Genomic DNA, 144179 nt, shown 5'->3' on the forward strand with positions numbered 1-144179 from the left:
CCCTAGACCACAACAACAAAACACTGTGCACTATACCCAATATACCCCTGCAGCACATGTTAACACTGCTCATCATGCTGCAACCCCTGTGCCTGTGCATTATGTTCAAACCACTGTTCCACAAATTCAGTATGTTCAAGCCCCTGTTCCTCAGGCACAAGTGCAACCTGCTGCACCCCAACAAGCTGCTCCAACAGCTACACCACCAGATCAGCAAAGCTTTTTCACACAAGGCTTTGTTGATTGGAGCAGCATGCCTGAAGACCTTAATGATGAAAATTTTTCTCTACATGCTACTAATGATGGTTTTAATGATGAATTTTGTTTGATGGCATTGGATTCAATACCAGAAGGGGTTGAAACTGAAGGTGAACAGCTAAGTGCTGAAACAGTGGATGATGTTTCTGAAGCAGTGGTTACAGCAGTTGCTGGTGAACTACTGCTGGAAGAAAATTCAGAAACCTTGATTGAACCACTGACAGACCTTTGGTCACAAGATGACAAAGAGGAAGTAGATTTGAAGAAAGCTGGTGAAGAAGAAGGAAGAGTTGTTGAAGTTAATGATCATCAATGTGATTGTGCCATGATGGCTGCTGCTAAGGTATCACCTCAAGTTCTTGAAAAACTGTGTTCAGACAAATGTATTATTGCATTTGCTAACATCAAAGAGGTAAATGAAAACCTTAGGAATAAAGTCCTATCTGATGAAGTCAAATTTGAAAAGTCATTAAAAGAACTTAAAAACAAATTGACTGAAAAGGATAAAGAGATCAGCAGCTTAAAAGAAGAACAAAGCATAACCAAAACTCAACTCCAAACTATGGTAGAAAAATACCAAGTCTGCAAAAAGGAGTTAGAATCTACCCAGATCACTTGTGAAAGATGGGTAGAATCTTGCAAAGGGTATGAGGTTATGCTTGAGAAACAGCTTAAAAGCAATGTCAAGTTTGGTATAGGTCATAGAAAATATGATGATATTGCAAGCACTGCTGCAACACAAGCTGGTTCTTCTGAAATCATACCAACCAACAAAAGTGGCCAAGAAGTTAAAATAACTGATAAACTTGGTAACAAAATTACTCTGGAAAGATCTGTGGGATCCTCAACTTTTGAGGAAATTGAGAAATACCAATTTAAACCCAAATGGTTTGATGAGTGTGATATCCTGGAAAATTTCAAACCAATAGATTTCACAACCACTGATGGTGTAAAAGCTCCAAAAGCAAGAGTCATTCCTATCAAAGATATCCCAACAGAGGTTCAAAACTCTGTTGCAAAGGAATCTGAGAAAAGGAAGAAAAGAGAAAAAATCAAAAACTTGTTTTGTGAAATTTGTGAAAAGAAGAATCATCTAACAAAAGATTGTTTTCATCTAAAAGCATATGATATCAATAAAACAAACATCATTTTACCTGCTGAAAGCTGCACCATCTGTGGTAAAGATAATCACAAAACTCAAGAATGTGTGTATCTCAAAAACTTTGACATAAAAAAGAATGAATACACTGCAAAAACATCCTTGAGTCCATCAACATCATCTGTCAAATTCACAAAGAAACAACCACTGTTTGTCCCTGTCCAAACAGCTGTCACAAAACAGCTGAACCAAAAGTCTGTCCAAAGAGATGTACAGGTGACTGATGCACCCCCTGCCAATCAATTCAGAAAAGGCAAGGAAAAAGCATCATACCAAAGGATTCCACATGTTTATGAGGCTTACAAAAAGCCCTCTAAACCAAGAGTAAACAGACATCCTTTTGGTTATCAACAGATGATGGGCCAAGACCCCCAACAGTGGTTAGAGAAAAACATTCTCAAAAATGTTCAAACCCCTGTGCTAATCACTGTCCATGCATCTGCCTCCATCCCAGACACTGTTGAGACCCCATCCAAAGCCCTGTTGGCTTTGTAGACCTCTATGAACTAATCCTTTTACTTCATGTGCAGGGAGCTTCAGCATGCTTAGATAGTCTTTGGTATGTAGATAGTGGAGGCTCCAGGCACATGACAGGATGTAAAGCCCTTCTTCAAGATTTCAAAATTCATGGAGGGGGTGATATATACTTTGGTAATAATAGTAAGGGAAAAGTTCTGGGGTCTGGTACAGTAAAGTCTGGAAATGTAAAATTTGAAAATGTCAATCTTATTGATAATCTGAAATTCAACCTCCTGAGTGTATCTCAAATGAGTGATAAAGGGTTTGGATCATTCTTCACAAAGGATTGTTGTAGGATTGTTGGACCAGAAATGGTTAGTAAGATTGAAGCAATAATCAAGAAAGGCTCAACAAAACTTGTTGCTCAAAGAAGTGGCAATGTTTATGTTATTGACATGTCAAGAGAGTGTCCCAGAGCTGATGCCTGTCTGTTCTCAGCTGCCTCTAACAAAGAGACAGAGCTACGGCACAAAAGACTGGGACACACAAATCTCAAAACAATCAATGAAATTTCAAAAAATGGCTTAGTAAAAGGCTTACCACAAAAAATGTTTTCATGTCCTGAACACTGTGTTTCCTGTTTAAAAGGAAAACAGCACAAGAGCTCTTTTAAGTCCATTGAAGAGTCCAAAACAACCCAGTGTTTGCAAATGCTGCACATGGATTTGTTTGGCCCAGTGCAAGTCATGAGTCTCAAAAAGAAAAGATATTGCTTGGTTATTGTTGATGACTTCTCTAGGTTTACATGGACCTTCTTTTTACACTCAAAAGATGAGACTGCAGGCATTTTGCAAGACTTTGTGATACAGGTTGAAAAGCAATTTGACCTTCCAGTAAAAGTCTTCAGGAGTGACAATGGCACAGAATTCAAAAATAAGGAGTTGGATGCCTTCTGTGTGAAGAAATGGATTGTAAGGCAGTACAACATCCCTAGAACACCAGAGGAAATGGGGTTGTTAAAAGAAAGAACAGAACATTGATTGAGGCTGCCAGAACCATGCTTGTAGATTCAGGTTTGCCATTAACTTTTTGGGCAGAGGCAGTAAACACTGCTTGCTATGTCCAAAACAGAGTTTTGATCAACCCCAGGCACAAAAAGACTGCTTATGAAATTCTGTATAAAATAAAGCCATTAATCTCATATTTCAAAGTTTTTGGTTGCCGATGTTTCATTTTAAACTTAAAAGATTCTATCTCAAAGTTTGCAGCCAAAATTGATATGGGATATCACCTGGGATACTCAACCACTGCTAAGGCCTATAAAGTGTTTAATACACGACCAAAGCAGTGGAAGAGACTTTGAATGTCAAGTTCAATGAACTTTCATCAATGAAAATCCCTGCAAATCCTGCAGAATTGTTTGATCTTGAAAAATTCATGTTTGAAAATACTGCTGTCAAGACTAACACTGCAGGTCCATCAGAAGATTCATCACCAGACTATGGATGTGAGATCATCATTTCTCAAAAGTCTGCTTCAACAGGGAGAGCATCAGTTGTTCAAAACAGTTGTCAAAGCTCAACCACTGCTACCTCAACAGTTGTTGACCAAAGTAGCCCTTTAACCACTGCTTCCACCTCATCAAACACTGCTGACAAAAGTCCTCAAACAGTGGATCAAAGTCAGCAGGTGTCCACACCTTTACCTCCTATGCCACCACCTTTTGAAGCCACTGTTGGGCCATCAAAGTCACCAGCAGTGGTTAGCTCAGATGATACACATCTGTAGCCTTCACCACTCAATGCCATTATTCCATACCAAGGAGACTAATCTTCTTGAAATCTCATCCACCAGATCAAATCATTGGCAACATCAATGAAGGGGTGCTCACAAGAAAGCAGTCTCAAAACATTTGTCTTTCTGCAGGTTTTCTATCACTTCATCAGCCAGTCAAGTACCAAGAGGCACTGAAAGACAACAGCTGGGTAGAAGCTATGCAAGAGGAGCTCTAACAGTTTAGAAGACAACAAGTATGGGAGCTTGTTCCATTGCCAGAGGGTGTGAGTCCTATTGGCACAAAATGGGTCTTCAAAAATAAAACTGATGAAAGGGGTATTATTGTCAAGAATAAAGCCAGGCTTGTGGTTCAAGGTTTCAGACAAGAAGAAGGCATTGATTATGATGAAACATTTGCCCCTGTAGCAAGACTTGAAGCTATCAGACTCTTTCTGGCCTTTGCTGTCAACCACAACATCAAGGTGTACCAAATGGATATCAAATGTGCATTCCTCTATGGTAAGATTCAAGAGGAGGTTTATGTTTGTCAACCTCCAGGTTTTGAGGATACATTTGATCCAGATCATGTCTACAAGCTAAATAAAGCTTTGTATGGCCTGAAACAAGCACCAAGAGCCTGGTATGAAACTCTGTCCACCTTTTTACTTTCCATTGGTTTCACCAGAGGCAGGATTGATAAAACACTGTTTTTAAAATGGAGAGGAAAGGATTTGATGATTGTCCAGATTTATGTGGATGACATCATTTTTGGAAGCACATGTAATAAAATGTGTGAGGAGTTCAGACAACTCATGACAGCTGAGTTTGAAATGAGTGCAATGGGTGAACTCCAGTGCTTTCTTGGTCTCCAAGTAAGGCAACTGCAAAATGGTACTTTCATCCATCAAGGCAAATATGTGTCACAACCCCCGATCCCTAATTCCCGGGAATGGGCGGCCGCGAGCCAGTTTCGGTGGTATCATGTTTATTTATCCAATTTGGCAGTGAAAATTTTCATCAGGACCGTAGTTAGGAAATATTTAATCAGAGTAAACCACCATGTTTGATAATATTAAACATATGGGTAAAACCCAAGTTTTCAGTACACACATTTTATAGGAATAAATCCTATTTATTTAATAAAAACATCTATTTTATTCTTAGGTAACTTTATTGCCACTTTTCCAAGCCTTCAGTGCTGTCCAGCTGGCTTCTATTTGGCTTTCACATTTTGTTACCTGAAACGCGTTTTAAAAACATTTTGTCAGTGGGAAATACTGGTGAGTGAATCCCAGTTTAATCAAGTTTAAAATTATTTCACAGTGAACAGTATTGAGGGCGCATCCCGCAATTACACTTGTTTCCAAGTTATATCAATTATCACCCGTCGGTACTGTCAGACCTGACTTGTGTAAATGTTACTCCTTAACCAGGTGGTAACAAATTTTGTATACAAAACCCCAACATACCCACGATAATTGTATTCTTACAAATACTCAATAACTGTTATTCGCATGGAAAGGTATTTAAGGTTTTGTAAAAACAATTAACAAAAGGTTTACAAAAAGTGGATCAACTCACATTGCTGTCTTAGGTTATTCTTTAGGGTTTCCTGGTGAATATCTATAATTTACACAAATGCACGTGTGTTAGTATAATAACCCATTTTAACATTAGTAATACCCTCCCCGAGACGGCATTCCAACGACTACGTCGGGCAGAACCATGACAGCCGTTACGGAACCCTAGATCAATCGGGCAGCGTATCTAATACGTCTCCAGGGGTTATAATACTTACATCGTAGCAGAACCTCGCTATTTTAGGGGGTATAATGCCCGGGTATAATAACGCCACTACAGAAATTGAGATTTGAAAGAAAGAAATGAACGATCGGACTGAAGGCCCGTTGCCTTCTATTTATAGGGCTGTAATTGCGTCTTCACGCGACCCGCGTTAAGAATGGGCCAAGCTTACGCGGCCCGCGTCAACGCTGGGTCAACGCGTAGCTTGGCTGGGTCACCTAGTAGGCTTGCCGGGTGTTGGGCCACGTGGCCGCACCGGGCTTTGCCACATTCTGAAACACTCGCGGCCCGCATCAACTTAAACAAAATCATACGCGGCCCGCATGAACTAAAGATTTCAGCGGAGTCCGGTTACACCTTAATGCGGCCCGCGTTAAGTTGAGGTGAGGTCCTACGCGGCCCGCCTCAACTTAAGATTTAAGGTTTTTAATTTATTTTATATGTTATATTGTATTTTGGGCTCGGTTTCCACATACGGGGTGCATATAAAAACATATTGAGACATTTTCAAGATATATTAGGGTGTCGAAAAATTTATGAGGGTGTCGGTTTTACCGAGGGTTGTTATATCCTCCCCACCTTGTTTTAGAGCTCGTCCTCGAGATCTACTGGAACAAGTGTGGATATTTCTTTTGCATTTCTGATTCAAGCTCCCATGTGTACTCAGGTCCTCTTTTGGAGTCCCACTTCACTTTGACCAGAACTAATCTCTTATGTTTGAGATTTTTAATTTTCCTATCTTCAATCTGTAGAGGTTTCTCTACAAATTTGAGTTGTTCATTTACTTCTATATCTTTAAGAGGTACTAAGAGTGATTCATCGGCTAGACACTTTTTGAGATTAGATACATGAAATACATCATGTATTCCTGCCATTTCCTCTGGCAGTTGTAGCTGATAGGCTAGAGGTCCTATTCTTTTAATAATCTGAAAAGGTCCAATATACCTAGGACAAAGCTTTCCTCTTTTAATGAATCTTACCACTCCTTTCCAAGGAGAGACTTTTAACAATACCTTATCTCCTACTTGAAATTCTAATGGTTTACGTCTGTTATCAGCATAGCTCTTTTGTCGATCACGTGCTGCTTTCAGTCGTTCCTTGACTTGAATGATTTTATCAGTTGTTTCTTGTACTATCTCGGGTCCAGATAGTTGCTTTTCCCCAATTTCTGCCCAACAGACTGAGGTTCTGCACTTTCGTCCATAAAGTGCTTTGAATGGTGCAGCATTGATACTTGTGTGATAACTATTATTATAAGAAAATTCTATTAAAGGTAAGTGTTCGTCCCAATTACTTCCAAAATCAATTACACAGGCTCTAAGCATGTCTTCCATTGTCTGGATTGTTCTTTCGCTTTGTCCGTCCGTTTGAGGATGATAAGCTGTGCTTAGATTTAATCTGGTTCCCATTGCTTTTTGGAAACTTGACCAAAAATGAGAAGTAAATCGGCTATCTCTATCAGAAACAATTGATAAAGGAATTCCATGTAATGAAACAATTTCATTTACATATAATTTGGCTAATTGTTCCATACTAATGGTTTCCTTCATTGGTAGGAAATGAGCTGACTTGGTTAGCCTATCTACAATCACCCAGATTGTATCATTACCTTTTCTTGTTTTGGGTAATTTGGTAACAAAATCCATTGTTATCAATTCCCATTTCCAAACTGGCATTTCTAATTGTTGTAACAAACCTGAGGGTTTCTGATGTTCAGCTTTAACTTGTGAGCAAGTTAAACATTTAGAAACATAAGCTGCTATGTCCTTTTTCATTCCTATCCACCAGAAATTTTTCCTTAAATCCTGGTACATTTTATCACTTCCTGGATGCATTGTATATTTAGACTTATGAGCTTCTTCTAATATACGGTGACGTAAATTTCCTAATTTAGGTATCCACATTCTCTTTTTATGGAACCTCCAAATTCCATCTGTTCCTTGTTCTAACTCCTTAATCATTCCTTTTAATTTTTCAGTATCCTCCTTGATTACTGATTCTTGTGCTTTTCTAATCTGATCGTTTAAATCTACTTGTAGATTTAATTTAAGAGAACGTACCCTTTTTGGCTTTTCGTGATACTTTCGACGTAAAGCATCAGCCACCACATTGGCTTTTCCTGCATGATACTGGATATCACAATCATAATCACTAAGTAATTCCATCCAGCGTCTTTGTCTCATATTCAACTCTTTTTGCCCAAAAACATATCTTAAGCTCTTATGATCTATGAATATGGTAAATTTACTACCATAAAGATAATGTCTCCAAATTTTAAGGGCAAAAATTATGGCTCCTAATTCCAAATCATGGGTTGAATAATTCTCTTCATGATTAACTAAATGTCCGAGAAATTGTACCTGTTCTAACCAAAACTCACACTTTGAAAATTTAGCATAAAGCTTTTCCTTTCTCAATAAACTTAAAAGTAAGTGCTTTGCATGCTCTTCTTTACTTTTAGAGTAAATGAGAATATCATCTATGAAGACAATTATGAATTTATCCAAATATGGTTTACATATTCGGTTCATCATGTCCATGAATGCAGCTGGGGCATTGGTTAAACCAAATGGCATGACAGTAAATTCATAATGACCATACCTTGTTCTGAATGCGGTTTTAGGAATGTCCTCTTCCTGTACCTTTCATTAATGATATCCTGATCTTAAATCAATTTTAGAGAAAAATCGAGCTCCTTGAAGTTGATCAAACAAATCGTCAATCCTCGGTAATGGATACCGATTCTTAATCGTGTCTTTGTTTAATTCGCGGTAGTCAATGCACATACGCATTGATCCGTCCTTCTTTTTGACGAACAATATCGGTGCTCCCCATGGCGATGAGCTCGGCTGTATGAATCCTTTCTCCAACAATTCGTCTAGTTGTTTCTTCAGTTCTTGCATTTCCGCGGGTGCCAAACGGCAAGGTGATTTGGCAATTGGTGTTGTTCCTGGTAGCAGGTGAATTCTGAATTCAACTTCCCTGTCTGGCGGTAGTCCTGGCAATTCTTCTGGAAAGACATCTGAAAACTGGGACACTAATGGAATGTCTTTTAATTCTTTTTCTTTAGTGTTAGTGATTACAGAAATCAAATACACTATAGATCCTTTCCTTATATAACTCGCAGTTTTCATCACAGAGATGAATTTAGTGGATCTAGATGGTTTATCTCCTTTAATTGTGATCTTTTCACCTCTTGGTGATTTTACTTGAATTGACTTTTGATCGCATAAGATATTGGCTTTATTGGCTGTTAACCAATCCATTCCTAACACGACATCAAATCCTACCAGATTCATTGGGTAAAGGTTTGCAATAAATTTTTGATTAAAAATTTCTATTCTTGCTCCTTGCAAGATTTCAGAAATCTTAACGGTTTCTCCATTTGCTGTCTCTACTAGACATTCTTGTGGTAGTTTAGTTAATGATTGATTTACGAGTTTGCAAAATGAAGTATTAATAAAACTTTGGTTTGCACCAGAGTCAAATAATACTTTAGCAAATATATCATTAACTAAAAACGTACCAGCAGTAACGTCTGGAATCATTCTAGCTTCGTCTGCAGTTAGAACGAATGCTCTATCATTTTTAGTATTCTTGTTATTTGCAGCTGGAGCCAATTTCGGACAGTTTGTCTTAATATGACCTTTTTCTCCACAGTTGTAGCACATTCCATTACTGGTTTTTCTCCTGCAATTTTCTTCCTTGTGTCCTGGCGCCTTACAGTAATTACAGTGAGTGGAGCATTTTCCAGAATGCTTCTTCTTGCAGTTTCTGCAGTATGGTGCTGAGGTAGAACCTACATTTCTACGGTTGGAATTCCCAGAACGGAATTCTTGAGTAAGCCTTTGGGTTAGGTTTCTCCTCTGGTCTTCTTCTCTAGTTCTCACTAGTTCATCAGTCAAGGTATTGGCTAGTTCTACAGCTTCCTCTATAGTTTGGGGTCTAGCTGCCTTGACTACATGTCTAATCTCTCCAATTAATCCCCAGATATAACGGGAGATTAACACTGGTTCAGGTGATGCAAGGGTTGGTACTATCCTAGCATATTCAAAGAATGTGGTAGTGTAACCCTTACTGTCTACCCCGACCATTCTAAGATTCAGAAACTTATTTGCTATCTGTTCCTTTTCATTGGGAGGGCAGAACTTCCTTTCTACCATATTTTTGAACTCCTCCCATTCCATGCTATAAATTCTATCACTTCCTCTTGACTGGAGGATGGTGTTCCACCATTCTAAGGCTGCGTTTTTAAACAGATTTGAAGCAAACATTATCTTATCTTCTTCAGCACACTTGCTTATTTTCAGAACAGCCTCAGTTTTCTCTATCCAGCATAGGGCTGCAATGGGTCCTTCATTGCCTGAGAATTCTATTGGTTTACAGGACCAGAATTCCTTGTAAGAACAACCATATGGCATGGTTCTTCTTCTTTTGGGAATGGGCGCTTGAAGTATGGGTCCATTGTTCACGCTGTGTTCCGGTTCACTTGGTCGTCTACTGCTATGCATACTTTTATTATTTGCTTCTTGAACCATTTGAATAATAAATGGCATTGCATCTATAATTCCTTGTGCCACTATGTGTTGAACGACACTATTATCCATTTGGTCTCCATTGTTATTGTTGTCCGGATTCTCATTAACCACGTTAATGTTACTCTGGTTATCGTTATTCAGATTATCTTGATTTCCCTCGTCGGCCATCTGAATTTTAACCATTTACCAAATATTAATATCACAAATAATATTTGAATATAGCTAATCACATGACACACACTTTTAGCCAAAAGCGTCGAGCATTGCGACTTTTACTCTATTTATATAGTATGCATCATTACACACCAGTACTGAAATTTAAATTACAATACCGACTGAAATGTAAAGCTACAATACTAATAGTAGGTATCCGTAGTTTTTTTTTCTAACACATACACACATATATTATTATATTATATTATATTATTACTATTACCGTTCCTGCCATCACATTTACTGATATGGATTCATCCAAAAATCCATATTACGCTCGTCGTATTTCCATACGAGGCGTTCTCCCACCTGTCGCATTCTCTCACTGCTTTCTAAAATTTCCTCACCGAAGGTCCTAAGTTCTTGGACATTTTCTGCACTCATTTGGGGTGCAGGTTCTAGGACTGTGTTTGGAATCTGGGGTGCGGGTTCCTGATATGGAGGCATAGGGGCCTGGTATGGGTATGGATTCTCTAAAATTTCCCTAACATATGTATCACTAATGTTGTAGGGATCTTGAGGATCTAACCCTGGGTAGGCTCCTAAGTTGGGTATTGGCACATTTTCCTGTATTGGGTTCTGTTGCACGTAGTCCCTAACATCGTCCCACCAGGGGTCGTAGTTGTTTGGGTCTAGAGGATTTGGTGCAGGTACCCTAGGTATCTCCTCCGGGTTGTAATCAGACATTTCTATTTGATTTCCAGGGTTTTCTACTTCCATGGGTTGGTCAGGATTTGGTGGTTGGGGTGCTAGCATTTGTTCCAGGTTTGGGTCAGCAGCAGTGGTTGCTAAAATATGGATATTAGCGATTCCCCTATTGAGCATATCCTGATTATAAGCTATAACACCTCGAAAAATTTCGTCCAATAATGTCTTGACACGTGTCATAAGGTTCCGGTATGTGAAAACAAACTTTAGAGGGACTAAAGTTGACAAACAGTGAAAACTATGGAACGTAAGGGTCCAAAGTGTCAACAATGGATAAATAGACTCTATGATAACCCTACATAATGTTTATAACCTTAAACGGATGGATCATGGATCATACGAAGCGAAAAATGCACAAAAGTGAGGAATTACAAACTATAGGGGCCAAAAGTGTCAACATGTTGAATTTATACCTCTGAGTGAACTTTTGGCAGACCCGAAGCTTTGTAATGCTAAAATATACTCACTAGAATATGTGGTAAAAATTTCGTGAAGTTTCGTTAACGTATGAGAAAGTTATGGCCAAAACCGTACTTGAGGGGTTAAAAGCGTCAACGTCGAATTTCATGGCTTTTCGGTTGAGCGCAAAGTTATCCGAGGACATTACCATGTTGGTAAATGTCCCAAGGTTCTTAAAAACCAAGTTTGGGGGTTTACGAGTCAAAATAAGTAGCCGAAACATCACGTGCAAGGACAGGGACCAAAGCTGCCAAAGTTTGAAAGTGTTTGGCTGACCAGCAGGCCAGGCGACCCACCTGGACAGACCCAAGCGGGCCGCGTGACCCTATCAGATGCAGAAATTCGCGAAATGGGCATTTTGGGTCCGAAATTTGAATGGGAAACAGCTTGCAACACCTCCTAAACTCACCAATGAGAATGCTTGCATGTTGGGACACCTGTGAAGCTCTGGAGACATCTGAATTCACTTAAATTAGATCAAAAGTTCACATTTTTGAGGCACTTGCATTGTGTTCAAGAACAAGCAAACTTCAAGAACTCTCAAGACAACTTCTGGAGCATTTCTGAACGACAAGGCAGCCTCTAAGGGTTAACTAAGCTTCATTAGGACCTTGGTAATCCTTTATATCATCCTATAATTCGTTCTTGCTTTGATTATTAGTTAAAAGTCATACCGTTGTTCATATAATTTGACTTTTCGATTAAACGAGTTTTACTCTGTCATTTCTCAAATTGAAACCACTGATATGTTGGTATTTATGTGGGAAACAAACCCTCAAAAGGGTATTCTCTGATTCCCACTTATTGCATGCTAATTGTCGAGTCAAAGACGTTCTTAAAAAGTCAACAGAAGTTGTTTTTGCAAAAATAAGCTTAAATGGTAATGTAGATGACATGCAATTCGTTTGATCATCAAAAATAACTTATAATGGATATAAGAATGTGTTTTGTCATATTCAACTCGACAATCTTTAGTATAAATACGAATCGGAACCGAAAGTCTTGTAAAACGACTTTTTTGTAGACTATCGATTCGGATCCGTGCATGCATGTTTGAGATCTGTATTGGAGCATATTTTTGACCATTTGTATTTTAGTATAACTTCTGGAATTTTTGATACTTGAGTCTATACTTAGCCGATTCATTTGCATGTTTCCGATTTATGCTTAAAGTTGACTATTTTGCCCTTTTTGATATAAAACGTGATTTTTGGAAAAGTGAAAGAGTAGAAATCTTTATTTCTAATATATAAACTTGCACCGAAAATTTGAGATCAGTTAGTGGTCCAGATTTTGAGTTATGGCCGATATCGTAAAACTATATCTTAAAGTTACATAAACGGCGCATTTAGCGTATAACCTATTTCAGGCCACGTTTTGATATAAAACTTTGTACCCACTGATGTTATATAATATTTTGGGATTTTTTATGATTTTTATTTAATTTTTGGCTGATCGTATCATAGATCGCTTAGTCGATTCGGTTAACGCCGGTTTTGACCATTTAAGCCATAAAATGAGTTTTACACATTCTTTTGACCCGAAAACTTTTTCTACAGATTTTATATGTTAAATAAATTATTTTGAGCATTCTGGAAATATAAAAATCTCAGCTTTCCTTTGAAAACCCGGAAACGGCGTTAAATCGCATTTTAAGCGTTTTTAGCGTATAGTAGGCGTTATACTCATTTTAAACATATAAGACTCATACCTACTGATGTAATTAGTATATTTTCATATAATAACAGTAAGTATAAATGTTTGAACTCAGATTTCAAGTTTTGGCAGTTTTAGCCCTTGTGAAATTACTAAAATACCCCTACGGTGCATAGTTTGATTTTAAATGATAAGTTTTGTATACGGGTCATACCCTACTGTTATAACATGTCATATTAAGTATATTTACTGTATAATTCAGACCCGTAACCCAGATTTCCAAATTGACTCTTTTATAATCTTTTAAATGACCAAAATGCCCTTCTAAGGCATAAATTGAGTTTAAAATCATTCGGGGCATAATAGAACATAACTTACTGATATTATATCATATTTAAAGCATATTATCTCAGGGAACTTGCATTAGACTCTTTGGCTACCCGTAACGCCCTTTTAGCGTTCGGTTTGGTTTACGTAACTAGTTTGCGTAAATTGACCGAAACGGGTCAAACGTTATCATTTTCATCTCAAAATCCAGAATGTATTTAGTATACCCATATTATACAAGTATTCAAACTTGTCGGGTCTAAATCACATTCTATCCGGTCTTTCGCTTAATCGTGCGCTTGTACCGTATCGTCCTTAAAACTAACCGGTCTAAGCTAAAGCTTAAATAAAAGACCCGTTAGGAATCTAATAGGTTATTATAAACCTTTGTTCCAGATTAGGAGGCCCAGTAAAAGCTACCTACACTTACCAATTGTGATTCATACTTGCTCAGGTAAATACATTTTGACTTATTTTCCCTATACGGGCTTGGGGTACGGTATATAGAATACCGCTTGATCGAGCGCACAAATCCTGCGCCCTAGGGGTGTACAGTCTTGAATAGTTTGTGCGACTCGTTTAAACAGTTTTGTCTTACTTTAGGCTTTGGGGGGTTATTGACCGTGTCCCGGATATCCTCGGCATTATCTTACGAGATGGCCACGACCAGAGCACGGGGTGTAGGCGTACACCCGGCGTGTATAACTCTTTAATGTGGTGTGTCATTTAATCTTTAGCCCAGACAGCAGATCCCGGGCCACCAAAAGTACGAGTACATGTAATTCGTTCACAAGTTTATATTGCATAATTATCCCAAGTTAATAAAAATATTTATGCCTTGTGCATTTAAATCAATTTTCAATCATTTTCAAAATGAGTCAGTTGATTTGTATTTACCAGTGTAAACTGATGTATTTTTCCCAAAAGGTTAAGTGCAGGTACTAGACGAACTAGGCTGGCTGTTTCCTAAGAGCGTCCACTATAGTCTCGCAAGCTCGGACGACAAATAACTGTTGAACAATTTTATCTTATTTTATTGATCCGCCTGTGGATCCGTTTCAACTAATTATGATGGATCGACAATGGTTTAGAAGCTTCGACGGAGGTATATACCTATTGTAAAGGTCAAATGGGATGCCCGTAGAGGTCCCGAATATACGTGGGAAGTGGAATCCACGATGCAAGAGTAATATCCTCATTTGTTTCAGTAAATCTCGAGGTTGAGATTTCTTTTAAGGGGGTGAGGATGTAACACCTCGAAAAATTTCGTCCAATAATGTCTTGACACGTGTCATAAGGTTCCGGTATGTGAAAACAAACTTTAGAGGGCCTAAAGTTGACAAACAGTGAAAACTATGGAACGTAAGGGTCCAAAGTGTCAACAATGGATAAATAGACTCTATGATAACCCTACATAATGTTTATAACCTTAAACGGATGGATCATGGATCATACGAAGCGGAAAATGCACAAAAGTGAGGAATTACAAACTATAGGGGCCAAAAGTGTCAACATGTTGAATTTATACCTCTGAGTGAACTTTTGGCAGACCCGAAGCTTTGTAATGCTAAAATATACTCACTAGAATATGTGGTAAAAATTTCGTGAAGTTTCGTTAACGTATGAGAAAGTTATGGCCAAAACCGTACTTGAGGGGTTAAAAGCGTCAACGTCGAATTTCATGGCTTTTCGGTTGAGCGCAAAGTTATCCGAGGACATTACCATGTTGGTAAATGTCCCAAGGTTCTTAAAAACCAAGTTTGGGGGTTTACGAGTCAAAATAAGTAGCCGAAACATCACGTGCAAGGACAGGGACCAAAGCTGCCAAAGTTTGAAAGTGTTTGGCTGACCAGCAGGCCAGGCGACCCACCTGGACAGACCCAAGCGGGCCGCGTGACCCTATCAGATGCAGAAATTCGCGAAATGGGCATTTTGGGTCCGAAATTTGAATGGGAAACAGCTTGCAACACCTCCTAAACTCACCAATGAGAATGCTTGCATGTTGGGACACCTGTGAAGCTCTGGAGACATCTGAATTCACTTAAATTAGATCAAAAGTTCACATTTTTGAGGCACTTGCATTGTGTTCAAGAACAAGCAAACTTCAAGAACTCTCAAGACAACTTCTGGAGCATTTCTGAACGACAAGGCAGCCTCTAAGGGTTAACTAAGCTTCATTAGGACCTTGGTAATCCTTTATATCATCCTATAATTCGTTCTTGCTTTGATTATTAGTTAAAAGTCATACCGTTGTTCATATAATTTGACTTTTCGATTAAACGAGTTTTACTCTGTCATTTCTCAAATTGAAACCACTGATATGTTGGTATTTATGTGGGAAACAAACCCTCAAAAGGGTATTCTCTGATTCCCACTTATTGCATGCTAATTGTCGAGTCAAAGACGTTCTTAAAAAGTCAACAGAAGTTGTTTTTGCAAAAATAAGCTTAAATGGTAATGTAGATGACATGCAATTCGTTTGATCATCAAAAATAACTTATAATGGATATAAGAATGTGTTTTGTCATATTCAACTCGACAATCTTTAGTATAAATACGAATCGGAACCGAAAGTCTTGTAAAACGACTTTTTTGTAGACTATCGATTCGGATCCGTGCATGCATGTTTGAGATCTGTATTGGAGCATATTTTTGACCATTTGTATTTTAGTATAACTTCTGGAATTTTTGATACTTGAGTCTATACTTAGCCGATTCATTTGCATGTTTCCGATTTATGCTTAAAGTTGACTATTTTGCCCTTTTTGATATAAAACGTGATTTTTGGAAAAGTGAAAGAGTAGAAATCTTTATTTCTAATATATAAACTTGCACCGAAAATTTGAGATCAGTTAGTGGTCCAGATTTTGAGTTATGGCCGATATCGTAAAACTATATCTTAAAGTTACATAAACGGCGCATTTAGCGTATAACCTATTTCAGGCCACGTTTTGATATAAAACTTTGTACCCACTGATGTTATATAATATTTTGGGATTTTTTATGATTTTTATTTAATTTTTGGCTGATCGTATCATAGATCGCTTAGTCGATTCGGTTAACGCCGGTTTTGACCATTTAAGCCATAAAATGAGTTTTACACATTCTTTTGACCCGAAAACTTTTTCTACAGATTTTATATGTTAAATAAATTATTTTGAGCATTCTGGAAATATAAAAATCTCAGCTTTCCTTTGAAAACCCGGAAACGGCGTTAAATCGCATTTTAAGCGTTTTTAGCGTATAGTAGGCGTTATACTCATTTTAAACATATAAGACTCATACCTACTGATGTAATTAGTATATTTTCATATAATAACAGTAAGTATAAATGTTTGAACTCAGATTTCAAGTTTTGGCAGTTTTAGCCCTTGTGAAATTACTAAAATACCCCTACGGTGCATAGTTTGATTTTAAATGATAAGTTTTGTATACAGGTCATACCCTACTGTTATAACATGTCATATTAAGTATATTTACTGTATAATTCAGACCCGTAACCCAGATTTCCAAATTGACTCTTTTATAATCTTTTAAATGACCAAAATGCCCTTCTAAGGCATAAATTGAGTTTAAAATCATTCGGGGCATAATAGAACATAACTTACTGATATTATATCATATTTAAAGCATATTATCTCAGGGAACTTGCATTAGACTCTTTGGCTACCCGTAACGCCCTTTTAGCGTTCGGTTTGGTTTACGTAACTAGTTTGCGTAAATTGACCGAAACGGGTCAAACGTTATCATTTTCATCTCAAAATCCAGAATGTATTTAGTATACCCATATTATACAAGTATTCAAACTTGTCGGGTCTAAATCACATTCTATCCGGTCTTTCGCTTAATCGTGCGCTTGTACCGTATCGTCCTTAAAACTAACCGGTCTAAGCTAAAGCTTAAATAAAAGACCCGTTAGGAATCTAATAGGTTATTATAAACCTTTGTTCCAGATTAGGAGGCCCAGTAAAAGCTACCTACACTTACCAATTGTGATTCATACTTGCTCAGGTAAATACATTTTGACTTATTTTCCCTATACGGGCTTGGGGTACGGTATATAGAATACCGCTTGATCGAGCGCACAAATCCTGCGCCCTAGGGGTGTACAGTCTTGAATAGTTTGTGCGACTCGTTTAAACAGTTTTGTCTTACTTTAGGCTTTGGGGGGTTATTGACCGTGTCCCGGATATCCTCGGCATTATCTTACGAGATGGCCACGACCAGAGCACGGGGTGTAGGCGTACACCCGGCGTGTATAACTCTTTAATGTGGTGTGTCATTTAATCTTTAGCCCGGACAGCAGATCCCGGGCCACCAAAAGTACGAGTACATGTAATTCGTTCACAAGTTTATATTGCATAATTATCCCAAGTTAATAAAAATATTTATGCCTTGTGCATTTAAATCAATTTTCAATCATTTTCAAAATGAGACAGTTGATTTGTATTTACCAGTGTAAACTGACGTATTTTTCCCAAAAGGTTAAGTGCAGGTACTAGACGAACTAGGCTGGTTGTTTCCTAAGAGCGTCCACTATAGTCTCGCAAGCTCGGACGACAAATAACTGTTGAACAATTTTATCTTATTTTATTGATCCGCCTGTGGATCCGTTTCAACTAATTATGATGTTTATTAATACATTTTATATAAAGTTGAAATGAATCTATTCTGCTTCCGCTGTGCATTATTATATTGTGTTGTTTGTCTATGACGATGCCAACCACGTCACTGTACCCCACATCGGGCCCACCGGTGACACGTGGAGATCGGGGTGTGACATAAGCATCAGTCTCTCTTTTTGCTGCGGCTAACACTCGCTGTTCCTGCAACTTTTTCATACGTTTCCTATGCTCGTGCACTCCCCTACTGAACCATCCCCTCTTTTTCTGAGGAAATGGCTCTTCAGACTGAGCCTTAATCACAAAGATTCCTTCTTCCGTATCAGTAGAGTACCCTGAGAGGGCAGGCTGAGAAGAGGAGGTGCCTTCGCTCCTAGGCGAACCAGACAATTGACGATACGCGTCAGAGGGTCCTTGGTCGCTCATACTGTAAACTAACAAATAGTCAGATAACACATAGCAAGAAAATTCAATTATGCACGCATTTCCGTAATTTATTTCCTAACACTTTGAATTTTGATGTCAGCAGAACACTTCTGTGGCTGAATCAGTGGCATAGCTCTGATACCACCTTCTGTCACAACCCTCGATCCCTAATTCCCGTGAACAGGCGGCCGCGAGCCAGTTTCGGTGGTATCACGTTTATTTATCCAATTTGGCAGCGGAAATTTTCATCAGGACCGTAGTTAGGAAATATTTAATCAGAGTAAACCACCATGTTTGATAATATTAAACATATGGGTAAAACCCAAGTTTTCAATACACACATTTTATAGGAATAAATCCTATTTATTTAATAAAAACATCTATTTATTCTTAGGTAACTTTATTGCCACTTTTCCAAGCCTTCAGTGCTGTCCAGCTGGCTTCTATTTGGCTTTCACATTTTGTTACCTGAAACGCGTTTTAAAAACATTTTGTCAGTGGGAAATACTGGTGAGTGAATCCCAGTTTAATCAAGTTTAAAATTATTTCACAGTTAACAGTATTGAGGGCGCATCCCGCAATTACATTTGTTTCCAAGTTATATCAATTATCACCCGTCGGTACTGTCAGACCTGACTTGTGGAAATGTTACTCCTTAACCAGGTGGTAACAAATTTTGTATACAAAACCCCAACATACCCACGATAATTGTATTCTTACAAATACTCAATAACAGTTATTCGCATGGAAAGGTATTTAAGGTTTTGTAAAAACAATTAACAAAAGGTTTACAAAAAGTGGATCAACTCACATTGCTGTCTTAGGTTATTCTTTAGGGTTTCCTGGTGAATATCTATAATTTACACAAATGCACGTGTGTTAGTATAATAACCCATTTTAACATTAGTAATACCCTCCCCGAGACGGCATTCCAACGACTACGTCGGGCAGAACCACGACAGCCGTTACGGAACCCTAGATCAATCGGGCAGCGTATCTAATACGTCTCCAGGGGTTATAATACTTACATCGTAGCAGAACCTCGCTATTTTAGGGGGTATAATGCCCGGGTATAATAACGCCACTACAGAAATTGAGATTTGAAAGAAAGAAATGAACGATCGGACTGAAGGCCCGTTGCCTTCTATTTATAGGGCTGTAATTGCGTCTTCACGCGGCCCGCGTTAAGAATGGGCTAAGCTTACGCGGCCCGCGTCAACGCTGGGTCAACGCGTAGCTTGGCTGGGTCACCTAGTAGGCTTGCCGGGTGTTGGGCCACGTGGCCGCACCGGGCTTTGCCACATTCTGAAACACTCGCGGCCCGCATCAACTTAAACAAAATCATACGCGGCCCGCATGAACTAAAGATTTCAGCGGAGTCCGGTTACACCTTAATGCGGCCCGCGTTAAGTTGAGGTGAGGTCCTACGCGGCCCGCCTCAACTTAAGATTTAAGGTTTTTAATTTATTTTATATGTTATATTGTATTTTGGGCTCGGTTTTCACATACGGGTGCATATAAAAACATATTGAGACATTTTCAAGATATATTAGGGTGTCGAAAAATTTATGAGGGTGTCGGTTTTTCCGAGGGTTGTTATAATATGCCAAAGAACTTTTAAAGAAATTTGATATGGATGATTGTAAGCCATGTAGTACACCCATTGCAACCAATAAATTGGTCATGTCTGAAGAAAAGGATGATTTGGTTGATCAGACCTTATATAGAAGCATGATTGGGTCTTTATTGTACCTCACTGCATCTAGACTAGACATCATGTTTGCAACATGTGTCTGTGCAAGATCCCAATTAGCCCCTGGAAAGTCAAACCTTATTGCTGTAAAAAGGATATTCTGATACCTCAAAGGTGCTCCCACACTTGGTATCTGGTATCCAGCTGATGGTAAAATTGAGCTTTCAGGTTTCTCAGATAGTGACTTTGCTGGATGTGATAAAACAAGGAAGTCCACTTCAGGAGGGTGCTAATTCCTAGGCAATTGCTTAGTGTCTTGGCAAAGCAAAAAGCAAGCAGCTGTTTCCACATCCACTGCTGACGCAGAATACATAGCTGCTGCAAGCTGTACAGCCCAACTGCTCTGGCTTCAAAATCAGTTACTGGATTTTGGTATCACTGCCTTGAAGACACCACTCATGTTGGACAGCCAGGCAGCAGAAAATATCATCAAAAATCCAATTTCCCATTCAACCACCAAAGACATCGACATCAGACATCACTTTGTGAGGGATTGCTATGAAAAAGGTTTGATTTCTCTGCATCATGTTCCAACTAAGGATCAGCTAGCAGATGTGCTAACCAAAGCATTAGACACATCCACCTTTGAAAGCTTGATCTCTAGGATTGGCATGCTGAACATGGAATAACAGGCAAAATCCTGTTTTTCTATGAATAAAAGCATTAAAATGTTTTCAGAAAATCAAAATTCCATCCTTAAAAATAGCTAAAAATGAATTTTTCATTAAGATCCTAAAAGTCTGCCATAACCACTGATGGGTTCAAAAGTCTGTTATAGTTCAAAAGTCTGTCCACTGCTGAAAGTCATCCCCTGCTCTCATTTTCCTTTGATAACCACTGATGGTCAAACTCAGTGTTGTATCCACTGCTGAGCTATCTACTGATAGTGAAAAGCATCCACTGTCCTCCATTACCATTAAAACTACTTGTAACACCCCGTGTTTTCGAATGTCAAAGTCAAAGTCAAAGTCCAAGTCAACTTTGACTTTCTTTGACTGTAGATAGTCGATTTTATGTTTTAGTTGTATTATGTGGAGTAAGTGTTGTAATCAGCAAGAATCGAGGTAATCGAATGTGTTTAATGCGAACCGATCCACGACTGTGAATGATAGGAAGTAACAATGCGATAAAGTTAACTAATCAGAAATCAAACCGATCTAACAATCAATCGAACTCGAGACCCGAATTATGCGAATTGTGGTGTTGTTATACGTGTGTTTGTGTGCCTTATGTGTTACTTGTGCATGTTTACTTTATGTTTGGTGTGGTATTCAAACAATCAATCGAAAATCGAATCGAAACTCGAAAGGCAATCGAACTCAATCGAAACCGACATCGAAACGTGACTTATAGAGGATTGTATGTTAGATATAGTGGTTGGGATTAAAAGTAATTTGACTAGGAATTCTATCGTGTTCGTAACATCGTCCATCGAAATCGAAACGTAGAAAAATCGTCGCAAAATACTCAAAGTGCGTGGCGGATCGAACAGGAAGCATCCTGATCGAACAGGCCAGCCGATCGGCTCGCATCTTGCCAGCCGATCGAGCAGCCTACTCGATCGAAGCTCCTGGCCGATCGGCTGCCACTTTCCTCTTTTGGAAGCCTATAAATAGGGCTGTCCTTGTCTTCATTTCCACTTTTGGAAAGTTCTGACCGGCCAGCTCTTGTTCTTCATCTTTTCGCAGATTTCTCTCAATCCCGGTAAGTTTTCACTCTAAATCTTGTACGTTTTTTATCATTACTTGATTCTACACCTTTCTATCTTTCAAAACTTGGATTCTAACCGTGAAATCACCAAGATCTAAGTGTTCTTGGGTGATGTCATCATGGTGTTCTTGAAGAACATCAAACTTTGGCATCATTCAACCATGAATAGCTTAGATCTAACCGATTTCCACATAAACGAGTTAAGATCTATCATGGATCTAAACATTTTCATGGTGTGAAGGATTGAAAGAAGGATTTCCAACTTTCTTTCAACTCTTTTACACTCAATGCCTTCAAACTGATAGAAACGGAGCTTGAACCGGCTAACTAATCATTCAAACAGTTAAAAGGTTCAAGATTCAGGTTCTATGAACAAGGTTCACCGATTTCGGGTTAACTTTAAACCGACATTCTGAACCGTTCACCGGCCGGACTTGGGTGATTCCTGTCCGAGCCGGAGAGATGGGTAAGAACGAGGTATCATAGTTCGACTCGTTATCAAACTACCTTGATATAATGACAAGTAACCAGACAACCAAGTGTTAGACGAAAGGCCGACCAGGTCAGACTTGCTGGCCGAACGGCTAGGCTAATCGAACAGCCCAGCCGATCGGACACACCAGCCGATCGACCGGGCCAGCCGATCGGCTAGCACTTGGCGTCCCACTTTTCCAAACTTTTCAAGTATAGTATTGACGAAGTAATGTTCGATCGAATGGGTCACTCGATTGGTAAACATTACTGTTCGGATCATGAGATACTATGCTTCAACACTTAATCGTTTTCACAACTCGTTCCTAGTAGGAATGCCAGCCGATCGAACAGACTGTTCGATCGAGTGACATTCAGTTGAGGACCACTTCTGAAATTCCTAGCCGATCGAGGGAGCTAGCCGATCGAGTGAGCTAGCCGATCGAGCGAACCGCTCAATCGACCGACTTGAAAGGTAGGAACACTTCAGTGTTCTCAAATGCTGCAACGAAAACTTCAAAAGTTCAAATCCTCAAACACAAACACACCAGAGGAAGAAACAATCCACTCGAATGGTCCAGCCGATCGAGCCTACCGGCCGATCGAACGGGACTGTCCAGTCGGATATACCAGCCGATCGAATAGGCCGTCCGATCGAACCTGCCGTTCGATCGACCAGCCTATTCGATCCATTCACACTTGTTACTTTCCACGTTACTCATTGTTGTGCTATCAAACTATTCAGGCTAACCCTACTCTCAGCGCTCCCTTCAATCCATAATCAATCACTGTGACTTTACTCGAACCCTTTTTGCTTTAGCACTTTTGGGGTGTTACATACGTTACTTATCAACATCACACCGAACACACTATTCAAACTATTTGAACGCTAACCGATTGCATGTATTACATGATTAAATGTATGCTTGTTATTATGTTTACACGTGGAAAGCTGTCTACCTGCCTTAGCAACATAGTACTATAGTTTGGACTCAGCACCCGTTCACCCGGGGGTTGTTAAGGACAATCAACTTGCATGATTTACGGTGGTGATCATGTATTGCGAACTGTCTCAGACAGTCAACCCGCAGTCACTGGTATTGATAGGTCCATGTCGATAATTTACATGCATCATTGCCCTCTGTGTACGTGCTGGTTATGCGTAAACTAATCGAACTCTATATGCTATTATCAAACTTGTATGCTCACCTTTACATTATATGTATTGACTTTATTTTAACGTATGTGACAGGTGTTTAAGCTGCTAGGATGCTTAGGTGAATGGTGATGAAATCAAGGCTGGGGAGTCTAGAAACAATAAACAATTGTCTATAATAATTAAAAATCTGAGTTGTCGGAATGGAATTACTTGTCTTGTTGCTTTCTATGATAACCTGTTATTTATTTGGGACACGGTATGGGACGTGTCATTTAAACTGAATTTATATAATAGTTGTTGTGGAAACTTCTGGACAATCTGTTTGCTCAGTGCCGCGCCCCGATGATTCCGCCATCGGTTGGGGTGTGACACTACTGCCTTCACCAGTTGTTCTTACAAAATGTACTGTTCAAAAGTACTGTCCTTCACTTCACCAGGGGATGGCATGCGGACAGTACTTAGTGGTCAGACCTTTTGTAACCGCTGCCTCGTCAGCATTCACTCTTCCTCTACAAAACCCCTTTTTCAAAACCCAAACAGGGTTTCACTGTCGAATTGAATTCTCAAAAGTTCTCTTCTCAAAGCAGTTTCCATCACATTCCATCAAATTTCTCCATAATCTCATCTTCGATTCTCATCTTCAAAATGACAAAATCGAAATCATCCGCAAAATCTTCCAAAGGGGCCTCTCAAAAGGCTACCTCCACCGAAATCCCACACAAACCGTCTCATAATCTACTGGGTCTTCTCACAAAACCCGGCACCATCGATACATTTGACTCCATCCTCGATATGATCAACGCATCAAAGTACAAAACTTTGTTAACCGTTGATGCACCCATTTACCTGCAAACTCAGAGAGAGTTTTGGAAAAATTGTACCCTTGAAAATCAAGGAGAAGATGTCATAGCCATTAACTCTACTCTGCAGAAGAAAGCAGTCCGAATAACACCGCAATCCATATCTGAGGTCTTTCAGCTCGCTGATCAGGAAGGTACAGATTCTTTCCCTAAAAACGAGTTAAAAATTGACTTCATTGAGCGAGGGTATGCAGACACAATGATGAAGAGGGATACCTTAGAAAAAGGCTTCTTCCCTCCTGCAACAAGATTTTTATTCCATACCCTCCTCGTGTGTGTTTCTAATAAAACCACTTCTTTTAATGAAATACCACTGAAGATTCAAAACTTGGGATATGCTATTTTACAAGGAGAAAATTTTAACTATTCCAAGGTAATCTTCAATGATTTGGTTAAAAATGTTGAAACGAAATCATTCTTACTGTTTCCAAGATTTTTAAGCTATTATTTTGAGAAAAAATTTCAGTAAGAATGATATTGCGGTAATAAATCAAGGTGACTCTTTTCAAATAAAAATCTTAACATCTGAAACATTTACAAGAATGTCAACACCTTGCAAAACACAAGCAGAGGTGCCTGAGCAGATTTTAGCAACAAACACTGCTCCTCAGGTACCTGCTGCTGAGCCCACTGCTCAAGGTGATCAAGGTAGCCAAACAACTGCCTTGAAACCCACACCTAAAATTACCAAAAAGCCACAGAAAAAGAAACCACAAAACCCCCACAACCCATCAAAAAGGCAACTCTAGAGGATGAGATACCAGAACAAATGCCTGTGACTGCACAAAAGTCACAACAAACCACTGCTGCTACTTCCTCACAGCAGTTGGTAAAAATATCTTAAACCCTAGCCGAAACTCCTCCTGTCTCTTCACAAAAAGAACAGGTTGTACAACAAGGGTCACCACATCATGAGGCTCTGGAAGCACTCGTTTCCATCCTCCACAGCCCAATACCCGGGGCAATTTCGCTTTCTAAACCTACCTTCACATCCCCAATTCCCCCAAACACCAAACTACTGTTGGATACAATTGATCTGAACCTGGCACAAACCAGTCCTTCTCAATCACCTGTCCATGAGAACATACCTCAACAAAAGACTGGGCCTGATGTATCAATCTTTGCTAACCCACCAACACAACCTGAGGAGGTTACACCCCTTGAGTTACAAGTAACTCTTGGTGGTATTCCAAGTGAAGCAGCCACTACAAGTGTTGAACCTACAGGTTTACACTTGGACAGTGGTTACATCAATAAAACTTCCTTGGAGGCAATTCCTTCCACAACACCTCTGTTATCTGCTAGTGAGTTTATATTAACCACTGGTTCTATCAAAAGATTATCAAGTGTTGAAGGAAGAAGACCCCAGTACCAAGAAAAAAGGGCATCAGTTGTTGATGTTTGGAGTACACTCCCTACCTCAACATCTGATAAAACCACTGCTAGTGGGAAATCAGATGATCCCATTAAATTGGGTGATGATTTAAAGTACCAGGAATTGACGAAACGAGTTGAAAAACTGGATACAACTGTTGTAGAAATCAAAGACATGCTGCATCAGTTGTTGACAGTTCAAATGGTACAATCCACTGCTGTTCCACCTCAAGCACCTGCTCCACCACCAGCAGATGATTACAAATGAGCTCTGGAATCTTTTTCAACCATTTCTCCACCAACAACACCAGATGGCTGAGCAGCAGCATGAAAAACATGTTCAAGAGCTCAAAAATGTAATGGAGTCTCGATACAAAGATACAAAGGATGACATTAAGGCTCTCAAGGCCCATCTGTTGACAACCACCGGCTCTGCTCCTCCGATAGTTCTCTTCATTGATGAAATCCCCTCAGATAATGCCAAAAGGGGGAGAAAGTTAAGGAGTGGATAAAGAAAGGGATTGATAATGGGCTATATCTTGATACAGAAACAGGTGCAATGCTCAGAAAAATTCCCTTGCCAGATGGTAGTAAGAAGGTTGATGTTACCTAGAATGCACTTGATGATTCTGTCATAAGTGTAAAAAGGGATAGAGCGGCAAAGGACTTGTCAAGGTGGAATGAGGAGAAGAGAGTTTTCATAAAGCTGAATGAGCAGGGTTGTTCTGGTGAAAAGGATGATCAAAATCCTGTTCCAAAAAGAAATCTTACTAGAAAAGTAAGGAAACCCAAATCCACACCATCCAGTTTTCAAAAGCATACTGCAAAACCACCATCCAAAAGCCACCAACATCAAACCTCCACCCAAACAGCTGTTGCAACCTCTGTTGTACCAACATCTGCTGATACCTCAGTTGTTACAACAACTGCTCTCACTTCAACACACACCACTTCAACACACATCACTAAGACTGCCTTATCACCACCAAAAACAACATCTCTACCATCACTTCCTGCCATAAAGCAGAAAACATCAGATGTTACAACACCTGCTGTAATGACAACAGTGGTTGAAACACCAATTGTTTCAACAGCTGTTAGTCAGTCACAAACCACTGCCACTCAAATCACTTCCACTGTTCCACCCAAGACATCATCTGCCTCTCCTAAAATAAAAAGGAGAAGGGTTATCATATCAAATGATGATTCTCCATCACCACCACCAATAGCTTCAAAATCCCAAGCACTTGTCACAGTTTCAAAACCCATTCCTCTCTCTTCAACTCAAATTCAAAAGCCATTACCTCCTGCAGGTGTTGTGTTTCCTTTAGAACTCATAGCAGTTAGAGATGAAATCAAATCTTTCTACTATGAGGACAACCCTGCCAAAAGGAGCTTGCCTTCAGTTAGAGGATATCCCAGGCCAAACAACATTGAAGAATATTTGGAAATCAAAGCCAAGCAAGCAGAGGATATCGCTAAAAAAAACAAACAAGGGAAATCTGATAGGGAATTTCAGCAAAACTATCAGTTTCTCCTTACACAGGTCAGATCAATGGAAAAATTTGCCAAAAATGTTAGTCAACAAATTTCAGAAAGGGCAGATGAGACCCTAAGAAAAGACTACATTGAAAATATCATGACCTACAAGAAATACAAGGGGGAGAAACATATGTATAAAAACTGGACCATTCCTGAGCTTGAAAAAGAAGTAGCCAGGATTCATGAAATGATCAAAGATAATGTCCAGCAGACTCCCCCTGAAAAATTCAAACAGGTTGAAGCTGACAAAGCCTTAGAGCTAAAGAGAATGAAAGAGGAGCTGATAGTTGCTGAATATGGGTCAAGAAATTCGGTGTCAAAGTGGGGAGAAGCGAGGGTCAGGGCCACCTATAAAAGGTTGGAGGAACTTAGGAAGAAAGATCCAACAGCTCCACAAAAACCTGATTACTCCAAAGCAGAGGTTTCAAAAAGATCACCAAAGCTGCAACCCAAAAGAACCACTGCTCCTGCTGGTACTGCCATCTACAAAAGAAGGAGACAAAACCAGTTCGGTGCTGAAACAGTTCAAGATTTAATTACTGGAAATGCCATTGTGAAAAAGGGCATTTTTTTAATGTTGAAAGAAGAATCTGAACTGGAAAAATCTGCAAGTACTGCTCAGCCAGTCATGAACAGGCCAGCATCACCAAATTCCTCAACAAATAAAAATCTCCCAAGAAAACCATCAGGCTCAAAAATACTAAAGTGGAAAACTGATAAACAGACCCACGTATTGACATTGCTCAGGACTGATGGAGAAGTGAAGAAACTAACAAGGGAACAAGCTCTTGGCCTGAGTCTTGAAGATTTGCAGGATCTCCTTGATCTTCCACTTAGCAGGGATGATGATGATGATACAGATGCCTTAACTTTTGAACTGCAATTCAAAGGGCAAATAAGGGAACTGTTGTTGAGGCAATAAAAATCTACAATAATGAAGAGTTTTGGCATTATCTGTTCCAGGGGGAGATTGTTGGGATTGAACCCTACCAAAGGAACAGATAATGAAAGCCAAAATTGGATCACAGCAGTAGATTCAGAATAAGCAGATGTTTGGTTGCAAGTCTCTCCCCTTGAAAGTAGTTTCAACATCTGCTGACCTCCTATCTGCTGATCATGCAAACTGCTGACCTACAACTGCTGATCAAGACAAAGTCTGATAGAAGAACTAAAGCTTTGCTGCTCAATCTACTGCCATGCTTCTAGCACTGCTGATCATGACAAGTACTGCTGGGATTACAGCAGTGGAAGGATGCAGCAGCAGTTTATACTAGTTTATGTAATGAAATGTAATATTAGTAGTTAGCATAGCAGTGTTTGTATAGATCAGAGGTTAGAGTTTGTTAGGAGGTTAGATGTCACTTTCATGGCGACGTCAGCCTAGATGCTCAGTGGTTTGCAAGTGCCTATAAATAGAACAGTACTTTGTACTGTTCTGTTTAGCTCTTTCACCATCTTCTTTCTGCACGAACAAACACTGAGCTCGGGCTGAGGGGGAGTTTGCATATCATACTTGCATTGTAATCAAAGTTTAAAAATAAATTTAATCATTTGATTCATTGTTGAAAATGTATGATTGAAAGCATTTCTTCTGTTTGATTGTGAAAAGTTTGCTTCCATATAATTTCCGCTGCACTACTCTTTCATTTGTTCATCTAATTTCAAACACAAATCACAATCAATCCAAACTCAGATCCTAACAACCCTAAACCCTAAATCCTAACTCCTAAACTCTAAACCCTAAATCTAAAAAATAAGGCTAAAACCTAAGCTAAACCGTAAAATCTAAACTATAAACCCTAAAAGCTAAACCCTAAAGGCTAAACCTAAAGCTAAACCCTAAACCCTAAAGCTAAACACTAAACCTAAACCCTAAAGCTAAACCCTAAAAGCCAAGCCCTAATATATTAAGGGTTTAGGGGTTATGATCTAAGGTTTAGGGTTAAAAGATCCTAGTTAGGGTTCGACGAGCCAGTTCCAACGCCGCTGGAATGAGTCCAATCGGAGTTCGTTTGAGTCCGTTCCCTACTGTTCCCCACTTTTTTAATGTTCCCCAATAAACCTCACACTAAATAGAATTAATCAAGCATATTACTGAAACTAAACAAAGTAACAAACATTTTGGTAATTTTACTTACTTTTATATAATAATTAATAATATTTCCGAAACGATGCACGACTGCAAGGTGTTTTCATTGCTAAAATATAAATGAGTTTAGGAGTAATTACTGTTTTCATCCTTGTGATTTGTCAAAAATCACTATTTCAGTCCATTAGTTTAAATATTGCGATTTCAGTCCCTGTGGTTTCACTTTCATAACTATTTCAGTCCACCTCGTAACCATTTCAATCCCTGTACTAACAGAATGAATGGATTGAAATGGTTACGAAAGTGAAACCACAGAGACTGAAATGGTTACGAAAGTGAAACCACAGGGACTGAAATCGTAATTTTTAAACTAATGGACTGAAATAGTGATTTTTGACAAACCACAGGGAGGAAAACAGTATTTAACTCATGAGTTTATTTAAACCTGAATTGGGATATGTGAAATTAAAATATATATTAGGTGTTCGTAATTCTATGTAGTTCTTATATAAATATTCAAAATTAAAATTAAAGATTGAGACAAATGATAAAAAAGTATGGATATTGGAATTTATTAGTGGTGAACATGGTTGTAGATATCGAACTGAACAAACTGGATTCATGCCAATCGAATATCCATGTCGTTCCAACATTTTTCTTTCATTTGTTATTGTGAATGTCAGTGTCGTACTAACGTATTTCTTTCAATTGTGATTGCAAATGCACCAAACAAGTTCCCGCATGCTGCAACGCGTAAGACTAATTACGAGTTAGAACTCATAACACAACCATTTATTATTAGATAAAGAACATAGAGAATAAATAAATTTTTAATAAAAATAAAATAAGGATAATATTAAGTTAAGGTATTCATGTTTATAAATTCTAAAAAGTTAAACATGAAATAGAATCATAGCCTCATAGGTATATTATATATAGGGTAAATTACACTTTTTGTTCTTTATGTTTATATCGAATTACAATGAATGACCTTTAACTTCAATAATTACAGTTACAGTCCTTTATCGTTACATATTTCATCCTTTAGCACTAACAAGGTTGAAATTTTAAGTTAACTCAAAACATCTACTTTGCACATGAGGGGAGATTGGTAATTTCACTTTTTTTGTTTATATAAAACCCTATCTCTTCTCTCAACCATCTCTTTCCCTCTTTCTCTTCAACCAACCTCCACCACCACCATCATATCCAGTCGCCGCCACCACCACCGTAATCAGCAAACACCACTTTTCCCTCTTTATAACAAATCCCCCACTTCACAATTCAAGATTCAAAGATACCCTGTTCAAATTCCATACATTACGCTCCAAATCATTATCCAATCACAATTAAATCACTCAAATCCATTCAATTCTCTCCTTCAACGGTGGTTCAGACGACGACGATGGAAGGTGGAAATATGGTTAAAAAAACAATTCCAAATAAACATCTAGTTTCTGTTTACATTATCTTCTTCTCCGTTAATCCATTTACTCACCAGTCATCACTTAGATTCAACTCTACCGTCTTCTCTTCCACAAAATGCCCTAGCTCCGTTTCCGAACAGAGTTTTCTCCCTCTTCGTCTCGAACAGAGTTTTCTCCCTCGATGGTTCCATCATGAATCCCCAAAAAGCGATGGTGTTGCATATTCCAGATCTGTCGATTATTCGCCGGAAAAGTTCTCTCCAGCGTCAAACTCGCCAAAAATTCACCAACCACAACCTGTAACAACACCCACACGACGGTGCCGGTTAATGTCAAAGTCTTGATAATTCAACCATGAAAAGATCCCGACATATTTTTACTCTGTTTTTGCTATGTCTTGGGATTATTTTATTATGAATTAAGTGAAAAGTGTGACAATTTGGTATGGATTTTGGTGGTTTTTTGTGGGATTTTGAAGGGGGGAAATGAACGAGAAACAAGGGAGAGAGAGAAAATACAAAGGAAATGATGATGATTATTTAGGTTTATAATTTTTATATAAGTTTTTAAATTTTGACATTCTTTTCTTATATATTAAATGATTGTTTTGTCCTCACATGGGTTGCACATTACCTCACTTAACTAAAAGTTTCAACCAGGTTAGGGTCATAGGACCTAAGGTGTAACGAATTTTGCAAATAAATGACTGTGACTGTAATTATCAAAGTTAAAGGTCATCCATTGCAATCTGTTACAAACATAAAAGACGAAAAGTGTAATTTACCCTTAGGGGGGTCGGGGCGCTCCGTTGTTCTCCGTGGTGGTTGAAGTTCCACGGGTGGAACACCGCCGCCACATAATTCCAACACGCGTTGATGCCATAACAGCCTAATAGCGTACATATCTTTAGTATGACTGTATAGCATTTAATGTAAATATCTCTATCCTAAAATAGAGGAACCAAAATGTAATTATAAATATCATTGTAAATCAATAGAGAGGGACACGGTTTACATTCCATCATGGTATCAAGAGTCCTGTGTGCCTAACCCTAATTTTCTTTCCCCTGCCGTCACCATCTTTTGGCCGATCTTCCTTCTTGATCGTGCCTTCTCCCCACTATTTCCCTCCACTTTCATCATCATATTACTTCCTCTATTTTTTTTTTTAGTCTTTCTTCTGTTTGACCGACAATGACATCACAACCCCCACCCACCCCTACAATTCCATCCATAACACTTGAATCTAAAATTCATCCCGCCACCACTGTATCAAATATCAAGAACTATGTCCCTATAATCTTGGAAATTGAATCCTCTCAATATGCAACTTGGGCAACACTGTTCAAAAATAATTGCAAGGCTTTCTTAGTACATGACCACCTATCTCCTAAACCACAGGCTACCGCTACCGCCTCTTCTACTACCACTCAACCCAACGATGATTGGGATCGTCTTGACGCCATTGTTCTACAATGGATTTATAGCACGATCTCCAATGATCTCCTGCACACCATCATTAACAAAACTGCCACCGCCTACGATGCTTGGAAAGCCATTGAAGATCTCTTTCAGGATAACAAAAGTTCACGTGCCATTCACCTTATGCACAAGTTCTCTAACACTCGGCTGGATCGTTTTCCCAATGTTTCGGCTTACTGTCAAGAATTAAAGGTGTTAGCCGATCAACTGGCAAACGTGAACGCTCCGGTTGACAATGATCGGTTGGTGCTCCAATTGATCTCTGGCCTGAACGAGCAGTATGAAGGGATTGCCACTATTTTGCAACAACAAGAACCGCTACCTTCCTTCTATACTGCTCGTTCCAAGCTGATACAGGTCGAGACACGAAAGGCGGAACAAGCTCTACATTCCGCGAAAGCTGCATCATCGGCTCTCTTAGCCACCACCGGCCGCCAATCTTCTGACCAGAATAGATCTGATGACCGCTCGTATGGTCGTGGCAGGGGTCGGTCTTCGGGCAGACGCGGTCGTGGCAGATCGGGAACGGGTCGCGGTCAATACCCACAGAATTATAACTATCCCTTTTACCCTCCTTGGATGGCACCATGGTTTCCCCAACCTAATACATGGCCCAACAGCATATCACACCCGGCCCAACAGCCCAATGGTTGGCCCAACCCACCCTGCCCATACCCCACTGCCAACCGTAACCCACCAAACAATTCGGCCCAGCAACCCGGTCTCCTCGGCCCCCATCCTCAGCAGAGTAATTATGCAGCCTACAGTCCAACCGACATTGAGCAAGCCATGTACACTATGTCTCTTACTCAGCCCGACCCAACTCAGTACATGGACACGGGAGCTACATCCACTATGTCTCACGAGCAAGGTGATTTCCATTCTTTTTCTAATTCATGCATTCCTCAAAATATTATAGTAGGCAATGGTAATACAATTCCGGTTATAGGACAGGGCACAAAATACCTACCCAAACCATTTCCACCTTTTGTCCTTAAAAATGTCCTATACTCACCTAAATTAATTAAAAACCTTATTTCAGTCCGTCGTTTTACCACGGACAACTCTGTGTCTGTTGAATTTGACCCGTTTGGTTTTCTTGTGAAGGACCTCAAGACGCGGGCTCCCCTTCTGCGATGCAACAGCAGCGGTGACCTCTACCCTCTGGTCCTCGGGTCATCCTCCTCCCATCCAACTGCTCTTGCCGCTATCTCTGCTCAGCTTTGGCATCAACGTCTTGGTCACCCAGGGCGTCAATCTTTAAATTCATTAAAAACTTCTTGTTCTGTTTCGTTTGACAATTTAAATAATAATGTATGCCAAGCTTGTGTTTTTGGAAAAAGTATTCGTTTACCATTTTTTGCTTCTACTAATTATACTCTCCAACCATTTGATATCATTCATAGTGATGTTTGGACCTCCCCGATCATAAGTTCATCTGGTCATAAATATTACGTATTGTTTTTAGATGACCACACAGATTTTTTATGGACCTACCCAATAGCCCAAAAATCCCAAGTCTTCCCTACATTTACACACTTTGCCACAAATATAAAAACACAATTTGAACGAACCATAAAAACCTTTCAATGTGATAATGGTCGGGAATACGTAAACACTTCTTTCCAAAATTTCTTCACCACAAATGGCATTCTTTACCGTTTATCTTGTCCTTACACCTCCTCTCAAAACGGTAAAGCTGAACGTAAAATTCGAACCATTAATAACATGATTCGTACCCTCATGGCCAATGCCTCTCTTCCCTCCTATTTCTGGCACTTTGCACTTGAAACCGCAACTTATTTACTCAACATCCTACCTAACAAAACATCCAAAAACAACACACCCACCGAACTTCTCTACCACTCCACCCCGACTTACGATCACCTTCGTGTGTTCGGATGCCTATGCTATCCTCTACACCCATCCACTACCATCCATAAGCTTGACTACCGCTCCCACCCGTGCGTCTTTCTTGGCTACCCTCCTACTCATAGGGGGTACCGATGCCTTGACTTGAAAACAAAACAAATGGTCATATCTCGACATGTCGCTTTTGACGAGACCACATTCCCGTTTTCCCAAACTATTGGCCCGCAACCCACCTACGATTTCTTGTCCGACCCGTTCCCCCAACACCTATGCCCACATATTTCAAACCCAACAACCACTCAATCACCTCACACCCAACCGGCCCTTAACTCCACATCGCCACAACCATCCACACATATCCCTCCTGGCCTAAACCTTCAGCCTAATAACCCGGCCCCCACCTCACCGCCTGCCACCAACCAACATCCCACAAATCCACTCGGCCCAAACCCTCCACCAAACGCTGAACCTTCCTCGGCCCACCCACCTCCACTCACTACGGCCCAACCTCAAACCCGACCCCACACCCGTTCTATGAGCGGCGTTTTTAAACCTAAGCAACCCTTCAACTTACATACCACGACCACGCCCTCCATTGTACCCATTCCTAAAAACCCGGCTGTTGCCCTAACAATACCGGAGTGGTACTCTGCCATGACTACTGAATATAATGCATTAATTAGAAACGGAACGTGGGAACTTGTACCTCGCCACCCTAATATGAATGTTATCAGGAGCATGTGGTTGTTTAAACATAAGTACAGGTCGGATGGCACTTTGGAACGGTACAAGGCAAGATTGGTATGTGACGGTCGATTGCAACAGATAGGTGTCGATTGTGGTGAGACTTTTAGTCCGGTTGTGAAACCGGCTACTATTCGGACAGTTCTTTCCATAGCTCTGTCCAAGCATTGGTCCGTACACCAGTTAGACGTCACTAATGCCTTTCTTCACGGGAATCTTCATGAAACAGTTTACATGTACCAGCCAATGGGATTCAGAAATAAGCAGTTCCCAGACCATGTTTGGCTAAAGCAGGCCCCGAGGGCTTGGTACCAGCGGTTCACGGATTTTGTTCTCTCTATTGGGTTCATTCATAGCAAGTGTGACGCCTCCCTTTTTACTCTTCATCAGGGTTCTAATACGGCTTTTCTTCTTTTATATGTAGACGACATACTTCTCGTCACCTCAACTGACTCTCTTCGTCAATCTCTCATGGCACGCCTCAGCAGTGAATTCGCCATGAAGGACCTTGGCCCTCTGAGCTATTTTTTAGGCATTTCTGTGTCCCGCACCAAGGACACGATGTTTCTCTCACAGCAGTCCTATGCGACTGACATTATTTCCCGCGCAGGCATGCAGTCCTGCAACTCCGTTGCTACACCGGTTGATACTAACAGCAAACTTAGTGCCCATACCAGTGAACTATTTCATGATCCTACCTTATTCCGCAGTCTAGCCGGTGCACTACAGTACTTGACTTTTACACGGCCAGACATATCCTATGCAGTTCAACAAGTATGCATGCATATGCACTCCCCGCGCCTTGACCATTGGAATGCTCTCAAAAGAATTATTCGCTACATCAAAGGTACTTTATCCTTCGGCTTGACCCTTCATGCAAGATCCACACAGACACTGGTTTCCTATACAGATGCAGATTGGGCCGGCTGTCCTGACACAAGGAGGTCCACGAGTGGGTATTGTATTTACTTTGGTGACAATCTAATTTCATGGTCTTCGAAACGCCAGAGCACCGTTTCCCGTTCCAGTGCCGAAGCGGAATACCGGGGAGTTGCAAACGTTGTTGCAGAGATTTGCTGGTTACGTAATCTCCTGCTTGAGCTACATCATCCGTTATCTCGAGCCACGTTGGTATATTGTGATAATGTAAGGGCCATCTACTTGTCAGGGAATCCCATCCAACATCAACGAACAAAACATATTGAACTAGATATTCATTTTGTTCGCGAACAAGTTAAACGTGGCCAGGTTCGAGTTCTACATGTCCCTTCACGGTACCAGGTTGCAGATATCTTTACTAAGGGACTACCTCGGATATTATTTGAAGATTTCAGAGACAGTCTCAGCATCCGGTCTCCTCCCGCTTCGACTGCGGGGGTATAATAGCGTACATATCTTTAGTATGATTGTATAGCATTTAATGTAAATATCTCTATCCTAAAATAGAGGAACCAAAATGTAATTATAAATATCATTGTAAATCAATAGAGAGGGACACGGTTTACATTCCATCACAGCCATCACGCTTGAAAAGTTGAAGAATGTTACCTTTGACTAGGAAAATTGTTGTGTGTGATTGAGTGTGATGAGTGATGGGCACCCCATTAAAATCTATCAATAGTGATGAAACTAAGTTTGATGACGTGATGGAACATGATTGGGTATGATAGAGTGATGGAAATTGGAGGCCCCGCCCCCCTTTTATATATCTCTTGCCTACTGAACAGGCAAGTCAAACGACGTATCATTTAGGATCTCTTTCAATGGCCGAGTCAACTCACTCACCGGCGCCCACCTCACCACCAACTCCGTCCACCACCGCAACCCAAACGACGACGTCATGGCATCAGGTTCTACTCATCTCCGCCGTAGCCACCGTCGTGTTAGCTTTACTTCTGCTCCAGTTCGATACCTTCGATGCGGTTCAGTATCCCCCGAACGAGTTAGCGAACAAACCCATGTTTGAAGTACCTCGGGTCAACCCACGGGTGCTCCATGGGTCTGAAAATATCGGAGAGGGTCAGTTGTTGGGTCCTGAAGACATCGTGTATGACTCGAAGTTAGGTGTTTTCTACACTAGCTGTGTTGATGGGTGGATTAAACGAGTCACTGTGAATGACTCGGTGGTGGAGGACTGGGTTAACACTGGTGGCAGACCTCTTGGACTCGCTCTTGGTTACTCCGGTGAAGTGTACGTGGCGGATGCTTATAAGGTTAGTCGGTAGTAAACGCAATTATTATTTTTAATATTATAATTAATTATTTATAGAAGTTAGAGAGTTTTTCTGATAATAAAGTATTAAAATACAATTGCTTGAAGATCAAAGTGTAAACACCAATTGTTTAATCGGTGTCTGGTTTGCTGGAGCCTGGAAGTTCGAATTTTGAAACATTTGTTCAGCAAACTACTACGTACAAAATACTTTAATTTTATCTTCGTTTTCAATAGGACTTCAACTCTTAGAGCATCTCCAATAAGGGGCATTTTTTCTCATTCTTTAGGGTGTCTAGTTGGCACATGCCCAACCAATCATATTCTTTCTCTCACTTGCCCCTCTCACAAACACATTTTTTCTCTCTCTCCTCTCTTCTCTCTCCTCTCTCCTCACTACACTCACATAACTCACACTCATCCATTTTTTCTCATTTTTCCTCACAAACATCTTCACATCCTCTCTCCTCCACCTCACACCCTCTCTCCTCCACATCACTTTCTCTCTCCCTAAAAACACCTAAATAGTGCCTTATTGGAGATGCTCTTACTACTTAACATGAATTACACCTGAACAAACATCTATCATTAATTACAGTAGTATTCCTTTATTATTATTATTATTATTATTATTATTATTATTATTATTATTATTATTATTATTATTATTATTATTATTATTATTATTATTATTATTATTATTATTATTATTATTATTATTATTATTATTATTATTATTATTATTATTGTAATCGTTATCGTCATGCTTCATGTAATGTTCCCTTGTTTTTTCTCCTTTCTATTATTCTAGAAATGTCTCTCACTCTTCATCCCTCTATAAGGGGATGCGGAGTGGTTTCGGTAAACCACCTTTACCGATTCGGTAAAGTGTGGCCACCCCACCGCCAACATATAGTTTGCCGATTCAGTTGGGTAAATCGGTGATGGAACACCGATTCGGCAAGAGGGAGAAGGAGAGAGAGGGAGGGTATTGTGGGTGGGGTCCATTCCTATCTCAACCAATCACACATTTTTCCTTTTTTTTAAATAGTTTACCACTTCACCAAGTGTTTAAACCATTGCCAACATTTTTCACCAAAGTTTAAACACTTTTGCCTAATTGACATGGCGCGCTCTCATTGGTCGGTTTTTTGGTTTGCCACTTTAAAGTGTTTAACCACTCCTTATACCCTAATGCCTATGAGGAATGGTGTAAGGGCATTATGAACATCTTTCACGCCCTTATAAAGCCTCATTACATGTGGTCTTATCATTATCATTATCATGTGTTGTATTTCTATGTTGTATAATATTTTTTTGTGCTAGATTTTTGTACTATATTTTTGTGCTAAATTTTTTTGTTTTAATTTTTTTTTTTTCACAATTTTTTGTGCTGGATTTTTTTGTATTACAATTTTTTTGTTGAATTTTTTCGTGCTATATTTTTTTGTACTAGATTTTTTTGTGTTATATTTTTTTTGTACTATGTTTTTTTTCTATATTCTTTTGTACTACATTTTTATGCAATATTTGTTTGTACTATATTTTTTGTGCTAGAATTTTTTGTACTATATTCTTTTGTTGTATTTTTAAAAAACAAAAGAGGTGTCATATGTAATTTTCACTTCTATTTATAAGAACCAAAATGCCATTTATTCGTACTTATTAGGAGTGACACATGTTATCATTAGAATGCTTCTTAGACTACTTAGGCAAAATCCACTTTTTAGTGATCCTTCCTCAGCTGTATGCTTCTCTTTCGAATATTTCTCTTTCTTTTGTTAAAACAAAAATATAAATAACAAAAGAACTCGTATATGTGATGTGTGCCTTTGCTAAAGGAAAGCAGAAAAAAGAATTTCGTTTATTTATTTATAATTGTTTTGTATAAAGTTGTGTTGAAAATGCCCATAAAGCATAATGAGATATCCCATTACTTTTTTTACCATTGTTCAGCCAAAGTGAGACTGGAATAACAAAATACAAAAAAGTAACAAAATAGAAAAAAATAACAAAAATATAAAAAAGCAACAAAAATATTATAAAATAAAATAACATAAAAAAACATAATTATTACTTTTTACTTTAGAATAAAATAGTTTATTAAAGTAAAAAATCACTACCAAGTTTGACTAATTTGGTATATTAATCCATATATTGGGTGTATTTAGGGTTATTAGATTTTATCACCCCTAACTATTGGCTATTGGCCGCTGCCACCCCCAGCTATCACTTTGACGCCTGCCACCCCCAACTTAACACTTGTTGTGTTCTGTCACCAAGTCGTTAACTGATCACTAACTTTTGATCTCGTTACTATACTTTTGAGGTGTCCTAAGATCCCTAAAACCTTCCTAAGATCACTATGACACCCCCAAAAGTATAGTAACAGGATCAAAAGTTAGTGATCAGTTAACACTTGGTGATGGAACACACTAAATGTTAAGTTGGGGGTGACAGGTGTCAAAGTGGTATTTGAGGGTGACAGCGGCCAATAGCCAATAGTTGGGGGTGATAAAATCTAATAACCCGTGTATTTATCACACCCCTATTATAATAGAGATAATTTTTCAATCTTTATATATAGAAAAAAAAAACTTTTTTACATTACTGCTCAATAAATTTTTGTTTTTTATTTTCTAATATAACATAGTACTATAATATATTTTGTTTCTTTATTTAAATAATTTCATTACTTGTTAACAGATGAGAGACGTGCATACCAAAAAAATTAACTAAATATAAATGAGAAAGCTAAAAAATTAACTAAAAAAGTCTAAAAACATACCAAAATATTTTTTTTTTTACAATTTTTTAGTAAAAATCGCTATTTTAAAGTGTGTGAGAAAAAAAAACCTATGCATTTATACTCTTTATTTCCCTTGATTTATTCCGATCTTCCTTTACTAAAAATATAAGTTAGTACTTTTTTTTTTTTTTTTTGAATGGCATAAGTTAGTACTTGTTTTAAAAATATGGTATGATCATAACTTGTATTCTCTCTATCCAATAAATGAATGGAAATCAACCTGTTCTATATCAATGTCGCTGAATAAAGTTGACTTGGAATTTATGGCAAATTTAATATCTATACAATGTGTTGAATTGGAATTTATGGCAAATTTAATATTTGTACAATGTGTTGAATTGGAATTCATGGCAAATTTAATATTTGTACTATGTAAAATGAAGACACACTTATTATGATTTAACCAAACTATTTGTCAAGTAAGGGGTTGTTTGTTTACTTCTTAATGAGGCTCTTAATGGTTCAGACCTCTTACTGGTTCAGCACTTAATGGTTCAAACTGTTTGTTTCACGAGCAGATGTCTGAATGGTTTAGACATTTACCTCTAAATGGCTAAGATTTATACAGAGTCTGAATGGTTAAGACCTCTAATCTGAATTGGTCAGGCATTTGCCTCTGAACGGTTAAGCATTATACCGGCTCTTAATGGTTCAGACCTCTTACTGATTCAGCACTTAATGATTCAGACCTCTTACTGGTTCAGCACTTAACCATTCAGATGTTGCCAAACAGCCTCTAAGTCTCTTTATCGGCTCGGTTAAAAGCTCAAACGAGCTGAGCTTTAACGAGCACGAGCTCGAGCCTGTACTAGAGCTCGTTTAGTTATCAAGCCCGAGCTCGAGTCTGAAATACAAAGCTCGTTTAGACTCGTGAGCTTCATAAAAACATGACGAGCCGAGCTTGAGCCTAGTCGGGCTCGATCCGTCTGGTTTACACCCCTAAGTAAGAACATTCACATCCAACCCCCTAAATTATGTGAGAAATGTTTTTATTTTATTAAAAGTGGTTGTAGGTGGTTGTCAGTAGATAAGAGAGAAAATGTTACTATAAATTTGAGGGGACATTGTTCACCTTTTATAATTTTTTTAATATATTTTGAAAGTGGTTGTGAGTAAAGAGAGAGAAAATGTATTGATAAATGTATAAAAAGTATTATTTAATTGAAAATGAGAGAGAAAACATAGTAATTTTTAGTGTAATAAGGGTAAAAAATGAGGAGTCAAATGTGAATGCTCTAACATGTGCCTTTCTCCTCTATCTCTTTCTACATATACAAAGGTGTATATAAAGAGAGATACAGTGAAAAAAAAGTGTGAGAATAAGATACATGAACGTGTGAATAAAATATCTATGATTGAACATTTAATAACTTAGACAATCTTCAACGCGACGACGTTCATGTGTTGGGGTGAGGTGGAAAAGATAGGAGTCCTGCCTACAAACGTGACTAGGAGAGAGTCAAGTGAAAGGTTTTTTTTAACCCTTTCATTAAAAGTGCAAGTTGTTTAAAATATGTATTAATTATATACTTAGTCCTTAATTTCTCAGAAGTCACTTGTACAATTTATCAAGTGTAAGGTTAACTTCAGGTGCATTTTTTTTCTTAGGGAATTCTTAAAATAACCAAAGATGCCGAGATAGAAGTATTGACAGATGAGGCAGAGGGTGTAAAATTTGCAACAACGGACGCTGTAGCAGTTGCAATGAACGGTGTATTGTACTTCACAGATGCCTCTTGGAAGTATGACTTGCACAATTTCGTGTTAGACATATTGGAAGGTCGTCCTTATGGTAGATTCATGAGTTATGATCCGTCAACAAAACTGACCAAAGTTATTGCTCGAGACCTATACTATGCCAACGGTGTTGAAATGTCCCCTGATCAAGACTTTGTTATCTTCTGTGAAACTGCGATGTAACTTAAATCACTTATTTCTAGACGTGGCAAGTTCAACTCATTTTACATGATTATGGGTTGATATGGGTTGGGTTTTATTTTTAAACGGGTCAAACGGTCAATTTTAAAGGTATTCCTAAAAACCAAACATGTTAAATCGCTTGGACTGTATTTTCAAATGTTGGTTTGCTTGAACCAATTACATATTATTTTGATACTATACTATATAACTTGTTTATTACATTGATGATCTATAGAACTTCAAAAAATCTGCCTAAAAACATACTTGGTGAGTCGACCCAACCTGGATCAATCCATTTTCAGACGCATTACTCGAAAACTGCCCTTTTTGACCCAAGACGTCTAGTTTGCCTCGGAAACTTATAGATTTGATATTTTGGTCAATGAAATGGCAGGTTGAGATGTAAAAGGTACTACATACAAGGGGAAAAAGCTGGTTCCATAGATGTATTTATTGACAGATTGCCTGGTATGCCCGACAATATTCGTTACGATGGTGAGGGCCACTATTGGATTGCGATCGCCACGGTAAGTTGGCTATTTAAGTTTTGTATAATTGCGATCAAGTTAATAAATCTTGTATTAGGATTTTTAATGTTAAAACTATGTTAACTAGAGGTGTTAATATGGACACTTAACGCGACCTCCGTAACGGGTTAACATTGAATTTTTAGTATAAATAGGTAAACACTTTCAATCCTTATTTTATACATTGCTAACTTTCGTATGACCCGTGTGACATGTTACATTGCTAGCTTAACTTTTTTACTTTTGACCCATTTAAAAGGAAATTGGTATAGTCAAACAATTGATTTTTGTCTACAAATGTTTTTGGTTCCATATTTATAGGATTAAAATCGAATTACCATAACCCTTTTAACTTGTTTTCGTAGGAGCTTACATTCGAGTGGGATCTTGCACGTAAATACCCATACATCCGGAAGTTCCTTGCATTTCTGGATAAGTATTTTCAAAGACCTTCGATGGAGAGAAACGCAGGGGCGGTTGTTGTGGATTTGGATGGCAAGCCGATCGGGAGATACTATGACCCCGAATTGAAATTTGTTACGACAGGTATAAAGATCGGGGAACATTTGTATCTGGGAAATTTGATGAAGTCATTCATTATGCGCCTAAACCTTACTCAATATCCTGCTACCGCAACCTCTTCGATAGAATCATAGGTTTTTGCTTCTGCTCTATCCTTCTTGTATTGTTGTGTTACCTGATTTTGACATAGGATGTAATGTTGAATTAATAATGCATGATTCGATCTTTAAGCCAAACGGGTTTTATCGGTACGGACGGGTAGGTTACCGGGTTTTCCCCGGAATTGTTGGTGGACTCGGGTTACTCTCGGAGTATTCCGTTTGGTCTAGTGGGTGCCCGAGAGTGCTCGGGATTGATTATGTTGACCGTTCATAAAAAAACAAGTCTAGGAATCACTAATGTTGTTTGAGATATAATTGGAATTTATTAATTTATATCACTCAGGTTATTAATTTATGTCACCAGTCGGTAAAAATGTCGAGTTAACATGTGGTATCTTAAGTATCACAAGACATTAAAAAATAACAAATTATCTTATTTGAGAGGAATAAAAAGTACATTAGTATACTATCAAGAATCCTAAAGTTATAGAGTTCTACTCAACATATGTGTAATGGTATAAGAATACAAAGAAAACGATACTAATAAAATATCGAGTACTCAAATCCTCTTTCGACATAACACTTACTTCCTTTAAATAAAAACATACGATTTACAAATTATAATTATTACGAGTAAATTACAAGTTTTGTCTTTTATATTTGTCCCAAATTTCAGGCGCTGTTCTTTACCTTTAAAATTGATGAGTTTTGTCCTTAACCTTTCAAAATCCTGCACGTTATGTCCTTGAGGGCAAACCCAGTTAGAATTTTCTGTTAAGTTATGTCATGTGCATTGCACACGAGGGTAGAACAGTCATTTCCCCTCCTCACTTGTGTTTCCCTCTTTTAAAACCCTAATAACACCCCCTATTCATTTTCAACCCCAATTCATCTTCATATCATTCATCTTCATCAACTCATCATCGTCATCTTCTTCACCATCTTCTTCACCATTTCAACTCTAGATTAGGTCAAACTTTATGCTAAATTCAATGTTTGTTGTACATCTAGATTAGGATGTTGGTTCTGATTATATTGTTGGAACAGATCACAACTGGTAGTTAGTATTTGTGGAACTTTGATCAGTAGAACTTCAAAACTGTACGATTTAGGTCAAACTTGATGCTAAACTCTACGGATTTCATTGGCGTTTGAATTCGTTCGTATCGTATCATATATCTGCATTATAGCAAGGATATTGCATGAAATAACTGACTGAAGGTATGCGACTCGATGAAATTTTACAATGATTTAGCTGATGATTGAATGAAATTGTTTGTGTTTTGAATGAATTAGAAAGTAACCAATTGATTCTGAGATTCAATGTTTGTTGTATTTCGAGATTAGGAGGTTGATTCTGTGTTTATATCGCTGGAATGGGTCAATGCCTGTAACATTTGAGGAACTTTGATCAGTAGGAGTTCAGAACTATACGATTACGGTCAAATCGTTGTTGCAGAGGCTTGATTCATGTGTTGTTTTGTTGCTGCAGAGCCAATAGTTGCTGCAGTTCAGAACTATACGATGATGAGTTAATGAAGATGAATGATATGAAGATGAATTGGGGTTGAAGATGAACAAGGGGTGTTATTAGGGTTTTAAAAGGGGGGAAACACAAGTGGGGAGGGAAAATGACTGTTCTACCCTCGTGTTAATGCGAAGAGATTAAACCGAAATGTATAAAAGAATAACTAAGTCGATCTAGGACCCGCGCGTTACGATGAATCTGTCAAACGGAAAAAATAGACAACGTAAAAATGTTTAACCACACACGCACGTTACGTTGTGTTAACTCGCAAAATTTAGAACGAAACGTAAAGTGAAAATTTTGCGAAAAATGAAAAGTATAGGGGACCAAAGTTAAAAGTAAAAAAACTGTGAGGTTAAATCATAAAAGATGATGTACAATAGCTTAATGCATACAAGCATTACATATTATATATGTACTAGGAGCCACATGTCGGATAATGCCCGAGGGAGGACCTTGAAGTTCAAGCCGACTACACATGGTCTTATGCTTGCTACAGACTCACGCATTATCATGGGGCATGCCATGCAATAATCTCTTGTACTCTCTTGTGGCTCAAAGTTGTAAACCGATATTGGGTACAACCATAAGATGCATAATACATCTACAAAGCTTGATGTACAAACTTTAATGCAACATGTTGTAAATTATACTAACTAGTTGTATTCCCACGCGCTACGCGGCGTGAATTCATTTGACGTGGTACCTCGCTATAGTAACCAAAAGATAAGACTAAAATATGAAGTTGCGGTATGCCAAAAGAATACCAACATGTGTTTTAAATACACCTAACACCATAAAAATAGATATCAGCCCCCAAACAACACATGCAAAACTCCCACAAATGAATAGATTCAACAAATATCGCCAAACCTGTTGATAATAATCAAGGATTTGACGAAGAAACAGACCTTGATTGCGTCAATAAGGAGTCAGAATCAAAAAACTTAACTGGTCAACAAAAGAAAGATAAACATGAATATTGCGAACTCTATACATGAAAAGATATTTCACATCTGAAAGTATAAACAATGTTTTCCTTCTTCACATCTGGTAGAACAGTCTTCTTCTCCCATGCCTAGGTGCCATTTAATTTTTTTATGGTCTGCGCCTATAACAGAGTCTTCAGCCTCAGTAAAATGAAGAGGAATGAAAATAAGAAAACTACCAGAATAATATATCCCTCCCTTGTGGTATTTGCCACAAAACCATCTGGTGCAAGATTTTAAGATAACATCTGAATGTTAATTGCTTGATAAATGCTTCAAGAAGAAAGTGAGAATCTTACAATTAACAAATGTCAAGATACTGGAAACATCAACCAAAGTGTATTTAAGAGTCATCCCATAAGGAGCTGTCGTCGATCTCAAGCAGATGTGATATTAAAGCCCATATGAACAGCTAAATATCCCTTGTCATCACGAAGATCTAAAAACATAAAAGCAAAGAAAAAAGCTTTAAAGTTTATATTCAAGAAAATTTAAAAGTAATAGTTTATGTACCAACTAACAAAGAGTGTTATATTAAACCAAAGGGAGCAAGATTATACCTAGAGAATCTATAATGCGAAGACTCAAAAACACTACCGATGAAGCCACTTCCTCATCAATTTCATCATGATTAAAAGAATACCCATTAGGCACCAAAACACCAAGTCGTAAGCCGTGAAACATCGAAAATACCATTCATTCTCCCCACCTTCAAGCAAACAAAAATACCATTCATTCTTTCACAAAGGGGATTAATGCTAATAAATCAAAAGAACAAATATCGAATAGGTTTACTTACATGATGTTTTGGTAATATCGCCGAACAAAAAGAAAGATAAGTGCATTAGAGAATGGAGTGCATAATCGATTGAAAAGCAAAACGCGATCTTCAATTGAGGTTGTACAGAAACTAAACCCTAATTAAATGAAACTTCACCTATACATCATCAAGCTGTGAAAATTGATGGACAAGGACAATACCGATAAATAATGGATGATGAATCAACGTAGAAGAAGAACAGGCGTGTTGATATCTAGGGTTTGTCAAGGAGTGTACCTGTTTGTTGAATTGTTTGGAGAAGATGATGAATCCAGTAGAGCGATGAATGTGAGGGAGGCTAGGGTTTCAATTGAGACATAAGCTTTTATATGATCCAAATGATTAAAGCCGATGCGTTAAAAACCCAAATATCCGACCCGAAATAATGTCGGATCCCGCGTCCCACTTAAATGGATGCATAACATTGCTTCCCACCTAAATCTTTCACCATAACATGCCACGTCAGCAAATGGTTCCACCATCACATGCCACATGACCCAAATCCTTTTCATATATTAATATATATAGAATATAGATATAGATACTATTAAAAAACTCAAATTACTATTCATCATAAGTCTGTTTAATATGTATAACTAGTTTTTTCCCCGCCCGTGTTACGGGGCAATAAGCTGAATATTTCTTTCTCATAACGTGTATGTCTGTGTTTCGGTTACTTGTACATATTACTCATAACACGATCTCAAAAAAATTACATCGAGTCAACCAATTAAAACAAAAACACTATCATGCTTTTACTAAAAAAACTAAAACGATGGAAAGACTATAATTTTAAACTGGGAGCAAAATTGTAATTTTTCAGGACAAATGAGCATGTACCAGGCATGCCTGGACGAATAAAAATTACACCAATGCCCGCCCGTGTTGCAGGGCGTTAACTCAAATATTTCTTAGTTTCATAACATGTATGCATGCATTTAGGTTACTTGTACATACTACTTATAACACGATAAAAAATACATCGAGACAACCAATTAAACGAAAACACTACCATAGTTTTGCTAAAAAAATTAAAATAATAACAGGTCTGTAATTTTGAGCTGGGGTAAAATACTAATTTGTCAGGACCAATGAGCGAGTGTTAGACAACTGCTTGACACAATAAAAGTTACATTGAGTCAACCAAGCAAAATAAAATAGTACTATAGTTTTGCAAAAAAAAAAAAAAAAAAAGTAAAACGATGGCAAGATCATAATTTTTAACCGGGGGAGAAATCGTAATTTTTGAAATGGGAGCAAAATCATAATTTGAACAGAGGACAAAATTGTAAAATATTCTGAACTGGGGGCGAAATCATAATTTTAAACTGAGGGCAAAACATAATTTTAAGCTATGGGGAAAACAAAATTTTATTTTGAACTGTGGGCAAAAACGTAATTTTGAGTTGGGGGCAAAATAGTAATTTTGAGCTATGAGCAAAAACATATTTTTAATTTGAAGGGGGGCAAAAGCGTAATTCTAGATGGAGGGCGAAACCGTAAATTTAAACTGGGAGTAGAATTAGAAATGAGTTTTTGAACTGAGGGCAAAAAACGTAAATTTTGAGTCACGCAAAAAATCTAATTTTATTTTGAATTAGGGGCAAAAATATAATTTTAAACAAAGGACGAAACCGTAATTTTAAGTTAGGAATAAAATTAAATTAAAAATGGGTTGGTACAATAGGACAGTGCCAGGCTGCCTGGCACTATTCCCTCAATTGCTTTTTGTATATGTAGGATAATATATAATTCAACATATACAATTCCCAAGGGCGGGAATAGTAGTTAGCAACCATTGGCTGAAATGGTCGGCCGCCCGTCCCTTATTGGACCAACTAATTTATTATTTTATACACGTTTTAAAATTACGGTTTTACCCCGGAATAATGTTTCTTTGCCATTGGTTCAAATGGGCGGCAAGCAATACCAATTGGAGCAATCAATTTATTATTTTATACCACTTTAAAGTAACGGTTTTGCCCCCCGTTAAAAAATACGGTTTTGCCCCGGCTTCAAAATACATTTACCCTTTTGCCCCGAGTTAAAAATACGATTTCGCCATTGGTAAAAAAATTACGCTTTTACTCTCAACCTAAATTACATTTTCGCCGCACTTCAAAATAAAAATTTGTTTTCCCCCGGCTCAAAATTACGAATTTACACCAGTTTATTATTTTATACTTACTTTAAAATTATGGTTTTGCCCACAGTTTAAAATTACGTATTTGCCCCCAGTTCAAAATAAATTTATGCTTTTGCCCCCAGCTAAAATTTACGAATTTCCCCTTGGTTCAAAATTACGATATCACCCTCAATTCAAGATTATGTTTTTGCCCCCCGTGAAAAATAAAAAAAATGGTTTTCCCCTAGCTAAAAATTAGGATTTTACCCTTGGGAAAAAAATGATTTTCCCCAAGTAAAAAAAATATATATGACTTTGCCCCTAACTAAAAATCGTGTTAAAAAGCCGCCTAACACTTTTTTTTACTTTTTATTTCTATCAAAACTATAGTACTGTTTTTTAATTAGTTGAAAATTGTTCGGGCATCGCCCCGCAACGCGGGCGGGGCATCACCTAGTTATACACAAGAGAGCACATATACTATATTCATCCATCTTTGTCCAAAATTGTTAATTCTTGACAAGTTATTTTTTTTTTGGTAAATTACTTTTTTTGAGTCTCTGTATTTTAGTGGTTTTAACCACTTGAGTCGAAAATTAAAATATTTAACGCCCTGAGTCCCTATAGCCACTTTTCTTAATCATTTGAGTCTAATTTTTAACTCTGTTTGAATTTTTTTTAGTTTTTTATTAAAAAACTAAAATGCCCCTATATATTATTATTATTATTATTATTATTATTATTATTATTATTATTATTATTATCTTACACACACTGATTTCCTCATCTCTCTCTTCCTTCTCTCTCAACCCTAACACAACCATCACCATCACTGCCACACCACCAACCCTAACACCACCATCACCACTGCAGCACTCATCTCCGGTACCACCATCACCACTGCACCTCCACCACCACACCACCACCATCACCACTGCAGCTTCACCACCGCACCATCACCGCCGCCCGAAACCCTAACGCCGCCCCTTGTCTATACTGACCCCGATACCGATAAAAAATCGTTAATTTGTTGCTGTTCATCTTCGGAAGCACATTTAGCCACTAAATTAGTGGCTTTAAAGCTGTTAAACATCAGTTATGTTACGCTGTTCTAGATTAGAACGAGTTGTAATCTTCCTGTTTTTACCTTCAATTTACCTTTTTTCGGTTAACAGTCATGAATCTTTGTATCTTTACATGTTGTTGTTAGTAGCTTTTAGTGCCTTTATATTTGTCTTGTTTACCATGCACTCTTTCACTACTCATGTTATATTGGTAGCTTCATACACACACATACACCTCATGTTCTATTTTTTTCTTTTCTTTCTTTCCTGGGTGTTTTGGAGCCGAGAGTGTCACTGGAAGCAGCCTCTCTATCTCTAGGGATAGGGTAAGGTGTGCCTACATCCCACCCTCCCCAGACCCTACCAATAGCTCTGCTATTTGTGGGATTTTACTGGGTATGATTGATTGATTGTCGATCTTCTCATTTCAACAAGTTGGGACCTAAATACTTTGGACCTTTTATGACAATAGAACGGGTTGGAGCAGTTGCGTATAAGCTGGATTCATCGGATGAGGCCCAAATACGTCCAGCATTCCATGTCTCTCTATTAAAGCTTGCCAGAGGAAACATTGGCCAATCTACGCCCTTGCTTCACAATCCAAGGTTTATGTTTAAACCTTTGCAAGTGCTGGATAGGAAGATGGTGAAACGGGGTAGTAGAGCTTCGTTCAAGGGTTTCCTATTACTGAAGTAACATGGGAAAATTAGAAGACTTGCAGATTCGGTTTCCAGATTTCTTTTTTTGAGGTCAAAAAATGTTATAGGGGGAAGTATTGATATGTTGTAAAGTGTAAAAGGACTAAATGTGTAAGTGTGCGATAGTGTAGAGTCCAAGGGCTTATGTGTTGTTTAGCTATAGTGGAGGGTGGTTGTTATAAGGAAGTCGTTAGGTAGTTAAGAGTTAGTTAATCAACTGTATAAAGACTGTTAGTTAGCTAATGAGAAGTTGGTCGATTGTTGGATAATTCCTCTCCGTATCGTCTTCTTCATTTTGATTCTTATCAAACGTAGGGGCAGTTGTTGTGGATTTGGATGGCAAGCCGATCTTGAGATAGTATGACCCTGAATTGAAATGTTTTACAAAAGGGACAAAGATTAGGGAACATTTGTATTTTGGAAATTTGATGAAGTCATTCATTATGCGCCTAAACCTTAACTGTAACCCGATATCCTGCAACCGCGTTCTCTTCGACAACATGGTCAGTTTTCGCTTCTGCTCCATCTTTCTTTTATTGTTATCAGGGGCGGACCTAATATAGTCCGAGGCGTAGCCCGGGCTACGGCTCAACTTTTATCCGTTATTGTGAATTTTTTTTTTTTCGATTTTTATACTTAGGACACCCCTCAACAACAACTAGGACACCCCTCAAAAAAATTTACAAACTGAAATTAAGCCCAAAAAAATACTGATTATATTGGCCCAATACTAGTTAGCCCAAATAACAAAATAATAACCCAAATGCATTGGGCGGTTGCAGGGATAATCAAACGTCGGTCAAGAACAGAAATACAGAATTCGCAGGAGGTCCAGGAGACTGTCGAACTCATGAACTGAGGATTACAATCGAAGATTACTCCTTGTCTCCTTCATCTCGCACATCGCAGCCGCACCGCAGGAGGATTACAAATTACAATCGGTTATTCGGTTGACATTGCAGCCGCAGGAGGTTGTTTTTTTTAGTTTCTTTATTGATGAATTGTTTATTGTTGAATTGAATTCTTAGTTTTTTTATTGTTGAATACTTGAGTTCTTAGTTTTTTAATTGTTGAATTCTTAGTTTTTTTAGTTTCAGTTTCATAACTTTCATTAGTTTTTTATTGTTGAATTCTTTATTTCTTTGATCAGTTTTATTAGTTTGTTTAATAAAGACTTTGATTGTTTGAATTGATTGTGTGATTGTTTGAATTCTTTGAAGTGATGACGAAACCAAAATCCAAAAAACAAGCTTTCATTGGGAACTTTTTCAAACGAAAATACGAAGAAATTAATGATGATGAAACAACTCCTCCGAATGTTGACGTTGATTCAAGTCCGAATGTTGATAATGATAATATCCAAGCAAATGATGGTGACGTTGATGCAAGTCCAAATGTTGATCAAGCAAATGATGACGTTGATCCTACAACCTCGATTCCAACAACACGAGGTATTATTGATTTGAATGATCTTCCTTTGGATCCATTTGAATTCATAGAAACTATTGCTAGTTATCACCCAAATCAAATAGATGACATAAGAAGGTCGTATCTTGTTAAAGGGGATTTGAATGTTCTTCTTTCTATGAATTCCTTTCCATGGTTGTCACTACGGTTTCAGCTTCTTGCAAACGAAAAGATATGTTAAGGGAGGAAAAAAAGGCGAGAGTCGAAAAAGAGATACTTGAAGGTGAAATTAAAACGGGCAAAGGATTAAACCAAGAGGTTTCCCTAGCACGAGCCGGTGATACGCGATGGGGTTCACATCATAGAACCATCATCAGTTTGCTTAGATTGTTTCCGGAAGTTGTTACCGTACTTCAATACGTTAAAGAAGATGGAGATTGCAGTCAACAACGGACAAATGCAAAAGGTATTCTATCATATTTTAAAAAACTCGAGTTTGTTTTTTATATGCATTTGATGGGAGATATATTAAGTTACACAAATGCTCTTTCAAAACACCTTCAACAAAAAGGTAAAGATTTATTAGAAGCGGCCAACTTGATAAATGGTACAAAACGAGCATTAAATGCTTTAAGACAAAATGGGTTTGAGCCGATGTTGGAAAAAGTGACTTCCTTTTGTAAAAAATATGACATTACAATGTTGGACATGACGGAAAGTTATGGTAATCCAAGAAACCGAAAGAATGTCATTACAAATCGACATCATTTTGAAGTAGACATTTTTAATGAGGTTTTGGACATGCAAATTCAAGAATTAGGAAATCGATTTAGTGAGGTAACAACTAGTTTGATAAAAAATATGTCGGGTTTAAATCCTTCTAACGGTTTTTCTAAGTTTGACCCATCGAAGATATTGGCGTATGCTAAGATGTACCCGGATGATTTTACTACACAAGAAATTGGGAGTCTTTTGGGTGATATTGAGTCATTTCGTCACACAATAAGCGATGATGATAACTTTGAAGACTTGAATGGAATAAGTGATCTTGCGCGTGTTATGGTTGAAACGGGAACGCAGAGTTCTTGTCCTACAGTTTATCGGGTAGTTAAGCTAGCTTTGCTTTTATCGGTGGCAACTGCAACCGTTGAAAGATGTTTTTCAAAATTGAAGCTTGTGAAGACGGATTTACGCAATCGAATCGGTCCGGAATTCTTGAACAATGCTATGGTTTGTGCGGTCGAAAAAGATTTTTTAAGTGAAGTAAAAGACGACGATGTGATGGAACGATTTCAAGCTATGAAAAAAAGAAGAGGACAAATCTATTAGGTATTTGTTTTACTTTATTTTATGTATTGTTGTTTTTTTTTTAATATTGTATGATTGCACCGTAAATTTTTTTTTTTAGATACCCCTAAATTAATGTTCTAGTTCCGCCACTGATTGTTATGTTAGCTGATTTTGACATTGGATGGAATGTTAGAATTTATAATGCAGTATGGAAGGTGAAGTATGCATTTGTCTGTCACACGCCTAGGTATCATTTCAGGTTATTAATTTATGTCACAAGTCGGTCAAAATGGAGTTAACATGTGATAGTGGCCCATGGCATACTAGCATTAGTGACTGTCACACCCAACAAATGTGATGTCGGTAACTCCCTGCATGTGCAAGTTAATTAGGTGATATTCAGAAATAAACATTGTTATTAAGAAAACATGCATGTGATGATGTATTTTTATCAATTCTTTTTTGTAAGTTGAGAATGCTGTGGTGAGTTTTTTTTTTTTTTTTTTTTTTTTTTTTTTGTTATTTTAAAATCAAGTTTGAAATGTTACATTAACATTTTCAAATCACTAAAACGTCTAACAATGAGTGGCGGATCCAAATTTTTTTTTCAGTGGGTTCATTCTTTATAGATGCTCAAATCTCATAGGACCAGACGTAAAAAATTTCGAGTCGGTTTGACGGTTCGGGTCAGGTTAAGTTCATCATATATAAAAATACGATACAATAATAAAGAACATGATGATCAGAAATTATAAAACACCTAACATATATACGTTGCTATTTACAAATACACATTGTAATTAAGTAAATTATAAGTATTAAGTAACTTGCAAAAGATCTAGCTTTATGACAACCTTGAATGTGGGGATGAGCAAATGGTACCTGGTGTCGTTATCGAACCGGTAATGGTACCGAATTTACCGAACCGGGTACATTTTCGGTACCGACTTTTGACATTTTCGGTACCCACTTTTGGGGATTTTTAGTACCGGTACCGATCGGTACCAAGCTCATCCCTACTTGAATGTACACATATATGAACATATATTAGCATAGTGGCATAGTACTCTAAATACCAAAAGAGTTACCTTTTACCTAAAAGAGTTGCATGTTATTGAAGGAATCACACATGAAGCTAATGAAATATAGTTAATACTAAGTGTGAGTAGTAAAGAGTGCAATGTAAGATGAAAAAGACACTGAAGACATATCCCAAATATGAGATAAGTGTATTCAGTTATCTAATGAGTTTGCCTAGTTAAGTTAAAAAGAAATTTATGTTTAATAGATGATTCGAACCTATGACTTCTATATTAGAAGGGCTAATATTTAGCCACTGCGCAACTTCACGAATTTGGTTGTGGGTTCATCTCTCAAATCATTTATGGGTTCATCCGATTTTTTTAATAGCATTTCTACTAGTAATTTTAAACCGAGTGGGTTCGTGTGAACCCGTACGTATTGTTACATATGAAATGTAATGGAGTAGTATAGTTTTAAATAGTAGAGGGGGGTATATTGTAATTGTTGTAATTGAGGGGGTGAATATGGGAATTAGTTAGTTAATCTGTTGTGATTAGGTTAAATAACTGTTGTAACCGATTGTATTGAGTAGTTTGGAAATGAATTGAACTTACTCTCTCTCTTACGATTCTTGTTCGATTCTACTTCTAACATTGGTATCAGAGCTAACGATCCTCATCGGAAGCTCAGATTCCGTTCAAAATAACAATTCCGATCAAGATTTCCGTTCGAAATCATCCTTGTTTCATTCAATTTCGCTCAAAATTGTTCGATTCATCATCAAATTACGTTCAATTCGATTCAGTAATTGATCATTGTTCGATCAATACCTTCAATTTGATTACGTCATTTCAATTCTTGAAACTGCTCTTTCCGGTTTCATTTTGACCTAATTGTGATATATGCCAACCAGACAACAAGGGATGGAGAAATTAGAGAAACTTTCACAGGCTAATTCGAGTTTGATTAAGAATCAACAAGCAATTTTGGATCAAAATTCGGAAGCTATAAGATTGTTGCAGATTAGTATGACTTCATTGGTGACACAGATGGCTGAAATCAATAGTAAGTTGAGCAATGAAAGGGGAAATTATGGGGGTTCTGATCATCGATTGGTTCGCACAGGTAGATTAGATTTTCCCAAGTTCAACGGTGAGGAAGTGGAGGGTTGGATTATCTGTTGTAATCACTTCTTTGCAATAGATAAAACGCCTGAGAATGCAAAGGTTCACTATGCAGTCATTAATTTGGAAGGGGCAGCGTTGGAATGGCATCAGGGGTTTATTGAGAGTCAAAAAAGGGATATCAAAGAAATTACATGGGATGAATATTCCAGATCTGCTATCACAAGGTTTTCTGAAAGGTTAAGTGAAGATGCTATGGAGAACTAAAAAATCTCAATCAAACAGGTTTACTCTCTGATTACACTAAAGAATTTGATTCTTTACTCAATAGAGTTAAACTGAATGATGAATATGCTGCTAGTCTTTATGTGGGTGGGTTGAAACCAGAGATTAGATGTTTAGTGAAAATTTTTAAACCAAGAACTATGAGGGATGCCATTGCTATGGCCAAACAGCAAAATGTAGTGTACAATACCTTGTTTAGTGATAAAGAGGTTAAAAGGAATAATGTAGTACAAGTAGCAGTAAATTCTAGTAGCAAAAGTGGGCCTATTGGTAGTAATAAAGCTTCAACAAGTTCCAGTAACAATTTGGCTTTACTACCTAGTCCTTCACCCAATAAGATGCTTAAGAATCTTAAAAAAGTCCCTGCTAGGGTAGCTGAAGAAAAAAGAGCTAAGGGAGAGTGTTTTTGGTGTAGTGAGAAGTATTCACCAACTCATAACTGCAAATTTAAACATTTGTATGTGTTAGAAATTCATGATGATGAGGATTGGGTAGAAAATGTAGAGGAAGAGTCTGTAGAAGATCAAGTAGCTGATGCCTAACTTTCTGTGTATGCAGTGACTGGGGTCACTTCTTTTTCTACCATGAGGGTGGTGGGTACTATTGGCACTAGACAGATTCATATCTTAATTGATTCTGGTTCTACTCATAACTTTGTCAACTCAAAATTAGCCATAAGAATGAATTGTCACACTAAGGAAGTTCCTTTGATGAAAGTGGTGGTTGCAAATGGGAAAGAGTTGGAATGCAATAAATTGTGTCATGATTTTCAGTGGTTAATGCAGGGAGTCTGGTTTAAGACAGATGTTTTATTGTTACCATTGGACAATTATGATATGGTGTTGGGTATCCAATGGTTACAATCATTGAACGATATTGTGTGGAACTTTAAGGAGCTTACTATGCAGTTTAAAGTTGACTCTAAGGTGATTGAATTGAAAGGAATACATAAGAATAGCATTTCTTTATGTTCTATGGAGAGATTTTCTTCTATGGTTCATGGAGATAATTCAGTGGCACAAATGCAGTTTTTCAGTATGCAAGAAAAGTTAAATGGGTCATTTCAACATCAGGCTACTGTAACCACTGTTCAAGAATCTGTGGAGATAACAGATCTTTTAAAACAATATGATGATGTGTTTAAGGAGCCTACCTGTCTGCCACCAAATAGAAGCTGTAATCACACAATTAAGTTGGTGGATGAATCAGTAACCATTAATCAAAGGGCTTACAGGTATCCTATGGGCCAAAAGGATATTATAGAAAAAATGGTTCAAGAAATGTTGGACATGGGTATTATCAGACATAGTGTCAGTTCTTTTGCTTCACTAGTTGTTTTGGTCAAGAAAAAAGATGGTTCTTGGAGGTTATGTGTGGACTATAGGAAACTGAATGATCAAACAGTTAAAAACAGATTTCCTATCCCACTCATAGAAGAGCTGTTGGAAGAACTAGGGGGCGCAGAAGTGTTTTCTAAACTGGACCTGAGATCCGGTTATCATCAAGTGAGGATGCATAAAGACGATATTCATAAGACTACATTCCGAACACATCAGGGCCTATTTGAATTTCTGGTACTTCCATTTGGGTTAAGTAATGCTCCTGCAACGTTTCAAGGTCTGATGAATGCTGTATTTCAGAAGTTGTTGAGGAAAACAGTTCTTATATTTTTTTGATGATGTTTTAGTTTATAGCAAAAACATCAAACAGCATGTGCATGATCTAAAGGAGGTCTTACAATTGTTTAGAGATAATCAGCTGTATGCCAAACGATCTAAATGCAGTTTTGCTGGTTCTAGTATTGAATATTTAGGCCATGTGATTTCCAGAGATGGTGTTTCAACTGACCCTACAAAAGTGGAAGTAGTGAAGAATTGGCCAACTCCTATTAGTGTTAAATAGTTGCGAGGGTTTTTGGGACTAACTGGTTATTATAGGAGAATTATATCTTCTTATGGCACAATTGCTAAGCCATTAACCAATTTACTTCAGAAAGATGCTTTCAAATGGAATGGAATGATGAAGCTCAAAAGGCATTTGAAGCGTTGAAATCAGCTATGTTACAAGCTCCAGTACTGGCATTACCTGATTGGACACAAGAATTTATTGTTGAGACTGATGCAAGTTCTAAGGGATTAGGAGCTGTTTTAATGCAAGGCAAACACCCCATTGCATTTGTTAGCAAAGCATTATCACCCAAGCAGTGTGCTTTGTCTGTATATGAAAAGGAGCTGTTAGCAATCTTATTGGCAGTGAAACATTGGCACCAGTATTTGATCCTTAAGCACTTCATAATTAGAACGGATCAAAAGAGCTTAAAGCATTTGTTGGAGCAGAAAATCACAACACCACTGCAGCACACGTGGTTAAGCAAATTAATGGGGTATGACTATCACATTGTATACAAGAAGGGGGTGGAAAATACTGCAGCTGATGCTTTGTCGAGGGTGCATAGTTCCACTGTTTTTGTGATGGCAGTCTCTTCTTATGATCCATTGCTAGTAGACAAGATTAAAAGTCATTGGCAGCAGGATGATCAAGCAAAAGAATTGATAGGAGGTTGTCTAATGGAGAAACTATTAAGCATATGTCGTGGAATGGTATTCTGTTGACCAGAAAGTCTAAGTTGTGGATTGGGAAAGATGACAATCTAAGGAAAGAGATTTTGGATTTGTGTCATAACTCTTCTTTAGGGGGTCATTCTGGGGTTCAACCAACGTTACAGAGATTCAAATCTCTTTTCTATCGGAGAAGGGCTGATAAAGATATCAAAAAGTGGGTAAAAGGGTGTGAAATTTGTTTAAAAGCTAAGTATGACATCTCCGGGGTTACTAAGTCCTTTACTTGTTCCACAATCTGTTTTCACAGACATTTCTATGGACTTCATCAGTGGATTGCCTAAGTCCGAAGGGAAAGATTGTATTTTGGTGGTGGTTGATAGATTCACTAAATACGGCCACTTCATTCCACTAAAACATCCTTTTTCTGCTGTTCGAGTTGCACAAGTGGTGCTTGATAATGTTTTTAAACTGCATGGTTGTCCTCTGAATATTGTTTCTGATAGAGACCCTATATTCATGAGTTCGTTTTGGAAAGAGTTTTTAAAATTACAAGGCATTGAACAAGCCCTATCCACTGCTTATCATCCGTAGTCGGATGGCCAGACGGAAGTTTTGAACCGCTGTTTAGAAACTTATCTTAGATGCATGGTTATGCATGATCCGAATACATGGGTTCAGTGGTTATCATTGGCTGAGTGGTGGTACAATACCACTTGGCATTCAGCCATCAAAATGACTCCGTTTAAGGCATTATATGGTATAGATCCTCCTATCCACTTACCATATATCCATGGTTCTACTACTGTTGCAGCTTTGGATGAGTGGTTAAGTCAAAGGGATAACATGATTGCAAATATCAAACAGTCCTTGGAACGGGCCAGGAATAGGATGAAGCAGTTTGCTGACAATAGGAGAAGTGAACGAAGTTTTGATATCGGAGATTGGGTATTTCTTAAAATTCAACCATATGTTCAAACTTCTCTAAGAGTGCATCGATATTCCAAATTATCTCAGAAGTATTTTGGTCCCTTTAAAATTGTGAAAAAAGGTGGGGGGAGTTGCTTATACCTTAGAATTACCGGCGGATTCTCAGTTGCATCCCACCTTTCATGTGTCGTTATTGAAGAAAGCTCCTGGTCCTCCACTGCATCAAGTTGATATTCCAGCTAATAGCTTTGAGGAATTGCAACCGTTGGCTATTCTTGAGAGGAAGATGGTAAAGAGTGGGAACGGGGCAGTGGTTAAATTCTTAGTTCAATGGGCTGCTTTACCATTACATGATGCATCTTGGGAGCTGGCTACTGAGTTTGTCAAGAAGTATCCTAATTTTGATATTGATTCTTGAGGTCAAGAATCTTTAAAGGGGGGAGATTTGTTACATATGAAATGTAATGGAGTAGTATAGTTTTAAATAGTAGAGGGGGGTATATTGTAATTGTTGTAATTGAGGGGGTGAATATGGGAATTAGTTAGTTAATCTGTTGTGATTAGGTTAAATAACTGTTGTAACCGATTGTATTGAGTAGTTTGGAAATGAATTGAACTTACTCTCTCTCTTACGATTCTTGTTCGATTCTACTTCTAACACGTATGAACCTAGACCCGCCCCTGCTAACAATTAAGAAAATGAAACATTATCATGTCTACATAGCATTTACAAATTATAATTATTACACATATTATTAATAGAGTTATAATTATCCTTCAACCTAGAGGGGCACAAACCAGGTTTTTTCAATACCCGGTTCCGGTTATCTAACCGGTTCCGGGTATGGTCGGGTATCACTTGTACCGGGTATTGAAAGAACCAGTTTCGGTTTCGATTCTGGTTCCTAGCATAAAAACGGGGTTTTTCAATACCGGGTTCTGGTTATGGAACCGGTTCCGGGTATGGTCGGTTATCACTTATACCGGGTGTTGAAAGAACCAATTCCGGTTTCTAGCATAGAAAACCATACCCGATTTCGGGTCGGGTTTGGAACCGGTTCTTCAAAAACCGTCAAAAACCGGGTATTAAAAAACTGGGTATTTCACGTATTGAAAAAACCTGGTGCAAGTACTAGAAAAAACGGTTTCGGGGCAGGCTCAATTTGAAGTGTTGTAAGAATTTCCACCACCGTTGCATGTTCATACAACACTTTTCTTGATTGATAATGCACTTACACACCACCATATTACCACTTATTTGTCTCTAGTCTTTTAAGATCTAGCAGCTTACATCCAAGCTCTTTTGAATCTCCGATAACTTTTATTTTTGTTGCAAACAAAGCATGCTTTTAAGAATGGAACATTTAATGAAGTCTACTACAAAAGTAAAACGAAGATCGGCTAAAACAAATTAATAAGATAAGTGAAAACCACAATATTTCATTATTAAACTATAGAAATAAAAACATGTACCAATTAACATGAACATGCATTCGGAAAACCTGGTTCCGGTATAAAAAACTGGGTACGGGTACAAACCGGTTCCGGATATTAAAGAACCCGGGTACAAACGGGTATAAATCGGGTCCGGTTCCGGGTACGGTTTTTTCTACATAGAAATCTATACCCCATGCGTACCCGGTGGGTAGGGCCGGGTACGGTTTCGGGTACGAAAAAACCGGTTTTTCTAATTCCCGGTACCGGTTTTATTTCCGATACCAGAACCAATTATTATCTCATGGCTTTGGGCTTGTACGAAAATGATATTAGAATATGTTGTTTGTTCCCTGAATCCCCGTTGTTGAACTTAATAGACTATTGGGCCAAAACACTTTGATACTTTTGTCGGGCTGAATATACGAAGAACAAGCCCAGTGATTGTTAGCCTGATATAACAGGCTAAAAATTTCGGAAACATACTCGATGTTTGCAAACCCTTACAAGTTGTCTTTTAACCCTAACTCAGTTAATTTTTTTTGGTTAAATCTGACCAAATGGACCCCACCAGGGGTGATGCTTTGAAGGGGCCGGGAGGGGCGCCCGACCCCCCGAACTTTTCGGCCAATAGTGTTATATACGTAGTTTTCGTATAGAAATTTTTGGGTATATATGTTTTCAACCCCCCGGTTCTATAGAAATTTTTTGGGTATATACGTTTTCGACCCCCCGTAAGGAATTTCAAGCTTCGCCACTGGACCTCACATGAGGGTATTTTGGCCATTTTACTCTCATGTGGGGTCCATTTATTCAGATTTAACCACAAAAATACTCTCATGTAGGGTCCATTTAGTCAGATTAAACCACAAAAATTAACCGAGTTAGGGCTAAATGACATACCTTGCAAGAGTTTGCAAACATCGAGTTCGTTTTCTGTAATTATTAAAGACAAATGACACAATTTACAATAAGTAACATACATAAAGGACGATTTTTATAACTTACTCCGTTCAAAATAAATAAATGATTTAACCGAAAAGCAAAACCAACTTACCCTCAAGTGACTAGTGTCATTTGTGAAATTCAATAACCAAAATATTCAGTTTTGGCCATAAGTGGTATTTAAATTTTAAAACTTGTCATCTAACCAGCAAGGTCGTTTAACATATGAGAGCTCGAGCTCACCTCATGAGTAATTTTTAAAGCTTGAGTTCAAACCATACTCGGATCATCTATGTATTACTTGATTTATATACATTTATATATTTTTTAATTGCAAATCTAATTTTTATATATAACAAAACTTATATTATTTAGTTAATTTTTAATACTTTTTATGTATAACTAGGGTTAAGACCCGCCCGGCCTGCGTTGCGGTGCGGGTACATCGTAAACATTGAATGGATTAGTTCAAACGTTATATGATGCATTAACCATATGAAAACACACATTTCGACGTATCCAGTTAAACTCAATGTAACCTGTATAAGCATTGTGATTGGATCAAACGTAAAGTAAGTCAAATTCATATCGAACAATCATAACGTATTGTATGTGACCCAACTCATACATAGAAAACGTAACGGGTATGAAGGAAAATATGCACATGTAATCGAAAGGGATTAACTAGAGCTTTCGAAAAAGGGAGAAAGAAAACCATAATTTGACTTCACTCGGTTCGAAACAAACTTTAAGAAACATACATAAAATATACACGAGAACATATTATATTTGACATGAATCATTTCCCAAAAAAGTTTACGTCAAAACGTAGAACAACTTGAATTTATACGAAAACGTACATAAAAATATGCACGTAAAAATGGTTTCTTTAAACGAAAACGTATTATATTTGCCCTGACTTATCTATAAAAAAAGTATACGTCGGGATGTAGAACAAATCATACAGAGACGTCCCCGAGAATAATAAAAAAACTTTTGGGCCTCGTGCGATACAAAAAAATTGGGCCCCCTTTCTATAATATAAACTTATCATTTTGTATATCCAAAAACCAACCACGATACAACGATAATTGATTAATTGTTATAAAATAAAAAAACAATATTAGTGTATCCAAGTTTCTAGATAGGTGTTTGTATTTAAGAATGAGTGGCATAATTTCTAGACAAAAAAAAAAAATCAAAGTTTAAAACTAGTAAGTTTCATCTAACTCTAAACCTAAACAATAAACAATTATACATCAAAGTCTCAAAGATTCAATCATTCAATTTCAAACATCAAATATTCATAGTTTCATCTACATAAATTCAAGATTTCATGTAATTGACTAATTATATAAATCTAAAAATAAAAAAAAAGTACATTCTATTAATTGTTTTTACAATTAAAAATTACATACCTCAAGGATGAAATCTTGAATATTACAATTGAAAAAAATACGTTTAATCGTTTGATAGAATATAGATGATCGATAGAATATAGATGATCGGATGATGATGAAAAAACTGAAACGTTCGGTAGTACGAACTACGATCGCACAACAATTTGGAAGTTTGTTTGTTTTTTTGAGCGCACAACCCCACACACACGTAGGGATAAACTGTAAATGGAAGATGGGCCTTTTTCTTTAGCTTTGGGCCTATTATATTATAAATACATAACATAATGAACTTATAATATCTGCCGGGCCCCTAACATCCTTGGGCCTTGGGCGCACGTCCAGCTTGGCCGGCCCAACAGCCGGGTCTGAAATCATATTTATACAAACCCGTACACAAAATATGCACGTAAAAAATAGTTTTTAAGTAAAGAAAGTATAGGGGTAAACCGAAACAAAATATAAAAAATTTAATAGGTAAAAAACGTTCGTAAAACCGTGCCAAGTAGCACCAATGCCACAACCACATCGACTCTCAACATCGTAAAAATAAAATAGATAAAATGGTAAAAATTACACTAAATGAAAAGCAGACTAAAATCGTTGAGCCACGCACACCCGTTACAGTGTGTTAATGCGGAGAAATTAACCAGAAACGTAAAACGTAGAAAATAATAACTTAGTCGATCTAGGACCCGCCCGTTAGTGCGAACTTTTCAAAAGGGAAAAAGAGGACGTGTTAACTCGCAAAATTTAGAACGAAATTAACCAGAAACGTAAAACGTAGAAAATAATAACTTAGTCGATCTAGGACCCGCCCGTTAGTGCGAACTTTTCAAAAGGGAAAAAGAGGACGTGTTAACTCGCAAAATTTAGAACGAAATGCAAAACGAAAAACTTGCGAAAGATAAAAAGTATGGGGGACCAAAGTTGTAAATAATAAAGTGTTGTGTTAAGTTACAAAAGATGAAAAACTTTGAGTTAAAAGTAAAAATTTCAAATGGATTAAAATGTAAAAGATAAAACTTTTAGGTTAGAAAGTAAAATATCAAAGTTTTTTTTTTTTGAAAAACTCCCCAAGCTTGGGGTACAAGTGCTAATGCACTAAAAAGTTGCTAATTTATATATGGAATAACAATGAGGTAAACATATTAAATAAATAATATACGAATAACAGACCCTTTTAAGCTGGCGAGTATATTTGAGCTCGGTAAGTGAAGCTTAGGGCTCCAGCTCGTTTTTTTAAACAGGCGTATTTTAGGCTTGAGCTTAGACTCGTTTAAGTTCGACTCGATTCAAGCTTTTAGCGACACGATCTCTAGTACCACATGACCGACTTTGCTTGTTTACACCCCCAGTAACCGGCCACCAAGCAAAGCAGAGACTTTTAGGACATAACAAGATATGTTGCAGAGATAAAAACCGATCACTATTCTTTTAAAAGTTAGAAGATCAACTTATTTGAACGAAATCAACTCTAAATGCAAACAAAGAATGATAACATGATAATCAGGCTGGCAAAAAGGTGTAGCTTATGTTTATGATTCAAGTCATTTAAGTGCAGATATGACTGCATCAGTAACCTCTTGTGTTGTGCTACTTCCACCAAGGTCTTTTGTGCGGTATTTACCCTCTTTGATAACGCGTTTCACTGCACTTTCTAAACGATCTGCATATTCAGGAAGCTCTAGGTGTCTAAGCATCATGGCTGATGAAAGGAGTAAAGCCACCGGGTTTGCTTTTTTCTTCTCCACCATTTTTGGTTTCCCAACATTCCCGGCTGATGCACCTTGTTCAAAGATTGCGTATTCAACCCCAACATTTCCTGTGAAAGTCATAAATATTAATTTAGTATGGGTGTGGCAGGCAAAGGGTCGAAATGAGTTTTACGACTAACATATGTTTTACAACTAACTATGTGTCAAATATGATTAAAATGATAATCGTGAAGCAATGTAGAAATATAGTTTATAACTATCAACTATGTACCTCCTGGCATGACGCCTGTGCCGCCAGCGATACCAGCAGCCGTGTTTGCAACTAGGTTTCCGTAAAGGTTAGGTGTCACCTGCAAGATTTCACAAATTAAGGTCTCCCAAATAGTGAAAGAATTATTGTATATCCCGTGTGACCCGTAAGGTTTCTAAACTTAGAAGTCCAGTACAACCAGAAAAACTTAAGAAAATCTAGTTTGCTCCTGAAAAAAAAAATGTAATAATTCGTTAATCAGAGGTCACAGATAAGATGCAAATTCCTGTTAATTTTTTTTAGTGGTTGGAAAACAGGAAAAAAATAAATAAACATCCTCTCATATATCACAGACTGGTGTGGCCCATTTTGTACAAACAAATGCATCAGTGACTAAATTATTTATAAGTATATAAAACTGCAAATGTACAAAAGTGAGATGCTGCAAGCATAATCAACACCAAAATGAATTACTAAGAAATAAGAGAATAAACCATAAATTAGGGTATAATTTCTTTATTCTATACTCCATAAACATCTGTTCGATCACTTTACAGATTCCCCCTTACATAACATGAACCACAATTACATCTTTATTGTTCTCAGGCTTTGCTTTTCACACACTAAAACAGGACCAACAAAAAAAATTCTATAGACAAATTAAGCAGACATTGGTGCAGTCAAGAACCGAATCGGAACATTGATATGTATTATGGAAGAAAAAAAAAAAAATAGTATCTACACATGATAAATAACAGTGGCATACCATGACATCAAATTGCTCAGGTTTTGAAACAAGTTGCATGCAGCAGTTGTCCACAATAATCTCATTGTACTTGATCTCAGGATAGCTTTTGGCAATCTCCCTACAAGATTCCAAGAAAAGACCATCTGCAAGCTTCATAATGTTTGCTTTATGAACAGCCGTCACCGTTTTTCTGTTGTTCAGGTGAGCATACTCAAAAGCATACTTCGCAATACGTTCTGAGCAGAATTTCGTTATCACCTATTAGGACAACAACATAATCAGACACAACAGAGCACATATACAACTTCTTTATTCCTCCATCTTTGTCCTAAATTGTTCATTCTTGACAAGTGCTTTTTTTTTTCTTTTCTTTTCGTTTTTATATACTTTCCATCACTTGTAAGCAGTGCGAAGCTTGAAAATTTCCACCTGGGGGTCCGAAGTCACCGGACCTAAAAGTATATACCTAATTTTTTTTTATAAAACCAGGGGGTCGAAAACGTATATACCTAAAGAATTCTATACGAAACGTACATACATAACACTACTGAGCGAAAAATTTGGGGGTCGCCCCCAGCCCTTTCAATGCTTCGCCCCTGCTTGTAAGCAAAACATGAATTTTAATTTTAAATTTGTCCAAAACTTTTTTATTCCTCAATCTTTGTCCAAAACTGTTGATTCTTAACAAGTTTTTTTTTTTTTTTCATCACTTGTACCCAAAACAAGAATTTAAGTATACAGAAGTACCCACTTTCACACAAGCATTTAATCAAACACCAAACATGCAATCTAAAACCAACAAAACAAACAAATCTTATAACAACATACCTTCAAACTCTCAACAACACCAGGAACAACCTCATGCTCCAACCCAGAATACTCCCCCTCAGTATTCTCCCTAATCACAACAATATCCACATTCTCATGCCTCGTAGGCAACCCATCCATATTAAAACAATTCACAAGCGAAACAAACAAATCCAACTCTTTCCTCAACGAAAGATTCAACGAGTTAACCCCTCCACCCACCGGTGTAATCAACCCGCCTTTCAAACAAACTTTAGTCTTCTGAATCGAATCCATAACATCATCAGGAACCTTGTTCATGTTCCCATGCACGTCAAATTTCTCAAACGTAACCGGCGCTTGCATGGCGTGGAACACTTGTTCTACCGCCCCGGTGACCAACGGGCCAATACCGTCACCGGGGATCAATGTAACGGGCCGAGGAACACCGTCGGTGGTGATCGGGGTGACGGGTTTTACCGCGTCGTATCCGGGTCGGGGCATGTAGGTTATGGAGCGGATGCATGATCGGAGATGTGATGGTGTGCAAGAAATGAATCTTTTTAGAATTAGGGTTGATGTTAGAGACATTTTTGAGGGTTATATAATTATGGTTGTTCTTGAGATCTTGAGACAGTTTTGTGTTTGTTGTATAACTGTTTTTTGGGTGTATTTTGCTTTCCGTTTGGAATCAAATGCTTCATATAATATAATAAAAATGAAAAATAAAAGAATGTTCTTTTATTTAATTTTAATTAAAAATAAAATTAGGGGTAGGGGTGGTCATCACTTATCACTCATCATCCACTCACAACTTCCAATCAAGTTCCGTTATGTCATCAAGCATTATTCCATCACTAGTGATAGATTTTAGTGGAGATGTCCGTCACCGGTGATGGAATTTCATTACTTATAACTTTTTTTTTGTTTTTAAATTATAAATTAACTATAAAACACTAAAATTATAAATTATAAATTTCATTTAAATAAAACCTAAATTACATACTAAAATAAAAAAACTTCATCGTCATCGAGATTTTGTTGTAGTTCGCGGGACAACATCAACTTCTTGAACGTCTTCGTCTTCTTCTTCTTGTACTTCTTGAACATCATCCTCATCTTCATCGTCATCGAGATTTTGTTGTAGTTCGCGGTACGCACGTGCAAATTGTTGCATGAGGGTGTCATCTCCTAGTGGATCGACATGGTAGAATTGGGTTTGAGAGTGTGGAAACGGTTGGGGTTGAAATTGGTGAGGTTGAAATAGCAGTGAAACGAACGGTTGGTTTTGATACAGTTGTGATTGAAAGGGTGGAAATTGTTGGGTTTGAAAATATGGGATTTGGTCGGGTTCGTCTTGCAACCAAAAGCGCGCCGGCTCACCAAGATTCGCTCGAACCTTGGGTCGTACGGGATTTTTCTTCGAACCCGAACCTCTTTTGCTCGAACCCGAACCTCTCTTGCTTGAACCTTCCATCTTTGTTGTATTTTTGGTGTTTGTATTTTGTGATGTTTGAAAGAATGTTGAAAGAAAGTTTGGTAAATAAAATTTATATTGTGGGTGTATATATATTTGGTAAATAAACGGTAACATTACAACGGTCAAAACACTCCACAACGTTCAGCTTTTGAATTACAACGCGTGATTGGTTTGACGCGTTATCAATTCAACGCGTGATACAATCGACCGGCGGCGGTGTGCGTTATAATTTCACGCGTGACCGCGGCTTATCACGGACTGCCCCGGATCTCCTTAGAGACGGGTTGGGATCAACTAAATGGGTTCCCATCCCTTTAGGGTTGCATATTGATAGTGGTTACTAGATAGGTGTCTCTTACACCCTTAAAGTAGATGGTATTAAACTGTTAATAAACTACGATCGTAATTGAGTTTGGTGACAAGTAGCTAGGTGTTAACCCACATGGTGATAAAGTGAAAGGCTTGTGAAGAGTCTCGTAACATCCTTGGCATTGAGGATGTTTTATATATTAATAATTGATGAAAGTTCTTAACAACAGTATCGGTTTCCGGGTTTCATATGACCGGCATCTTCCGGTCTTCCCCACCTCTTCATAACCCATCTCAACACACCGCCCCAAACTCACCCAAATCACAAACAGCAACAGCCACATCGTTGTTCCTTTAATGATAGAAGTATGTAATTTTTTCAAAGAGACCGAAATCGAAGTTCCGGCAGCTAGGATTCCACTACGAACCCGACTACGGTGGTGATTTGGGTTGTTGGTTCTGCGTCGGCTAGGGTTTCAATTTAAATCCGAAGACAGCGGTGATTTCAGGTTGTCACTCTGAGGCCGGGAGCGGCAATCGGAGATTACGTTCACGATCTCTCTGCGATTCTTTCTGCATGTTTGTTTGACGATCCGTTGCTTTCCAATTCAGATTGTTTTTATCAGGTATTGGTGTTTGACTGTTCTTAATTGTATTTCGGATCTTTTTTTTTTGTTAATTTATTAGTTTCTTTACCTAGAAGTTTATCTAGCTTATCTGATTTTGATGCGTTGAATGCTTATGCTATTAACTGAGGGTGAGAGGGGCACTCCCCTCTTAGGGGAGTCCCCTCTCTTACGCACACCCAATCAGGTTATGCCACGTCAACTCCCCTCTTAAACTTCTCTCGCACCCCAATTTGATGGCGACACTCCCCTCTTAGAGGAATTGTTTTTTATTCAAAAAAAAAAAATGTTGATTGGTTGAAAATGAAGGTGGCCCACCATCTTCTCTCTCCTTCGTTGCGGTGAACCCTCCCCGATAAACACCCCCGATTTCCCTCCCCTCTTTGTTGGCGGCACCCTTCCCGCTCGGCAACCCCCTCCCCGATTTCCCTTCCCGCATGCACCCCGCTCCCCCTGAGAATAAGCCTGTGATTGATATCTTCCATTAAGTACTAGATTTAGAACAAGTGTGATTGATTTGAATTCATGTGTCCCTAAAATCCAAGGATCATAATTATCAATTGGAAAGAGATTTACACCAAAAAGTCAATGATCATCATCATTAGTACCAAACTATAAGATTTGTTCTATTAAATTTTATCACATATTTACCTAAATGAGTATCGACATTTTGTTTCTAACATGTTTAGCAATACATTTTGGCATGCAACGTTCTTAATTAATATGATGATCATAATAATACAATATGGTCGGAGGTTGTTGCGATGGTTTGGTGGCCGACAATGGTGGTTATCAGTAGTAGCATAGTAGGTGGATGGTTTTAGGGGTTGTGGGTGATAATGGGGGTGAATTTGGTGGTGATGGATGATGGTGGAGTGGTGGTAATGGTGGATACTGGTGGAGTGAGTGATCAGGGAGAGAAAAAAGTTGCAGCAATCACCACACCATGTTTTAAAAACTGATTTTCAAATCGTACCAGGTTAGACTCAGAAATGGTTCAACCGGTTGAACTGGGTTGTATCGGGTGGTTCAACCAGGTTGACTAATTAACCTCATAAATCCAAAAAGTACAATTTCAACTAAAAAAAATATCCAACACTAAATCATTCCATAATAAAAAAAAGAGTAAACTTCCGTTTTGCTCCATGTGATTTGGTCGTTTTAATGGTTTTGCCCCAATCATTTAAAAAAGGCCATTTTCCTCCACTTGTTTACTATGTTTTTCCCATTTTGCTCCCCGCCTCTAACTCCATCCAAATTGTTTGTTAACTGAAAGGGTATTTTGGTAACATAATACCCTTAGTTTTATACTTGAAGTTACCAAAATACCTTTTCAGTTAACAAACAATTTGGATGGAGTTAGAGGCGGGGAGCAAAATGAGAAAAACATAGTAAACTATTGGAGAAAAGTGATTGTTTTTAAATACTTGGGGCAAAACCGTTAAAACGACCAAACCACAGAGACCAAAACGGAAGTTTACTCTAAAAAATCCAAAATTTAATCCATAATTAAACAAAAAATCTAAAATATCACTATTGGTACTTTTTTGGGCGTTAGGTTTTACTAAGAAGGTAAATCGGCACCTTTTTAGGTCCATAAAAGATTAAAAGTCCAAATTTTAACCTTTGGACCGGTACCCATATACCGGTTTAAACCGGTATAACCTAATTTACCAGCGGTACAACTTCTTTGTTGTTTCCTTAGTTTACCGGTATGATTCGTGCCAGACAAGCTTCCGACATCCAGTTCAACCGGCCTGTCATGAAAGGAACAAGTTCGTCTTTTCTTATATTAATGATTTTGTGTTGCACAAACTGGTTTATGCAGGCAATAGTGTGATTGATGAGTTTGTGGAGACTAAGATCACAAAGATCTTAACTGCATTGAACACAGTAAATTTTTTTGAATGATTTCCTTCAAGATCATTGCAATATATAGATATGATAGTTAACTGTCATATGTATGGAGCTTATAAGGCCTTGTGAATTTTTCATAGGTCTTTAGGTCTTAGATGGTACCCTATATTGATATTGAAATAAATCATCATGTCTCAAGTCAAGATAGCAACTAATCACAAGAAATTAGCCAGGGTCTGTTACATAATTAATGAATGTCTAGATATTTTTATGGCTCAGCTTTGGAAACGAGAGTATTTATCCCGCATCCTTTCTTCATACGGTTACTTGCCATAGGAGCCTAACAGAATCAGGATGTTAGCAGCAACCCCATTCAATACTCCAAGGCAACTCATTTAGCTTTGTAATGGACCAGGCTGGAGATATATGTCAAAAACAGGAAAGCGGTTGGGTTGACCCACTGCAACTTACAGTCCTTTATATTTTGTACATTATTTCCTTACCAATTATCCTGATGTAACATGTTGACAAAAAACATAGCTGAAGCGAAGCGCGGGCATTATCTGCTAGTTAGACACAAACAACGAAGAAGAAGAAGCAGCATGTTTTGTGAAATTGAAAACATGTTGTAAATAGTTTAAGACATTTTGTTCATAGGATATATCATATTTACATGGTCTCGCATAAGGGTGTTAAGTATTTTGGAGGTGGCGGGGGCGGTTGGTGGCGGCGGATGCGATGACGGGTGCGGCGATGGCAAGTTACGGGTGGCGGCGACTGGTGGGTGGGGACAACGGTGGGCGGTGATGGTGTGTGGCGGTGGTGGTTGGTGGCAGAGGTAGCTGGTGGTGGCGGCGACGGTGGCGGGTGAGTGGCGGCGATGGTAGTGGCCTTCGGGGTGGCGGCGACGGTAGTGGCGGGTAGCGGTGACGGTGGGTAATGGTGGTCGGTGGTGGTGGTGGTGGTGGGTGGTGGCGAGGTGGTGGGTTATAGTGTTGTGAATGAAGGGTGCAAGAGGGGATGAATGAAAATAAAAATATGAGTGTAGGATGAAATAACTTTGAGGGAATGAAATGGATTATGTGATGGATAATTCCATTGCATTGAACAATCAAACACTCTTTTCTTTATTCCCTCGTAATAGTCCATTCCACGTCAACTCTACTCTCTAAGTTCCGTCTTGCCCAAAAACATAAGGGGTGGTCACATCAGATAAACTATTTTTTTACTTTTTTTTATAAATTATTAGCATTAATAAATAAAACATATTTTAACAAATAAAATATATTTTTAACAAAAAAAAAAGTACAATAAATTAAAAAAAAACATTACATTAAATTAAAAATAATTAAAATTACATTTAACTAAAATAAATTAAACCAAATAAAATTACCACTTTTCGTCGGATTCCACCAATAGGTGGGGTAAATCTAGTCTTCCGATATGCTCAACGAGAACATATTTTAGTCTCCAATGTCTATCTTTATCCAAAAGCTCATTTAACACATTGTCATCGAGAGCGGGTTGGAGTGGAGGATCCCGAATGTGAACCGATGCTATCGCGTTTTCGTCGTCTTTTAAAATCATGTTATGTAAAATGATACATGTATACACCACATACCTCATTTTGACTTCAAAACACCAAAAGTCCATTCCACGTCTTTTCTTGCCACCTTGTGTTGCTTCTTGGACTTCTTTTCGTCTAGTAGGTGAGGATATGGAAATGGTTTGGCAAACACGGACCATGTAGGGTAGATTCCAGGTTGTTAACGTAAAATGAACATTTTGGCGCAGTTCCATTTCGTTCAGTAAAAAAAAATGGAGATTGCTAAAGCACATTGATGTCGTTTTGTGCACCTTGAGGACTGCAAAAAGCATGCCAAACCCACAAATCTTGAGAGGCCACCGCTTCGAGCATAACTATCGAGTATTGGTGATCTCTTCTCATATATTGGCACCAAAACTCTATGTGACACATTCTCCAAACGAAATGGGTGCAATCAAGGCTACCGGCCATACCAGGAAGGTGATATTTCTCCTCATGAGCCTGGTACAAAAGCGCCATGTCGTGACTTGATGGTCTATGTAAGAACTCTAGAGTGTATATTTTACATACCGTTTCACAAAAATATTCTAGACACTCGCGGGAAGTCCTTTCTGCCATAAGTAAATACTCGCCTTTCTTGTTTGGAGGGTTACCGGTTGCAAGTTGTTTAATAGCCGATGTATCTTTTTGCAACGGTGTAAAACACTTATTCATTCTCGCATCTACGCCATCTTCAAACCACGGGTTATTCGCTTCCACGTCACTCACAATTTTTAGAAAAAAACGTTTTGACATGCGAAACCTATAATGAAAAATATCATCGTTGTATTTCGGGTCATCGACAAAATAATCTGCCATAAGGGTTTAATGGCCACTCTCACGATCACGATGAAGATATCGTTTTTTGCTAGATGTGCCCATGTCTTGTAGTTCGGCTTGCTTAATTAATGAGATTTTGAAAAAAATATGCTACTATCGGTTGAATCGTTTTTTGCTAGATGTGCCCGTGTCTTGTAGTTCGGCTTGCTCGATAAGATTTTGGAAAAAAATATGCTACTATCGGTTGAAGCTAACTCGTCGTCACTGCTATCGGGTGGAAAAAACAATAGTATTTCATCGGCCATTTTAATAGGGTTAGAGATTAGTTTTGGAGAAATGAGAAAATGGGTTGGTAAGAATTTTGTATAAATTGGGTTGGGTTTATATAGTGTAAAAATACGTAAATTAACTTTTTTTATTTTTATATAAAACGGCTACAAAGACGTTTCCTTCCTCCCTCCAACAGCTATAATTCAATCAAACGGTCAAATACATGTGCGGTGAGTAGTCACCGAAATTAACATCACCGCGCAGTGACTTGCACATTGGCGGTTGTGTTCCCCGCCAGTAAAACCATTTACCGCTTGGTTCACCGCATCCACCCGTTCATCCTTGCATCTTCTTTGTCTCGATATAGGTGGTTATATAACGCATACATTATATAATACCTAAATGATTGTTTTTGTGCCTCACCAAAGGAACGCTTAAGCATCTTTCATATCTTCTAAGTACACATTAGTTTTAGAAAACAACGTCCAGCTATAGATTTGAATATGATAAAGCGTTTTAATCATAAAAACACATCTAAATCGTCTTATAGAAAGGGTAACTTTATAGAAATGTAACAGAGTTTGATAATTGTTCTACTTAAGTAACCGAAACTTTTTTTGTCTCCCTAAAGTCACTGAAGTTTTGTTTGATGTTCTAATACTATGTAATTATGAGGTTAACAGGTTACCAATAATGATGTGTAGGTTTCATTGTTTTAATATTTAATTAACAAAAATAAATAAATACTATTTGTAGTTTTAAATGATTAAAAAATGATTTAATTATGTTCTTCTTTATTTCCACTACTAATACTAATACTAATAAATTCACTCAGATCCAAAACAATGCATGCGTGCAAACAAAAACAAACATGCATAAATTACTTAGATAGAATCACTTTAGTATCTCAGTTGCAAAAGTCAAACACATCTGGAAAACGAATGTCGCCGGAAAATCGCGGAATGACGGTTGAAGTTTCTGTGGTGCTACTGGTTTTTGGCTGATATGGTACACAATGGAAATGTAGACTGGTGGTGTCGACTACGTGATACGGTACTGTGTCGCTTCTGTTTGCCGGATTATCAAGTTTCTTGCGGGAACATCGAAAGAAAATGGAGTAGAGAAAGAAGTGAGCGAGGGTTGAGATGGATGTTGTCGACAAACTTGAAGCGGCGGTGGTGGGGGCCGCCGTGCCATTGCTTGCAGGTGGTTTGCAGGCGGCAACTTAGGCTGTAGAGTGTGGTATAAAGTGTCACACCTCAATCGATGGCGGAAACATCGGGGCGCGGCACTAGGCAAACCAGATTGCTCAAGAGAATCCATAACAACTATTAAATGACAATATTTAAAAGGTTCATTGTCCCATATCAATAAACAAAGATTTCAAAATCAGTCATCACAAAGTTCACATTGTTGTTTGGTATAGAGAGCAATCTCTGATTTAGGTTTGAATTGTATTGAAAATTGTATATGCTCACACTAGGGTTACAGAATAAGGTGTTTATATAGAACACCATTTTATACATTTAGCCCCTACACTATGACATATTGTTTACTTTCCGACACTCCCCCTCAAGTTGAGTAGTGGGATCACCAATACTTAACTTGCTCAAACAGTTACTAAAGACGTTTCCGTTGACGGCTTTTGTGAGTATATCTACGAGTTGATCTTTTGACGAAACATAAGGGAGTTCTATGATTCTTTCTTCCAACTTTTCTTTGATGAAATGTCGATCTACCTCCACGTGTTTTGTTCGATCATGTTGAACTGGGTTTTCTGAGATTTGTATTGCAGCTGTATTGTCACACATAACTTTACTGGGAGCCTTTTGGGAAAAACCAATGTCTTCTAGCAGCTTCCTGATCCAAAGAACTTCGCTTAACCCTCGAGCTATACCTCTAAATTCCGCTTCTGCACTCGACAGAGCGACTACTTTCTGTTTCTTACTCAGCCAGGTAACGAGGTTTCCACCAACCAAGGAAAAATATCCTGATGTTGATCTTTGGTTTCCCTTATCCCCTGCCCAGTCTGCGTCAGTATAGAGCTCAACATTTAAATGTCCATTTGTTTTGAACAACACTCCATGGCCTGCAGTTCCCTTGAGATATCTTAAAATTCTCTGAGCAGCTTCCATGTGGCCAACTTGAGGTTGATGCATGAACTGACTCACCACTCCAACAGCATAAGCTATATCAGGGCGAGTGTGAGAGAGATAAATTAACTTGCCCATAAGTCGTTGATACCTTTCTTTGTCTGCAAGTTCTCCATTGAGTTCCATGTGAAGATTGTGATTCACCACCATTGGAGTATCTGCTGGTTTACAATCAATCAACCCAGTTCTGCTAGGAGATCAAGGACATACTTCTTTTGGCAGATGAAAATTCCCCGTTTAGACCTGAGAACTTCTATCTTGAGGAAATACTTGAGATTCCCAAGGTCTTTCATATCAAACTTTGAAAACAGATTCCTTTTCAGTCGTGCTATTTCTTCTATATCATCTTCGGTAATAATCATGTCGTCTACATATATGATCAAGCAATTTACAAGGCTGTTTCTTCTCTTGAGGAATAGAGTATGATCAGCGTTACTTTGGTGATACCCAAACTCTTTCATGGCCAAAGTGAACTTTCCAATCCATGCCCGAGGAGACTTCTTTAGCCCATAAAGGGACTTTTTCAATCGACAAACTTCCCCTTCTTTAAAATCCCCTGAAAAGCCTGGAGGTGCTTCCATGTACACTTCTTCTGTTAGGTTTCCATGGAGAAAGGCGTTTGTAACATCAAACTGGTGAAGTGGCCACTCCTTATTGGCTGCTACGGAGAAGAGAACTCTAATGGTATCCATTTTTGCAACCGGAGAAAATGTCTCAGAGTAATCGATCCCATATGTCTGAGTGTAACCCTCGGCTATAAGACGAGCTTTGTATCGCCCAATGGAACCATCTGGTTTATATTTGATTGAATACACCCACCGGCATCCAACTGTTTTCTTTCCTTTAGGAAGAATGCACTTATCCCATGTATTGTTTTTCATAAGAGCACGCATCTCCACTTCCATTGCTTCTTCCCAGTTCTTCTTACCTTGAGCTTCATTTACGGAATTAGGTATTTGTTCAGAGTATAGTGAAGTAACAAACGCTTTCGCACTGTTAGATAAGTTCCCGTTGACCATATTAGCTACATGATACCTTGAATTTCTGGTTTCCCTCTCTGGCGAGTACCGTTTTGGAGGGACCCCTCTATTAGCTCTAGGAGGAAGAGGGTATTTTCCGGTTGTCTCTGCTGCAACTGGTTCCACATGTTCAACGACTGGTTCGACTTCTTCCAAATCTGGTTCAACCTGTTCCACATCTGGTTCAACTTGTTCCACAGATTCAACTGGTTCCACAGGTTCCATTGTTGTCGGTTCAACTGTGTTCCCCTGTTGTCCCATGATTGTAAAACTCAGGGTCCTCAGTATTTCTTACCTCAGGTATCACGTTGGATGGACTTTCTTCAGTGGTACTGTGCTCCACAGATTGTGTGGCTATTTTTGAAGGACACGCAGTACTGTGATGATTTTCTGTTGTTACTTCTTCAGATGAGGGAAATTGCGTTAGCCAACTCAGAGTGTCTATAAACTCATGCTCCCCCTGACCACTGAGTTGGGTGTCATAAAAATATTTTGTTTTAAGAAAGTCAACGTTCGTTGTGGTGAACATTTGATGAGTTTTTGGATTATAACACTGGTAACCTATTTGATCGATCCCATAGTCGACAAATACACATTTCTCAGCACATGGGCCAAGCTTATTTCGGTTGATTTTGGGTATGTGAACAAATGCGGTACACCCAAAGATTCGAGGTTCAAGTGTAAGAGGATGAGGAATATTGGCAGACTTAGACATACAATCTAAGGGGCTCTTAAATTTAAGAGCTTTTGTGGGAAGCCGATTCAAGAGATACACGGAGGTTGCAACTGCCTCCGGCCAGAAAGATTTAGGAACCTGAGATTCGATTAAAAAGGCTCGAGTCATTTCAAGAATTTCAAGAATGATACAGTTTTTTCGTTCGAAAACACCGTTTTGTTCGGGGGTATGAGAACAAGAGGTTTGATGAATTAATCCTTTGGTTTTAAAGAATTGTTTAATGGATGTATTGACAAATTCCCTCCGCCCCCCATTGTCGGATTGAAGGATTTGGATTTGAGTTTGGAATTGAGTTTGAATCATAGCATAAAACGTGATAAATTTTTTGTAAACTTCGGCTTTGTTTTTTAAAAAAATATACCCATGTCATGCGAGTCCAATCATCCACGAATAGTATAAAGTACCGAATACCCTGCCCCCCATCACAGGAGCAGGACCCCACACATCAGAATGGATTAGCGAAAAAGGTGAAGCAACTTTCGTATTGCTAGGTTTGAATGGTTGTCGATGGCTTTTAGCACGAAGACAGGTTTCACAATCTATTTTTCCATTTGAAGGGAAGAGTTTTGGAAACAAAAGGTGCGAATAACCATTGGATGGGTGTCCCAAACGTCTATGCCATAGCCAGGCATCCCGGTTTTCAGTTCCATGAGCCAACATCACAGTACCCTGTTGAGCCACTTCATCCACGTAGTACAATCCGTGGCGCTCAGTACCACGTCAAATAATCACACCCGTCCTGATATCCTGTAGGATGCAGAAAGTAGGGTGGATTAGTACCGTGCAATTCAATTCTTTGGTAATATGACTAATTGAGAGCAATTTGTGTGATAATGACGGAACATAGAGACAATTTGGTAATTTTATAGTTGGTGAAATTTCAATTACTCCTCCTCCTTTCACTTGCATCGTTTCGTTGTTTGCTGTATGGATCTGAGTTTTTTGAGGTTGGGTCATTGAACATATGTCTAATGGTTCAAACGTCATGGTGTCGGTGGCACCAGAATCGAATATCCATGAATTGTTTTTTCCATGACTGATTTCCATTTTTTTTTTGTAAATAGGCTGTCAGTATGGATAAGACAGCAGACCAGCGTATTTAATAAATATGCTGGACACTTGAACTCGCGTTCAAGATTTATCAATTACACTGGGAACAAATATGCTGGTGGAGCGAGAATCCTTCAGAATAACGACGTCCGAGACAGACGTTAACTTACCAGCGTATTTATCAAATACGCCAGGCAACTTGAACTCGCGTTCAAGATTTAAAAAAAACCCGGAAACAATATATCCGCTCCAATACCCGAACAACAAATCCGCTCCGACAAATCTGCTCCAATAAATCCGCTCCAATTCACACACTTATATATATCAAGGGCAAAAAAGGAAACTTCTAAGATTACTTCTCCCAAAGAATAAATTGGCTCCAATAGTGTACTTATCAAAAAGGAAAGTTATATTTATCCAAAAAAGGTTTTATTTATCAAGAACAAGAAAAAGGAAACTGCCAAAATCACGGGTTGAATCAGGGTTTGCAAGGGGACTGCGAAAAATCACAGGTTGACAGTAAACGGAGATGAATCAGAGGCAATTTCTCCACCGGAAAAGATGAAGGTAACCGTTACTACGCGGAGCGGCAAAGAGTTAAAACTGAATCTTATGGTGATGATGTTCGGTTTATGGCGACCGCCGGCGGCAGCGTATTTATCAGAGGAGTTCCCGGCAGGTTCGATCCCGAAGTTTGACTTTGATTTGATTTTGACTTGATTTTGGGGTTTTTCCTGGTTTGGGTTGGATTGGGTTGGAGTAAACTGGTGTTGATCGATTTTTAGAGTTTGATTTTTTGATTTTTAGGTTTGAGATTTGAAAAAAAAATGGCTGGAATAGATCGATGGGAACGATTCTGGTTGAGATAATTGTAGTTGATGAACAGAGTATCCAAGGATCAGAAACTCCGCTCTGATACCATGTTGTTTGGTATAGAGAGCAATCTCTGATTTAGGTTTGAATTGTATTGAAAATTGTATATGCTCACACTAGGGTTACAGAATAAGGTGTTTATATAGAACACCATTTTATACATTTAGCCCCTACACTATGACATATTGTTTACTTTCCGACACACATCTCTTAAACAAAAACAAGTCCGACAACCTAGATTTTATTAGATGAGTTTCTAGACTTCCTATCTTGATTTCAGCATAACAATCCATCAACCTGCCACATACGTTAAAATAAAGTCAATACATAAAAGTAAAGGTGAGTACACAAGTTTGCATAGATATAGTATAAAAAGCGTTTACGCATAACCAGCATGTAACACGTAACGGGCGAAGCATGTAACTATCAACAATGATACAACCTAACCACGTGGCTGCGATGTAGAGTACGCGCGACACATGTTCATTGAAGCGAACACGTGAAGTAGAGTATGTGATCCTTAGCAACCCCTGTCACACAGGTGCTGAGTCCAAACTATAGTACTATCTTTGCTAAAGGTGGTCTGGCATAACAATGTGTAAACATAGTAACAAGCATTCAACAAGTCACGTATAGCATGCGGGAGTGGTTCACATTTATAAAGTGTTTGCGTTGTGTGTTGTGTTTTGATAGTGAGTGTATGCAACACCCAAAAGTGCGTTAAACGAAAATGGGTTCGAGTATACTCACAGAGCGTGTATTAATCAAGAAACACGATCCTCAATGGATTGAAGGGAGCGCCGGGTCAGCCTGCGTACGGGAACAGAAGCGTAAGTCCTCCAAAGTGCTGAAACGGTTAAAAATCAGAGTGTCGGTGGGAAACAGAAGCTTCGTACGAATCTAGTGCCTTCGTACGAAGGTGGGTCTTCATACACGTGCTGCTTCCGTTCTCCAAAATCGTGTGTCTTCGCATCGTCTTCGGAAAATCGAGTGTTCATCTGTAACACCTCGAAAACGGGTTTGGTAATCAAACCACCTTAATATTAATGAATGGGTAAAATACCGTTAGTGGTAAAAATTAACCTGGTAAATATTAGGATTTAAATAATTAAGCCTAATATTAAATAAAACATGAATAAAAGCTTTTAAGGAAGTAAAGTTTATAAGAGACCCGAGTTAACGGGACTTAAAATAAACTAAGTCATAACTTTCCCGAATTCACCAAGTAGCTAGGAACATCAACCTAGTTAAAAAGGTATCTTAAAACAATGAAGAAAATATGGGTAATAACCCTTTTTATAAAGTTACAAAACATGAGGGACTAAAGTTGCTAACAAAGAAATTTGTTTTATTAAAAAAACAAAACATAAAACATAACACACACATAGAGTGTGTGTGTGTGTGCGTACACCCAGGAGAAAGAACAAGGGCTCCAAACCCTAGTTCAACAAATTGATCAAATTGAAGCCCAAATCAAGAGCCAAATCAATGCATGAACACAAATTCGTGATAACCAATTCAAGGGGATCGTAAGGTATGTTGAATTTCTAACATTCATGAAGTTGTAAAAATTTGATAATCATCCTAATCGCGAATTAGGCATGAATTAGAAAAGCTATGGCTAGATTAGTGACGTATACTTGCTTAGGAACGAAACCCTAAGTGAAAATCATACATAACATGCTATGAATTGAATGATTGAATGAATTCCCACACTAGGCTAAGTGGGTATTAGTCATAAGATGGAATTGATGATATGATTATGATTAGAATCATCATGCATGTTAAGTAATCGGGAAATACTTAAATAATTTGCAAGTTTGAGTATTTGATCATAAGTGATAGTGGTGAATTTTGATGTTAATCTTGGTAAAAATAACAAGTTATGAACTAGTTGTAAACGTGTAAAAATGTATGCACATTAGGTGTTTGTTAAAATGCCTAAATGAAAACTAAAGTGTTGAAATTAGAATGAAAATGTGTATTTGAATAATATGGCAAGTTATATGAAATATGAAACAAGAAGAATTCTAATCATCATGTTGATTTGAATTAATGTTGTAAATCATGTGATCGAAAGTAGTTAACTTTAATAAGCTAAGTTAACTAATCATGAAGTCGAATAGTAGTTTCGACTTATGAAATAAGTGAGATGGAATAGTCGTGAATAATACTAATCTAACCATCTTACAATTTACAATGATAGTTTGACGATTAACAAGCTAGGTGAAAGCTTGGGAACGAAGCAGGTCAAACGAAGCAAGAATGACGGAAAAGCATAATTTGGAAGTAAGGTAAGTATGGCTTACACTAGTCTTATATTTTAGAATATTCTCTTATCGTATTAGTTACGAATAAGATAAATACATAGTTGAGGTATGATGTTCCGGCGTGTAGACGTACAGAACAAGATAGTCGAGCATGACAAGAAACCATGTTGATGGTTTAAAAGGAGTTAAATCGGTAATTCGATCATTTTATGACAAATGGAAAATGAACTTTTAAATGGTTACCTTATAGGGTAAACCAAAACAAACAATAAGGGTAAAACGGTAAATTGGTCACTCGTTGACCATAACTATTGGTTTTAAAAGACACTTATGAAGTAAGCCTTAATAGGCCGAAAGTGTTAAGAAATGAATTATAAGTAAAACAACCGCACGATGTAAATCGGAGCGAGTCATATAGTCGAGATGAAAATACATGTCATCTCGCTAATATAATCGGTCATTTAGACCAAACGGGTCAAAGGGTGAAGATACCACCTTTTGATAATAGCGACTAATGATTCTTGTCGAGTTATATAATTTCAGGAATAAATGTAGAAATGATATTTGCATCGCTATTATTTGGTGATTATTATAGCAAGGCATTAAAACAGGTCAATACATTGACCCGAGCCAGGTATGTGTAATAGAGTAATTATTTTTTAGAACATAAGGTTCAATGAGCATTAAATGAAGTCTTAGATAGACAATGGGTTACTTAATGGGTAAACCGAACGTTTTAAAAAAGGGTCGTGGCGTTCCGAAAAGCATAATGATTTTTCGAACAAGATCATAACTCAAAAGAAGAATTATGGGTCAAACATGCTCTCAAAAGACCTTGTCGTAATTGAAAGACTAAAAAAGACCAAAATGCCCTTGTTGGCTAAATTGAACAAACAACCCCTAGAGGTTGTTTGGAAACGAGTTTCATGATTAGATAAATACTTAGAATAAGTGTAGAAGTTGAAAGATATAATACGTTAGTCAAATGGCTCTATTTGAGTCTTGCCGTAAAATAATAATCCGAAGGGTAAAACTCGGAACATATAGATATCCACATTAAATCCAACACACATAGAGTTGTAGTTGAAGATTACTTGATAAGAAATGTTGGAATAAGATGCTAGAAATGAATGAAAGCGATTTCAAGCTTTAAAGTGCTTAAATACCCTTAACGGGTCAAAATAAGCATACGAGCGAAAACGGGTTTAAATTGTGTAATAAACCTGTGATTTGAACCTAAAATGGTAGATAACATTAATTTGAAGAAGTGTATGTGATATAAGGATCAAACAAATACGTTTATTTGATAAAATGCATAAACGGGTTAGAATTCGGTAAAAATGTAACTAGTCGAAGGCTAGAAGTCTCAAAATTTATTATGTTGGATGTTGGATTTTTAACTTCATATGATGGAGAATTAAATTACGGACGCGTAGGAAAAAGAATCGCATAAAACGGATCAATAACGAAGAAGTTATGGCCGTTTCCGTGAAATCGGGTTATGCTGAGGATCTGCAGCACCAGCAAACAACATTCTGTCGAAATGGGGGCTAGGCGTAGCGCGACGCCCCCCCTGAATCCCAAAAATGTTTAATTTTGTTTGTTTGACCCATATAACTTGTTTAAACTTGTTATTTAACTATCAAAACTAACTTTTAAGTTGGTTTTGATCATAGGTGATCGCCAAGAGTGCCCAGATGAAGATCAAGCTCGAAGAAGAACCGAACACACGAGATTAAAGCTTCCGCACGGAGTTACGTCGTAACTTTTAACAACGAACTTATTTATATAATGTTGAAGACTTTTAAGTTGTAAACGTTTTAAATTACTCGTATTTTCCAAGGATACTCAATCGTAATTACATGTTTATTTTCGTTAATTATATGAAAACCTTTAAAATAATAACAAGAGTGTTACATCATCCCTCCAACCTTAAGCTACTGATTAAACTTAAAGTCGGAGAGGTCTTTGATTACGTCATGAGTGAGAATCGGGCTGTTAGGTGTAAAACCAGTGCCTTCTTACGAAGGCAGCGCCTTCGTACGAGGCCATTTGCCTTCATACGAAAGCAGTGTGTAAGACCCGTCTCAATAAATCAAGATTATAATATTTAACACACATTTTCTATACAAAAATGCTAACTTACAAGAACTCTTCCAAGTTAAACTTCTTACATAATTAAAAACATTCCAAAATATAATTTCAAGTGTTTACAATAACCATTCTTTTTTAAACTAGAACTAAAAAAAAACTGTTGCGGAAGCTTCAAAACATGTGTTTGGTTCTTCTTATTCGCTTGATCTTCATCCGGGAGTCATTAACGTTCACCTAAAATCAAAACCAACTTAAAAGTTGGTTTTGTTAGCAAATAAATAAGTTATATCAAGTTCTATGAGTTTAACAACAAAAATTCAAACAATGTGCAGCAGTTAAGGCCCTCGCGGGCCGCGACCAATATCGCTCAAAAACACATTTTTTGGTGTCAAGGCACCCTTTTTAAGCCTAAATTTCGTTCGTTTTCATTTTTTTTTTCGAATTTTATCGATTTGACCGTAGTCTCAGGCTACACCCGTTTTTTTTGGACTAATCTTCCGACTCTATAACTTCCTACGTCATTTTCGCACCGGTTTGTTTTCCACTCACCATTATCTGGTTCACACATTTATTTATTTACAACCCGTTACCCGGGTTCTTTTATCTAAATGTTTTAATGCTTCCGTTGTCTGGTTTGCATTTTCCTTTTTATACACTCTCACTACCCATCACATAGGTTTATTAATATTTTGTGCTCCCATTAATGGTTTGCGCTTATTTGTACTACCGAGCATTATACTTTATTCGACCCGTTCAATATTGAAATAGTTGAACATAACTATTAAAATTTCTGGTTTGCGAAATTTTATTGTCTTTTAGTCATAACTCTTAATTCGAGTTTTTTTTTTTTACTTTTAATCCGCGCTCCATCTCTTGGTTTACGCACATATCTGGAATCCTACCCATCTATCAGTACTTTACCAAAGTCATTTTCCTAGCAACCATTTCGGCGTGCATTAAGACTTCATTTTGATTTATTTGGTTGTATTAGCGAAATCTATCGCCTTTATCCAACCAAGTCCTTTATTCTTTTATTCATCTTATTTGTGACTTGTTCATGTGAATTTCATCAATTGTGACAGTCAAACTTTGTCCTTATGCCTTGACATTCTAAATTCTTGGTTTATATTTTTGGTTACTTTGATTCGTATTCCTTCCCCCGGGCTCGTTATTTTAATGTAATATGCTTCCATTACCCGACTTGCGTTTTTCCTTTATTATTAAACATTTTACTTATTTGATTCGAACACCATCTCTCTTTTGTTAGTGACCCTTAGATCCGTCTCTTTTATCGATTTCCCGAAGGTTCATTTCTTAAGCCTTATTTGGTAAAACCACTGCTATAGTTATACGGATTTTGGGGTTTACCCGTTTTCGTTCCAACACTTTTTAATACGTTAGTTTTACTAATCTTTTATACAATCACACCCATCAATGTGATCATCGTTCTTCCTCATAAGGATTTTATTAATAACATGTTACTTGGATAGTTACCCATACCCAAGTTTCTAAATCCATATTTATTGATACGTCATTATTCACAGCAGCGAATAATACGTATTATCCATTTAACATCTTTCTCGAGGATATTTCTGTCCGAGTCTTAATTTCTCATTTTTGACCTTAATCCATCCTAACAATAACAAAATCAATTCATTTCATTTTATTATTCCATATCGTTGTATGGAATTTATTCACATCGTTAATTGATATAAACGATGTTTCTACATGTTTTATTTGGTTTGGCCAAGTCTATAACCCTATCCTTGTCATCTATTACTATTACAAATTCCCGGGTTCGGGTGTTATTACACTCCTTCCCAATACATCATTTATTTACTTTATTAAGTTCCCGGGTTCGAGTGTACGCACATTCCTTCCTGTTATGACGCTTATCTTTCATTACTTTCTCGGGTTCGAGTGTGCGCACACCCCTTCCCATGGCAATATTTATCATGATTACTTTTGCCTCGTTTTCACATGCTCACCATTATTTATTTTTATATACATATATATATATATATATATATATATATATATATATATATATATATCTTTTACATAGTTCTTGTTTTGGTCAAAAATTACCGAAGCAATTAAGTGATCAAATTAGTTAAGTGAGGTAGTGTGCTAAAAAGTGTGTTGAAAATATGCTGGTTATGTTCTTTGGAAAAACAGTTGTCACACCCCGAATTTCCACGTGTCACCGGTGGGCCCGGTGTGGGGTACAGTGACGTAGTTGGCATCGTCATAGACAATCAACACAATATAATAATGCACAGCGGAAGCAGAATAGATACATTTCAACTTTAATTAAAATGACATAATAATATCATAAGTAGTTGAAACGGATCCACAGGCGGATCAATAAAATAAGATAAAAATAGTTCAACAGATATTTGTCGTCCAAGCTTGCGAGACTATAGTGGACGCTCTTTAGGAAACAGCCAGCCTATTTCGTATAGTACCTGCACTTAACCTTTTGGGAAAAATACGTCAGTTTACACTGGTAAATACAAATCGACTGACTCATTTTGAAAATGATTGAAAATTTATTTAAATGCACAAGGCATAAATATTTTTATTAACTTGGGATATTTATGCAATATAAACTTGTGAACGAATTACATGCACTCATATCTCTGGTGGCCCGGGATCTACTGTCCGGGCTAGAGATTAAATAACACACCACATTAAAGAGTTATACACGACGGGTGTACGCCTACACCCCGTGCTCTGGTCGTGGCCATCTCGTAAGATAATGCCAAGGATATCCGGGACATGGTCAATAACCCCCCAAAGCCTTTAAGTAAGACAAGACTGTTTAAACGAACTCACACAAGCTATTCAAGACTGTACACCCATAGGGCGCAGGACTTGTGCGCCCGATCAAGCGGTATTTTAAATACCGTACCCCAAGCCCGTATAGGGAAAATAAGTCAAAATGTATTTACCTGAGCAAGTATAAGTCACAAATGCTAAGTGTTGGTAGCTTTTACCGGGCCTCCTAATCTGGAACAAAGGGTTATAATTAACCTATTAGATTCCTAACGGCCTTTTATTTAAGTTTAAGCTTTGACCGGTTAGTTTTAGGAATGATACGGTTTACGCACGATTAAGCGATAGACCGGATAGAATGTGATTTAGACCCGACAAGTTTGAATACTTGTATAATATGGGTATACTAAATACATTCTGGATTTTGAAATAAAAATGATATTGTTTGACCCGTTTCGGTCAATTTACGCAAACTAGTTACGTAAACCGAACCGAACGCGAAAAGGGCGATACGGGTAGACCAATGATTCAAATGCAAGTTCCCTGATGTAATATGCTTAAAATATGATATTATATCAGTAAGTTATGTTCTATATTGCCCGGAATAATTTTTAAACTCAAATTATGCCTTAGAAGGGCATTTTGGTCATTTAAAAGTTAATAAAAGGGTAAAATTATAAATCTGAGTTTCGGGTCTGGTTCATACAGTAAATATACTTAATATAACATATTATATCAGTAGGGTATGACCCATATATCAAATTTATCATTTAAAACCAAACTATGCACCGTAGGGGTATTTTAGTAATTTCACAAGGGCTAAAAATGCCAAAACTGGAAATCTGAGTTCATATACTTATACTTACTGTTTTTATATGAAAATATGCTAAACACATCAGTAGGTATAGGTCTTATATGTTTAAAACAAGTATAACGCTTACTATGCGCTTAAAACGCTAAATATGCGATTTAAGGGCGTTTTCGGGTTTTTAAATAAAATCTGAGATTTTTATATTTCCAGAATACTTATAATAATTTATTCAACTTACAAAATCAGTAGAAAAAGGTTTCGGGTCAAAAGGATGTGTAAAACTCCTTTTATGGCTAAAACGGTCAAAACCGACATAAGCCGAAATGACTAGGCGATCTAGGATCCGTTCAGCCAAAAATTAATTAAAAATCATCAAAATTCCCAGAATATTATAATACATCAGTTGGTAAAAAGTTTTGTACCAAAACGTGGCCAGAAACGGGTTCTATGCGAAAAGGACCGTTTATGTAAATTTATAATATAGTTTTACGCTAATGGCCATAACTCACAATCTGGACCACCAACTGATCCGAAACTTTCGGTGCAAGTTCATATATTAGAAATAAAGATTTCTATCCTTACACTTTTCCAAAAATCACGTTTTAAATCAAAAAGGGCAAAATAGTCAACTTTATGCATAAATCGGAAACAAGCATTCGAATAGGCTAAGCATAGACTCAATCAAAGAAAATTCCAGAAAGTTTAACTAAAATAAAAATAGTCAAAAATACTTTCCAATACAGATCTCGAACATGCATGTACAAATCCGAATCGATAGTCTACGAAATAATCGTTTTACAAGACTTTCGGTTCCGATTCGTGGCTATACTATAGATTGTCGAGTTGATGATGATTAAAACACATTCTTATATGTATTACAAGTTATTTATGATGATCAATCAGATTGCATGTCATCTATATCATTATTCATGTCATTTTTCACAAAAATCGCTTCTGTTGACTTTTTAGAACCATGTTTGACTCGACAATTAGCATGCATATAGTGGGTTTCAGATAGTACCCTTTAGAGGGTTTGTTTCCCACATAAATACCAATCTATAACAAGTTTCAATTCGAGAAATGACTGAAAGAAATCCGTTTAATCAAAAAGTCAAAGCTTATGAACACCCAGTTTGACTTTTACTAATAATCAAAGCAAAAACGGATTATAGAACGAATTGAAAGCTTACAAAGGTCCTATTGATGCCTAGATAGCACTTGGAAGTTGCCTTGACGATCAGAAAGCTCCTGGAAAGCTCTTGTGAATTTTTGAAGTTTGCTAGTGATCTTGGTTACTACACAAGTGCTCAAGAATTGATGAATTAATCTGATTTAAGGAGGTTTCAGCTGTTATAGGAAGCTCACAGGTGTCCAAGACATGCATGGCCATCCATTGGTGGGTTTTAGAGGTGGAAAAAGCTGTCAAGCACTCAAAATTCGGGCTAAACAGCCCCCTGTTCGCGAATTGCTGCAACTGTGCAGCCCTGCAGCTCCCAAACTTTGATTTAAAGTTGCAGCTTTGGTCCCTGTACTTTGGTTATGATGATTTGGCCATTTATCTTGACTCGTAAACCCCCGAATCTGGTTTTTAAGAACCCTTGGACATTTACCAACATGGTAATGTCCTCGTTTAACTTTGCGCTCGCCCGAAAAGCCATAAAATTCGACGTTGACGCTTTTAACCCCTCAAGTACGGTTTTGGCCATAACTTTCTCATATGATAACGAAACTTCATGAAATTTTTACCACATATTCTAGTGAGTATATTTTAGCTTTACAAAGCTTCGGGTCTGCCAAAAGATCACTCAGAGGTATAAATTCAACATGTTGACACTTTTAGCCCCTATAGTTACGGTTTTGGCCATAACTTTCTCATACGTTGACGAAACTTCATGAAATTTTAACCACACATTCTAGTGAGTATATTTTAGCTTTACGAAGCTTCGGGTCTGCCAAAAGATCACTCAGAGGTATAAATTCAACATGTTGACACTTTTGGCCCCTATAGTTTGCAATACTTCACTTTTGTGCAATTTCCGCGTCGTATGATCCATGAACCATCCGTTTAAGGTTATAAACATTATGTAGGGTTATCATAGAGCCTATTTATCCATTGTTGACACTTTGGACCCTTACGTTCCATAGTTTTCACTGTTTGTCACTTTTAGTCCTTCTAAAGTATGTTTTCACATACCGGAACCTTATGACACGTGTCAAGACATTATTGGACGAAATTTTTTCGAGGTGTTACATCCTCACCCCCTTAAAAGAAATCTCGACCCCGAGATTTATTCAAACAAATGGGGATATTTTTCTTTCATCGTGGATTCCACTTCCCACGTGTATTCGGGACCTCTACGGGCATCCCACTTGACCTTAATAATAGGCACGTGCTTCCTTCGAAGCTTCTTTACCTGTCGATCCTCAATCGACAAAGGTTTTTCAACAAACTTTAGACTTTCGTCTATGTGTATATCTGTATGCGGTATAACCAGTGAATCGTCAGCGAAACACTTCTTCAAATTACAGATATGGAACACATTATGAATAGCACTAAGCTCTTCAGGCAAGTTTAACTTATAAGCGACTGCCCCGACGCGTTCGATTATCTCGAAAGGTCCTATATATCTCGGGCTTAGCTTGCCTTTCTTTCCAAATCGCATTACACCTTTCCAAGGTGATACCTTAAGCAACACTTTTTCACCCACATCAAAGTGAAAATCTTTGCGCTTAGGATCCGCATAACTTTTCTGCCTATCCCTGGCAGCTTTCAAACGGTCACGGATCTGAACGATCTTGTCTGTCGTCTCAAAGATGATATCTGGTCCAGACAACTGGACATCTCCAACTTCTGCCCAACAAATGGGCGATCTACACTTTCTACCGTATAGGGCCTCAAAAGGCACAGCCTTTATGCTGGAATGGTAGCTATTGTTGTAGGAGAATTCAATCAGTGGTAAGTTCTTATCCCAACTACCACCCAAGTCGATCGCACATGCACGAAGCATGTCTTCCAAAGTTTGAATAGTACGCTCACTCTGACCATCAGTCTGAGGATGGTAAGCCGTACTAAAATTCAAACGAGTGCCCAACGACTGTTGGAAACTTTTCCAAAAATGCGACGTATATCTAGTATCTCTATCGGAGATAATAGATATAGGTATACCATGTAGCGCTACTATCTTATCGACGTATAATTGAGCTAACATATCTGAGCTATACGTCTCTTTGATGGGTAGAAAATGAGCTGACTTAGTCAGTCTGTCTACTATGACCCATATGGTATCATTTCCCTTTTTCGTCTTTGGTAACTTGGTGATGAAATCCATTGTCACCATTTCCCATTTCCACTTGGGAATTTCAGGTTGCTGAAGCAAACCTGACGGCTTCTGATGCTCGGCCTTGACTTGCGCACAAGTCAAGCATTTGGCCACATACTCGGCCACGGACTTTTTCAAACCAATCCACCAGTAGTTTGATTTCAAATCCTGGTACATCTTATCAGCTCCAGGATGAACAGAATATTTTGAGCTGTGGGCTTCCTGGAGGATAACATCCCGAAGTCCTCCATAAACTGGAACCCATATTCGTCCGTTTAGTCGTAGCATTCCATCTTTGTCGTGGGATAACTGCTCCTCAGTTACTCCCAACTTTTCTGCAGGATAGTTAGCTTCCAGCACAGCTTCCTTCTGTGCAGCTAACACCCTTTCATTCAAGTTATTTCTTATCTCAATGCGCTTGGCATTGATTCTGATCGGTTTCACCCTTTCCTTTCTGCTTAAGGCGTCGGCAACTACATTTGCCTTGCCTGGATGGTATCTTATCTCACAGTCATAGTCATTGAGGGTTTCCATCCATCGCCGTTGTCGCATGTTCAATTCCTTCTGATTGAACAGATGCTGAAGACTCTTGTGATCCGAATAGATTATACACTTGGTTCCATACAAGTAATGTCTCCATAGCTTCAATGCAAATACAACCGCACCCAATTCCAAATCGTGGGTGGTGTAGTTCTTCTCGTGCACCTTTAGCTGGCGAGAAGCGTAGGCAATGACTTTGCCTTTCTGCATGAGTACACAACCCATGCCAGTATGTGATGCATCACAATACACCACAAATTCATCTATACCATCGGGCAACGTCAATACTGGCGCATTGCTCAGCTTCTGCTTCAGAATGTCAAAGGATTCCTGCTGCTTAGGGCCCCAATCAAACTTAATCTTCTTACGGGTCAATGAGGTTAGGGGCGCAGCAATCCTTGAGAAGTTCTCGATGAATCTCCTATAATATCCTGCCAATCCGAGGAAACTGCGAATCTCAGTAGGCGTCTTCGGCTCCTGCCAATTCATGACTGCTTCGACTTTAGCGGGATCTACTTGGATACCACGCTCGCTTACTACATGTCCAAGGAACTGGACTTCTCGAAGCCAAAATTCACACTTCGAAAATTTGGCGTAAAGCTTCTCTTGATTCAGAAGTTTGAGAATACAACGAAGGTGTTTCTCATGGTCAGCTTGGCTCTTCGAGTAGATAAGAATGTCGCCAATAAAGACAATGACGAACTTATCTAAATAAGGTTTGCAGACGCGATTCATGAGATCCATGAACGCGGCTGGTGCGTTAGTGAGCCCAAACGGCATCACTAGGAACTCGTAATGTCCATAACGAGTCCTAAACTCTGTCTTGTGTACGTCTTCCTCCTTGACCTTCAACTGATGATATCCTGACCTTAGGTCAATCTTGGAGAAATAGCTTGCTCCTTGCAACTGATCGAACAGATCGTCGATCCTGGGTAACGGATATCTATTCTTGATAGTGACCTTGTTAAGCTCACGATAATCGATGCACAGACGCATCGACCCATCCTTCTTTTTAACGAACAAGATTGGCGCTCCCCAAGGGGATGAGCTAGGTCTAATAAAACCTTTAGCTAACAGATCATCCAATTGCGTCCTCAACTCCTTCATCTCCGTTGGTGCCAATCTGTATGGTGCTCTTGCTACAGGTGCTGCACCTGGTATGATATCTATCCGAAACTCTACTTGCCTATCCGGTGGCAAACCGGGTAGTTCTTCAGGAAACACTTCAGGATATTCCGAGATAACAGGGATATCCTCAATCTTCGGCTTCGGCTCATCTATGGTAACTTGTGCCATATAAATGACACATCCTTTCTGCATGCATCTGGATGCCTTGAGCATGGACACTTGCTCCGGCAATCCATGCTGGGTATCTCCTTGAATAGTAAGTGACTCACCAGACGGAGTCTTCACTATCACCTGCTTTCTGTTGCACAGAATCTGGGCTTGGTTACTCGACAACCAATCCATGCCTATCACTATGTCGAATCCAACTAGCTTAAAGGGAAGCAAGGATAGCGGGAAAGAATGATTCCTAATGGATATAACACATCCATCTAGAACAGTCGAGGCGGTTTCTATGGTTCCATCGGCTAATTCCACCTCATATTTCACACTTAAGGTTTTAACAGGAAGGTTCAACAATTTACAAAACTTATCATCTACAAACGACTTATCGGCTCCTGAATCAAACAAAACTCTAGCAAAAACATCATTTACAAGAAACGTACCGGTAATGACGTTATCGTCAAGGACTGCTTCCTTTGCGTCCATTCTGAAGACTCTCGCATTAGTCTTCTTTCCTTCCTCGGCCTTCTTCGCAAACTTTGGGCAGTTGGGCCGAATGTGCCCTCTTTCGTTGCAACCAAAGCAAGTTGCATCCTTCATTTTCTTGCAATCCACAGCTTTATGGTCTGTGGACTTGCAGATCCCACATCGTTTCTCAGAAGACTGGGATTTTGTTTCTAAACGACACCTCCCAAAGTGGTGTCTCCTGCAGATCTTGCATCTGGGTTTTTCACCCGACTGATGATCACTTTTCTTAGACCCCGACCCTTTCCTGTGGTCGTTGTTCCCTCTATGTCGCTTTTCAGATCTTCGTGAGGTGTCATCCTCACGTTTCCGTTTGTTCTCCTCAGAGCTCTTCATGGCTCTCAATCTAACCACGTCTTGAGTGAGGGAGAGGGATAGATCCGCTACGGATCGAAATGTTGTAGGTCTTGAAGCTTTGACGCTTGCTTTTATCTCCGGTGCCAGACCCCCAATAAATCGAGCAATCCTACGCGGCTCCGGGGTCACCAAGTAAGGCACTAAACGAGACAACGTGTTGAACGTAGTAAGATACGCTTGACAATCGAGGTTCTTCATAACTAAGGATACAAAATCCGATTCAATTCGCTCGACCTCGTGCTGCGGACAGAAGTTCTCTTTAATCAGGGCCACAAACTGTTCCCATGACAAACCGTACAGTGTGGCCTTACCGGCAGCTTGTAGGAGTGACTTCCACCATGCTAACGCATCTCCTTTGAATGACTGGGACACGTACTTCACGACGTCCCTATCAGCACACCCGCTGATATCAACCACAGTATCCATCTCGTCAATCCACGTCATACAATCGACGGCTCCCTTTTCCCCAGTGAAATCTCTGGGCTTGCAGGATACAAAATACTTGTACGTACAGGACCTGCTGTACGTGTCATGTTTCAGCTTAATCTCCTGCTTTGGGACGCTGCTGTGGTTGGAGGAGTGATTATCATCCTCAACTTTCTTTGGCTCACTCTTTTTAGAGGGTGGCTTACTATGAGCCTCAGAATGAGTCTTGGGCTTTGCGTGCGTTTCTGTTCGGGTCCTACTCCGAGTACCACTAGATTCCTTGAACTGCCGATCCATAGCCTTGGCGACAGCATTATCTATCAGTGCTTGCAATTCTGCACCGGTAACGTGAATCTTTGCATTATCTGAGTGTTCCCCAGAATGACTGTTGGTTTCCTCCGATTTGGCCATCGTAGCTTTAAGCTACAATAAAGGACAAGGTCTAATTTAGAACCTAACAGTATTATCGTCCTAGACGATTTATTAACCATGGTATCAAAAACCTTAGCAGTTAATTTAATAAATTTCATTCAGGCTCTTATTAGCAATCAAGGAATGAAAATATATATATTGGCACCATAGGCCTAGTCACATGGACAATTACTAAATTATAAATTTAGATTTTTATAGGATTATAAATTGTATAATTAAACAAATAATCCTTTACTAGACAGAGAGTCATAAACTACAACTGCCACTATATAACATAGTCATAACCCGTAGGTATCAAGTCATAAATAGACTTGTGTACAGATAAAATCTGTAGATATTTCTTTACTAGGCAGGGAGTCATAGACCACAACTGCCACTATATGACATAGTCATAACCCGAAGGTATCAAGCCATTAATGGACTTGTATACAGATATAATCTGTAGATAATTCATTTCTTGGCAGGGAGTTATAAACCACAACTGCCACTATATGACATAGTCATAACCCGTAGGTATCAAGTCATTAATAGACTTGTATACAGATATAATCTGTAGATAATTTATTAAAAAGGGTGGCTTGTGTGATTCTACAGATCATGCTTAGCCCAGAATGTTAACATGTTCTCAGATGTTAACAGGGAGTTGAATCCTTTCAACCAGGTTTTACCGTCACGGCCAGGCCTGTTAATAAGGCATTCAAGCTAGGTTATACCTTACTAAGATTCTTATAAAATAGCAAATCAAACAAAATTGATATTTTCCATTATTTAAATGTTAAATTCATGCACGTAATTAAATGAGAAATTCAAATTAACCATTTCAAATTTTAATAAAGTACTAGTACATCCATGCCCTAAACGGGACTTTGAAATAACATGAATAACATGAATAACATGGATAACATGCCCGCGCAGGGGCTAAACAAATAACAACAATAACTAAATAAAGTAAAGCAAACCCACGCAGGGGTTAACAGGATAACTTACCCACGCAGGGGTAGAATAAGATAGATATACCCACGCAGGGGTAAGGTACTGGAATAAATGTCCACGCAGGGACATGAGTACATGAAATAATACTCGAAGGATTCAATGATCCTTCTTGCTCTTACCTTTGAGCAAATCGAACACCTTCTTAAACATGCCGCTGGTGCGTCGGCGATCGGCGCGCATATTGTGCTGAAACTCGTGTCGCATACTATCAATCCCATGTAGGATTTCCTGAACCTGTGGCGGCGGTATCACCGGCGCCGGTGGCGGTGCTTGGTATTGCTGTGGCTGCGGCGGCTGGTAGTGCTGCGGCTGCGGTGGCTGCTGGTAACCCTGAGGGTAACCAAAAGTAGATGGGCCAGCAGCCCAAGGGTCTCCAAGTGGACCACTAGGTGGGAGTGAGCTGAAGTTGGCAGTCTGCCAATAAGGATCTCCCGTGTAGTCGTAGCCCTGGGGGTAGAGCTGGGCGAATGGGTCGAATGGCGCTGAGCTGGCGAAGGCTGGAATCGGCTCCCCGAAATTCTGCGGCGGCAGAGGCGGAATCGGCGCTGAAGTGACCCCCGATACGGGATGTGGAGACTCTCCCGTCTCGGATTCCTCATGAAGAGGCGTGTAGCGGCTGCTACTCACATGTGGAGGGGTGCCTATGCGGATCCCTCCGCGCGTAGACATACGCGCATTCCTCCTAGGCCTCTGAGGCGGAGGAGGTAAGACTGGTGGCGGCGGTGGCGACGGAGTGATCACGTCGCGCCATAGGGCCTCAGATAGGTCCTGCGGTAATGGCGGATGCTGCTGAAGCTGCTGCGAGTGGTGCTGCGAGTGCACCGGCGATCCATGGAGCGATTGGAGCATCGGAGAACCATGGAGTGATTGAAGCATCGGAGAGTTGTGGCTAGGAGTGTGGTACCAATCATACTGCCGAAATCTCTCCTCGTAACTATCCACACCATTAAATGGTGATCCTGTGTATGGCGACCCATCCGATATCTCAATCGGATGGTTAGGCGTACCTGATGGTGGTAGCGAAGGGTCCGTATCCTCTTCGACGTCCATCTCGTGGTCGCCCGGAAAATGGTCCTCTGGTCCGAGTGGGTTATGGCCCACTGGCTCCTCCTCATAAGCATTAGGGTTATATAAACCCTGGTAGACTGGCGCTGGATACTGGTGCGGTGACTGGTGCAAAGGTATGTACGATCCTGGCGAAGCATGGGGCCCGTTCTCCGAATGGGGCCCAAACGAGTGGGGTAATGACGGAGAAGTGCTCGCGGAAACCGAATGCCTAGCAGGCTCGGCAAAAGACCTCCAAAGGTCGTTGGCGGCTGTGTTGTGCGTGGCGGATGGTGCTCGCCTATGTGAGGGCCCTGCCTCATGGTCGTGGGTTGTAGCAAATCCTCCTCGACCTCTCATACGGGGCGGCATAGTGATCCTGTCAAAAGTCAAACAAGTTGCACAACAAAATATATAAGACAATGTAAATAATAAACATAAATTAAACGAAAAGTTGAACATTTCCTAAGTTCTTTGTCTAGACTCGAAAATCGAGAAATGTGCATTTGTGTAACTGAGATTAAACACATTAGGATAGTGTTTAATTCACTCAGTGTTGGCTCTGATACCAACCTGTCACACCCCGAATTTCCACGTGTCACCGGTGGGCCCGGTGTGGGGTACAGTGACGTAGTTGGCATCGTCATAGACAATCAACACAATATAATAATGCACAGCGGAAGCAGAATAGATACATTTCAACTTTAATTAAAATGACATAATAATATCATAAGTAGTTGAAACGGATCCACAGGCGGATCAATAAAATAAGATAAAAATAGTTCAACAGATATTTGTCGTCCAAGCTTGCGAGACTATAGTGGACGCTCTTTAGGAAACAGCCAGCCTATTTCGTATAGTACCTGCACTTAACCTTTTGGGAAAAATACGTCAGTTTACACTGGTAAATACAAATCGACTGACTCATTTTGAAAATGATTGAAAATTTATTTAAATGCACAAGGCATAAATATTTTTATTAACTTGGGATATTTATGCAATATAAACTTGTGAACGAATTACATGCACTCATATCTCTGGTGGCCCGGGATCTACTGTCCGGGCTAGAGATTAAATAACACACCACATTAAAGAGTTATACACGACGGGTGTACGCCTACACCCCGTGCTCTGGTCGTGGCCATCTCGTAAGATAATGCCAAGGATATCCGGGACATGGTCAATAACCCCCCAAAGCCTTTAAGTAAGACAAGACTGTTTAAACGAACTCACACAAGCTATTCAAGACTGTACACCCATAGGGCGCAGGACTTGTGCGCCCGATCAAGCGGTATTTTAAATACCGTACCCCAAGCCCGTATAGGGAAAATAAGTCAAAATGTATTTACCTGAGCAAGTATAAGTCACAAATGCTAAGTGTTGGTATCTTTTACCGGGCCTCCTAATCTGGAACAAAGGGTTATAATTAACCTATTAGATTCCTAACGGCCTTTTATTTAAGTTTAAGCTTTGACCGGTTAGTTTTAGGAATGATACGGTTTACGCACGATTAAGCGATAGACCGGATAGAATGTGATTTAGACCCGACAAGTTTGAATACTTGTATAATATGGGTATACTAAATACATTCTGGATTTTGAAATAAAAATGATATTGTTTGACCCGTTTCGGTCAATTTACGCAAACTAGTTACGTAAACCGAACCGAACGCGAAAAGGGCGATACGGGTAGACCAATGATTCAAATGCAAGTTCCCTGATGTAATATGCTTAAAATATGATATTATATCAGTAAGTTATGTTCTATATTGCCCGGAATAATTTTTAAACTCAAATTATGCCTTAGAAGGGCATTTTGGTCATTTAAAAGTTAATAAAAGGGTAAAATTATAAATCTGAGTTTCGGGTCTGGTTCATACAGTAAATATACTTAATATAACATATTATATCAGTAGGGTATGACCCATATATCAAATTTATCATTTAAAACCAAACTATGCACCGTAGGGGTATTTTAGTAATTTCACAAGGGCTAAAAATGCCAAAACTGGAAATCTGAGTTCATATACTTATACTTACTGTTTTTATATGAAAATATGCTAAACACATCAGTAGGTATAGGTCTTATATGTTTAAAACAAGTATAACGCTTACTATGCGCTTAAAACGCTAAATATGCGATTTAAGGGCGTTTTCGGGTTTTTAAATAAAATCTGAGATTTTTATATTTCCAGAATACTTATAATAATTTATTCAACTTACAAAATCAGTAGAAAAAGGTTTCGGGTCAAAAGGATGTGTAAAACTCCTTTTATGGCTAAAACGGTCAAAACCGACATAAGCCGAAATGACTAGGCGATCTAGGATCCGTTCAGCCAAAAATTAATTAAAAATCATCAAAATTCCCAGAATATTATAATACATCAGTTGGTAAAAAGTTTTGTACCAAAACGTGGCCAGAAACGGGTTCTATGCGAAAAGGACCGTTTATGTAAATTTATAATATAGTTTTACGCTAATGGCCATAACTCACAATCTGGACCACCAACTGATCCGAAACTTTCGGTGCAAGTTCATATATTAGAAATAAAGATTTCTATCCTTTCACTTTTCCAAAAATCACGTTTTAAATCAAAAAGGGCAAAATAGTCAACTTTATGCATAAATCGGAAACAAGCATTCGAATAGGCTAAGCATAGACTCAATCAAAGAAAATTCCAGAAAGTTTAACTAAAATAAAAATAGTCAAAAATACTTTCCAATACAGATCTCGAACATGCATGTACAAATCCGAATCGATAGTCTACGAAATAATCGTTTTACAAGACTTTCGGTTCCGATTCGTGGCTATACTATAGATTGTCGAGTTGATGATGATTAAAACACATTCTTATATGTATTACAAGTTATTTATGATGATCAATCAGATTGCATGTCATCTATATCATTATTCATGTCATTTTTCACAAAAATCGCTTCTGTTGACTTTTTAGAACCATGTTTGACTCGACAATTAGCATGCATATAGTGGGTTTCAGATAGTACCCTTTAGAGGGTTTGTTTCCCACATAAATACCAATCTATAACAAGTTTCAATTCGAGAAATGACTGAAAGAAATCCGTTTAATCAAAAAGTCAAAGCTTATGAACACCCAGTTTGACTTTTACTAATAATCAAAGCAAAAACGGATTATAGAACGAATTGAAAGCTTACAAAGGTCCTATTGATGCCTAGATAGCACTTGGAAGTTGCCTTGATGATCAGAAAGCTCCTGGAAAGCTCTTGTGAATTTTTGAAGTTTGCTAGTGATCTTGGTTACTACACAAGTGCTCAAGAATTGATGAATTAATCTGATTTAAGGAGGTTTCAGCTGTTATAGGAAGCTCACAGGTGTCCAAGACATGCATGGCCATCCATTGGTGGGTTTTAGAGGTGGAAAAAGCTGTCAAGCACTCAAAATTCGGGCTAAACAGCCCCCTGTTCGCGAATTGCTGCAACTGTGCAGCCCTGCAGCTCCCAAACTTTGATTTAAAGTTGCAGCTTTGGTCCCTGTACTTTGGTTATGATGATTTGGCCATTTATCTTGACTCGTAAACCCCCGAATCTGGTTTTTAAGAACCCTTGGACATTTACCAACATGGTAATGTCCTCGTTTAACTTTGCGCTCGCCCGAAAAGCCATAAAATTCGACGTTGACGCTTTTAACCCCTCAAGTACGGTTTTGGCCATAACTTTCTCATATGATAACGAAACTTCATGAAATTTTTACCACATATTCTAGTGAGTATATTTTAGCTTTACAAAGCTTCGGGTCTGCCAAAAGATCACTCAGAGGTATAAATTCAACATGTTGACACTTTTAGCCCCTATAGTTACGGTTTTGGCCATAACTTTCTCATACGTTGACGAAACTTCATGAAATTTTAACCACACATTCTAGTGAGTATATTTTAGCTTTACGAAGCTTTGGGTCTGCCAAAAGATCACTCAGAGGTATAAATTCAACATGTTGACACTTTTGGCCCCTATAGTTTGCAATACTTCACTTTTGTGCAATTTCCGCGTCGTATGATCCATGAACCATCCGTTTAAGGTTATAAACATTATGTAGGGTTATCATAGAGCCTATTTATCCATTGTTGACACTTTGGACCCTTACGTTCCATAGTTTTCACTGTTTGTCACTTTTAGTCCTTCTAAAGTATGTTTTCACATACCGGAACCTTATGACACGTGTCAAGACATTATTGGACGAAATTTTTTCGAGGTGTTACAACAGTGTTCAGGATACGGCTCAGGATATTGAGCTGTATCTACGATCAAACAATGAGCAAAAAGGTAAAGTAACTGACACGAGATGTACGAGGAAAGCCCTTGATCAATCTAGATCGCCGGCATAAAACCTCGGGAGCTGACAATCGCAGCTGCCTAGTTCTTCTTATTGCTTTAAACTTCAGGATACAGTGCAGGATATAGATCAGATCGCTAAGTGTTACAATGAATTTGTGAAAGTTGCGAGAGAGCAAGTGTTGAGAGCGTAGAGAGTGTGATTGTGATGTCCTAGTTGATCTGATATACCCACTATTTATAGTAACGAATTACAAACTAAAATTCCTATAAACATGGGATGCTCCGAATATTCCAATGTGAACGTTGTAGACCGAGTAATGCGGCTTCAACGGCTTCTTGTGAACGACTTGGACCGAGTCTTCAGCAGAAAAGGTCTTCATGAACGTTGCTAGCTTCTAACCCACGTACCTGCATTCAATTCGTTAGTGATCCTGAGGATACCATTCAGGTTGTTACCAATATCCTGAGTCAGCATCCCGGATGTAAACAGATACAATATAAACAAGATATATATCAAGATATTTTCCAGGATATGGGCTCAGAATTTCACCCATAACAATTGTCCCCAAAAATGTTACCGTTTGACATCCTGCACTAACGGTTACATTTTTCACGGTGGCCGAGGCAATTAAAAGATAAGACCATTGATGTGACAGCTTTCAACCACCCGGCCTATATTACTCATCATGCCCTATATCTTCTCGTCCTTATCTCTCTTTTAACCACAATCGATAAGGAAAAAGGTAATATTCTCTCCCTCATCTTCGTATTCATCTTTTATCTTACCCCGGCAAGAATTCAGGCGACTCGGCTCCCACATTCATCCAACAGAACCTTCTCCAAGAGCCGGAGAAGGAAGCATGTACCTTCGATAGTGCCCATCTGTCAGCCTTGAAATCCTCCGGCATCTTCCCGGAAGGGACCGTGTTTAGACCGTTTGACCGGGAAATCCGGTCGGACATGGTCTCCAGAAAGTGGATATGCTTTAGCGCTTTCCCTTTTACCATAGGGCTACAATTCCCCTTTCCAGATTTCATCACCGAGTTCTTTAATATCACCAAAATCTCTTTCAGCCAAACCATGCCAATGCTCTGGCGTGTTTTATCCGTTCTTGACCAAATCAAGAGAAACCACATTCCTGATCTTTCTGTCCATGACCTCCCCCTAGCATACCGACTTAGATGCCACGGCTCTTGTCGATTCTTGTTTTATTCTACTTCTGGTGACCCATTGATACTTCGTGCCACCAGGAATGAGGATGGTTGGCAATCCAAATATTTCTTTGTAAAAAGGGATTCAATCCCTGGGGGAACGGATTATCCGATGAGATGGTTGAAGAAGGGTAGGATTTAGGGTTTAAAGATAATCCTGCCTCTTATCCTGCTTTATATCCTGAACTGACCAACTTTCTCTGTTGTGTATGCAGCTGATTTCAGGAAAGTTGCACCTCCCCTCGCTGATTCTCAAAAAAGAATAGACGCCATTAGACTCCTTCCAGAGGCAGAGAGAAGTTTCAACCCATCTCCACCAACTCCAAGCCCTCTTTCAAGCGCAAACATGTCTGGTAAGGATCCTGCAAAATATCCTGTACATACATGTTTTTATTTGATATTATTAGGAGAGGTTTAGAATTTTACTCCCTGTGTGCAGATTCCAGCAAAGTTCCAGTCTATCTAGACCTCGACGAACTCGACAGCTATCCAACTCCAACCATAGTCAAGAAGGAGGCTCCTGCTGCCACCAGCTCCAAGCCACTCCCAGCTCCCAAGGCCAACCCAAGGACTCGTGCTTCCACAGCGAAAAAGAGGAAGGGCCTTGAGGTCAGTGCTCCAAGCTCAGGAGGGTTCTCCTATGACGATCTCAGCTTTACCGATTCCTTAGAGCCAATGACATCCTTCCTTAACAAGGTAATATCCTGACGCATACTTTGCATATATATCCTTCACATATATCCTGCCTGGATATCCTAACAGGATATCCTGATAGGATATCTTGGTCAATATATATATATATATTCTAACTCGTACCTGTTATTGGTGCACAGGGCCTCCAGCATTTGCTCCACTTGTACAATGATGCATGTGGTACCGTCGCACTCCATGAAGCCAGGATCAAGCAGCTTGAAACTACTGTTGCCGACCAAGGTGCCATTGCTGAAGCGAAGAGTCGGCACTATGAGGATAAGCTGAAAAAGGTCACTCAGGATGCCGAGCTCAAATTGGCCACCATGCAAATGGATCATGATCAGGCCATGATCAATTTCCGGGAAGGAATCAAGACTTCTGCTATTGTCTCCCTGTTACAAGCACGCATCAAGATGGCCTATGAGGCCAAGGAGACAGGTCTTGTTTGTCCATCCTGGCCAATTGAATCCTGGGTGGCCAAGTTGAAGGAGCTTAGAGGCAAAGCTGTGCCACTCCCATCTGAAGCCGGTGAATCTTCCAAGTCAGCGGAGGTGGCAGATCAGGCTGGAGACAAGAAGGATGCCGGAGCGGACGCTGGTGAGGATGCTGGACAGGATGCTGGTGAGGATGCTGGTGCTGAGAAGCCGGGGAAAGCAGGAGAGGATGCCGCTGTGTGAGGGCAGCTGAGTGGGCGATGATGGATATTGATGCCTAGGCCGGATCCCACTTTTTTAGGTTTAATGGTTGATGTCTTGAACAATTTACTTTTCTTGTCTGTTAAACAATTTTAATTTCCTGCATGTAGACAATATGATGGCCAAAGGTGGAGGGATCCTGAGTTTCAGGACGAAGCCCTTGATCATCAGTTAGTATGGTTTATTTTGAACACTTTTAACAATTGAAGGTGGAGGTATCCTGGGTTCCAAGACGAAACCTTCATTTGTTAAGTAAATATGTTAGGAAACTAATTATGCTTTTGGTGGATGGGTCTCGGTTTGAGATGAAGCCAAGAGCATAATCTTTTGCTATGTTAATAATATAACCCTTTTTTGGCTTTATCATTGTTGTCGTTGATATATAAATTTCACTTGTGAAAATTGTTTTGTTTGAACGTTTTTCAGAACATATTATAAATGTATCCCAGTAAATATCCTGAAAAATATTCTGATTAAAATACAACCTATTAGTTGTCTAAATAAAAAGGAAAGATCATACCAGAGATTCTTAGTGAATCAATTTCAATTCTTCATTATAAGCTAGTGCATACTTATAAACTCGAATCCATCCTCAGAATAGTATGACGTATGTCCCCTGTACTTAACATAGAAACACAACTGTATTCATATTTTTGACTCGAATGAATTCCAAATACCCCAGGGCAAAACCCTTGATATCTTGAAATGAACCCTTAGTATACTGGGGATAAACCCTGAGTTTCATGCGCTACAGGCGGGAGTGTATAAACTCCAAGACTTAGAAAGGTGAAAACCTTTAAACCTTAGAGAGTATGAAAATACCCTTTCGTGAGAGAGGGTGATCAATCCTCATATACCTTTAGAATTCAGGATATAGCCAACAGTAACGAAATTGTCAGCCACTTTTACATGGACTGGTCCCGCCACCTTGAACTATCCCTGAATAACTTGCGCTCCAGGCGGGGTGTTTAAACCCAATTCGGGAGAAAGGTGAATACCTTTAAACCTGTGAAGGGATTAGTATCCCTTAAACGTGAGAGAGGGGGCCAATCCTCTAATCTTCTGAGTTATCCTGAGTACACATCCTGGAGCCATATCCTGGAGCATATGCTGCAAAACAATCGTAAACTAAGGTGGGTGTTAGCTTGGCTAACACCCCTCCGATGCCTAAGTCAGTATTGGGTTCAAGATAATAAACATATATATTTAAAAGAGATAGGATACATACCATTCTGAGATAGAAATTAAATTCTATTCTTACTTGAAATAGAGCTTTAAGTGTACAGCATTCCAAGACCTTGGTAGCATATCCCCTTCCATATTCTTGAGTCTGTATGCTCCTTTCCCTGCTTCTGATTCAACTTCGTATGGTCCTTCCCATTTTGGAGCTAACTTGCCATCGGCAGGATTAGTAGTATTCTGAAAAGCCTTCCTTAGCACCCAATCACCCACTTGAAATTTCCTAGTCCTTATGTTCTTGCGATATGCTCTGGATATTCTTTGTTGATATGCTGCCATCCTTAGCCTTCCTACGTCTCTTCTTTCGTCTATGGTATCCAAATCTTGACATAAGGCTTCAGGATTCTGTAGGATAGATCTTGCAGTAGGTATCACCATTTCCGTTGGAATTACTGCTTCTGCTCCGAATACTAAGGAGAATGGGGTTTGGCCGGTTGCATTTTTTACCGTTGTCCTGTCAGCCCATAACACAAAGGGTAATTCCTCTACCCATCTTCCTTTTTTGGCTCCAAGTCTCTTCTTTAAGTTATTCACTATTATCTTGTTTGAAGACTCAGCTTGCCCATCCGCTTGAGGATGCACCGGAGTAGACGTTATCATCTTGATTCCCCAACTTTTGCAAAAGTCAGTAGTCCTTTTGCTTATAAACTGGGACCCATTATCACAAATAATTTCAGCTGGTACTCCAAACCTGGTCAGGATATTCCTCTTTATGAAGGATACTACTTCTTGGTCTCTAACTTGCACAAATGCTTCAGCTTCAACCCACTTAGAGAAATAATCCGTCATTGCCAGCATAAAGACTTTTCCTCCCGGAGCTTTTGGTAACTTCCCTACTATATCCATCCCCCATTTCATGAACGGCCAAGGGGATGCTACAGGATATAGTGGTTCAGCTGGTTGATGCAATATGTTACTATGCCTCTGACATGCATCACATCTTCGAGCATATTCTGCAGCATCTTTTCTCATTGTTGGCCAATAATAACCTGTCCTCAGTACTTTCGAAAATAATGACCTGCCCCCGGTATGGTTACCGCAATCCCCTTCATGTATATCCTGAAGTACTTCTTTGGCTTCAGGATCCTCCAAGCATCTCAAGTATGGCCCTGCAAGAGATTTTTTGTATAGAATATTATTTATGATAGTGAATCGTGATACCTTCATCCTAAATGCCTTAGGATTTTCGTGTTCGGGGATATGTCCTTCCTTGAGATATCTCATAATTGGAGTTGTCCAGGATTTAGGGTCCTCTCAAGGATACACCACTTCAGGATCTTGAATACTTGCTACTTCCTTATGCTGAGGATCCGTTACAGGATACAGGATATGTAATATCGGTATTGGGATTCCTTCCGGTATCCTGATTGATGATCCCAAGTTTGCCAATGCGTCTGCTTCGACGTTATCCTCTCTTGGTACCTGTTCAAGTGTAAAAACATCGAAATATCCTGCTAATTTTTTAAGAATACCGAGGTATTCCATTAGTTTCTCACCCTTGACTGCATAGGATCCATTAAAATGATTAGTAATTAACAAGGAATCAACGTATACTTGCAAATTCTTAATATTCATATTCTTAGCCAATTCTAATCCTGCGATTAAGGCTTCGTATTCTGCCTCATTATTAGTAGCAGGGAATTCACATCTAACAGCCTGGGGTATTATGTCCCCCTGTGGCGATTTTAGTGGTATTCCTAATCCTACTCCTCTTACATTAGATGTACCATCAGTATATAATGTCCAGGATCCTGAGGATTCTCCTAACTGTTGAACTTCTAGGTCTACCTCGTCCTGAATGTCACTACTAAAATCAGCCACAAAGTCAGCTAAAGCCTGAGACTTTATGGCATTTCTAGGTTCATATACTAAATCATAGGCACTTAATTTTACTGACCACTTGGCCATTCTACCCGACATCTCCGGTTTTCTAAGCATATTCTTAACAGGATAATTAGTTTTAACATGAATCCTATGTGTTTCAAAATAATGTCTAAGCTTTGTTGATGCCATTACTAGAGCTAGTATTAGTTTTTCTAAGTGAGAGTACCTAGTTTCAGCATCTAATAAACTTTTGCTAACATAATAAACAGGATACTGCTGACCTTCGTGATCTTTTACGAGTACTACACTTACTGCATTCCCTGATACTGCCAGATACAAGGATAATGGTTCACCATCCTCAGGCTTCATCAATAGAGGTGCGGTTGAGAGATACTGCTTCAAATCCTGCAGGGCTGCTTCATGCTTCTCACCCCACTCAAACTTTTTATTCTTTTTCAGGATATCATAGAATTCTTTACACTTTTCTGAGGATCTTGATATGAATCTATTTAAGGCTGCCACTCGTCCTGTTAGCCGTTGAACATCCTTCATATTTGAGGGAGACTTTATATTCAAGATAGCTTTGATCTGCTCCGGGCTTGCCTCTATCCCTCTTTTTGTCACCATGTATCCTAAAAACTTTCCTGCCCCCACTCCAAAATGACACTTTGCAGGATTAAGTTTCATATTATACTGGTCCAGGATATCGAATGCTCCTTTAATATCCTGAAGATGATCCTCAACTTTCTTGGATTTGACCACCATATCATCAATGTATACTTCCATGGTGTCCCCCAGTTTGTCTTTAAACATCATATTCACCAATCTCTGGTACGTTGCACCTGCATTTTTTAAACCGAAAGGCATAGCAGTATAACAATAAATACCTGTTGGTGTCATGAAAGCAGTATCCTCCTGGTCCGAAGGTTCCATTTGAATCTGCTGGAATCCTGAGGATGCATCCATGAAGGTTAACATTTCATGACCGGCAGTGGCATCCACCATCGAGTCTATATGAGGCAGAGGGAATGGGTCTTTTGGACAAGCTTTGTTCAGGTCTGTGTAGTCTACACAGACTCTCCACTTCCCATTCTTCTTTTGAACCACCACCACATTTGCTAGCCATCTAGGGAATTTGACTTCTCTAATCATCCTGGACTTCAGTAATCTTTCAACTTCCTCTTGGATAATTGCATTCCGCTCAGGGGCGAATTTCCTTCTCTTTTGTTGTATAGGCTTGAACGACCTGTCAATTCCAAGCTTGTGAGTAATAATGTCTTTAGATATACCTGTCATATCCTCATGCTTCCATGCAAACGTTGACATCCTGCATTTCAAAAAGTTAATTAATTGTTCTTCAATATCCTGAGGGATATTGGTTCCCACGAGCACCGAAATATCGGGATTATCCTGGTCTAGGATAATTTTCTTCACATCCTGCTCCGGATCCTCCACGATATCCTGGGCCCGGGTCTTTAATTGCTATGCTGCACTAGGTTTGGTTGAAGATTTCATCGAGGATGAGTAGCATTCTTTCGCCTCCTGCTGATCACTGTCGATCTTGACAACCCCCCAAGGGGTAGGGATCTTGATGCATTGATGATACGTTGATGGAACGACCTTCATATTGTGGATCCATGGTCTTCCTAGGATGATGTTATAGCAGGATAGAGAATCCATCACACAGAAACTTTGCATCTTGTTGACTCCTTCAACATATACGGGTAGCCTTATCTCTCCCACTGTGTTCCTAGTTTCTCCACTGAAACCAACGAGCACAGTAGACTTCGAAGTGATATCCATTGGAGACACATTCATTCTCTTCAGAGTCTCCAGTTGTATTATGTTGACGGAGCTGCCATTATCAACCAATATCCTGCGTACAAAATGGTTAGCCACATATAATGTTATTACCAGAGCATCATGGTGAGGATCCTGGACAGTATCCCTATCATCTGCATCAAAAGTGATCACTTTGTCAGTTGTGAGCGTGGTCATCCTGATAGGTCTGTCTCCCCTCTCGGCCTTAGCTTCCTTTGCATGTCTCTTGGCCGCCGAATACGAAGTTCCGCAAATGTCGGATCCTCCTGAAATGAAGTTGATTATCTTGGCATCGGCGAGAGGTGATGCCGCTCGCTCAGGATCCTTCTCAGTATCCTGACCCTTATTCTTCTTTCTACCTAAGAGATCTTTCAAATATCCCTTGCTTAGAAGGTAGCTGATTTCTTTCCTCAGAGCGATGCAATCCTCAGTCATATGTCCAAAATCTTCGTGGAAAGCACACCATTTCGACTTGTCTTTCCAATCTGCTTTTTGTTGATTCTTTCGAGGCCACCTGGCTTTATCTCCCAAACCCTGCATAGCATACATTAGTTCAGGTATATTAACAGAAAAACAATATTCAGATAATTCAGGATATTCATCAGGATCCTCGTCTTCAACAGCATTCACTCTCTTGTTATCATTTCTGCCATATGGCTTAGAGCGATATGGTCTATATGAGGATTCCGATTTCCTGTTGGTCGATTCATATGTTGAGGATGCATTCATCTTTTCTTGCATTTTTCTGTCATCCTCCAACCGAATATATCTTAGAGCCCTGTTCCGGGCTTCATCCAGGTTCCTGCATGGGTTCATTACAAGGTCTTGATAGAATTGAGAATCCTTTTGCAGCCTCATCTTGAAAGCTTGCACAGCTGTTGCAACATCAAGATGGGGAATGTCTAGTGATTCCTGGCTGAACTTGTTCACATAATCCCTAAGGGATTCCTGAGGCCCTTGTGTTATCCTGTAGAGATCACTTGTTAATTTTTCAAAGCTTCTACTACAAGAAAATTGACTATTAAATAAATTTACTAAGTGAGCAAAAGATGTAATCGAATGTGGAGGAACATTCAAGAGCCATTTCAAAGCCGATCCTGTCAATGTTGAACCAAAACCCTTGCACAGGCACGCTTCCTTGAGCTCCGGAGGGATAGGGTTGATCTCCATCCTTTCCCTATACTGGGAAATATGCTCTTCAGGATCTGTGGTTCCGTCGTAAAGCTTCATGTTTATCTTTTTGGGATTTCAGCATCACATATGGGATGCACGAACCGAGATATCCTGTGGCTATCCTGGGATACTTCAGGAATTGGCTGCACCACCCCAGGTACACTGGATATCATATCCTTTAATTTCTGAAGCTCCCTGGATAATTCTGACGTTACAGTTGTATCCTGCAGAGATCCAACACTGTTAGTGGCAATAACATTATTATTGTTTGATACGTTACCCGTTAGAGGATTTTGCCCATATCCTGAAGCATATCCTGAGCTCCTCACAGTCGATATCCTGACCGAGGAGGGTATTTCAGGAGTATGATTCTGAGGAAGGCTGGGCACGATATTCCCCTGTTATCCTCAGTATACACAGCTGAACTAAAGTTCAACACCCTTAAAAGCATTTGGTTTGTTTCCTGTTGCTGCCTCATTTGTTCCTGCACACTTCCAAACAAGGTTAGAATTTCATCGTTAGAAGCTAAAACAGGAGCAGATCCCTGGACACTCCGAGTAGGGATAACATCTTGAGATTGTGTAGAGGCTGGCATCCTTGGAGGAGGCAGTGGAAGCACCGAACCAGTTGTTGCAGAAGTTGTAGCAGACACAGTAGAAGAGCTCATGTTTGATCTTGAGGCCATTGTAAACAATGTGGCAAAAAGTTTTGAAAACAGAAAACCAATTAACGATTTCACCGAGATTTTTAGTAAAGAGAGCACCACTTGCCCCACGGTGGGCGCCAAATTGTTTTGGTCAAAAATTACCGAAGCAATTAAGTGATCAAATTAGTTAAGTGAGGTAGTGTGCTTAAAAGTGTGTTTAAAATATGCTGGTTATGTTCTTTGGAAAAACAGTGTTCAGGATACGGCTCAGGATATTGAGCTGTATCTACGATCAAACAATGAGCAAAAAGGTAAAGTAACTGACACGAGATGTACGAGGAAAGCCCTTGATCAATCTAGATCGCCGGCATAAAACCTCGGGAGCTGACAATCGCAGCTGCCTAGTTCTTCTTATTGCTTTAAACTTCAGGATACAGTGCAGGATATAGATCAGATCGCTAAGTGTTACAATGAATTTGTGAAAGTTGCGAGAGAGCAAGTGTTGAGAGCGTAGAGAGTGTGATTGTGATGTCCTAGTTGATCTGATATACCCACTATTTATAGTAACGAATTACAAACTAAAATTCCTATAAACATGGGATGCTCCGAATATTCCAATGTGAACGTTGTAGACCGAGTAATGCGGCTTCAACGGCTTCTTGTGAACGACTTGGACCGAGTCTTCAGCAGAAAAGGTCTTCATGAACGTTGCTAGCTTCTAACCCACGTACCTGCATTCAATCCGTTAGTGATCCTGAGGATACCATTCAGGATGTTACCAATATCCTGAGTCAGCATCCCGGATGTAAACAGATACAATATAAACAAGATATATATCAAGATATTTTCCAGGATATGGGCTCAGAATTTCACCCATAACAGTTCTATTATTTCACTACTCATATATGCCCATATGCAACTATTATTCGCAATCGTATCGAATAAAATTTGTGCTAAAATTGAATTTACAAGAAACATACATGAAACAACATCAGGTTCAGCTTTAGCCTCTGCGGCTGTCATGTGGGAAGACCTTGCCTTCTCTTTCGGGGTATCAGACTTTGCGTCAGCTGTGTCTTTCGTTCCAACCAATTCCGGGAATTCAGACCTTTTATGTCCCGGGTTATATCATTTATAACACACTGACACCTTTCCCGGGCAATTTGCAACCACATGTCCCACTTTTCTACAAATAGGACATGGTTTGTTTCTAAAGTAGCATTTGCCCCGGTGAGTTTTTCCACATCTTTTACACTGAGGTGACCCCCTTCTTGTAACTCCTTTCTTAGAAGCTTTATTAGGCTTTGATTTCTTTATGGGACTTGGGTTCACATCCAACACTCTCCCGTCATCTTTTTCTTGTGAGAGACTGTCTGTGGTTTGTAGTCTCTCGACAAACTGCGGTAGACTGGCTTCTACTGCCTTTCCGACTTCCTCGGAAATTTTAGCTTTCATCTCTTCAGTTAATTGAGATGCTAATTCCCCCCGGTTACACCAGACATTTCTTTCATCTGTTTGGTGACTTTCGGCACCGTATCATCATTGCCTTCATCATTCATCTTGAATCTGAATGTTTATATTAATTGTTAAACATTTCATTCTATATCATTTGCATCTTTCGCTTTGGTTTAGCGAAGTTCACAACTTGCTTAGACCATTCATGTTTGGTGCACTTTACGGGTTTGAGTGTATTACGCACTCTTCCCATGCACATCTAATCATATTCATTTTCTAATGTTTCATTAAAATTTACTAAAATAATTAATTCTTACTGGATGTTTGATCAAGCTTCAACCAAACACGCTTTGTCAACAACCTGGAGCTCTGATTACCAACTTGTAAGACCCGTCTCAATAAATCAAGATTATAATATTTAACACGCATTTTTTTAATACAAAATACAAACTTACAAGAACTTTTCCAAGTTAAACTTCTTACATAATTAAAAACATTCCAAAATATAATTTCAAGTGTTTACAATAACCATTTTTTTAAACTAGAACTAAAAAATAAATTGTTGCGGAAGCTTCAAAACATGTGTTCGATTCTTCTTATTCGCTTGATCTTCATCCAGGAGTCATTGACGTTCACCTAAAAAAACAAACTTAAAAGTTAGTTTTGTTAGCAAATAAATAACTTATATCAAGTTCTATGAGTTTAAAAACAAAAATTCAAACAACTTGCAGCAGTTAAGGCCCTCGCGGGCAGCGACTAGTGTCGCGTGACGCGACTGTAATCCTGTGGTGGTGTCGCGCGACGCGACCCCCTGTTTTCGACAGAAAGGTTGGGTTTTTTATGCTGTAGATTGTTGGTGCATATGTTTGTCGACTTCGTCTTATATCGAGTCTTGTGTTAGATTAGTTAGATCAGGGCACGTAGAACGAGAAAATGAGAAATGTGTAGCTTAGTGCCATTTCGCATGAAATGGGAATCAGCCATTTCGTACGAAATGAACCGTTCATTTCGCACGAAATGATCATTTCGTGTGAAACTAATTTCACATGAACAGTTTCGTGCGGAATGAGGAGCCTATATATATGTGCCTTGACCATTTCATTTGTAACGATTCGACTCCGGTAGCGAAGCTCTGCCGAAGTGTCTCCAGCATTGTAATACGATCTGATATCAATACAGAGACAGTTTAAAGTGATTTCTTGTGCAATCCAGCTGAAATAACTTCGATACATCTGTTTCCGCCTTTTGTATCGGACGAGATCTCTTCTGAATGACTCGTTTGGTTCTGCAAACGATCCTGCAAGTGGTATCAGAGCTCAGGAGGAAGAGTTCTTACCATTTCAGCTGCAAATTCTGATTTCTACATCTTCTTTTTCAAAATTAACAAGTTTTCACGGATAAAATGGCTTGATTTTGAAATATAACGTGCGAAACACTGTTTTAACAAACCCTAGAAAGAATCAAAGTTAATTTCGAAGAAAAACTTGATCAAATTGTTCAAAAACTGTCCGAAAGATTCATTTCGCACGAAATTGATATCATTTCGTTTGAACATTGCATTTATTTCGTGTGAAGCTTGCTTTCATTTCGCACGAAATCAGATCTCATTTCGCATCAGGGGTCATTTCGCTTGAAATTGGACATCAGATAGTCATTATGTACGAAATAGCACTTCATTTCGTACCAAGTCTTCATTTCGCACCAAAGTTCATTCCGTGTGAACTTTATTTCGTGTGAAAAAGCTTATTTCGCTTGAAAGGTGATCATTCCGTTTGAAGGTGTCATTCCGTGTGAAAGTTTATTTCGTTTGAGGAGTGCATTTCATTTCGTTTGAAAAGCTGTGGTTATGATATTTTGAAAACCGAATCTTGGAAAATGAATTTTATAATGCCTTTGCTAGTCCGATGACTATTACTCAGAGTACGATGCTAGAAAATGAAACGGGGACAACACAATGGCGGACCGTGTTCCGACCCTGAATAGTCAGTAGAGAACGTTCATCTTCATGTACGAAGGCGGAAACAACGTATATGAAGTTACAACAGCTTTCCTATTCAATTCCTTTCTTTTATTGCATTCTGATTACAAATTGACAGAGTTTCAGTACCAAATGCTCTCAACAGATCCGCTTCAATGTACCACAACTACTAATCAGGTTCGCTTGAATGTCCCTATATATAGTGTGTGTAGGTTCGCTTCAACGGACATGCCGTATAAGCGAACCAGCCAACTTGACATAAAAGCGGACCATATGAAGACCATATAAGCGGACCTATAACATAACATGTTCAAATAAGCGGATCTATTACATAATACATGATTTTGACTTTCAAGACCCTATCTTGACCTCCTTTGACCTAAGACCTATTGCAGACGTAGTCAACAGACATTCCATGCATCAACAGACTCCCCCTTGGATGTTGACGTAGTCTTCAGCTCCAGAGTCTTCAGTCTTGGTCTTTTCTCCAATTCTCTGTCTTCTCATCATAAGCATTCTTCACAGGTTTAGAATCACAACCTGACTCCAACTTCCATCTTCCCTTTGACTGTTAATCCAGACTCCCCCTTTCACAGACTCCCCCTCTCTGTATGCTGGGATCTGAGAAATCTGGTTTAAGCTTTGACAATTAGCTTCCATTGGGAATAATGAAGTCCAAACCTGTTACTCAACCAATAACATTACAATCTATCTTTTCAAAATAAATCATAAACTCAATCAGCTTTAGAAATCCACTCAAGTACTCAGGTCCAAATTAATGACCCTGATTACTCAATTAATCTACCAAGTTCAATTTAATGACCTTGGTTGATCATTTGACAAATCAAACTGATTTTGAAAAACATTTTTCAAGCAATTTCTGAAAATAATAAGTATCAATTTAATGAACTTGTTTTAACTTTGAAAACATCTTCCAAACTCCAACAAAGTAAGCTCTCCTCATTCTTCAGCTCAGAATCTCCTACATCTGCTTCAAATCTCGAGAATCAGACAATCAACTTTCCACTCTGGTTTGTCTAAACTAAAGCAGAATTGAAAAATCTTTTTGGTTTTTTAATGTGTTCTAAACTAAGAAATGAAATGCAGAAAACTTAAATTGCAGAAAAATAAAGAAATTGAACTATATACAAACTTATTTTTGACGAGCGTGTCAGGGAATCATATCAGCTTTTCAGACAAATTACAAGTACCGTTAAGCTTAATTACATGCTCAGACTTAAACAATTCACCTCGATTGTCGATATACTGATCCATCTTAAATTCTCACACAGATTTCAATCTATTCAGGATACGATTTAGATGACTTATGAACTTAGCTCAATTCATGTGTCCCACCTCTTGAATATACTCCCGTATCCAGAATCCCAATATTCAGTCTTACAGGTGAGTATACTACAATGATATCTGTACATAAATTAGGTATGCGAGGGCTGAGAGATCTCAGGTCGATACTTCCGTATACGCAGAGAGATATCAGCTTCGACTTTTTCAGTATGTCCTCTTTAGAGGATCTTTTTGCTACAACAACAGCGACTATCAATTTTATTGTTTCATCTGCATGCTGAGGGTTTATGCTGTGTTTCAAGCATTTTGGTGAAAGTATTATCCAAGGACTAGGTCAGAACTTCCGTTCAGCAGAAGTCCCGGAATAATACCCCAGACATCATTGAGTATAAAAACCTAGTATATCAGAATACGAGACCTTTCAAACGAGATTTCAGGGGTTACCTATATATCCAAGTAGTGTTCCCCACGAATTTTGCAAGTTTGAAATTTTAGGTTTATATCCCGAATAAATCTACTAAATGTGCGAAAACCTATCGACACATCATTAGTGAGACTGTTTAACTCATTTAGACTTTACAAATCTTTAGCATACTGTAATTGTCTAGCCGATGTACTATCATTTTCCCTATATACACAAGCTCTTTTTCAATTTTTTCATGTTTTTGTATTTTTGCAATTTTTTTTTACTGTTTTTGTATTTTCTGAAAATATATCTATATACAACTATCTACTCCCCCTAAATACCAAAACAACTAAAAAATCGACAAACCATTGCAGATTGTTTCTCGTCTTCATCCGCAACAGTACTCTCATCAACGCTCACAATACCATCCAACACCGAAAGCAATTTCATACCGTTAAGTTTTAACAAATATTGAAACCGATTTTTATCAAAAACTTTGGTATGCAAATCAACTTTTTGTTCGTCAGTGTGGATTTTCTCAATTCGTATCAACTTTTTCTCAAAGCAATCGCAAATAAAGTGATGACGAATTTCTATATGTTTAGTTTTAGCGTGATGTACTGGATTCTTAGTTATATTTATTGCGGCCTCATTATCAACAAACAGAGGTGTGTTAAGAAACTGCAAACCGTAGTCGCGCATCTGTTGCTGTATCCACAGGATCTGAGAGTAGCAACTGCTAGCAGAAACGTACTCCGCTTCACATGTAGATAGCGCCACAGACGTTTGTTTCTTACACTGCCAGGTAACCAATCTAGGTCCAAAAAACTGGCATCCTGCAGTTGTTGATTTTGTATTGACTTTGCAGCTTCCGAAATCCGAATCGGAATACCCTTCGAGCGTAAAATCGCCTTTTCTAGGATACCACAACCCCAATGTGGGTGTTCCTTTCAAGTAACGTAATATCCTCTTGACAATGATCATGTGCGATGCTCTCGGGTTAGATTGATATCTTGCTGCCAGACACGTTGGGTACATGATATCAGGACGTGAAGCAGTTAGATACATCAAAGAACCTATCATGGAACGGTAGAACGTTGCATCAGCCCTGTCTCCGGTGAGATCTGGGTGAATCCCATGATTTGTTGCAAGTGGGGTAGCAGCTGTAGTAGAACTTGACATTCCAAATTTCTCTAGAATATCATGCACGTACTTCGTCTGGTGAATGAAAATTCCCTCAGGTAGTTGTTCAACTTGTAAACCCAGAAAGAATTTCATCTCCCCCATTGATGACATTTCGAATTTTTGCTTCATCACCTGTTCGAAATCTTTGTACAATTTCTCATTCGTTGACCCAAAAATTATATCGTCTACATAAATCTGAACGATCAGAAGATGTCCATCGACCTCTTTAGTGAAGAGAATGGCATCCACTTTTCCACGTATGAACTTGTTAGCGAGTAGGTGTTGAGACAAAGTCTCGTACCAGGATCTCGGTGCCTGATGTAGACCATACAACGCTTTGTCCAGTAGATAAACTTTGTTCTTGTGGATTGGGTCAGTGAAGCCCGGCGGCTGACCGACATAAACCTCCTCTTTGACCTTCCCATAAAGAAACGCCGATTTTACATCTAACTGATAAACTTTAAAGTTCTTCCAAGACGCAAATGCTAGGAAAATTCTGATTGCCTCTAGTCGTGCTACAGGAGCATAGACTTCTGTAAAATCAATCCCCTCCTGTTGACTAAAGCCCTGAACAACGAGTCAAGCTTTATTCCTTACAACCACTCCTCTATCGTCTCTCTTACATTTGAATACCCATTTTGTATTGATTTTCCTTTGACCATCCGGCAAATCCACTAACTTCCACACTCCTAACTTTTCAAACTGACTTAACTCTTCTTGCATCGCTATGACCCAAGAGTCTTCAGTAAGCGCCTCTTTATAAGTTCTCGATTCGACCTGCGAGATAAAACAACTTAATGAAAATTCAGTTTGTAAAGGTGCTACTGTAGAATAAAAACATGTTAAGCCCTGGTCTATTTGACGTCTTGTGCGAATGCCTGAATGCAATTCCCCTATGATCAACTCCTCTAGATGATAAGAAAGAGTTCGCGGCATCACTTCGCTTGGAACATCAACATTTCCCTCCAGGTTAGTAACATTCTGATCTGCATCTTGTTCATCAACTTGGTTTGTTTGACTTGAAAACTGGATCTGCTCCCCTTCAGAGTCTGAATCACCATGATCAAAAACTGGCATATTTTCAGCTTCTTGATTATCATTCACCTCCGACTGATTACCAGGAGCAACTTCATCATCATGTTCACCAGCATTGCTAGGACCTGCTTCATCATCATTTGAAGTTTCCCGAGGTCTTCTAGAATACTCCGCTGGGAACCTTAGCTGCGACTCATACTCTCGCAAAATATCCAGCTCATCAAAGAAATCTTCTTCGTCCTCTGATTCTTCTCTCATGTCAAACGAATCCCAAAGTTTGTCATAATGATATTTCCATGAATCACCAGGATTCTGCGACGGCATAGTGTAACCTTGACATTCAACATTTGCTGCTTCAATAATCCGCTTCTCACTTGGAACGAAGACATATCACATTGGATTTGCATATCCAACAAATATTCCCTCAATGCACTTCGGACCAAACTTTCCATGAGGTTCTATAACTGTACAGGGTGACCCGAACGGTTCTAGATACTTCAAATTCGGTTTTCGGTTATTGATTAGCTCAAAACACGTCTTGTTGAACTTCTTGACAGTAAGAACCCTGTTGAGCGTATAGCATGCGGCGGAAACAGCTTCAGCCCAAAAATTAATCGGTAACTTGGAATCTGCAAGCATAGTTCTAGCCGTCTCGATTAGCGTCTGATTTTTGCGTTCTGCGACTCCATTCTGTTGTGGAGTGTACGGAGCACTAAACTCATGCAGTATACCTCTTTCATCACAAAATTCTTCCATCTTACTGCTTTTGAATTCAGTACCATTATCACTTCTAATTCTACTGATAGGCCTCTGGTACAGATTCTCAATTTTTTTAAGCAACGCCCTTAAACTGTCAAATGTTTCGTCTTTCGTTTTCAAGAATGAAACCCACGAAAATCTGGAATAATCATTAGTCACGACCAAACAGTAGTAATCTCCTGTAATACTCTTAACGTTCACTGGACCAAACAAATCCATGTGATGTCTTTCCAATGGTCTCGAAACTGAATTGACTTGCTTTGTAGGGTGTGACTTTTTCTTCTGTTTGCCTTTGACACAGCTTATGCACTCCCCTCCAGATGAAAACCTTTGACATGAACTCCTGTGACCAAATCATTAGGCACCAAGTGATTCATCTTCCTTAGGTGAATATGCCCCATTTTCCGGTGCCACAATCTTGATTCTTTCTCAGTTGCTCTAGACACAAAACAATAAGCCTGACCCGTGGTTGTAGTAGTTACACTCATGTCCAACACGTACGGATCATTGACTCTTGGTGCCCTCATGATGATCCATTCCTCAGGTATCACAAATCCCGGTTTCAAAATCAAACATTCTTTGTCAGTGAAGTGAGTAGTATACATCCTGTCACAGATTTGCGAGATACTTAGCAGATTGTTCTCCAGCTCAGCGATGTAATTAACTCTCTCAAACGTTACGATTCCGTTGGATAACGTTCCTTCACCTATAATCTTTCCTCCTTGATTACCCACAAAACCTACGTAACCACCATTTATATTTTTCACATCATACAATAACGCAGTCTTCCCTATCATATGTCTTGACGCTCCACTGTCCATGATCCATCTGGTTACAAGTTGTGGAAGATCCTGCACATAACAAATTTTGACTTAAACAACTTCAAGAAAGATGCCGATTCATACTTCGCGATCCAGGAAGCTCCGGCAATTCAAACTGCTTAGTCAAACATGGAGTCCACCCAGGCCTCATCAGCCTTAGGTGTAACCTTGACTCTCGCAATTTGAATTTGAAATTTTCAGAGGTGGAAAATTTGCATCATAATCAACCGTAATTGATTCTTCAGCCTTTTTCACCTCAGAAGTTGAAATTTTCTTCTCAATTTTTGGCTTCCAAACTTGTTGAGATAATGCAACCCTTTTGTAAAATTTATCGTTTTTAGTTACCAACTTCTTTACGGGCTCATTTTCCACACTCTTTTTCTCAACAACGATTGGTGTTTTACCCTTCACATCAACTTTCTTCTGTTGAGTCTTCACAGTTTCAGTCTTAGGCTTCATGTTGGTACACTTTCGTGCAATGTGACCAACTTGATTACATCTGAAACAAGTTCGAGTATCAGCCACTCGACTTGTGCCTTCAGACTGAGACTGAGAAGCTCTTTTCTCAAAGAACTCTTTGTTTGATTTTGAAAAAAATTCTTTTTCTTCATCAGCAAGTGAACTTGAACTGTTCACAAACCTTTTCTTCTCAACAAACCTCTTGTTTGGAACATTTCTTTTCTGATATGATTTACCCCCCTGATAACCACCTGACCAGTTGTTTCGGTTATTATTATAAACACGCGGTGGATTAACAGATTTCTTGTGATAAACTTTTTCTTTCTCAAAACTCATTTTTCTCTTTGTTTTACTCAGATTGTTCACTTCTGACAATTCGACTTCGACCAACTTGAAAACATTTGTCAATTTGTTCATGTTAACATTTTCTCTCGGAAACTCTGAATCCGAAAACAACTTATCTGAACCCAGCATCTTGTACATGACAAGATTTGATTCTTCATTTAAGTTGTTCTTGGACTTTTGTTTCGAAATGTAATTATCCAAGAAACACCCATCTTCCTCAGTAGTGTCACTATCCGTTTTAAACACTTTTTCAACAACATCTTTTACCACATCATTTTGGACACTAACGTCATTGGAAGATGTGAACGTGACATCAATGTTCTCCGGAAGTTTAACTTCACTTTCTTCCTCAATTCAACCAACCCAGATTCCTTTTTCGTGTAATTATGCAAAATCGGCGGTGGAACTTTGTGAAAACCCACCCCGGTTCCATCAGAATACACGTCTTCGCCAGCTTTGTTTTTGCCGATGGGTTTTGGAACAATATGTTGCAAAACAAAACTTGCAGAGCTATAGCTATTAAGCTTCAACTGGATTCGATCGTTTTCAATTTCTGCCTCTTGAACTTTAAGTTTCAAATTTGCGATTCCATCCAGTTGTTTGTTAATTGATTCTTCTTTTACTCTCAACACTGCTTTTAGATGTTCGTTTTCTTTAAAAGTTTTACCATTTTGATCATCACTATCTTTTACTGTGCTTTTGAGTTTTTCAATTTTTTCAGAAATCTGACGGTTTTCAAGAATTAACTTTTCATTTTCTCTTTTAACTTTTTCATGTTCAATTTTATCAGTTTCAATTTGAGCAATTAATTCTCTTATCCGTTCAGTTGAAGCTTTCATTGTTTTGTCACGACCAAGAATCTGATTCTCAACGCTTCTGACCTTTGCTGTCAGATCTTTAATTTTCTCACCATTGAGATACGTGACAGTGTTACAAAATTTGCACTCTTTGTTGCAATTTTTGCAATCAACATTTCCTTCGATCTTTTTACCTGACGCATTTGTTGACGAGTTTGGACTGACCTGGCCTTTTGACTCAGACACGGAGTAAGAGTCTACCTCAAGTGCTTTTACAGCCAGCACTTTGTCAGCCATTTTTTCCAGGTTCTCTGCAGTCAACTCCTGCGTTGTATCGATAACTCCAGTATCAATCTTCTTTGATTTTTCGATCTCTTCTTTCTCCTTTTTCTCTTTCTCTTCTTTCTCTTTCTCTTCTTCTTTCATTTTCTCGGTTGGAGTTCCCCACCATTTGTTCTGCCAATACTCATCCTCATCTTTCATTTCCTTGATTAAGGCTTCCAGATCAAGAGTTTTGTGGTCGATGGCAATGTTTCCATACGGATCAAGATAACACTCCCTGTCCGGATCCCATCTTTTCGCTCTCTTCGCTTCCAGATAGATACCAGAAAGTCTAATTATTTTGTTTTCAGAAATCATTTTTCTGTATCTATACTTCTGCTCTTCAGTACGACCGTCTTTCCACGGAATAGGTTCATTTTTCGCCATGAATGCGTAACCGACCGCATCTTCTTCTGGTAGGACCTCTTTACTCCAATCATACCCCTCATCATCATAAATCACGACAAGAGCTCTAGATTTCTCTCTGTTATCTTCACTCTGCTTCAATCTAGGCGGCTCAGATTTATTCTGATGGTATATTGCCTTCTTGTAGTAATCGTCTCTGAAAGGATTCTCCGACTCATCAGCATACGCGTTTCTACATTCTCGTTTAAAGTGACCCTTCTGCTTACACTTGAAACACGTCACTTTGGATTTATCAAAACCCAATTTTGTAGACGGACCACCAATTGATTTTCTGCCCGTTATTTCCATGAAACGCTGAGCACGACGAACAGCACTAGCCATAGCCCAACGAATATCGATTAGCTCCATTTCTTCAGGATCTATTTGGTCATAGTCCTCTTTCGTTAGGTTTGTGTTGCCAATCTTCCCAGCTACTAATCCTTCGTATGATTCCAACACCGATGCCAAGAAGACCATCTGCTGCTTAGCCGACTCCTCGTCAAAATTTTGTGCATTCTTCAAATCTATTGCAATGTTGCATTGAAACTTCACATCAGAATGACTTGCAGATGATGAAGATCCACCGTGATAACCACTGTGACTTCCACTGCTTTGACTGCTTAGACTTTCTTTGCTTGTTGTCGACACATTCTCAGCAGAAAACGCAGTTTTAGGAGAGGTTGCTTTTGGCATCATGCTTTTCGGATAATAAAGATCCAAATTTTGTTGATAAGATGAGTGATTGACTTTGTATGTCTTCTTCAGTTCTAACTCTTGACTTTCAAGTCTCTCAATCACCAAATCTGGTTTCAAATTTTCAGGAGCAATAGTGTTCTTCAACGTCAGCGTATAATATCTCCAATCCATCTCGTCTGGTAATGAATCGAACAGTTTGTCAACAAGTTCTTCATCAGAATATTTGATACCATGTCTTGCTAATTCCAGCTTCAGATGACCAAACCTTTCTATCATTTTACAAACTGACTCATTCTTAAGACAACCAAACATATCAAACTCTTTCCTAAGAAGTTTCTTTTTACTTTTTACAATTTCAGTACTTCCTAGACATTTCTTTTCTAGTTTTTGCCAAAGATCTTTTGCATTTGAATAGTCGATCAAAGAAATGATGTCTTCCCGAACAGACTGGAACAACAAAGCCACACATTTTTGTTCAGCTACAAACGAATCAATCTCATCAGCTGAAGATAGAGTTTCACCATTTTTATTTCCTTGATCATAACCGGTTTTCAAACTCTTCCAACTGGGAAAGACAAATGCCACCATCCAATCTTCAAACTTTCTGGACCACCGACTGTACTCCTCGATAGCCATAAGCTTTGGGGGTTTATTGAATGTTCCAAAAGCACTTTCCGATTCCCAAGCTTCCTTTTTCTTTTCTTTCGGCGGGTTCTCGTTCACATTACTTAACGATGTATCATCATTTCCGGAATTTCCAGCAAACACGTACATGTCGCTGAACGGGTTTAAGAAAATATCATCCATCGTGAATGTACCTGCAAAATCAACCAACACTTAGAAAAATTTCCGAGATTTTAAAAAATCTGACAAATAAGCGAAAAAACCAGCTTGTGACAGATAAGCGAAAGTATCACTTGAACAAATAAGCGAAAGTGTATACTGTTCAAATAAGCGAAAGTCACAGGTTCGTTCAAGCGAAACTAGATATGTCAGAATAAGCGAAACCAACAAGTCCGGATAAGCGAAACTATCAGTGACTGAAAAGCGAAACCACTTAATTGTCACTACAAGCAAAACTACTATGTTCCTTCAAGCGAAACCTATGTGCGAAACTGCACAAACAAGCGGAACTACTTGTCTGAATAAGCGAGACTATCAGTTCGTTTCAAGCGGAACTATGTATTTTCAAGCGGAACCTTCGATGTCCGTACAAGCGGAACCTAGTTCTAACCCGTTTTCACCATGTTTTAGTCTGAATTTTAACTTGAAACTTTCTAGGGTTTGTTATTACTGTGTTTCGCACGATATACTCAAAAATCAAACAATTTCAACCGTAGGAACCACTTCAAATCAAAAAAGTATGAGAGAAAGTGAGTAGAAATCAGAGAAATCGGTAGATACAAGCTGTAGTAGTATGAATTCCTCGTCCTGAGCTCTGATACCACTTGTTGGACCGTGTTTCGACCCTGAATAGTCAGTAGAGAACGTTCATCTTCACGTACGAAGGCGGAAACAACGTATATGAAGTTACAACAGCTTTCCTATTCAATTCCTTTCTTTTATTGCATTCTGATTACAAATTGACAGAGTTTCAGTACCAAATGCTCTCAACAGATCCGCTTCAATGTACCACAACTACTAATCAGGTTCGCTTGAATGTCCCTATATATAGTGTGTGTAGGTTCGCTTCAACGGACATGCCGTATAAGCGAACCAGCCAACTTGACATAAAAGTGGACCATATGAAGACCATATAAGTGGACCTATAACATAACATGTTCAAATACGCGGATCTATTACATAATACATGATTTTGACTTTCAAGACCCTATCTTGACCTCCTTTGACCTAAGACCTATTGCAGACGTAGTCAACAGACATTCCATGCATCAACACACAAAAACCGCCTAAGCTCATGAGTATCGTGGAGTACAGTGGATGGGCCGAACGTTTTGAAAACTGGGTTCAAGCATATCACCTAGATTCGTGGGAACATACTGAATCTCAGTATAGTAGACTGGTCAAGGATGATGGAGTGAAAATTGAAATTAGAAATTTGAGTGTTGAGGAGAAAAAGAAATAGAAAGATGAAAAAATGATGGTTAGTCTTTTGCAACAAGCTATTAAAGAAGATATCTTGATTTTACTTCAACACAATGGTAGTGCACATTCGATATGGGCAGAATTAGAATCAAAGTTTCTTGGTAGTCACGAGATGATCAAAAACAAAAAGTCACTTTTGAAGAAATAATTTGATCTATTCCGTGGATTAAGAATTGAAAACACCAAGCAGATTATTGAAAGATATTGCAATTTGGTGAAGAATATGAACAGATTGAATATCAATAAAGATAAAGATGAATTGATTGAAAAGTTGGCTGATGCGTTGCCACATGATGTTTGGGGCACGTATCTTATGATGTTGAAAAATAACCGGATTTTGACAAGTTAACGCTGAGTGGGTTTATTAAACAACTTCAAGCTCAAGAGATGGAACAACGAAAGATGGCGAGAATGAAGAATTATGATGGAGAACAATACATTGGTTTGTATTACAAAGGTGGTGTTAGTGATAAAACCGACATTGCACCAAAGATTGAAACTGCTTTCAATGCAAAAAGTTCTTCTGAAAGTTCATCTCTAGGATCAAGTAGCAAAATGGGATTTTCTTCATATCCATCATTTGATCCACATTTTTCTGCAACAAAGAGTGGCAAAGTTCTTCAATGTAATATTGCTTTGAATCTTGAGAATGATCAAAACTACAAAGAAGAAGTTGCAAAAAGTCATATGTCGTTGTTGGTGACTGTACTAGAGTCGTATGGGAGTTTAGTTGCAGGAAGGATCGGAAATCCAATGTTGACAAAATAGGATTACGATCAGGTTGATGCTGAGGAGATGGAGTTGATGGATATAAAGTGGTGTTTGGCGAGCGTTTTGAGAAGAGCTGAAAAATTTAAACAAATTACGGGAAGAGATGATTTTCGTGATGCAAATGTTTCTACTTTAGGTTTTGATAAATCTAAAGTTACTTGCTTTCGTTGCAGGGAAAAAGGGCATTTTAAGAGAGAGTGCACAAACCGCGAAGCATGTGGAGCTCAAAATCCTTTCGGAAACAATGATTACTATCGAAAAGCGATTTATCATCAAGTTGCTCAACAGCCGCGTCAACAGCAATCTTCACAAACTGCACATGCTAGGAAGGAGATTGAAGATTCAAAGAAAGTGTGTCTTGTTAATCTAGATAATGGAAGTTCATCAAAAGGATTCAATTGGGATAAATATATTTCAGCCGATAGTAAAGTATGTTTGATAGATCAAGATGATGAAAGACTGCCAAAAGGTTTTAGCTGGGACAACTATTGTCCTGATAAAGAATTCTTGGCTAAAGCTTTTGTTGCTCAAATTGTTAAAGAAAATGGTGAAAAATATACTACTGATGATTATTGGGTAGAGAAAATAAGAAAGCATTTAAACTATGAAGCCCAGAAAGATAAGAATGTTGAAGAAGAGGTTCGTGTGATAAAAAAGCAGGACAAAGAAATTCCAGTGTTTGAAATTAAAAAGGAAGCTGTTGCAGAAAAATGTCTGGGAATTGTGAAAACTCTGAGACCATGAAGAAACAAAACAGTGAATTGATTCACAACATGAACCGGCTGAAATAATCATATGATGTCTTAAACAAAGCAATGAATAAATACAACGAATCAAGCAGTGAACAAGCTACAGCCATGAAGACACTCAATGGAGCGTACATGATAAAGCAATATATGATCAATTATTACATTGGTTTGAATGCCGAGCTTGAACAGATATTGGAAACTCAGAGAATTGAAACTGAGAGAGTAAACAAATTATTGAAAAGTTACACATGTTCTTCTTATGTGATTGACAGGATTTATCCTATAGCAGAAGGATTGAAGTCGTTTGAAGAAAAGACATCTGAAGAAAAGAAGTCTGAAGAAAAGACATATGCAGCGAAGAATTCTGAAACTAAAGAGGATACAGAAGTGAAGAATTCTGGTAAGAAACCAAGTGTTGGTTATAACAAGTGTCCACCCCCGCTTGAAAATGGATATTCTCCACGAAATCCAAATTCAGAAAGAGTCAAAAAGGCAACCAACTTACAGTGGGAATCTGAGCCATCAGATAACTTGCTAGACAACATTGATGTCACGTTCACATCATCCGACACTGGTCATGAGTCCGAGATAATTAAGAAAGTTGTCGATCAGGTGTTGGATAAGGATGAAACAGAGGAGTCCAAGTCAGAGTCAAAGTCTGAGTCCTACACGTCAAATTCAACACTCAAAAAGGGCAAACGGGTTTATAATAAAAAAATTTATGTTATCACAAAATAATTTGAATGATGAAACATTCAAAGTGGCTTATAATTTGAATGATTCTGACAAATTATATTCTGATGAAGATTTTCCAATAAGAGGTGTTAAACCTGAAATTATCAAAAAGGTTTTCAAACTAACAGAAATTAACATTTCTGAAATAAAAGATGTAAATCTTTCTGGAAAACCTAAACCTTACACCTCAAGAGTTCAACAAAGGATAAACAAGAAAATGGGTTACGGTTCTGGTTCTGGTCTTCAAAAGAAACCAAACCATAACGGTAATTTTAAAAAGAAAGGTCTTGGTTTTATTCCATCAAAAAATCATAAGAATGAGAAAACTTATAACTCAAAAACTGTTTTTTTTTTCAGGAAAATCATCTGAAGAAGAAAAAGAGCTTGTGTTCAGAAAGCAATCAAACAAAGAATTCCTTGCGAAGAAGCAAAATGGAATGAAGAAAGAACTTGCTCAGAAGAAGAAAGAGACAAGAACCTGTTTTCAATGCAAAACAGTTGGTCATATTGCCAGTAATTGTCCAAAGGCAATTCACACAAAACAGAGAGTCTCTGAAAAACTAAAAGAAAAGATGGTTGAAAATGAATCACCAACCAAACAATTTATTGTTTTCAGAAATTCAAAGTTTGAGGTTGGTGAATGTTCAAAGAGTGGTTTCAAAACAAAAACAAAGCTTAACAACAAAAAATGGATTGTTAAGAAATTTAGCGATATTTCTAGCAATGATTCTGATTCGTCAAAATCAGAGGAGCTTTCTTCTGGCAATGAATCTGATTCCACAAAATCAGAGGAGCCACAAGTTGTGATGAAAGAAGAGAAATCAGTTCCGCCTTTGGATGATGAAAATTTTCCACCATTGCGGGCTGAGAATTTAAAATCAAAAGTTGGCAAAGTTGAAATTTCAAATCAATTTTTTTCAAAAAAGAAAGAATTTGATGTTGAAAAGGCTTTTAACTCCACTGTTCAAAACATTTTTGGAAAAATGATTGATGGGAAGGTAAAGGGGGTTAAAGAATTTTATGAGAAGAAATCGAAGAAACCAGATGAAAATGGTTCATCCCGGGTTAGTAACTGGGATAGAACCTATCATGACTAAAACTCTGGACTTGCCGGAGCTCCCAAGTTGGTAATCGTGGAGCAGGAATCGGCATCATTCTTGAATATGTTTGTTTGAGTAAACCTACAAGTGGCAGAAAAGTAGGTTTTCACCTGCAAGAGGTTAATCAAGGTCATTAAGTTGAACTTGATTTATTTTTCATACCGAATGATTGAGAAAAACAAAGTGATGAGTTTATCCCCTAACCTACAAATTGTTTGTGAATTTCAACAAAACTTATTTTCCGGAAAAACCATTTTGATTAAAACAAACTTAAGTGTTTTGAAATCATAATGGGAAAATAGTTTGTTGATAGGGGGAGTTCTGATTGTTTACGCTAAGTGGATGGAGAATTGATGCAATTCACAACAGTTTTCATTTTTTGTACAGTTTATTTTCAAATTTTTCTAGAAAATCAAAATTGAAACATATTTTGATTTTAGGAGGAGTAAAAATTTGTAGAAATTTCAAAAATTTGAAAATTCAAAAACATGATAAAATCTAAAAAGCCATAAACATTGAAAAAAATTCAAAAACGAGTCTTGTTGTGAAAAAGAGGAAATGATAGTACATCAGTGGACTATCACAGCACGCTAAAGAATTGTAAAGTCAAAAATGTGATAAACGATCTCACTGAGGATATGCCAGTAGGTTTTTACACATTTAATAGAGTGTTTTCGAGATATAAACCTAATTATCATAAGTTACTTATCTCGTGGGGAACATCTCTCGGATATATGGGTAACCCCCGAAATCTTGTTTGAAAGATTTTCTATTTCTGACATACTAGGTCTTTGTGCGTGGTGATATTTGGGGTATTATACCAGGACTTCTGATTTTGTAGGAGTAATAGCCTAGTCCTTGTATAATACTTTGCATATGCTTTAATCTTAAAGCCAGCCCTCAGTAAAAAAAATGATGAAACATTGAAAAATGCTAATCATGTGCTGTTGAAGAAAAAGATCCCCAAACGGGACACACCGAAAGACGAGCCATCATCTCTTTGTCTGAACGGAAGTTCTAACCTGAGCTCTCATGGTTTCACATTTACCCATTTACGAATATCATTAGTATTCACCTGTAAGACTGAATATAGAAATCTGGATACGAGAGTATATTCTGAGGTGGGACACCCGAATAAGTTTAAGTGCCTTAAAACACTAATTTCGTATCTTGGAACAGTTGAACTTTGTGTGAAAATTTAAGTGGATCAGTATACTGACAATCTAGGTGAATCGTTTAGAACTTAAAATGTTTAAAGCTTAACGGTGTTGATGATTTGTCTCAAAAACTGATATGATCCTCTTACACAAACTCGCAAAAATAGTGTCTGTAAATAGTTCTTTACTGCTTTCATTAAAAACAAAAATCCAAAAAGATTTTCAGTATGTTTTAGCATAAAATTTTGAAAAATACAAAAAGATTTTCGACAACTGAGGTTGAAGAGTTGTTTTTCAAAGTTTCAAATGCTAAACATGATGAACAAGTTTGGGTGAGTTTATTTTGAAAAAAAATGTTATTCTTACATGTAGTCATTAAAGTTTAAATCATTTTTGAATGATACCTGCACGTGATTTCTAAATTTGTAAAATTAAAAATTTGTGAAATTTATTGTGAGGTAGAGATTGTGCAGGAATGAAGTTTTGGAGAGAGCCAGGTCCTGATGTCTGAGGATCCTATGGTTACATAAAGCCAGGTTACGATCTTAGATCCTAGAGCCAGGTGTTTGATCAAAAGCCTGAAGTTTGTGAATTCCAGACTGCGATCCCAGCTTATCGAAAGGGGGAGTCTGAAGACAGTTAAGAGGGAGTCTGAAGATGTGAAGAGCCAGGATTAAGATTCTGAGAAAAAGAATCAAGAGATCTGATCAAGAGAATTAGAAAGCTCAAGAGCCAGATCAATATCCAAGGGGAGATTAGAAGATAATAAGAGAAAGAGATTGATTGGGGATTCTTAAAATGGAGAATCTTTCAAGAGAGCGAGAAGACTGATAAAGACTGAAGATGCCGAAGACTCGACACTGAAGACTTCGTCAACATCCAAGGGGGAGTCTATTGGTGCATATGTTTGTCGACTTCGTCTTGTATCGAGTCTTGTGTTAGATTAGTTAGATCAGGGCACGTAGAACGAGAAAATGAGAAATGTGTAGTTTAGGGCCATTTCGCACAAAATGGGAATCAGCCATTTCGTACGAAATGAACTGATCATTTCGTGTGAAACTGATTTCACATGAACAGTTTCGTGCAGAATGAGGAGCCTATTTATATATATGTGCCTTGACCATTTCATTTGTAACGATCTGATTCCGGTAGCGAAGCTCTGCCGAAGTGTCTCCAGCATTGTAATACGATCTGATATCAATATAGAGACAGTTTAAAGTGATTTCTTGTGCAATCCAGCTCAAATAACTCCGATACATATGTTTCCACCTTTTGTATTGGACGAGATCTCTTCTGAACGACTCGTTTGGGTCTGTAAACGATCCTACACAGATGCCCAACTACAAATTTAACGAAAATCCTAACTTTAAGACTTCATAACTTTCGTTCTACTTGTCCGTTTTACGTAATTCTTTTTCCTACATGTCCGTAATTTAAATACGGACTCGTTTACCATCATTGTTCGTATTAAAGTACGGTTTATAAGCAAATGACCCATACATCCCTTTTCTATTATTCGACCCGTTTAGTTACATGTTATGATAATACCATATTCATCATTATTGGTTTCTAACGTAATTACCCATTTCCCGGGCTTGTCGACTTCCATCTCATGCCTTACGTACGCGATAGAGTCATTCTTATTTTCAGTGTTTCAAGCATGCCAATTTATGCAAATTCTACAAGTTAAATTTCTGAACTTTTGACCTTGTATCAAGGGTTCGTTAAATCAAACTTAGCGTATCCATTTCATGGCTTACGCACTCTTATCACCAACACATTATATAACCTTCAGGTTACTTCAAACACCATCGTTTTAAGACATAGTTTTGACCCGTTTGGTTGTCGAGTGAGGACCTTCACTTCATTGACAAACCAAGCTTATTTCAACCATTATTTTGACCCGTTTTCTATGATACAACGAATGATTCTAACCGTTCATTTTAACCCGCATAGCTTATTCTAACTACACTTTAACCATTTATTTTAATTCGTTTGGTTTGCCGAGTGAACTTCGTCACTTCTAAGACTTACCAAACATACACTAATCATCCAATTTGACCTGTTTGATCTATCGAGTAAACTTCATCACTTCAATGACTCATCAAATGCACATATCACACTACGATACTATTAACAAGCTATAACTAAACATTTTTGCATAATGTGATGAAACTAGTAGTTACGTACCTTCAAAGCTTTCCTTTCAAGCGCGTATCGCCCCCCGGCTTGTCTGCTTGAAAACTCGGTTTCCTTGCCTATAGAGTTTAACCACAACCCATTTAGAACTCTATTCATAAAACATAACGCATAATTCTCCATATTAATCAAACATGCGTTTTTGTCCGAAATTTCAACATTTTGCTTTCTTTTAGGCATTATACCAAACACTTGGTGAGCATGATTTTTATTAAATTAGGAAATCAAGTTTCATGGCTAGTTATTTCACCAATTTTAACATCTTTCACCAATTTAGTGTCTAATTTACACTTCAATATCAAAACTAACTTTATAGAGTTCAAATAACACTAGTTTGATAATCATGATCCTAGTGTTCATTATGTTTCTACGAAACCCATTAAGCACATAAATGGATGATCATGAATTTCATAAATTTGAACACTAATTCAACAAGTTATTGACTAGGGTTTACTTCTAGACATGATTTCATCACTAATTTCATCCAAACATCAATCAATCAAGTTTAGATTTTGATTTCACAAGTTTATCAAGAATTTGAGATGAAACTAAATTTTGAATTTTGACATACCTTATGATCACTTCACTAAGATGATCACGTTTTTATGCTTGGATTTTAATTTGGATTCGATTTGCCCTTCCAATTGCTTGATTTTATGAGTGTTAGGATTTTGAGTAGGTGAGCTCTTGGCTCTTGTGGAAGTCTCGACCAGAACACACACTTAATGTGTGTGTTTTGGTGTGTTGTTTTATTAAATAAAAAGTATTTTCAGTTTTGTCACCTTTAGCCCCTCTACTTAACTAAGTTTGTATAAAGGGTATTTTGATCAAGATTTCCTATTATTTCAAGGCACATAATTAACTAGGTTAAATTTTTCCTAGTTATTAACCGTAATTGTGACCAACATATTTGTTATGGCAATTTATATAATTTCAAATATTTTCGGGGTGTTACACAGTGCCTTCGTACGAAGCTGGCTTCGCACAGAACTGTCCAGTTCACAAACGTTGCAGTTTTTGGCATTCGGTGCTGTGTTTTCGCTTGAATCGGATGTATTTCTGAGTCCTTTTCAAGCTGGTTTTGACATTACCTCATTCCACTATCCAGCGAACGAAATACATGCCGTTTTAGGTCCGTTTTAATGTAAAAATCAAGTTTAAGAAAGTTTTGAAGGGTTTTCACCTAGACTTAGCACTTGGTGAGTGTGAAATCAACAGATTTCTAACTTGGGAAACCAGAGTTAGTCCCAACACACTCGGTTAAGTGTAAATCAGTGATGAAAGAAGAAGTTTTGATGAAAAAGATGGAGAGTTCTTGTAAAAACAGGAATTTATGAAGAAAAAAAGAAGTTTAAGTGAAAAGATGAAGTTTTAAGTGAGAACATAGGAGTTTTAGACGAAAATGAAGTGATTCTTGTGGAAATCGAAGTGGAAAACGTTGTATAATTGAATAAAACTATTAACTCTTTCTTGAAAATGGTCGATCAGCAATTTGGCAGAGTTTCGGTATGAAATCAGCAAGTGAGAATGAATGAGGAGGGGCTTGGGTATTTATAGAGTAGCTGGGTTCGAACAGGGAGCCTTTATTCGAAGCAGCTGCCTTCGTACAAAGGCAGTGCCTTCGTACGAGGCCAGCTGGCTTCATTCGAAGGGCCTGTTTGTGTGGGAAAACCTTGTTTTCGCGTATAGGTTGCTCGTTTAGTGCGTTTCCTTGCGTTAGTTAGTATTGGTACTTTAAGTATTTTAGCGTAGCACTGAGTTTAGGGTCGCGTTGCGTTTTAGAGTCATAAATCGAGTTTTGCAAGTAGCGTTGAGTTTGCGTTGCGATAGCGTTTGCTACTAACAATACACATAATAAGCATACACAAGTAGAGCATATAAAACACACAGCGTAACATTACTACTACTAATAACAACGTTTGTAATTTAGCGTGTTAGTCGTGATAAGCATATGCGGAGGCGTTGACGGGTGGTCCGTAGGACAACCCTAAAATGATACAAATATACACACATCTCATGCTTAATTCGGTTAATTTGTGGAACTTAGTAACTACGGTGTATATGGCTTTGCAGGTCTAAAGGAGCATAAACAAGTGGATTTACGATGCTTGGATGGGAGTTGATATTGGCGGAAACAAATTAGAGTGGTGAAGAAATGACAAAAGAAATAAAGGAAACAAGACCAGCCACCGCCATAGCCTACGGCTCCTGCCATAGGTTACAGTGCTCAGTATGCTCATAAGTCGCCGTAGTCCAGTATCGGGGGACCGTAAGGAATTGCTTGCCGCCGTAGCCTACGTCGACCTGCGAAAAACTTGTAACTGCTCATTTAATTCAGTTGTCTTTTCATGACCATTGATGGACATTCGGTTACAGAACAGTTGGGAGACGATTTTGGGTGAACTTCTTGGCTAGGGAACAATTCTTCTCATTGTCTAAACATTGGATTTCTGTTTTTCAACTTGTATGAACTTTAATCTTTGCTTGATGATGATGCACCAAGGCATGAGTGTCTAAACTTATGGTGATCATCCTAGGTTGAAGGTTTGTCTAAGACATTTGTGTTTTGATTCATATTTCTAGAATAATAGACTTGCTATAATGGTTTCTTTATTATGGCGTGTTGTTTGCTTGTTCGTAAATTGTTAATTTGTATGTTAATCATGGTCTAAACCATACGTTCTTGGTGCCGTTGGGAATCTAGATATCATGGGTGGGATTAGGATTGGATATTGATTAATAGGTCATCGAGTAACAACCTCGTGTTCCTATAATCCGAGTACTTAGTTCCCTTTCATCACAACAAGTAGCAACACATGAGCCATGTCTATGTGGTTCTTTCTAGTGAATGTTAACATGATGTCAATTGAAACCGGAAACCTAGGATAGTCATTTGTTTCTAAACTGTTTACAAAACAAACTCTTGTTTTGCAGTTTAATTAATAATGTTAGTTTTCAAAACCAAACAATCCAAATCTTTGAAAACTTGTAACTGCTCATTTAATTCAGTTTTAAGGTGTCTTTTCATGACCAATGATGGACATTCGGTTACAGAACAGTTAGGAGACGATTTTGGGTGAACATCTTGGCTAGGGAACAATTCTTATCATTGTCTGAACGTTGGATTTGTGTTTTTCAACTTGTATGAACTTTAATCTTTGCTTGATGATGATGCACCAATGCATGAGTGGCTAAACTTTTGGTGATCATCCTAGGTTGAAGGTTTGTCTAAGACATTTGTGTTTTGATTCATATTTCTAGAATAATAGACTTGCTATAATGGTTTGTTTGTGTGTTGTTTGCTTGTTCGTAAATTGTTAATTTGTATGTTAATCACAGTCTAAACCATACGTTCTTGGTACCGTTGGCAATCGAGATATCATGGGCGGGATTAGGATTGGATATTGATTAATAGGTCATCGGGTAACAACCTCGTGTTCTTATAATCCGAGTACTTAGTTCCCTTTCATCACAACAAGTAGCAACACATGAGCCATGTCTATGTGGTTCTTTCTAGTGAATGTTAACATGAATGTCAATGGAAACCGGAAACCTAAGATGGTCTTTTGTTCCTAAACTGTTTACAAACCAAACTCTTCTTTTGAAATTTAGTAATCTTAGTTTTCAAAACCAAAGAATCCAAGTCTTTGAGTTTAAATTTCTGCAAATTAGTTTAATTTAGTTAATTAGCAAACCATCTAGATAACACTATTTTCACAAACTCCCTGTGTTCGATACACACTTACCGCTATCTAATAGTTGTAATTGGATTAAATTTGATTGAGACTTCGACCTCACGTCAAATTTTGGCGCAGTTGACGGGGAGTAGTGCGCAACGTGTGTTATCTTTGATATTTTAAGTTTGTTATTTTTCTGGTTTACGCTGGGTGTGCTAGTGTGAAGGTATTTACAGGTGCATGCATACAAGAGGTTCTCATAAGTTATCACCACTAGCGTTTGATCGAGAGATTGAGGGAACTTTGAGAAGATATCAAGTACTATTAAGAGAAAACAAAATTCTTGGTTCACCAACAACACCTACAACACCAGTTACACCGATCGAAGAAATGGATCAATCACAACTACCACCCACTACGGGTCAACCTACACCATCCACACCTTCACCAAGTACTACCATTCCTACATCCACACCTGAAATTAAACCGACCAACACCACATTACCCGAAAATACTCAACCCGAATACTCTTTTAGCTACACTGCAACATCATCCGCTGTTCCAGCCTTCTCATCATTTTTCCCAACCTCCGGGCAATCATCATTATCACAACAAATACCACCACCCAATTTATTGTCACACCCCGAAATATCAGAGCATTGGCGAGACCGGACCAGTATCTTCATTGCACAGCGGAAGCAAATAAGCAAAGACTTTCTAGAAATTGAACGCCACTAAGTACTCGACTTCACATGGTTCTCCTATTCCAACCGTTCCTTGTCTTAGAAAGGTAACCTGAGAAAGAAACATGCGAAAAATCAACATAAAGTTGAGCGAGTTCATAGTTTGTTTGTAAAAGATTTGAAATAAATCTTTTTGAATAACCGGTTTTTGAAGTATTGTTGAGAAACGAATTTAAAATCATTTTCTTGTCATGTTGTATGGAAACTTTATATGAAAACATGGTATGTATCTCGTATAAATCAAGTATTCTTGTATGTATCATGTATTCTTGCATAAATCAAGTATCCTTGTATGTATCATGTTGTTAATGGGTTGCAAGGCCATTAACATGTGACACGACATAGGAAGCAACCAAACCTTAGGCATTTTTCTAGTTGGCATATTCTGAGACACAAAAGCACTGCTTGGTACTCGTTCTCACCAAGAGTGTGGCTGCCCGAAACCCGTTACATCTAACCTTTTGTTCTGCGGTCTAGGTATATTGTTGATTAATGGTGCTTATGGTACCCTATTCGTGATACAATTTCTCGTATCATTTCTCGTATCAATTCTTGTATCATTTCTCGTATCATTTCTCATTTTTTGTATTCATCATACCATTTGTAAGCATTGTAACATTTGTATCTTGTAAACTCTTGTATTTGTATTTTCCCGTAGTTTAGAAACCTAGAACTCGTGTGTATACATACTTCAAAAAATACGCTTGTTTGAAAAACCGGTATAAAACATAAGCTTTTCGTAAACCATTTGTGTCAGTTAAAACTTGCTTGTAAAATGGTTTAGAAATATGTAATTCTTGTATGCTTTGCAAAAAGTGCATGTCTTTCCACCCCGAAAACATTTAGAAAAATGTAAAACTGTAAAAAGGTGGGGTTATGAACTCACCTGAATATTCCTGTGCAAAGCTAGCTAATCTACGACTTCGTGATGTCGTTTCCAAGACTTGACTTGCTAGCGTGTATTCTACAATATTCCTAACACGGAATATCTTATAAGTTTCTAAATAACGCGGTAACTAATCTTCGTGTTACCGAGCTCTACCGAATCATTAATCGAACGATTCAACGGTTAAGTTGTTAAGTTAACAAAAAGGACTAAGTTAAACTTTGTCGCCCCAAGAAGTTGTTTGTGTAAATAGGAATATTCGTATGATATGATATTTGAAATAAATATAAAACCTATATTTATTTTTATAAAACGAATTCGAGTCGTGTGATATTTGAAATAAATATATAAACTATATTTATTTTTATAAAGAGAGGTCGTGTTGTATGCTATTTGAAACAAATATATAGCTATATTTGTTTTATGAAACAATTTCGTATTGTTCGATTTTTGAAATAAATATAAACTATATTTATTTTTACGAAAAGATTTCGTATTGTTTGATACTGGAAAGGGTTGTCGAAAGTAATAAAAGAATTGAAAATATTGTTTCACGTTTTATTTTATAAAAGCATTGTCGAAATAATATCCAAATTGTCGTTTTCGTGATGTTGTGAAGTGTCGTCGATATTTGTATTTGTTTTTATAAAAAAAATTACTGGAATAGGCTAGTTCGTTTTATAATAAAACACGTTTTATTTTTACGAATTTTCTCGAAAAACGGGCAGAGTTTCCTCTGTTTTTAGACGCCCCCGACAACACAAGTTGTCGTTACTTTTCACAATTCAATCAATATACTCAATATATATAATTTTTATGAGACGGCAAAGTATAAACTAAACGTTATATCAAATCGGTTCGAGCTCGTTCACGTTAATAGCATAAGAATTATTAAAACGACATAAAAACTCGCGCCACTAAAATTCTTTACCACTTCTTTCGCGTCGAAACATTGGACAGTTTGACCGGGTCAACTGAGTTGACTCGCTGTGTTGACCTGAGTTGACCGAACCGAACCACGAACCACAAGACTCGATGTGTTAACTCGAACCCCCATCTGTCCAGGTTGACTGCTGTTGACTGGTGACCTGCTTTGACCAGTCAACCCGACGTGTTGACTGGGTTTGATTGAACCCGAATGAGCCGAAAAGCAACCCGAGCACGAATCTAAACCAAACATGTCCCGAAGCTCACTTGAGGACCCGAACCAAAACTGTGACCCGAATCACACTCAAACCCGAACCTGAAACATATCCGAAGCTGAACCATTGACCCTCCTGTTAAACTAAAATTTGAGTCTGACCTGTAATCAATGTTGTAGAAGGCGCTAGGCGCTAGTCGGGCGGTGAGGTACAGCCTAGGGATTAATCGGGATTAATCGGAATGGGATTTTTATATGTATTTTTTCAAAATTATATATATATACCCAATAATATAAAAATAATACTTCAAAATTCACATATATACTTCAAGTTTCAGATGGTATGGTTCGATTTTGACCGATTTTGACCAATTTTGACCGCCTAGGGCCGATTTTGACCGACTAATATTGTCCGATTAATCCGATTTTTGACCGCCTAGGACCGATTTTTGACCGCCTAGGACCGATTTTGACCGCCTAGGACCGATTTTTGACCATGACCGATTAATTGACCGCCTAGCTCAAAATTAGGCAGTAGATGACCGCCTAGCGCCTAGGCGCCGATTAATCGACCGCCTAGGCCGATTTCTGCAACAATGCCTGTAATACCCGAACTTCCACATCGAAACTGAACAGTTTCCGTCGATGACCAGACCAGCGATCCGGCGTCCACCACAGCCATCCTCACACCTTCGTCACAGAAATTCACGTCATCGTCGAAACCCTCCACCTCCGCCACCATGAACGGCGGCGCTGTTTCCGGAAGTACGCCTTCCTCACTCTCTTCTCGCCGTCTTTCTCTCTCTGTGCTCTATCTCTCCTTCTGTCTCTCTCGTCCGCTGTTTTCGCCGCCGCCGCCGCTGATAATCAGTGAGAGGGGGGCTGTCATCGCCTGGAACAACCGTCGCCGGTCTGCCGTGCTCCCGCCGGAGCTCCGCCGGTGTCACCGGTCAGATTGAACAGGAGGAAGGGGGTGGGGTGTTGAGTAGTTGTATCGAGAGGGAGGAGAAGGGGTTTTAAGATGATGGGATTTCATGTATGTGTGTGGTTTAGAGTGCTTGAAGGTGTTGACTGCTTTGGGTTCTTAAAAGTTTTAAATGGATAGGTGGAGAGACACTTTGTTGTATGTATGCGTGTATATTCAGAAAGAAAAGAGATGGGTTGTTTGATTTTTACGTGTGGGTGTATGCTCTTCATCAGGCATGGATTTATAGATTTAAGATGTTTTCAACTTTGGAGACAATATCTAGAAATGATCTTGCAAAGATTTTGTAAATCTTATATAGATTTTGGTAAGATTTGTAAAGATTTTTAGAGATTTGATAAGATCTTGATAAGATCTGATATATTATGTGCAGGTTTAGGCTTGTGGGTTTTGGGCTTGGGCCCAGGGCCCACAAGCCCATCTCATGTGTAAGTGGCCCGTAATTTCTACGTGACCCGATATCGCAACCCAAACTCCATAAGCATAAAAATATTCGTGTAACATCCATATTTGTCGGCGTCGCCAGTATTTCGTACGGTTACAGTCTATTACCGTTTAATTACCAACAGTATCTCCACAGATCGTCATACGCGCACTGTAGAACCGCATAGGCGTTCCTAAACTTACTGAGGGATTAATTAAGTTAATTTGCGTTGTAAACACTATTTATTGTCACGTTAATCGCCTGTTAATCACGTAATTAAGAGCCGTAAATCACCGGTTGTCACATTTATTTCAACCCGGTCCATCTATAATTCACTCTACTCCATTTCAACCACCTTTGCAACCGGGAGCACAATATCAACAACCGCAGTTTCTACAAACTTTGGGTGCAAGACAAGATGGGTTTGATGATGGGTATGACAAAGAATTTGGGGGATATGAAGACGAGGGGTATATATATGGAGGAGATGGAGAGCAAGGAGAGTACACATATGTTCAAGGTCAAAACCAAGGGATGCAAGGGTATGGTAGAGTTCCTCAACAACAAATGGTTCAACAAATTATACCTCAACAATTGCCACCACAAGGTCCACCGATTCAAAGGCAATTTCAAAAACAACAATATGTGGGGCCAAGGTTTCAACCACCTCTAAAACAATTTGGACCTCCAAGGCCACCAGTTCAAAGACCAATGGGACCCATACGTCTAAGAGTTCGGTTGGGCGTACCACGAAGACATATTCGAGAGCCCGTGAGAGGTGTAGAGGCATACTTTAGGCCAGTGATCACTAACAACCCATCACCAATAGTTATTCCTCAAAACAATCAAGGAAGGACTTTTGAAGTTCGAACAAATTCTCTACAAAGTTTGCCAAAATATAAGGTTCTAGCAACGGAGGAGCCTTATTTTCACTTGGAAGCTTATGATTCGATATGTAACACAATTGGTGGTCAAGGGTTTTCATCAGATGAAGTAAACTTGGTACTCTTTCAATATTCACTAGAAGACAAGGTGAAAAAATGGTTCTACACCTTACCTTCGGCATCTATTTACACATGGGCAGAAATGCAACAAATCTTTTTAGAAGAATTCTGTAGGATCGAGTTATCGACCGAACGAGTCGTTCAGAAGAGATCTCAGACAGAATCAGAGGCGGAATTCATTGATTCTGTCTTTGTTTAGCTTGTATAACACCAGAATCACTATTAACTGTCACTTTTATTGAAAACACACGGTTTACAACTCAGTAGACACTTCGGCAGCACTTCGGCTCACCGAAACTAATTTCGTACGAAATGACACGATCTAGCACCTATATATAGACAACTTATTCCGCTTGAACATCACTCAAGCGGGATTACTTACAAGCGAAATTACAAGAACAAACGATATTACAAGCTCAAGCGGAAATTAAGACAGATAATTCCGTGTGGAATTACCCTTGGTAATTCCGTGCGGAATTAGCTCTAAGCCTAATTTCGTTTGAGTTTTCTCGTATATCGTGCCTAGATCTGTCATTTATAAACTAAGACTCGAACGAAGATGAAGTCCACAGACAACTGCACCAACAGACTCCCCCTTGAATGTTGACGGAATCTTCAGTGAGAGTCTTCAACATGACGACCCTTCAATTTTGATCGGTCTTCTTTCTTTCTCAACATGTACCAGGATCCATCTTCTCTGGCTCTAACCTCGTCAGACTCCCCCTTTCATCATGCTGGGATCGCCGTCTGGAATTAGTTATCACCTTGAGATCAAACCCTGGCTTTAACTCTGTTCAGCTCATCATCTGCACAAATTCTCTAACCAAAACCATAAGTTTTTACTTAAATCAATAAGAAAAACTTACTGGTAAAAACCATTCAATCATATAGTTACATCAAGTTCAAACTAATGACCTTGATTAACTAATCTAACTTCTTTCTTAAAACAATTTTTTTCAATTCAGCACACACACTCCCAAACCAGTTCATCTAGTTTAACACTTGGAATTTTGAAAAACAGCTCATCAACATCAGTTGTCGAAAATCTTTTTGAATTTTTCAAAATTTATGCTAAAACACACTAAAATCTTTTTGGGATTTTTGAATAATCTGAAATATTTACAGACAATCTTTTTGTGAGTTTGTGTAAGAGGATCATATCAGTTTATGAGACAAATCACTAGCACCGTTAAGCTTTAATCATTTTAAGTTATAATCGGTTCACATAGATTGACGATATAGTTGTCCTCTTAAACTGAATCTAAAAATTTTCGAAATGCTTACCGATACATTAAGGTATATTAATTTTGCACTAAGTTCTTATGGACCCCACGATCTCAGCATATCCCCTCATCATGTAATACACTAACTCAAGTAATGCCTTTAAACTTTGATCAACTGTGATTTGTGCGAAAACAACGCAGAATGTTTAAACATTAACAATCAGGTCGATACTTTCGTATACGCAGAGAAAGTCCAATGTTTAAACAAAATAAAGAAACTAAAAACAAGTTGAAATTGTTTAGGATTTAATCACCAGTCGATACTCACGTATACGTAGAGGTGATGCAAAGCTTAAACGAAACACCAAAGAAAATAAAGCAGAACGTTTAGGCACTAACTTCCAGTTCGATACTCACGTATACGCAGAGGATGTCCAATGCTTAAACAAAATAAAGAAATAAAACAAGTTTAAGTCTTTGCAAAAGAAATACACAATCACAGTGTCATTTTTAGCAAAGTTGTGAAAGTTCACAAACTTAACCAGTTTTATGTCTTTCGACAATCAGCGATTACTGAGTAGGCACACAGTCACGAAGGACAAACTAAGTACTATGCTTTCAACCATGTTTCCCACTAGAACTAGGCTTTTTCATTTATGTTTGTATCGTTATAACAAATCTACTAGTCTAGCTGAGCCTATCGTCACATCCTTAGTGAGATCGTTTATCACATTTGACATTACATTTCTTTAGCATGCTGTGATAGTCCACTGATTTACTATCATTTCCTCTTTTTACACAACAAAACACATTTTGAATTTTTCAATGTTTTTGACTTTTTCAAATTTTCAAAAATTTTTTTTAAATTTTAATCCCCCTAAAATCAAAATATATTTCAATTTTGATTTTCGGGGAAAATTTGAAAACTGTACAAATAAAGTGACAAACTGATATCGAATTGCTTCAATTCGTCATCCACTCGGCTTAAACAATCAGAACTCCCCCTTTCAACAAACTACTTTTCCCATTATGATTTCAAAACACTTAAGTTTGTTTTAATCAAAATGGTTTTTCCGAAAAAATTAGTTTTGTTGTTTTTACCACATGTAGGCTGGGGTTCAATTCATCATCTTGTTCTTCTTTAACCACTTGGAAAGATTTAATATTTCCCAATTTTCACAACACAATCACTTGTATGAAAGAAAAATCAAGTACAACTTAATGTCCCTGATTAATCTTTTGAAATTCGAAATATCACCGAAGTGAATTTCTCAAGAAAGATGCCAATTCATACTCCACACTTACCAACCTGGGAGTTCCGGCAAGTCAGGTTTTTCATTTAAACAACTTCACCCAAGCCTGACGGTTCTTGGGTGTTTTTGAAATTCCGTTTGATAATGATGGAAAATTTTCATCATTCATTGTCAAACCGGAATCACCACTTTTTCCTTCAACGAATGGCTCTTCTGGTTTTAACGAACCAGATTCATTGCCTGAGCGTGGCTCCGTTGACTTTGTCGAGTCAAGATCATTGCCAACAACTGGCTCCTTTGTTTCCGGGGAAACAAATTCATCACCAGGAAGTGAAAATTTCACTTTCTTTGTTTTGTTAATCTTTTGATTAACTACTTTCTCTTTCTTCCCTTTCTCTTCTGTCCTCAGATTTGTATCTGATGAATCTGTTTTGCTAGATTTGTCATTCTTTGGAGAGCAAGACGATTTATCAGAACTGCTATCTGATTTTCTTGTCGTATCTGAGGACAAAATTCTTTCAAGATACTCTCTCGCTTTCTTTCTCTTCTTCCTCAGTCTGTCTTTCTGCCCTTGTGAAAGCTTCACTTTCTGTTCTTGAACTTTCTGTTCTTTGGGCTTTACTTCAACTTTGACTGATTTCTTTGCCATTTTCTGAGATTCAGCCCTCGATCTTTTGTTTGATCTCATTGGGCAATCTCTTGCAATATGGCCTTTGATTTGGCATTCAAAGCATCTTCTCGTCTCAAACCTCCAACTTTGGCAGTTAACAGCAATCTGTCCTTGAACACCACATGTGTAACACACTCTGTTATCGTACCAATCACCACTTTCACACCAAATACTCAGATCATAGCACTGTTTGGCTCTGTGGTAATCATCATTCTTCTTGAAAGATAGATTTGGCCTTTGAGCACTGTGGTCAAACCTGCACCACTTATTATCAACTGTTTTTGAGTTTTGATTTTCCAATTTTTGTGGTTTTTTATCACGATTGAATGATTGAACTGGTGAGCTTTTATTCTTGTTTTGAACATTTTCTGAATTTTTAACTTTTTGATTCTGCTCTACTTTCTTCTTCAAAGGTCTTTGCGTAGAGCATTCACCTTTTTCAGTTGATTGCGGAACAGTTTCTTGAAATTTTTCTCTTAATTCCAAGAAGATTTTCTTTTTCTCAATTTCATCATCAGTTTTCTCATCACAATCTTCAATTTTGACTTTGTCAAAATTTGTGACATTGTCACTTATTGGAACATAATTGATCGGTTTTGGACAAGAATGATTCAAAAAATCTGATGTGGTCACAAAACCTTTCAATTTCTTTTCAAGCTCATCAATTTTATTTCTAGCATTCTCAGCTTCATTTTCAAGCTGAGAGATTTTCTCAAGATGAGACTTGATTGCCTTATCATTTTCAATTTTATTCTTTTCAACAACAGATTTTTCATTTTCCAAAACTTTTATTTGTTCTTGAAATTTTGTTTCATTTGCTTTCAAATTTTTATTTTCATGTTTTATCCAAAAATCTTTATCTTCTGAAGATTTTATCTTATTTTCAAAATCTTTTTCCTTTGTTTTCAAAACTTTGTTTTCTAATGTCAAACTGTTCAAATCACTTAACAGTTTGACATTTTCAGATTTCAACTTCTCACAATTCTCGCGCATCTCAAGAATCTGTTTATCATCAGATTTCCTCTCATCCTTCAAATTTTTGATTTCCAATGTCAAACTTTCCGCATCCTTCAAGAGTTTGAAATTGTCAGCTTCAAATTTATCACATTTAAAGCACACTGATTCTGAATTCGAAGATCCAAGCTTCACAGATTCTTCATCCTTTTGTACTTGCTCTTTCTCTGTTCTTGTCAAAAATATGCGTGCACAAAAAATTTTAACAAAATCAAGAGGATTCAAATTATTATCAATGTAACATCCTCTCTTATTGTCATATCTCATGATTCTTTGTGCTACAAAACATATACAAATTCTTTTATCTACTTCAGCAATTACATCCAAATTCATTTTATCTAGATTCCCCAAATTCAATTCATCTAGATTCCCTTTTATTTTATTTATTAATTTTTTCTTCTTCTCATAATTTTCATAACTGTGCGTTTGAAGCTTATCGATGAAATGAGATGGATGTAATTTTGAAAATTCAGACTCTTGTTTTATCTTTTTCAATACATCATCCCATTCAGCAGGTAATGCATTTGCAAGCTTTGATACTTTTTCAGCATCTGTCAACTTTATCTCAAACATTTTCAATTTGTCTATTAAGTAATCAAATCTACTTTTCATCTCTTTCACTGTTTCATTCTGTTGACACACAAAATCTTTAAGTCTGAGAGTCCAAATATTCTTATCATCTTGTTCATACATACTCACTCTACACCAACCATATCCACGATTTATTCTTTCAATATAATCATTTTCTTTTTCATCAAACATTTTTGCCATATTTCAAACAATCCCGACAAATTTCACACAAAATAATCTTTCAAACAAAATCAGTTCACAAGTGAAATTATCAAGTTCAAACGGAATTACAGCAAATCAAATTTCACACGAAATTAGATTTGGAACGTAATAACACTAATTTCGTTTGAAATTGACCCCTTCTCAAACGGAATTACAATTTGGTGCGAGATTATCAAACGAAATTAGGACTTTCAAGCGGAATTACTAATTCCGCGTGGACCTCTCAAACGGAATTACTCCTTTGAACCGGAATTACTAA

The 144179-nt window shown here is 38.3% G+C and overlaps 3 protein-coding genes across 8 annotated transcripts; 2 read left to right on the forward strand and 1 right to left on the reverse strand.

The window, feature by feature from the left end:
- Window positions 1–36602: 36602 nt before the first annotated feature.
- On the forward strand, window positions 36603–43112 carry LOC110868062 (protein STRICTOSIDINE SYNTHASE-LIKE 5). The gene is made up of 4 exons (XM_022117148.2): window positions 36603–37099; window positions 41516–41823; window positions 42222–42354; window positions 42720–43112. Exons 1-4 carry the CDS (start codon window positions 36650–36652, stop codon window positions 43008–43010), a joined length of 1182 nt encoding a protein of 393 aa, XP_021972840.1. The 5' UTR covers window positions 36603–36649; the 3' UTR covers window positions 43011–43112.
- Window positions 43113–64001: 20889 nt separating this feature from the next.
- Window positions 64002–67699, reverse strand: LOC110868063 (isocitrate dehydrogenase [NAD] regulatory subunit 3, mitochondrial). Its single transcript, XM_022117150.2, has 4 exons — window positions 66139–67699; window positions 65329–65568; window positions 64584–64662; window positions 64002–64419 (listed from the first exon to the last, which is right to left on the reverse strand). The coding sequence occupies exons 1-4, from the start codon at window positions 66685–66687 to the stop codon at window positions 64145–64147; spliced, it is 1143 nt and encodes a 380-aa protein (XP_021972842.1). The 5' UTR covers window positions 66688–67699; the 3' UTR covers window positions 64002–64144.
- A 127-nt stretch (window positions 67700–67826) lies between these two features.
- LOC118480603 lies at window positions 67827–102605 on the forward strand. 6 transcript variants are annotated; one of them, XM_035975714.1, is made up of 5 exons: window positions 67827–68511; window positions 81041–81128; window positions 101449–101586; window positions 101673–101929; window positions 102067–102605. In XM_035975714.1, the coding sequence occupies exons 3-5, from the start codon at window positions 101580–101582 to the stop codon at window positions 102601–102603; spliced, it is 801 nt and encodes a 266-aa protein (XP_035831607.1). In that variant the 5' UTR covers window positions 67827–68511; window positions 81041–81128; window positions 101449–101579; the 3' UTR covers window positions 102604–102605. The 6 variants fall into 6 exon arrangements, 1 of the variants encoding a protein (XP_035831607.1); XR_004863512.1 differs by lacking the exons at window positions 101449–101586; window positions 101673–101929; window positions 102067–102605 and adding exons at window positions 81648–81738; window positions 82781–83006; XR_004863514.1 differs by lacking the exons at window positions 101449–101586; window positions 101673–101929; window positions 102067–102605 and adding exons at window positions 81648–81738; window positions 82781–83006 and having other exon boundaries at window positions 81041–81123.
- Window positions 102606–144179: the final 41574 nt, after the last annotated feature.

The sequence above is a fragment of the Helianthus annuus genome, chromosome 7 (assembly GCF_002127325.2).
Source record: "Helianthus annuus cultivar XRQ/B chromosome 7, HanXRQr2.0-SUNRISE, whole genome shotgun sequence".
NCBI lineage: Eukaryota > Viridiplantae > Streptophyta > Magnoliopsida > Asterales > Asteraceae > Helianthus > Helianthus annuus.

Excerpts from the sequence above, each read along its gene's own strand:
- LOC110868062 (XM_022117148.2), top strand. The coding sequence starts at position 36,650 with ATGGCCGAGTCAACTCACTCACCGGCGCCCACCTCACCACCAACTCCG. Across the intron at positions 41,824-42,221 it reads ATCTTCTGTGAAACTGCGAT|GTTGAGATGTAAAAGGTACT; the intron begins GTAACTTAAATC and ends ATGAAATGGCAG. Across the intron at positions 42,355-42,719 it reads ATTGGATTGCGATCGCCACG|GAGCTTACATTCGAGTGGGA; the intron begins GTAAGTTGGCTA and ends TTGTTTTCGTAG.
- LOC110868063 (XM_022117150.2), bottom strand. The coding sequence starts at position 66,687 with ATGTCTCTAACATCAACCCTAATTCTAAAAAGATTCATTTCTTGCACA. Across the intron at positions 64,663-65,328 it reads CTGAGCAATTTGATGTCATG|GTGACACCTAACCTTTACGG; the intron begins GTATGCCACTGT and ends GAAATCTTGCAG. Across the intron at positions 64,420-64,583 it reads CACAGGCGTCATGCCAGGAG|GAAATGTTGGGGTTGAATAC; the intron begins GTACATAGTTGA and ends TGACTTTCACAG.
- LOC118480603 (XM_035975714.1), top strand. Across the intron at positions 101,930-102,066 it reads TGACATCCTTCCTTAACAAG|GGCCTCCAGCATTTGCTCCA; the intron begins GTAATATCCTGA and ends ATTGGTGCACAG.